Raw genomic sequence first — 141539 nt, forward strand, 5'->3', positions numbered from 1 at the left:
GATCAGAATGTCATCAAAGAACACAAGGACAAATTTTCTGATGTAAGGCTCAAAAACTGAGTTCATTAGTGCCTGAAAGGTGGCGGGTGCATTGGTGAGTCCAAATGGCATTACAAGGAACTCATATAGTCCAGAGTGAGTCCTGAAAGCAGTTTTGGGGATGTCATCAGAGTTCATTCTGATTTGGTGGTAGCCTGATCTAAGGTCAATTTTAGAAAAGACCCTGGCCCCATGTAACTCATCTAACAGGTCATCTATAATGGGAATTGGAAACTTATCTTTTATGGTAAGGTTGTTTAGCTGTCTATAATCAATACAGAGCCTCCAACTCCCATCTTTTTTTTTGACTAATAGAGCAGGAGATGCAAAAGGGCTGTGGCTGATTTGTATAAGGCCAGAAGCTAACATGTCTTTTACTTGCCTATCAATTTCATGTTTTTGAAAATGGGGGCACCTGTATGGAGGAATTTTGAAAGGTTTGGCATCTGATTTAAGGGGAATTTGGTGGTCATGGCATCTGTTAGGAGGGAGAGATTTAGGTTCTGCAAAGACATCATCATATTTAGCCAACAATTTAGTGAGAGAATCTGGCACAGACATTACCTGTGAATTGTGAATCTGCACCATGCAAGACTGCTGTAGAGCCTTCCTGATCTTATGCTTGACATACTTGTGAGCTGATAAGCCTTGCTGCATCCTAACGTTGGCAGTGTTGGAATCTCCCCTTAGCACCACCTGCTCCCCTTCCTTTTCAAAAGACAGGTGCAATTTCTTGAAGTCAAAAGTGATAGGACTGTAGGATTTCATCCAGTCCACCCCCAATATCAAATCATAAGGTTCCAGATCCAGGACAAACACATCGTGTGTAAATTTGTGGTCCTGCATGTCCCATTGCATCCTAGGAATCCAGTGGTCACATTGCAACTCCTTGCCATCAGCTATCTTGACCTTAAAAGGCCTATGCCCCTGCACCATTTCTGGGTACATCTGAGCCACAGATCTCTTGATAAAGCAGTTAGTACTTCCTCCATCTAGAAGGATTGTTAGATGATGGTCCTTATACCGCCCCTGCATTTTGATGATGCTAGATGATAATTCTCCTGACATTGCATGCAAGGTTAGCATCACATCATGCTCCTGTTGGTTTCCCACGTACTCAATAACTTCCTCTTCTTTTGTTGACTGATCTACTGTCTGATCTGTATCACATTTGTCCCCATCTTCTACTAACATCATGTGGATTCCCCTGCTTTTGCAATTATGCCCTGGACTGAATTTTTCTCCACACCTAAAACACAGATTATGGTCCTTCCTGTATTGAAACTCAGTAGGGGAGATCCTTTTAAAAACCTGCTGTGGATTGGATTTCCTGCTGTAATCTGGTGACCAAGTATCAGTCTGCCTTACTCCTGGATCCTGCACTCCTTTGGTAGAACCATAGGGAGTTGATTGTGGGCCACTTTTGAGTGAAGTTCTATTGGACTTGTGGAGGAGCTCTAAGTGGTGTTCCTGCCATCTGGCCATTTCAAATGCAGCTTGTAGACTAAGTGGCCTATGCATCTTCACAGCCGATTTGATTTCACCCTTCAATCCACTTAGAAAACTAGCTATGTAGTAAGATTCGGTCAATTCAGGCACCTGGAGCATTACAATAGACCTCAACTCTTCAAACTTTTCCTGGTAAGCCAGAACTGTGGAGGATTCACTAAGCTTGCTGAACTCCTCTACAACATCTGCTTCCCCTACATTGCTGAATCTTCTACACACCTCCAAACCAAAATCCTTCCATTGAACCACCCCTCTGTCTTTTTTGAAATTTTGATACCATAGATCTGCCTTGCCTTCTAGATGCAATTCCACCAAGTCCATCTGCTGTTCTTCAGGAGTGTGAAACAGTTGGAAGAACTTCTCACACTTCCGATCCACTCCTTGGGACTATGGCCTTCAAACCTGGAAAAATCTAGCCTGGGAACCCCCACAGGCCAATGCTGGCCATCTCCTCTGGTTGGATTGCCAAACTCACCTTGTCGAACACCTTGAGCTCCAGTACTGCGATGATTAGGAGTCCTCTCTGCCGAGCCCGTAGGATTTCCCAAAATGCCCCTGTCTCCTTGCAAACTCCTCAAAATGGAACTGATTTGAGTACTCAAGAAGCTTTTCAGCTCTGAGTTATTGGTTTCCATTAGAGCTCGCATCTCCCTTTGATTACCTTCCAACCGTTCGTCCATAGCTTACTTGTCCGCAGCCAAGGAATCAATGACTGCTTGGATCCTAGCCTCTTGTTTCCTGAGCTGCTCTTCAAAACTCTTCATTCTAGTTCCTTCCGCCATGATTTTCAGCGGTTTGAAGCTTACAATCCAAGGATCGCAAGCTCTGATACCACTGTAGTGGCAGATTTGAATTAGGGATAAGTGATAGAAGGAGAAAAAGAGAAGTGATCAGAAAGGGGGAAATGGGGGAAGAGAAGAAAGGGCAGAGAAAGAGAAAGATTGAGTTCGTATTGAGAGGGAAAATCTAGATTACAAATTTTATAACCTCCCTAGTAGACAGACGCATTATTTATACAGATTAGAGCCTTCAGCTCAAGAAAACAATCTGCAATTGACTAACTAACTTTCCCGCCAAATAACTAACTTTCTAATTCTGTTGTAATAATGCTCAGCCACGTGATCCTTCCCTTGTGCTCACATTTCCTCTGCTCATTCCTTTGCTGACTCATCTTGGTAGGATACGGGCCATAACAAACTGTTTCTTTGCAAATTCACAGTAACAAAGGGGGTGTTTTTGTGCAGAAGGTGACAATCAAAGAAATTCAAATAAAATCTAGGAAGCTACTAAAAATTAAATAACAAATTACTAAAATAAAATGAGTGATAATTAAGGATCTAGCCAAGAAATAACTTCAACAATGGTTCACCTAATTGATCATCGATGCAAAGCCAATTCCAATTATTTACTAACAAATAGGTTATAACTGTCAAACAAGCGACGACAGTCAACCCCTCCTTACTGTGTCGATGATTAAGGTACGCCCGTTAATCACTACCCTAATTGAGAGATAATCTTAGGTACGCCCGTAAGATTTAATTCCCCAATTGCCTTACGTATTAGAGGAGCCCTATTCTAACCAAATAACGCACTACCAGGGTTATTTTAGATTAACCCACGTATCCCCCTGACACGAATCTAATCGTGCTAGTTGTCACTATTTTGAGGTAATTAAATAATTACGAATTTAATACCTCAATTGACAATAGATTATTAAATTAACTAATTATCCAGATCCAAGACAATCAATTAATTAAATAATCATAAGCACTACAATGAAGGAATATGCGAATACCAATAAATAAAGAAAAAGATAAAATTAAATCGATCTCACAATTTTAGGTGACCCAAAGCATCCGTTGTTCATTGACTAGAGTGAAGAGATTAGTTCATGTTTTATGCGAGGAACCCACACAAAATTGAAGAGAGAGACGCAGCCATCAATTGAGAAAATGCCCAAGTTCAATTCGTTCGAAGGAGCAAAGAAAACGGAAATTGCAGCGGATGATTTAATGCGTTAACTTGTCTGCTCATACCAAGGAAGAAAAAGGAACTGCTACAAAAAACTAACCGGAAAAAGTCAAGTACTAAAGCTAAGCTCTCCTGCCATGCGTAAGAAAAGTAAAAAGCAATCCTCAAGGAAAAGTCAACAAGAATCCTCCAAAAACTCTCTGCCTTCTTTTCCTTTTTATTTCGGCGGCACTTCAGCAGAACCAAACCCTTCAGTCGTCCTTTGCTCGCGGAATTTACCAAAATGGGCGTAACATCTTCTTTTCCAAAAATACCCCTGGGACAAGCTCTATCATCTGGACTCTTTTTCTGTCAAATTGGCACCTGTTATCATATTTTCGTTTTACTCCCTGAAATAAGTGCAAATTACGAAAAGTGAGTAGAATCTACTAATTAATCCACATCAGGTCAGGTAATATGGTAAATTAATAATAAAATAAATAGTGAAATTACACCCTATCAATTCCCCCCACACCTAAACCATGCTTGCCCTCAAGCATAAGAAAAGTGGACAGACGCCAAAAGTTGACAGTGGTCATTACTCTTATCTACTACATTGCCAAAATACCAAGGAAAACCATATATCAAGTATTAGTGATCAAAATCCGAGAAACATCACTTCGGATAGCTTCTAAACCGCAAGCTCTTTCAATTCTAATTTAACTAGTTTAAGAAAAAGGAATGGCGCACAACGTTGATCAGCAAATGGTCCAAATATTAACCAAAGTCTCTATATTAAGTCCATAAACCGGCAACCTACCCAAAAATTGACAGTAACATAACCTGCACTTTTTCACGTTTTCTATTATTTATTCTCTCTTTTTTTTTCTCTTTGCTTTTTTTTTTATAATAATAATAACACAAAAAGACTTAGTCTTTAGCCATTGGAACTTTTTGACGCGAACTCCAACATTTTTAGATGAAGGAACCCGGTTACTCAGCTCCCACCGCTATACGACTACGTACTCATAGAAAGTACTACCTTTTGACGCGAGAATCGACACATTTAGGTGCAGATCCCCGGTTACTCAGTAGTAACTAATAGCGGAGTACAGTCAAACTTATTCACAGCCAAACAACGTAAAAAATGCAAAATAACAATACTAACAACCAAGCATAGGAGCAGCTCGCCTCATTATTGCCAAATATGGAAAACTGGGGTCAATATTGGACCAGTTCACATTAAAACGCCAACAATCATTCCCTATGCCTAGAAAAGTTAACAAAGGAATCAAAAGAGTCAAGCAGTCCGATATTCACCAAGGAGATATTTTGGACCCAACCACATTAACCCGATACATATATTATTATTATTATTTTTAAAAAAAAACTTGACAAAAGTAGAATTAGAGTCAATAAACCCACATCCCATTTTCGGCATTCACATGAGAGATAAGCACCAAGAAGAAAGAAAGAAAATGAGCAACTAGAAAAAAAAACTAAAAACTACGAAAAATTAAAAAGCACTAGCACCCCATTAGACCCCCCCATACCTATAGGACACATTGTCCTCAATGTGTCAAATAAACAGCAAAAGTGAGGGAGAAATCAACCAAACTTCCCTGAAACCGGGTCAAAGTGGAGGGTGAGGTGGTGCTGGGGGCGGGAAACCCGAGTGCTGCAGGCAGGCCGCCAGATTTTGTGCCATAGCCACCACATTGTTATCGATGTTAATAATCCGCGCGAGCTGTGGCCGGCGTGCGATCGAAATGGCAATGGGCAGCGAACAACGCGAGAGAGAGAGAGAAAGATGCGGCGGCGGGCGACGCAGAGGAAAGCAGAGGAGAAGAAAGGAAGAAAAGAGAAAGAAAGAAGAGAAAAGGAGAAAAGGGAAAAGAATTTTTTTTTTTTTTTAAGATAACTAAGCCACGGTGCAAAGGAAAGAAATTTTTTTTTTCTTTTGTAATTTTGAATCCCGTACCTTTCCCGCGAACGTGACGCGGGCACGTCATGAGGGCAGGAACCCCTTCTGATGATTCTGACCGTGAGTTCTCCATATGTCATGACGCGGGCGCGTCATGAGGATCGAAACCCTTTTTGATGATTCTGATCATAAGCTCTCTATTCGTCATGACGCGGGCGCGTCATGAGGATCGAAACCCTTTTTAATGATTCTGATTGTGAGCTCTCTATACGTCATGATGCGGGCGCGTCATGATAGAAGGACAACTACAAATCAGTAAAAACGAAAATTGAAACCCAAAATCAGTCAAATTCAAGAAAAACATATTTAAACTATCACACGAAATCAAACAAACAATTAAAAGAAATGATTGGGTTGCCTCCCAATGAGCGCCTTTCTTTAATGTCTTTGGCTAGACATTGAACACCACTCTTCAATCTGGGTGTAACTCAATTTTCCTGAAAATCGGTGGCCCTCCTCCAGGATCCAAATAGCCTTTGAGTGCAGCCTTCTTTCTTAATTTCCTACTCCTTTTCACCTCATATAGTGTTTTCATCCCTTTATACTTGTTCTCAATAAACTTGAATTTGTCCCTACAAGCAAACTCAGAAAATTCTTGCACAGAGGGATTAATAGCATAAATAGCAAACACAGGGTGAGAGTTAATAGAATGTTCCATTGTATCAAAAATATTAAAGTGGATTAGTTCTCCATCAAATTTCATGGACAATGTACCCTTATTAACGTTAATTTTTGTCTGTACTGTGCTCAAAAAGGGTCTACCTAGTAGCAAAGGTGAGGGGTCAGGGGAATGATCATCATCCATGTCAAGTACATAAAAGTCAGCCAGGAATATCAATTCATTAACTTTAACCAGCACATCCTCTATTAACCCATCAGGGTATGCATTTGTTCGGTCAGCTAATTGAATTATTATTTCGGTTTCTTTTAATGGACCGAGATTCAGAGAAGCATACATAGATTTAGACATTACGTTGATCGATGCTCCTAAATCCAGCAGGGTATTCCTAATCAGAGTATTACCTATCTTACATGGGACAGTAAACCTACCTGGATCCCCGCATTTTGGTGGAAGCTTCCTTTGGAGAACTGCTGACACATTCTCCCCAACAATGATCCTTTCGTCTCCCCTCAACCGCTTTCGGTTGACACATAGGTCCCACAAAAATTTTGCAAAACATAACCCTTCATTGATCCGAACTGCATGCCGATAATTGCACAACTTTGCCAGCTTCAAGCCCATTGTTGGGCACAATATCTTTCCGGTCTCCATTTATTACACACTAGGAGGTGATCACCGTGCAAATGCACGATGATAATGCCCAGGATTGTTTGTGCCCAAGATTATTTGGCAGCAATGTAAATTGTGCTTGAAAATAAATTGTACAATACTAAGTAAACTGTGATTGCATATCATCTATGTCAAGAACTTGGTTTTAGGTGGCAATAATAATTAATACAGCAGCTAAAATGGTCTTCCCAAATGTTTATTAAATACCATGAATTAGGAGACAAATTATAGAATATAAATTACATTTCAAGTACATAATCAAATTGGCTAAAAATATAAAAAGAATGAAAGAACTTAGTGTCAAGATTGGAACAAAATCAGCGTTCAAGGCTCCAATAACTACTCAAAGAAGAATAGGCTAAGCTGTATCGATATCTGCCAATCCTATTTGCAGCATTCTCTCAATCATTCTTGTGGCTGCTGCCATTTATTTCCTTGTTAAACGGTGGGAGAGGATTAACGAGGAATGATTTCAAGTGTCTGTAAAAGCTCTTTGGACGTCTCTATATTGATTGCATACCCTGCATTCTTTATTATTATCAGTTCTGAATATTGAGGCTGTTGCAGTTCGCATTGTCAATGTCAAAAATTTCAACCAAATATGAGAATTCATTATAGTGAAGGCAACTTCTTTAACTGCCCTAAACTTGGGGCAGGAAGGTTTGATGTAGCACATGAGCATTCTTCCATGCAAGTTAGACGCAACAAAGCTGGTCAAATTAAGTTTCTAGCAATAATTAAGATAAAGAACCATAATTTAAAATATATACAATAATTAGAAAAAAGGTAAGAAAAGGCCTATGAAAATAGATGAGATGTCAATATCTACATATGAACCTAGGTAAAAGGTGAACAATAGAGTGACAATATCTGCATAAAACTTCCCATGTGTATTGAAAATTATTACGGCGTTCACAGTTTGGACAGGCCAAATAAAAATCTCATCATCCTTAAAACTCATTTCAACACAAGCTGTGATCCATGCAATGCCTGTTTTCCATTAAATAGAAATAAGAGAGAAGCAAAATGAAAACAAATTCAGAGTATACATAGAGAGAGTAGCTTTAATGATGAAAGGATTAATGAGTCTTACAAACCGTGATGCAGTAGCTATATGTTAACAATCTGCATATCTTTAATGATGAAAGAATTAAAGAGCCTTACAATTAAAGTTACTTTTGTTGCATCATAGGTGAACACATGAAAGAATTTCGAACCACCCCAAGCAAGTGGACAACAACGCAGTGCACCACATGAATGGACACAGAATCACATAAGATTTCCACTAATACACAAGAAATCAGATGGGGAAAAATTACAAAGAATAAATTAGTATTTTTGTAAAGTTTTTGTACTCCCTATAGCAACATAACAAACTTTCCAAACAATTTGATATGATAATTACACATCATCCCTAACCAAGTAGCAGATATAGTAGAATCATTTGAAAAAAAAAAGCTTTTCTAAAAATGTGCACTAAGATAACATGAAGCAACCAATTCTTGTCTTTTTGAAGGATTGACTTACATCTGATAATACCAGAAGGTGCAAAATAATCAATTTTAAAATAGGTGAGCTAAACCAAAACAAAATAAAAATACTGAGAAAAGAGCCTCATTTCATTCTTTCCATTTGTCAAACTATCACAGTTTGCTTTCGCTGCATAAAAAGAGCATTATTTCTATAATTCTAAATGCTTTATTTCTATCACAGTTCACCACATATTCAACAAAAAAAAAAATTGCAGCAGAAGATAAAACAGATAAAAGAAAAAAAATTGACCTAAGAAACAGAGATTGTACAAAAAAAAAGATGAAAAGTGCTTTATTTCTATAATTCCAAAAAACCCAGAGAACCCAAAACAATGCCATTCATGAGCCACGATAGCAACAAACATCTATGCAAGAAAAAATAGCAAATAGTTAAAAAAAAAAAAAAAACAACCTGCCATCAGCTGCTATTCATTCTTCTTTCGCGTAGCTGCTTTTCTTGCCAATGTCAGCCCAAGCAAAAATCACCAAAAAATACTAGAAAAAAATGAAGACAAACCTGAAGCCAAGAGTGTCAATCAATGTGGTCAATAAAAAATACTCATCTTAAAAATTGGTCTTAATTTTGTTTCAGGGTTGCTCCTATTTAATATTCACAAAAATTGCATGAATTACTGAGTTTTTTGCTACTACTTGTTTAATCAAACTTTTGATATCTATTCTATTCACATTAAAAATATATTGATCCAAATCCAAGAAAAAAGGCCCCAAGATGGAATTTCACCCACATGGCCATAAGATGTTGTCCAAAAAAGTATAAAATAGTTGGCTGCAAAAAGACTAAAAATGACAAAATCATTACCAGCTAACTAAAACAATTTAAGAGAAACAGTCAATCCACACCCTTTTACTTTGAATTTTTGGACTGTAAAGAGTTGCTGGCCATATCAAAGGAACATGAAACTTTCTAAGAATATGAAAAAAAAAAGGTTAAACCATTTCACCTGAGGAAATAACCATAAGTTCCAATGCAAGGGTAAAGCATGGAAAAAAAAAGAAACTTTTGAGAGCTTAAAAAAAAGAGATTATCTGATGGACAATCGCTCATCTGAATGTGGAACGTGTGGCGTGACAGGTTGTCGATGCCTATACAATAATATAAAAATAAGCCTAGTTGCCAATTAAAGTAGTAAAAACCCAATTCTAAGTACTGGAGTAGGGACTCTAGGCGTGCAATGGGTTACTTGATTCACCCTGTTCTCGAAGAGTTTGCTTAATCTGATATATCAGAATGGGATCGCTTATTCACACGGAATTATTGACTTGTATAAACGGCAAATAAGGTCGTCTCCTCAGGGACTGGGGGTATCTGTCTCTCTTTAAATTCAAAGTAACAAAGGGGGTGTTTTTGTGTAGAAGATGACAATCGAAAAAGTTCAAATAAAATTCAAAAAGCTAACTAAAAATTAAATGACAATTTACTAAAATCAAATTAATGATAACTATGGATCCAGCCCAAAAATAATTTCAGCAATGGTTCACCTAATTGATCATTGATGCAAAGGCAATTCCAACTATTTATTAATAAATAGGTTATAACTGCCAAACAAGTGATGACAGTCAACCCTTCCTTACTGTGTCGGTGATTAAGGTACGCCCATTAATCACTGTTCTAATTGAGATATAATCTTAGGTACGCCCGTAATATTTAATTCCCCAATTACCTTACATATTAGAGGAGTCTTATTCTAACCAAATAACGCATTACTAGGGTTATTTTAGATTAGCCTGCATATTCCCCTGACACAAAACCAGTTATGCCAGTTATCACTCCTTTACGGTGGTTAAACAATTACGAATTTAATATTCTAATTGACAATAGGTTACTAAATTAATTCGCTATCCGGATCCACGATAATCAATTAATTAAATAACCATAAGCACTGCAATCAGAGAATATGCAAATACCAATAAACAAGATGAATAGATAAAATTAATTCAATCTCACAATTTTTAGACAAACCAAAACCTCCATTGTTCCTTGATTAGAAAAGAAATTTAGTTCATCCCTGATGAGGAAAACCCACGCGAGAATTCAGAAATAATATTCACGGACATTGTCTTTGATTGAGAAGATTCAATTTGTTGGAATAAGGAAGAAAAGCCAAGCTAGAGAATGATTCAGTCTTCCAATTGCTCCTGACAGGCGAGGGAAAAAGCTACTAAGAGACAAAAGGAAAAGTCAAAAAGCTAAAATTAAAGGTAGTCTCTCGTTGTCTGCTATCTTTTTTTTTTTTCCTATCTAATGTCTTCCTTTTCTCCTGCTATGCGGTGCCCCAGCGGAAAAGGAAGACTCCTCATCCCTCTCCAACTTCGCTCTCTTTGGCAATTACCAAAAAGAGTAAAAGTTTTAATGTTCCAAAAGTGCCCCTAGAGTCATGAAGCGGAGTTGAATTATTCTCCTCTTTTGACCGCTGCGAATACTCTTCCCTCATAACCGTCAAATTAGCACTTTTTTATGATATTTATGTTCCACTCCCTACAATAAATATAAATTTTTAAAAGTGAGTAGAATTTGACAATTAATCCACATCGGGTCAAGTAATAGGGAAAATTAATTATAAAATAAATAATAAAATTGCAACCTATCAGGCGAATTTTCCATGTTCCTCATGACCTGTTCAGAAAAACTAAGATATGTATCCAATATTAGATGGGCATCTGCAGTTTTTGGGTTTTCATAGAAGGACAAAGCTTTATGCACTAACAACTGCAATGCAGAAAGCATAATCCAGGCAGGAAACGAGAAAGGGCGAATGAAATGTTCCAAAGCATGGAGCAGAAACTAAATAACAAACGCCAATTACCAGCTATTTAAGTCCACTTTTGTACACAAGTAGCACGTGATGCTGTATCAAGGCCACCATTATAGTAACTTTTTACCGCATCAACATCTTTGAGTAACCTATTTAACCTTCTTTTTGAGCAGTAATCCGGAGTTTCCCTAGAGCCTGCTTGAGCATCTACCATGAAGTCCATGGCAGGAACACTCCCTATTTGATGCTTCTCTATTGGACTCTCCAGTTTTGATGATTCAGAATTTACATATTTGTTCGACATATAATTAAGTGACTGGCATCAGTTTGAAAAAGAATCTTTCAATTGAAATTCTGTGCTTCACTTTTACTCCAGAACTTAGGACTCAAGAATTCTACATCAGGCAGCATGCAGCATGTATTTCCTGTCGCATCAGTGTCTGCAATCTTTCTTATTGATATTGCCAGATCACTGCACATCACATAAAGAGCCTTCTCTAGACCATCTACGCGTCTCTCCAGAGAATTCATCCCATTTTGTGAATGGCCAATAAAACTCTGAAATCCACAACAACATAAAACTAATTTCAACTAATGTTTTGGTTTTGTGTTGAGGATTCACAGCTACATATGCCAGAAGTAGAAAGACGCAATCATATTTCACGACAGTGAAACAATGCATAAAGCTGGTTACAACACTAATTTTTCAGTTTCGTATTGAAGAATCATTGCTACATATGCTAGAAGCAGAAAGAGGCAATCCTATTTCATCGCTGTGAGACAATGCTTAAGCATCTTCCAGATGCACGGAAGAAAACCATAACAATCTTGTTGGGGAAATCGGGTATTTTCCCACCCAAAATTACAACTAGTGATTAAACCGATTCAGTAATTCCCAGGAAAGATCGTCAAAACAATCTCCTTAGACAGAATTACCATTCCAAGTAAATTCTCAGGAAAGGCTGGAGGGGTCACAAGCGGTCCCACTTAAAATCCAGTCTCCTAGACAGAACTTACGTGCACGGTGTATTATCATAACTATATCCGTGTATACATAAATAATACGTACACACGAATAAGAAAAATACACCCAAATGAATCGTATAAAACACTACAAATAAACCCGACAAATATAGACAAATATATTGAATACTATATTACTACAGTAAAAGAAACTACTAAATAAATGTGGAACAAATAAAAGAGATATGGAAAGAACGCACCCGAAAAATTGATAACGGAGTTCGACAAATTTTGCCTAATCTCCGAGCACCGTTCAAGCGACCTGCTTTTATAATTTAGGAGAGAAGAAAGAATACAAAGAATTACAAAATCCTTATGGGTAATTCTTTGTTGTTCTTGGTACTATTCAAATTGAAGGCTTGAGAGCTATTTATAGCTCTCAAGCAATCCTACAACTCCTAAAATAACCAATGTGGGATTAAGAATTAAACCACCAATTTCAACAATTGTTGGCTTGTAAAAGTAAACAATTGAGGCTTTGAATTCAAGGTTTTGAATTCAACAAATCTCCACCTTGGCATAATTTCTAATCCCACCCAAAAATAACAAACGGTCCTTGTGGTGCTTTCAAATTTGCGCCCTCAGGCGTCAACTCAAATGTGCAGGATATTGATCAAGTTTAAACAATGTTCAAACTTGGACCTTGTAACTACCTTGGTTAGCATATCTGCAGGATTCTCAGTAGTCCGAATCTTCTGGAGAAAAATCTCCTATTCTTCTAGAATTTCCCGCACAAAGTGATAGCGAACATCAATGTGCTTCGTTCTTGCGTGCAAGATCTGGTTCTTCGCTAAGTGAATAGCACTCTGACTGTCACAAAACACGTCAATGTGTTTTTGACCAACTCCCAAATCTTCAAGCAATCCTTGAAGCCAAATTGCCTCCTTCACAACTTTTGTAATCGCCATGTACTCTGCCTCGGTTGTTGACAAAGCCACTGTTGACTGCAAAGTAGACTTCCAACTAACTGGCGTTTTAGCAAACGTGAACAAGTAGCCAGTTGTAGAACGTCGCTTATCCAAATCACCTGCATAGTCAGAATCACAATATCCAACTACACATTGACCAAGTGTTTTATCCTGCTCAAATACTAATCCAACATCTACGGTATTTTGGATATACCGTAGAATCCATTTCACAGCTAGCCAATGACCCTTGTCCGGATCATGCATAAACCTGCTTACCACACTAACTGCCTGTGAAATGTCGGGTCTCGTACACACCATTGCATACATTAAACTACCAATTGCATTAGCATATGGGACTTTTGCCATGTATGCTCGCTCTTCATCCGTCTTTGGAGATAATAGGCTACTAAGTTTCAAATGAGGAGCAAGCGGAGTACTTACAGGTTTTGAATTTTCATTCATGCCAAAACGTTGTAGTACCTTTTTCAAATACTGCTTCTGTGTCAGACAAAACTTGCCTCTCGTTCTATCCCTGCTTATCTCCATGCCGAGAATCTTCTTGGCTTCTCCCAAATCCTTCATCTCAAACTCTTTACTCAACTGAGCCTTCAATTTATCAATTTCAACTTGACTCTTTGATGCTATCAGCATATCATCAACGTATAAGAGTAAGTAGATATAGAAATCATCTCGTAGCTTGCGCAAATACACACAGTGATCGTATTTGTTTCTTGTGTACTTCTGGCCCATCATGAACTGGTCAAATCGTTTGTACCATTGTCTCGGTGATTGTTTCAATCCGTACAACGATTTGCTCAGTTTACAAACCCAATTTTCTTTACCAGCAACTTTAAATCCATCTGGCTGAGACATATAGATTTCCTCCTTCAAGTCACCGTGAAGGAACGCGGTCTTCACATCAAGTTGAGCTAGCTCCAAATTCAACTGCGCTACCAAGGCCAACAAAATTCTAATAGAGGAATGTTTAACAACTGGAGAAAATACCTCATTATAATCAACTCCCTCCTTCTGAGCGTAGCCTTTAGCCACCAATCTTGCCTTGTAGCGAACATCAGTCTTGTCAGGAAATTCTTATTTCTTTTCAAATTTTCATTTGCATCCAATTGCCTTCTTGCCCTTTGGTAGTTGTGTCAACTTCCACGTCTTGTTCTTCTGAAAAGATTGCATCTCTTCTTCCATAGCATCTTTCCATCTATCATTTTCTGTATTTCGAACTGCTTCAGAAAATGTGGATGGAACATCATCAATAACTGGAAGTGCATAAGCCACCATGTCAACAAAACGAGCAGGTTTATGAATTTCTCGTCTTGCCCTATTGACGGCAATTGACTCTTGCTGCTGTTGAGGTTCTTGGGTTGAAATCTCTTCTTCATCTGACTCCTCTTCTGCCATGGGAGAGTCACTGATGGTGCTATTTACTGGACTCACCATTATTTGCTCAAACTCCACCTGTTTCGGCGTACACTCCACCTGTTGCGGAGTACCATTGGTTCCATCTTGTGTTACCTTATTCAACATGACAGATTCATCAAAGATAACATCCCTGCTGATAATGGTTTTCTTTGCTTCTAGACACCACAACTGGTATCCCTTAACTCCAGCACTAAAGCCCATAAAGAGAGTCTTCTTTGCACGTGGATCCAATTTTGATTCATTTACATGATAATATGCAGTAGAACCAAAAATACGCAAAGAATCATAATCTGTTGCAAGTTTTCCAAACCATACCTGTAATAGAGTTTTGTCACCGATTGTAGATGATGGCAAGCGATTGACGAGATGTTGAACGTATGTCACAGCCTCAGCCCAAAACTTTCTGCCTAACCCAGCATTAGACAGCATGCAACGTACTTTCTCCACTAGTGTCTTGTTCATACGCTCTGACACCCCATTCTGCTGTGGTGTTTTTCTAACTGTGAAGTGCCGAACTATGCCACATTTTTGGCATATCTTCTGGAAGGGATCACTCTTGTATTCTCCACCGTTGTCTGTTCGGAGAATCTTGATCTTTCTTCCCGTCTGGTTTTCAACCTGAGCTTTCCATTTAAGGAAAATCTCTAGCACCTCATCCTTGCTCTTCATAGTAAACACCCAAACTCTTCTGGAAAAATCATCAATAAAAGTGACAAAATAATACCTGCCACCAAGGGATGGAGTCTTGGCAGATACCCACACATCTGAGTGCACATAATCCAAAATACCCTTGGTATTATGGATACCAGTGCCAAATTTCACTTTTCTTTGTTTTCCCAGAACACAATGCTCACAAAATTTTAATTTGCAAACTTTCGTACCTTTCAATAATCCTTGTTTGGCAAGATTTTGCAAGAATTTTTCACCAGCATGTCCCACTCGCATGTGCCACAATTTTGTTGCCTCTGCATCTTTCTTGCTACTGGAAGATGTTGCTGCTGCTGCTGTCCCAACAACTGTACTACCTTGGTAGTAATACAGATTATTCTTCCTCACACCTTTCAACATCACAAGTGCTCCAGAAGTTAGTTTAAGAATTCCATCTCGCATCCTCACTTCCAGGCCTTTTGACTCCAAGAGTCCCAAGGAGATGGGATTTCTCTTCAAATTCGGCACGTACCGAACATCCTTCAGGATTCTGGTGGATCCATCATGATTACGCAGCTTGATTGATCCTATCCCAACTGTTTTACATGAATTGTCATTTCCCATGTACACAACTCCACCATCAAGTTCTTCAAATTCAAAGAACCACTCCCGTATGAGAGTCATATGGTAGGTACAAGCTGAATCCAAAATCCACTCATCTAGATGGGATGTTAAAGGTGATACAGCCAAAGAGAAATCTGATTCCGCATCACTTTTGCATTCTGCAACATTTACGTCTTGCGGAGCTTTCCCTTTCTTCTTTAACTTTGGACAGTCTTTCTTCCAGTGCCCTTTCTCACGACAGAAAGCACACTCATCTTTAGCAACTCCGCTTTTCGATTTGGACCTTTCTCTTCTCCCCTTTGATTGGCTTTGTTGACGACCTCTTGCCACTAACGCTTCATCTGCTGCAGCTACTTTCTTTTTCTTTTTATCCTGCTTTCTCAATTCACGACTATACAAAGCAGAACATACAGCATCTAAAGACACATTTTCCTTCCCATGAAGTAACGTAGTTTTCAAATGTTCAAATTCATCAGGAAGGGATGACAACAACATCAAAGCCAAATCTTCATCTGGTTGGTAATCGAATCGGAACAATCTTTTCTTCATTAGGAGTTTATTCTGACCACTTTTCTTCAGAAATTTCCCCTCCAATGCCTTCCACAATTTCCATGCAGAAGTCTCGCTCTTGAAAGCATATTTTTGCTCTTTGGATAAACACGACCGAATAGTTTCGCATGCCAACCAATTTATGGTACTCCACTCCTTCTCTTCTATGTCATCTGGTTTCTTTTCTTCAATGGCAATGTCAAGACCCTGTTGGAAAAGGGAGTCCATGACTTCGCCTTGCCACATGCCGAAATGGCCAGTACCGTCAAATGTATCCACCGCCACTTTCAAACTTGACATTGGAATCCTTGACCATGTGGACGAGGAAGCCGATGCCCCAGATATAATTCTTGACGTGGAATTATCAGATGCCATTACAGACTCAAATGATAGTATTCAATATAACAAACTACAAACAAGCCAAAGGACGAACCTTCGGCTCTGATACCACTTGTTGGAAAAATCGGGTATTTTTTCACTCAAAATTACAACTAGTTATTAAACCGATTCAGTAATTTCCAGGAAAGATCGTCAAAACAATCTCCTTAGACAGAATTACCATTTCAAGTAAATTCCCAGGAAAGGCTGGAGGGGTCACAAGCGGTCCCACTTAAAACCCAGTCTGCTAGACAGAACTTACGTGCACGGTGTATTATCACAACTATATCCGTGTATACATAAATAATACGTACACACGAATAAAAAAAATATACCCAAATGAATCGTATAAAACACTACAAATAAACCCGACAAATATAGACAAATATATTGAATACTATATTACTACAGTAAAAGAAACTACTAAATAAATGCGGAACAAATAAAAGAGATATGGAAAGAACGCACCCGAAAAATTGATAACGGAGTTCGACAAATTTTGCCTAATCTCCGAGCACCGTTCAAGCGACCTGCTTTTATAATTTAGGAGAGAAGAAAGAATACAAAGAATTACAAAATCCTTATGGGTAATTCTTTGTTGTTCTTGGTACTATTCAATTTGAAGGCTTGAGAGCTATAGCTCTCAAGCAATCCTACAACTCCTAAAATAACCAATGTGGGATTAAGAATTAAGCCACCAATTTCAACAATTGTTGGCTTGTAAAAGTAAACAATTGAGACTTTGAATTCAAGGTTTTGAATTCAACAAATCTTTCAATCTTTATCAACATGAAGCATGACAAAAACCTCTGAAACCAACAAATGAAAGAGCAATTTGGTTTCAACATACTTCTTCTTGGCAGAAATGCATCATGAATTTGAAAAATATTTAAATGTAGCAAACAGTTGGTCCAACAACAACATATCAAGAAATAAGTAAATGTAGCAAACAGTTGGTCTATCATTGTATTAATACAGGGGTTTAGAATCAAAAAGGGAAGAAAAGAAGCAATCTTGTATACGAAAGACACAAAAAGCTAAACATCCATAAAATGCTCAAATGACTGCAAATTCTAGTAACGTTATATCAACTTTCATGTTTCAAAGGTTTAACGAAACATGCCACAACCTAATCTTTTGATGGTAAACTAATCCATGATAACCACTATTGAACCTTACGCCTAATAGGTTATAATCATAAATAAATCAACAATTCAAGGGAAAATTAAAAAAATTATTACAAAAAAGGGCAAAATACCTATAATGTGATAAAATCGAGGATAACCTCTTCTGCAAGGGAAAAATGCAAGATGATGTTTAAAGTACAAATGGCAATGAAATAGATATTAATAGAAGGAGACACAGTCAAATATTCTCTTACTATTACATACAAAAAGGCTAGAATATAGTGCCTCACAAAAATTAAATCCCAAAGAATATAACCTAAAACCTCATCATAGAACCCTTAAAAATTAGCACAATTTTTTTGCTTCAGATAAAAAATAAAAAAAAGAGCACCAAAATTTAAGATTTAAAAATCGAACCACAAAAAGAATCAAAATATAACTAATAAAAAATTAAAGAAATTTCAAGAAAAGGAAAAATTATCAAAACAAATAAAATAAAAAAGAACCTTCAGAGAAGATATGATCACCAGGTCCAGTAGGCAGCGATGGAAAAACTGATTACCAATAGAGACCCATATATACAGAGAGAGAGAGAGAGAGAGAGAGGGGGGAAGAATCTGGGCGAGCACAAAAAATTGATAGATTTAGATTGAAACTCTGTATTTTTAGAGCCATCCTAGTATAAAATTTTCCCAAATTGTGGGGAAAAAAATTATCAGGCGTTTTAGGAATCCACATGCCTATCAAATTTTGGCCGCTACAAACCCTAGAATTTCAGACCTTCTTCAATCTCTCTTTTTCATCCTCGTCTTTGTCAACCATATCCCTGAGCCTATCAGTTTTCGAGAAATCGCTGCAAAACTCTCCTATTCTCAGGCTGTTGGGGTCTGATTTTCAAATGCCTAGAAATCACCAGCAAGCACAGCAAGCAAGTAGGAGCAAAAAGAAACCAGCATAAGATGAAATGATGAGAAACAAACCAAACGGAACCCAAAAGAAAAACTTCAACACAAAACCCTTATATTTCCTCTTTTTAGAGGCAGTTGAAGATTTTTTGAATTACCCCCAAAAAAATTACAGGAAAGTCATGGCAACAAAAAGGGAAGAAACTATGCATAAAAAAAAGGAAAATGAATGGGAGAAAATAAAACTTGTGAGTAGCCAAACAAAAAAAAGAGACCCATAAAGAGACTCGAGGGAGGGAGAAAGATGAAGAAAAACAAGAGAGAGAACCGGGAGTAGAAGGGGAAGAAGATTACCAACCATTTTGTGCCTCGAGCCCCGTTCATCAAATCCTAAGCACCCACTCCTCAGAAGAAAAAAAATTTTGGACTCTCCAATTGAGATTACAATCTCTCCCAAGAACAACCAAATGCCAGAAATTGAGGGGCGACCTCTAGGTCTCATGGAAAAAAATGGAGTTTTGTCTAGAGAACAAAATGGAGTTTTGTATAGGAACCGGTCTTCTAGAGCTCTTGACATTGATTGATGCTGCTACGTTTTGAAAGACAGAAAAAAGGAAAAAAGCAGAAAGAAGAGAGGACGTCATTTGGTTTAGCGGGGGAAGAAGAAAAGCCCACAAACAAATACAAGAGAGAGGACAACCTAGTGCCATATCACCACCAACCAATCTCCAGTTGCCACATGGTGGACGACCATGCTGAGGTGGCAAGGAGCCGTTCACGCTTATACTATATGGTTAATGAGACACTAGTTTTGCTCTGTATTTTGAAATTCGGACCGGACCGACAAGTTCAATCGATTGAATCAAAATTGAGTAGATATTCGGTCCGAATTACTTTAAAAACCGGGAAACAAAAACTTGGTCAAAATCCGGATTTGACAGTAAAACCGGAAGAACCGCTTCAACCGGAGTCTAAGGTCTAAGAAGAGTAAAGACGGATGGTACGGGGATTACTGGAAAACTAAAGCCATGGGGCATGTGGTGTACATAATTGCTGCCGATAATTAACATCTCTGTCTTGTGCGCCGTTTCTGACTATTGACCATTGTTGTATTCTGAGCTTTTTTAATTTTTTTTAATTTTTTCCTGTTTTACCCTTTTTGTTTTCCTTTTTTGATCCTTTCTTTTAATCACTCTCAAATCTCTTCACATGTCCTATCATAAATCTCTCTCAAACAACTCTAATGGAAGATCTAAGTTAAAAAAGGGATAAAACATTATAAAAAGAAAATAAAAAATTCACTTAGAAATATTTTATCAATTTTATGATTTGACCCTTAGAGTACTAGAAAACTATTATTACACCTAAAAACATTTTAGAACTTATAGCTATAGCCCTAAATTCTTGTATTACTTTTCAAATAAGCCCTCCAATTTGGTTCTAAACCTATTGAATATGCACTAAACTGTAAATTGCATAAATTGTTACTTAATTATACTACTTTATTTGTATTTTCTTGTAAAGTATCTTAGATATATCAAATATAAATTGAACATGCATTTCTTAGTATTAATATGTTTTTAGAAAATTTACATAATATATTAATTTTTAAAATTAAATATATTTATGATATCATCCGGGTCAAACCCATTGACCCCTAACGCCTGACCTCGACCGAGCCGATAGCAGGTCCGAGTTTCAAAACATAGATTCAAACACAGTAGAGTGTGTCATGCTCTGTAATAACGTCCTTCAGCTTCACAATCTAAGCTCTTCTGAACGATACTTCTTCTTGATCTTTTTAATTGCAAGCACCTCACCAGACCCAACTTTCTTCATTTTTTTCGTACTTTTCCATCTTTTGATTTCAAGATCGTGCAAAGATAAACCAAATCTTTGCTCATCTGAAACTTTGCAGAAGGGGGCGAACCCTGAATTTCAGTGATTGGAGATGAAAAAAAGAGAAGGATTTGGCTTCGGCGTTTTGTTACAGGATTTTAGGTTTTTGCCAAGCGATCAGGTTATAAATATGTTGTTCGACTGACCTTGTAATTTAACGTTAACATTGGACTGTTGCAATATAGAACTTGGAAAGTGCCGCTTTGCCCTGACGCAGCTCTAAAACGAGGGCCACAGTTGCCACGAAATGGGCTAAAAGGGTTACAGGATAATTTATAGGGGAAGTAAGTGATATTTTTAAAATTTTGGAAGTAAATTTCTAAGACTAATAAGCTATTTCCCTGCCCCCTAATTCCTTTGTAGTAGATAATTAAGAACTTTTATTTAAAAGAAATTATTAGTAAATAAAATTGTTCTCACTTATCCATTACTCCAAAAAAATCTGTTTTTCTTTGTTGTTGTATGTCAAAAAAATAAAATGAAGAAATTTTGAAATCAATTCAATTGCCAATTTCAAACATTCAAGAAGACAAAAATTCGTAAAAATTTGTTCTTAGAAATTTGTGACATTGAACTAATTATTTGTAAAAAAATTAAAAAATTTTTGGTAAACCGGCAATACAATTTTTTTAAAAAACTAAAACTACATTATTGGTAAACTGGCAAAATGAATTTTCTTTTTTTTTTAATGCCTTAAAGCTATCTTCTACAAGAATCCGACAACTTTTAGAAACTAGGAATTCCTATTCCTAAAACAATACTAGAGTTTCTAAAACCAGGCTCTTCCAATCCCAGAACAATTATAACAACTAACTAGGAGAATTAGTATACGTTGTTTTCCCAACATCAAAATTCAGAAGATTGCAACTCAAGTATCTACGTTGTTTCATCAATCTTGCTTAACCACGAACAGTGTTCTTCATTGATTGCTTAGGAAAACTTGCAACTGAAGAAAAAATTAGGCTAGATGAAGAAGAGAGAAAGAAAGTTCCTCTAGTGCCCGAGATGGATCATTGCCCAGACAACATTAAATATATATGTAAGCATAAGAGAACCCCCAGAGAAGTCTGTTGTGTCATAAGGAATATTCCAGAGGGGCGTTTTGTGGAATATCCCAAGGAGAAGTTGGATAATGGAACTGATTTTGATGATGCCCAGCCAGCCCATCGCGATGAGAATTGAAGGACAGAAAGATTATTGGGGAAACCCATGGTTTATGATGGTGAGGTGAAAGTTAATAAGCAAGTAGTGGAGAAAACCAGCGAGTATGAGGATTCTAGTAATGGGCTTTCGAAAGGAAAAAGATTCTTTGTTAAAACACTGGAATGTAAGGGTGAATAATCTGATGATGATGAATTTTACGAAGGCCAAAAAAGCATCAAGAAACGTAAGCGAGAAGGTTCTAATAATGGGATTTTGATAAGGGAAAGAAGCTTGAAGGAGGGTTTTAATGAGGGATTGAATAGCAGGAATAAGAAGATTGAGGAAGTTGTTTGTGACGAGACTGAGGTTTCAATAAGAGGAGGGTCCTGGAAGCAACCTGTTGAAAGCAGCGATGAAGAAGCTGATGATGATGAACTTTATCAAGGTGAAAAAAGCATCAAAATTTACGAGAAGAGGGAAGATGGTGATGGTTTTTTCACTGGAAAAATAAACAAGAAACAAGAGGAGAGATTGGATAAGAAGAGTGTTAAGAGCAGGAACCGTGTTTATGATGAGGGTCCATTTCCTGAACCAGGATTGCCAGAGGAAGTCAAGGAACAAATTTGCAAGTGATAGGGTGTAATTTCACTATTTATTTTATTATTAATTTACCCTATTACCTGACCTGATGTGAATTAATTAGTAGATTCTACTCACTTTTCGTAATTTGCACTTATTTCAGGGAATAAAACGAAAATATGATAACAGGTGCCAATTTGACAGAAAAAGAGTCCAGATGATAGAGCTTGTCTCAGGGGTATTTTTGGAAAAGAAGATGTTACGCCCATTTTGGTAAATTCAGCGAGCAAAGGACGGTTGAAGGGTTTGGTTCTGCTGAAGTGCCGCCGAAATAAAAAGGAAAAGAAGGAGGCAATAGAAGGCAGAGAGTTTTTGGAGGATTCTTGTTGACTTTTCCTTGAGGATTGCTTTTTACTTTTCTTACGCATGGCAGGAGAGCTTAGCTTTAGTACTTGACTTTTTCCTGTTAGTTTTTTGTAGTAGTTCCTTTTTCTTCCTTGGTATGAGCAGACAAGTTAACGCATTAAATCATCCGTTGCAATTTCCGTTTTCTTTGCTCCTTTGAATGAATTGAACTTGGGCATTTTCTCAATTGATGGCTGCGTCTCTCTCTTCAATTTTGTGTGGGTTCCTCGCATTAAACATGAACTAATCTCTTCACTCTAGTCAAGGAACAACGGATGCTTTGGGTCACCTAAAATTGTGAGATCGATTTAATTTTATCTTTTTCTTTATTTATTGGTATTCGCATATTCCTTCATTGTAGTGCTTATGATTATTTAATTAATTGATTGTCTTGGATCTGAATAATTAGTTAATTTAATAATCTATTGTCAATTGAGGTATTAAATTCGTAATTGTTTAATTACCTCAAAATAGTGACAACTAGCACAATTAGATTCGTGTCAGGGGGATACGTGGGTTAATCTAAAATAACCCTGGTAGTGCGTTATTTGGTTAGAATAGGGCTCCTCTAATATGTAAGGCAATTGGGGAATTAAATCTTACGGGCGTACCTAAGATTATCTCTCAATTAGGGCAGTGATTAACGGGCGTACCTTAATCATCGACACAGTAAGGAGGGGTTGACTGTCGTCGCTTGTTTGACAGTTGTAACCTATTTGTTAGTAAATAATTGGAATTGGCTTTGCATCGATGATCAATTAGGTGAACCATTGTTGAAGTTATTTCTTGGCTAGATCCTTAATTATCACTCATTTTATTTTAGTAATTTGTTATTTAATTTTTAGTAGCTTCCTAGATTTTATTTGAATTTCTTTGATTGTCACCTTCTGCACAAAAACACCCACTTTGTTACTGTGAATTTGCAAAGAAACAGTTACACCCAATCCCTGTGGATTCGACCCTACTTACCACTATCTACAGAAATTAACTTTAGTTGAGCAGGTTTTTATTATTGCACAGACCCGACACCTGTCAATTTTTGGCGCCGTTGCCGGGGACTGGCGTTACTATTTGTTTCTTTTTAAATTCATTTTTTCTTTTGCTCTGATCTTCTGGTATTTTTCTAGTGTATGCCTCGGTCTTCTCGTACAGGTGATTTGATTTTTGACCCTAAAGTAGAGAAGACTACGCGTAGGACAAGAAAAGAGACCAGACAGCTCAGAGCGGAGCACTCCAGTGCTACATCTCAGAGACCTGAGTTAGAAGTTGAACTAACAGATTCGTTTGGAGACACTTCGAGTGACTCTGACCAAGAGGAAGAAACCATGGCTAATGCAGGAACATTAAGGGAGTTGGCTGCTCCTGATTTAAATCAGCAGTCTTTATGCATTACCTTCCCCACCTTAAATGATAACACTCCATTTGAACTAAAATCTGGACTGATTCATCTTTTACTCTCTTTTCATGGTTTACCAGGTGAATAACCGTATAAGCATTTGCAAGAATTTGATATCGTGTGCAATAGTATGAAGCCCCCTGGATTCACAGAAGAGCAAATAAAAATGAGGGGATTTCCTTTTTCCTTAAAGGATTCTGCAAAGAACTGGCTGTACTACCTGCCACCAGGTAGCATCACCATGTGCGACCAATTGAAGAAAAAATTTTTAGATAAATATTTTCCTGCGTCCAAGGCTGCAAGTCTAAGGAAAGAAATTTGCGGGATCAAGCAGCACCCAGGGGAGTCACTCTACGAGTATTGGGAGCGGTTCAAGAAGTTGTGCAGCAAGTGCCCCAGCATCAAATAAGTGAGCAGTTGCTCATACATTATTTTTATGAGGGGCTCCTTTTCAGAGACAGGAGCATAATTGATGCTGCAAGTGGAGGGGCACTGGTGAACAAAATCCCTCGGGAAGCACGGGAGTTAATAGAGGGGATGACAGAGAATTCACAATAATTCGGTACGAGGGAGGATGTCCCAATACGCAAGACGAATGAGGTAGAGACATCCTCTATTCAGCAGCAGCTAACTGAGTTGACCTCGTTTGTTAGGCAACTGGCTGTAGAAAATGCATCTCAGGCCAAGGTGTGCGGGATTTGCACTAGTATGGGTCATTTTACAGACATGCGCCCAATGATTCAAGAAAAAAGTGCAGAGCAAGTGAACATGACTGGTCACGCGCCTGCGCCAAGAAAGCCCTATGACCCTTATTCAAGTACCTACAACCCTGGTTGGAGGGACCCCCAACCTCAGCTATGGAGGGAACAGGCAGTCTAATTTCGTGCCAAATAAGCAACCAGGGTACCAGCAGCAGTACCAACCCCGACCACCTCCGCCCCCAAGCTCTGGTCCATCTTTGGAGGAGATGATGAAATAACTGATGGCAACTATTACGCAAAATCAGCAAAGGACGGACTCCGAAATGCAGGATATAAGAAATCAGATGAGTCAAATGGCCACAAAAATCAACCGTTTGGAGTCCCAAGTAAATGGAAGATTGCGATCCCAACCTGAACTGAACCTGAAGAACGTAAGTGCAATGACTTTAAGGAGCGGGAAGGAAATTCAAGGGTCCAAATTCGTGACTCCAAAGGATAAGGACAAAGAGAATATTGAGAAAGAACTTCAGGCAGAGAATACAAGTACCAAAAATCCAGTGATACTCCTTGACCCGATCATAGACGTTAAAACTGATCCTCCTCCATTTCCTTGCAGGTTGGAGAAACCGAAGAAGCAGGACAAAGAGAAAGAGATTCTAGAGGTGTTCCGCAAGGTAGATATCAATATCCCCTTATTAGATGCTATCAAACAAGTGCCGAAGTATGCAAAATTTTTGAGGGACCTATGTGTCAACCGAAAGCGGTTGAGGGGAGACGAAAGGATCATTGTTGGGGAGAATGTGTCAGCAGTTCTCCAAAGGAAGCTTCCACCAAAATGCGGGGATCCAGGTAGGTTTACTGTCCCATGTAAGATAGGTAATACTCTGATTAGGAATACCCTGCTGGATTTAGGAGCATCGATCAACGTAATGTCTAAATCTATGTATGCTTCTCTGAACCTCGGTCCATTAAAAGAAACCGAAATAATAATTCAATTTGCTGACCGAACAAATGCATACCCTGATGGGTTGATAGAGGATGTGCTGGTTAAAGTTAATGAATTGATATTCCTGGCTGACTTTTATGTACTTGACATGGATGATGATCATTCCCCTGACCCCTCACCTTTGCTACTAGGTAGACCCTTTTTGAGCACAGTACAGACAAAAATTAACGTTAATAAGGGTACATTGTCCATGAAATTTGATGGAGAACTAATCCACTTTAATATTTTTGATACAATGGAACATCCTATTAACTCTCACCTTGTGTTTGCTATTTATGCTATTAATCCCTCTGTGCAAGAATTTTCTGAGTTTGCTTGTAGGGACAAATTCAAGTTTATTGAGAACAAGTATAAAGGGATGAAAACACTATATGAGGTGAAAAGGAGTAGGAAATTAAGAAAGAAGGCTGCACTCAAAGGCTATTTGGATCCTGGAGGAGGGCCACCGATTTTCAGGAAAATTGAGTTACACCCAGATTGAAGAGTGGTGTTCAATGTCTAGCCAAAGACATTAAAGAAAAGCGCTCATTGGGAGGCAACCCAATCATTTCTTTTAATTGTTTGTTTGATTTCGTGTGATAGTTTAAATATGTTTTTCTTGAATTTGACTGATTTTGGGTTTCAATTTTCGTTTTTACTGATTTGTAGGTGTCCTTCTATCATGACGCGCCCGCATCATGACGTATAGAGAGCTCACAATCAGAACCATTAAAAAAGGTTTCGATCCTCATGACGCGCCCGCGTCATGACGAATAGAGAGCTTACGATCAGAATCATCAAAAAGGGTTTCGATCCTCATGACGCGCCCGCGTCATGACATATGGAGAACTCACGGTCAGAATCGTCAGAAGGGGTTCCTGCCCTCATGACGTGCCCGTGTCACGTTCGCGGGAAAGGTACGGGATTCAAAATTACAAAAAAAAAAAAAAAAATTTTCTTTCCTTTGCACCGTGGCTTAGTTATCTTCAAAAAAAAAAAAAATTTATTTTCCCTTTTCTCCTTTTCTCTTCTTTCTTTCTCTTTTCTTCCTTTCTTCTCCTCTGCTTTCCTCTGCGTCGCCCGCCGCCGCATCTTTCTCTCTCTCTCTCGCATTGTTCGCTGCCCATTGCCATTTCGATCGCACGCCGGCCACAGCTCGCGCGGATTATTAACATCGATAACAATGTGGTGGCTATGGCACAAAATCTGCCGGCCTGCCTGCAGCACTCGGGTTTCCCGCCCCCAGCACCACCTCACCCTCCACTTTGACCCGGTTTCAGGGAAGTTTGGTTGATTTCTCTCTCACTTTTGCTGTTTATTTGACACATTGAGGACAATGTGTCCTATAGGTATGGGGGGGTCTAATGGGGTGCTAGTGCTTTTTAATTTTTCGTAGTTTTTAGTTTTTTTTTCTAGTTGCTCATTTTCTTTCTTTCTTCTTGGTGCTTATCTCTCATGTGAATGCCGAAAATGGGATGTGGGTTTATTGACTCTAATTCTACTTTTGTCAAGTTTTTTTTTAAAAAATAATAATAATAATATATGTATCGGGTTAATGTGGTTGGGTCCAAAATATCTCCTTGGTGAATATCGGACTGCTTGACTCTTTTGATTCCTTTGTTAACTTTTCTAAGCATAGGGAATGATTGTTGGCGTTTTAATGTGAACTGGTCCAATATTGACTCCAGTTCTCCATGTTTGGCAATAATGAGGCGAGCTGCTCCTATGCTTGGTTGTTAGTATTGTTATTTTGCATTTTTTACGTTGTTTGGCTGTGAATAAGTTTGACTGTACTCCGCTATTAGTTACTACTGAGTAATCGGGGATCTGCACCTAAATGTGTCGATTCTCGCGTCAAAAGGTAGTACTTTCTATGAGTACGTAGTCGTATAGCGGTGGGAGCTGAGTAACCGGGTTCTTTCATCTAAAAATGTTGGAGTTCGCGTCAAAAAGTTCCAATGGCTAAAGACTAAATCTTTTTGTGTTATTATTATTATAAAAAAAAATAAGCAAAGAGAAAAAAAAAGAGAGAATAAATAATAGAAAACGTGAAAAAGTGCAGGTTATGTTACTGTCAATTTTTGGGTAGCTTGCCGGTTTATGGACTTAATATAGAGACTTTGGTTAATATTTGGACCATTTGCTGATCAACGTTGTGCGCCATTCCTTTTTCTTAAACTAGTTAACTTAGAATTGAAAGAGCTTGCGGTTTAGAAGCTATCCGGGGTGATGTTTCTCGGATTTTGATCACTAATACTTGATATATGGTTTTCCTTGGTATTTTGGCAATGTAGTAGATAAGAGTAATGACCACTGTCAACTTTTGGCGTCTGTCCACTTTTCTTATGCTTGAGGGCAAGCATGGTTTAGATGTGGAGGGAATTGATAGGGTGTAATTTCATTATTTATTTTATTATTAATTTACCATATTACCTGACCTGATGTGGATTAATTAGTAGATTCTACTCACTTTTCGTAATTTGCACTTATTTCAGGGAGTAAAACGAAAATATGATAACAGGTGCCAATTTGACAGAAAAAGAGTCCAGATGATAGAGCTTGTCCCAGGGGTATTTTTGGAAAAGAAGATGTTACGCCCATTTTGGTAAATTCCGCGAGCAAAGGACGACTGAAGGGTTTGGTTCTGCTGAAGTGCCGCCGAAATAAAAAGGAAAAGAATGAGGCAATAGAAGGCAGAGAGTTTTTGGAGGATTCTTGTTGACTTTTCCTTGAGGATTGCTTTTTACTTTTCTTACGCATGGCAGGAGAGCTTAGCTTTAGTACTTGACTTTTTCCTGTTAGTTTTTTGTAGCAGTTCCTTTTTCTTCCTTGGTATGAGCAGACAAGTTAACGCATTAAATCATCCGCTGCAATTTCCGTTTTCTTTGCTCCTTCGAACGAATTGAACTTGGGCATTTTCTCAATTGATGGCTGCGTCTCTCTCTTCAATTTTGTGTGGGTTCCGCGCATTAAACATGAACTAATCTCTTCACTCTAGTCAATGAACAACGGATGCTTTGGATCACCTAAAATTGTGAGATCGATTTAATTTTATCTTTTTCTTTATTTATTGGTATTCACATATTCCTTCATTGTAGTGCTTATGATTATTTAATTAATTGATTGTCTTGGATCTGGATAATTAGTTAATTTAATAATCTATTGTCAATTGAGGTATTAAATCCGTAATTGTTTAATTACCTCAAAATAGTGACAACTAGCACGATTAGATTCGTGTCAGGGGAATACGTGGGTTAATCTAAAATAACCCTGGTAGTGCGTTATTTGGTTAGAATAGGGCTCCTCTAATACGTAAGGCAATTGGGGAATTAAATCTTACGGGCGTACCTAAGATTATCTCTCAATTAGGGCAGTGATTAACGGGCGTACCTTAATCATCGACACAGTAAGGAGGGGTTGACTGTCGTCGCTTGTTTGACAGTTATAACCTATTTGTTAGTAAATAATTGGAATTGGCTTTGCATCGATGATCAATTAGGTGAACCATTGTTGAAGTTATTTCTTGGCTAGATCCTTAATTATCACTCATTTTATTTTAGTAATTTGTTATTTAATTTTTAGTAGCTTCCTAGATTTTATTTGAATTTCTTTGATTGTCACCTTCTGCACAAAAACACCCCCTTTGTTACTGTGAATTTGCAAAGAAACAGTTACACCCAATCCCTGTGGATTCGACCCTACTTACCACTATCTACAGAAATTAACTTTAGTTGAGCAGGTTTTTATTATTGCACAGGCCCGACACCTGTCAGCAAGAGAGCCAGAGAAAAAGGTGGAGTATTTGATGAAAAAGACAAGGCGATTTTGGTGATACAAAAGGCTCTCACAGCAAGTGATATTAACAACCAACAAAATCGATTCTCCATTCCTGAAAAGAAGATGAATAAAAGCTTTCTCAGTGCTGATGAAGAAGCGTTCCTTGATTCTAAATTAGATGGGAAACATTACTACAATCGTATCATGGTAGATATAATTGAGCCGTCGGGTATAGTGAAAGTTGTGACTTTTTCAAGGTGGAAGATGCCGAAGCCAGGAGGCAAAACTAGTGTCTCATATGTAATAAATGGAGACTGGAAAGATATTGTGCCCAACAATGGGCTTGAAGCTAGCAAAGTTGTGCAATTGTGGGCAGTTCGGATCAATGAAGGGCTATGTTTTGCTTTTGTTATACTTGATTGGGGAATACACAAAAATTTTATCACCCTTAGGATGAAGAAATTCACTAATCTTTAATCATCTTCTGCGTTACTGCTACTTTTATGATTTATATAATTCTTCATTTTTTTTTCCAAAATTGATTGTTATATAGACTGTAAAACTCATGATGCATTGGGTTAACCTTGCTTTTGATATCCATAAACAAGACTAGCTATTGGGCTGATTGTTCCAGTTGAAGAAATAAAGTAGCTAGATTTTTTTTTTTTTGGTTGAGACACAGCCGTATCATATATCCTGTACTTGCATTGTATCGTTAAAAAAAAAAAAAAAAACTCAAGCTATTAAATATGTTTACCTTAACAAGAAAACTTAAGGCTCTAATTTTGGGCTAATTATTCTATCACATAAGACCATCAATATTGAATATATATCCTATTGCAGGATTCCCAAGTTAGTATTCCTCTTTAACAAACAGTCACTAAAAAGTTTTTTAACGTAATGTTACAACGTCGCATCGTTTGATTGTGACAATGGAAATTTTCTATTCTCATAAAGGTAATTAGAGGGATGCCCAGCTGAGAAAATAGGAGCATAGTTGAGGTCAATTGCTAATTTTTTGTAAAAGGGAAAATAACTAGTTTCGTCCCTCATATTCCACAAAAATATTCTTTCCATCTCTCATTTTTAAAACTAAGCAAATTCATCCTTAACATTTAAAAATCGAAACTATTAGATCCCTAAAATCAACTTTCAATCTAAATTCAACCACCCAACAATCCGATTACAAATTTCGGGAGTATAATTCATAGATCACCAGGTTAACTTAACTTGATATTCATGTGAAATTTAATGAACTCAAAAAGGAAAAATAAAAAATTATTGCATAAAAAAAAGGATTACACTTTCCTACATCATCATTGTGTACGTACACTAACGAGTCTAGATATCTACCATATCATTTTAATTTAAATTCAAACACTAAATTTTGTATATATGATATGCATATAGACTCGCAAGTGTATATACTAATGGTGCATAAAAAGATTTATTAGAAAAAGAAACCCTACAATTCCAACACAAAGAACGATCTTTTATTTTATAATTTTTTTCACTTTTGGCCTAATGAATGTCATGTGAATATGATGGATTTGATCGGATGATCTATCAATTCTATGTTTGAAATTTATTACTGCACGGTTTGATTCAAATTGAAATTTGGGTTCAAAGATGTAATAGTTTCAATTTTTAAATGTCAGGGATGAATTTGATTCGTTTTAAAAGTGAGGTATGAAGAGAATATTTTTGCAAAATGTGAGAGATGAAACATACCATTTTTCAGTAAAAAAACAACAAAATTGTTAGCTCAGTTGCTAAGTTTAGCCTGACAAAAATTCCTAAACCAACGTGTTCTGCTATTACTTGTACTCATTTTTTAATCATATGCCGAAAATAACTCTAACTAAGAATTCAAAAACTTCCAAAAAGTCCACAAATTGATCCCACTCCTATTTGTACAATACTTAAAGTTTCTAAAACCAGTCTTCTAGTCCCATAAGAATTGTATAACCTATACAAGTACATGTCAAGTAGTCTCCAAATATTTCAATCGAATTGTATAATCTATATAAGTACATGTCAATTAGTCTCCAAATATTTCAATCCGTCGCAAGATTACCTCTCAATATTGTTCATCAGTCTTGATCAGCCACGAAATATGCTTTTGGTAATACAAAAAGCTCTCACAGCGAGTGATGTTCATAACCAACAAAGTCGATTCTCAATTCCAGCAAACAGGATGGCTAACAAGTTTCTCAGTGCTGATGAAGAAGCTTTCCTTGATCGTAAACCAGATGATGAGAGACATTACAATCGTATGATTGTAGATATAACCGAGCCGTCGGTGAAGTGAAACATGTAAAATTATCAAAGTGGAGGGTGCGCAAGGAAACAGGCAAACTCAGTCTGTTTTACGTTCTGACTGGAGGTTGGAGTTCCATTGGGGCCAACAATCAGCTTGAAGCAGGCAGAGTTGTGCAATTGTGGGCAGATCGGATCAGCGAAAAGCTACGTTTTGACTTTGTTATTCTTAATTAATTGATTAAGGAATTCGGGTGGTGTAATCATCTTGAGGTCATTGAACAATTATTGTCTTGATTTGAGGTTTAAATTGCTTGATCAACTACTGCTACTTTTATGGATAAAATTAATGCTACTTTAATTATATTATCTTCATTGAGGTTTAAATTGCTCGATGGATACAATTAATGCTACTTTCTATTTCCTACCAAAGTAATTTTAAGTAGAGCAATTTTAGGTAGAGTTTGTATCTGGAATTCAGTTATTGGCTTCATTTTATTTTCTGCTATTCATGGACATGGATAATTCTTGGATGTGATTGCTACTTTCTAGAGTTTCCGTAGAAAAATATTCTATAACACGATTGGATTTAATTTGATGTATGTAAGATAAAAAGATGGTTGGAAAATGTGATCACAAAAAAACATAAAAATTTTTCTTTGAAAAAATTCAACCCAAGCAAGGAAAGATGCTTTCTCGTACAGAGGTCAAGAAAAGAAGCTGAGAAGGAATACCAATTGGAGCCATAGAATGACTGCCATATTTCGGCTGTAACTATACAAACATGTGTGACTTAACAGTGGAACACACTTCAACCCCTGCGTTCATAGGGAAAATGCACTTTTCATCCCCATTGATTAGAAATTGGACCAATTTGGTCCCTATTTTTTGAGAGAAAACACATTTCAAAAGTTTTTTTTTACTAGTTTAGCATAATTGACATTTAATCACCCAATTTGGGATGAATTTGACATTTAGTCACTCAATTAAAACACACAAGAGGCATGCATTGTTAGTAAAGGAATTAGGGGAGATAAAATTAATTTATCAATTGTCCATGCCATAATGTTTACCATCCATGCCATAATCTTAACCATACCATAATCTTGTGGGTAATATATATACATACATACATATATATATATATATATATATATATATTATACTTCTATGGCAAGGGACTGTGGAATTTCCTATCAGCCAAGGGCATGACATGGGTCTCTCACTGTTGAAGTTTCTTTCCCATCCTGCGTTGACCATCTTTACCATACCCTTGACTTTCTTTCTACAGTTACAGTTCCTTGCTAGAATCTATAATCTTTACCATACCATAATCTTTACCATCCATGCAAGTCTTAATGTCTTCCAAATAATTTCCTTAATCATTCAATGGCTCCCAAACATAATTTTATTTCAGTTACAAATTCTTCAAATTTTTTACTTTTTCTCTCTACTAATTAGCATTTATTTTAGATTAACTTTTAGAATAATAATTGTAAACTTATCCATTTATTGTTCATGCTAATTTATCACTTCTCTAATTGCTTCTAATTTAATAATTTCATTTCTTTGAAATAAGTTTAACTGATCATATTCTTTAAAGTTTCTAATGATTCATTGCTTTAACGAAATAGATCATCATAATTTGCAATAAACAAATCTTCTTCCCAAATAAAATTAATCCCTGAAACATGGTAAATTTCAAACTAATTTGTCTAAATTTTCAAATGAAAAATTGCAAGGTGTCACATTAAGGCCCTGTTTGATAATTCAGTTCTGCACTTAAATTTAATGGATTTAGATCTTAATACATTCAGCATTTGATAACCAAAAATTAAACATCTGAATTAATTAAGTGGCACTGAAATTCCTTGGGAAAACTTACTTCGAAAATTAAGTGATAAGTTATTATCTTATCATTGAATGTAATATGCACTCAAATGTATTAAAATACTTAACAATTTAATAACTTAATAGATTCATATTTCAGATTTCAGACTTCAGTTTTCACATTTCAGTTTTATCAAATGCACCCTAACTCCTAGGGACATAAGGAATTCCCGTGCCACCCACAATTACCATTGCTCTCTTAAGAAACAGTCTATTTGTTTTTCTCCTGACACTGGTTAAATGTAACCAAAACATAGAATGAAATGGGCCTGCACAATGGAGTACAATATTGTTTTGTGCCAAATCATCCTTTTGGCTTTAGATTTTCTAATCACCAAATGGGAAAAAAATGCCTTCATTTGATGGTTAATTCTAATTAATAAAAAAATATTTTATCTAACAAATGTCTCAAAAGTACTAGTTAAGAAGGGTGTCAAGTGTTAATTTAATTTTTGGAAAAATGAAATTAAATTCTACATCTTCAAAGAGTGACAATAAATAGGAATGGCGGGTGTCCTTTAGAGGAAAATAAAAAACTTTAAAAATAGTTGTTTCCACGGTAGCAGATGGAAAATGAGTACTGCAATAAGGAGGATATTTAGTTTGCTTTTTTGAATTGACAGCTAGAATATTCGATTGCCATAGAAGTAATAATTACTAAATTTTATTACTACCATAAAAGCCAATAGAAGTAATAATTACTAAATTTTATTACTACCATAGAAGCCAATAGAAGTAATAATTACTAAATTTTATTACTACCATAAAAAGCACATAACATTTACTTCCAAAATCTTTCACTTAATTCCACTATAAAAAAGGGAGACCCTCTAGACATCTCTAGCTCATAAATCAGTTGAAATTACTTTTCTTCCAGACGATAAGGTATATATATCAATTGAGTTTGATGATGGCAAAGTCATTGATATTTTTCATGCTTATGGTTAGCTTCGTTTACTTTGCCCCAGGTTTGGTAAAGATTATATAGATTTTAGCAAAGATGTCAGTGTCATCTTTATCGATATCCCATATTGTTTGGATTTGGCCGGAAAAAACAGAAGAACCGGTTTAGTCAAAGCCTTTTTTTTTTTTTTTTAAAGATCAAATACTTTTAATATTATATTTTGACCCCTAATTTATTAAAAATTATTAATATACCTCAAATATTTCATACTTTATAAATGTTATCCTAAAATTTGATGTTATTTTTAATCAAGTCCATAATTTTAATTCTAAACTTGTTAATGTTCATTAAATAATATAAATCGCTATTTGATCGTTCTAATTTCTTTGTATTTTCTTATTAAATATATTTAAAACATCAAATATATATATGAATATACCTTTCTTAATATTAACGTGCTTTTAGGTATTTTACATAAAATATTTTAATTTTAAATAATTTTTAGTTATGACGTCATCCGGTTCAACTCCGATCGAACCTGATTGAATGCACTGACCCCTGACCCCTGAACTCGATCGAGTCGATACCTGATTAGAGTCTGAAAACATAGGTAAAAACTGGTCAAAATGTAAAAGGGGTACTTTAGTCATTATGAGGGGATTTGCTCTGGCAAGAAAATTTCTGCTCTGACAATGTCATCCGCCCTCTCTAAAACTCATTTTCTTGTCCTTCTTTCTTAAAATTCCTTCCATCAAGATCTCCTCCAACTCTTTCATGGGAAAGAGACTAGACAAATCTGGCCTTTTCCCAAAGAGGCCCTTTCTCTAGTTTTTTTTTTTTTTTTTTTTGTAGCTTAAATAAATTTTCTTCTTGGATTTTTTTAATGAGAGATTTTTCTTTTCTAATATCTCTTAATGAAAGTTTCATCTATCCTAAACTATTTTGATAAGAGTTTATTCTTTTATAGGTTTTCCTTGTGAGAATTTCTTTAATTTTTTGTCATCTTTCTGTGAAATCTAAGACTCTGATTTTGTAGACCTGATTTTTCAAATATATAATTTCTTCATTTATCATTATCACATCTATATTTTTTTGGACTTGAATTAAGTTTTAATCAGATCTGCATGCATGTTAGAAAACATGTGCAGATTTACTGGAATGTAATAATTCATCGATATTTTTAATGCTTAAGATTTGCTTTGTTTGCTTTGCTCGAGATATGTTAAAGGTTACGGATTGTCTTCGAACAATTTATAAGCAGTGGCACTTTCAAGGGGTCAATGTCCTAATATACAATCTCAATGTCCTCTTGTTGTTGGTGTTGTCTACATCCATGTCAAGAGTCTTTTGATCATATTTTTTGTACCGGAGAGGCGGCAAAGAGGATTTGGGGCTATTTCGAAGGCGTGATTGAAGGTCTTTGGGAGTCATTTTCGGTGCACCACAAGCTGGTTAGCTGGTGATTGAAGCCTACTCGGAACCCGTACTTCCAGTACCTTTTCCGTTTATTGCCGTCTTTGATCTGTTGGAATTTATGGAAGATGCGAAACTTGTTTGTCTTTGATGGCCATCTGCGGCCCGTAGCTCATGTGTGTGCGGCAATTTTTGGCGATCTCAGGGACATTTTCCTCCTTAAATTTAAAGGCCTCACTATCTCTGCTCAGGATTTGCCAGGTTTTTACGGTATGGTGGCTGGCCTGCACAGGGTTTCTAGGACCTTGGTGGTTCAGTGGAGTTGGCCAACTCAAAATGTGGTCAAACTGAACTCGGATGGCTGCTCTTGGGGAAACCCGGGGGTGAGTGGAGGTGGGGGGGGTGCTTCGGTGCTCTGAAGGAAGGTTTATTTTGGGGTACTCGTACTTCTTTGAGGAGATGACGAGTTTCCAGGTTGAATTGAAGGCGTTGATTTTTAGTGTTGAGCTGGCTGTTGCTCGTGGATATTTTGATTTACATTTAGACGCTGACTCTTTAGTTCTGGTTTAGATCAGTCAAGGGAAGACTCGGTGTCCGTGGCAGTTGCGAGGGGACTTACAGTACCTGTTAAAAGCTTCATTAGAGAGGTATCACATTGCTTTTGGGAAGCGGCTGACCGCCTTGCAAACATAGGTGCGGACTCAAGAAATTCTCTAACGTATAGCTAGGGATGGCAACGGGGCGGGGTTGGGGCGGGGGATCCCTCCCCCGTCCCCCGCCCCGTCCCCCGCCTCCTGCTCCCCCCGCCCCGCCCCGCCTTCCCCCCCGCGGGGTTAATAAAATTTTATTATATAATTTTATTATAATTAAATTTTAATAAATAATCAAGTACTAAAATATCAACACATCACCAAATTATTATTCATTGTAATTTTACAATTGAAACTCATAAAAACAATCAAACAGAAGTTATTTGAATACAATCCAATATGATGAAATAAATATAACTAAAATAGTCAAATTTTCACTTTTAGTACAAATGCAATCACTAATTCATCATTGTGTTTGTGCTTTTTTTTGAGAAAAAAGTGTTATTCTATTAAGTGTAATTAGAAATTTAGTATAAATGTATTAGTAAATTTAGTATAACTAATTAATAAATTCTATTAGTAGACATATATAATTATTCATATAATTGATAATATCAATTATATTACATAAACTAATATACATTATATAATACATCTAACTAATAATATCATTATCATAAGTTTATAACTAATTAACTTACATATAATATATAGTCATTTATATATATTTATATATATACATTTTTTTTTTGTTTTGCGGGTGGCGGGGCGGGGGGATGGGGCGGGGGTATACTCCCCCGCCCCCCGCCCCGTTTCTAAGCGGGGGGAAAAAATTCCCCCCCGCCCCCGCCCCCGCCCCCGCCCCACCCCCCGCCCCAACCCCCGCCTCGTGAGCCCCCCGCAGGGGCACCCGCCCCCATTGCCATCCCTACGTATAGCTCATTGTGTGATTTGCCTCGTTTGGTGAGAAGTGACTTCACTCTTGATCAGATGGGTGTTCCAAGTTTGCGTAGAGTTAGAGTGTAGGGTACGCTAGCGCTTGTGATTTTCTGTTTTTGCTTTCCATGTCTGCCCTCCTTTTTATGAAATAAAGTAACCCGGTTTCCAAAAAAAAAAGGGGTCAATGTCATCTTTATTTGAGACGAGCTCTTTATTTGCGAACCGTTATTGATATCGAATATATTATTTATTTTTTTAAATCAGAGTCCATATAAGGTAAAGGGAAATATCAATCCAAACTTTTTTTCCTTTTCTTTTCTCTCGTCATTATCTTTTACATGTGGATGGAAGATATCAATTGGAGTATCAATGTTATATTTATTTTTATTAAATTTTCAAATTTGTTATATTTATTGATTTCTAGATTTATACACATCTTATATGCATTTATTAGTGTAGGTTTATTAGATAAAATTATTCTTTTGCATAATGAAAAAAGTTTGGACAAATTGTTTATTTCTAAAAGATATTGGGCAAACCCATGGCTCAAGATTCATCTGAGAACGAGTGCATAAATAGGACCCTGCCATCTAGGCATCTTCTTTTTTTTTTTTTTTTTTTGTTGAAAATCAAAAACATTTCCATCGTTCACAATACTTCGTTACCAATATCCCAAAAAAAGGGAAAATAAAATTGGATTAAGGAAAATGTTAATACACGTATAGAGCCAGATGCTCTTCACTGATAATAATAGGATATCAAAATAATAGCAATAACAATAAAATTAAGGAAATACATGTTAAACAAGAATTTAACTTCAAAAAACCACTAAAAAAATAGAAAATCCAAATTTCATCTTCAATTATTGTTAGACAGATTGTGATTCATTTCGTTCATCCGAAATCTGAAATCTAGCCAAAATCTTAGAAGGGAGGCAACTAGATGTTAGTTAGGACTTGTTCTCAGTTGATTACTAATAATTGATTACAAATTCTAATTTTGAATAATTAAGTTTTGTGATATTTGGCTTATGTATTCTGATTGTAGATTTTTTAATCACTAAAAAAAAATAAAATCTATAATTACTCAAAGAATAACTTTTGTTGATTCTGATTATTCTCTATCATCAAATTTTATAATCAAATTTTGTAAAGTTTAAAGCAACCGAGAACAAGGCCTTAATCAATTGGGATTCAATTGGACTCTCCATGAACGTGAGGTAAGATTAGGTCGTGCCCATTGGATCCAATTATAAGAATTTGGGCATGTTGAGGTTAAAGGAAAGTTATTAAAGGTTTTATAGGGCTAGGACTACCATGAATTTGAAGCAAACAAATTTGTGAATCCATAAAGGGCCCGAACATGGGTTCCCACCCTTTGTATTTCCTAACCAAGGAAGCATGGTAGTGTATTTGGGGTAGCAAAACTATTCATGACAAATATTTTTCTTTAATTATGCTTTTATGTTTTCAACTCCTTTTTTATTTTACAAATCATATTACAAAAAAGTGTTAGAATTTTTAAGAAATCAAACAATTCATAATTACTCAAAAACAAAAATTTCATATCACATTGATTTTTTATTAAATTGAAAATAGATTTGTCTAACAATGTTAAAAGGGGCTTATAGTTTAATCTTTTCAAAAATGAAGTCAAATGTGTTAAGTTACGATGAGGCCAGTAATTATGATTATCTGCACCCTTTTTTTTTCGGCAGAGACCCTTGGATGTCTTGGCTAAGAGTATCCGAAGGATAGTAAAAAACAGCTAATCCAAGCATGCACATTCAATCCCATCTTTGCAAGAAAATCTGCACAGAAATACCATCGAGTTCCATTCTACAGCCTTTAGAGAAATACCAGATTAAGTGTAAATTCAATGTACAAAGTGATAAGCAACTCAACCAATTGCCATAATAGTAATGCAAAATGAATACTTTGATTGACAAAGGGGGAGACGAACTTTGATTTCCATAGTGAGTTGATGCCAAATTATTATAACCACCATAAACAGAAGATAAAGATTAGCTTTCAAAATCTTGCACTTATGAAGAGTTTCACTATTAAAAGGCATACCATCAAAGTCACTTACAGGTTGTAAAACAGCTGAAATCATTCTTCTTCCACCAATAGTTTGCATATAATTTGAGTTTGAAGATGGCAAAGTCATTGATATTTTTTATGCTCTTGGTCAGCTTTGTTTGCTATGCTCCAGGTACAGTTGTGGCTATAGCTTATCTTTTACATCATTCCACCTCCTCACTTGAGTGAAATATGAAAATTCTAACCAATCATAAGCAGAAGCAAAACGAGCTATTGCTCTTTCCATTCTATGAAATGTTATCGTTTTGACAAAAAAAATAAATAAATAAATAAGAAGAAGCAAAACAATATAATTGCTATAGTAAGAAGTTCATAAACGAGATTTTGTTTGTGAACCATTATTTGATATCAAATTTGATTTTTCCCCCAGACTTTCTTTTCTTCTTCTTCTTCTTTTTAGTTTATTTTTTAACATGTATGGGTTTTAATTCCACCTTCCATATTTTTTTAAACCTTCCTTTTTCTCTACTAGAGACTCGAACTGAAAACAAGTAGTACCTAATATCTTGACTTTGTGGTATATATGATGATTTCTTTTTTCTCTACTTCTTTAAAAACGAGATAACAACCATTTTTTTTCTCCTAAGATTTTGTTTTATGATGAATATTGCAGTTGAGCGATTCATTCCCCTTGTCCATGCTGACAAAATTTGCCGGACTGCATTTCCCGGAGACTGCTCAACTACGACTCCGACAAGCTGCTTCAATCCTTGTTTATCTAAAGTCCCACAAGGCAGTCTCCAAAAATTTCAATGTATCAACAAGGAAAGGAAGCAGGAGTACTTGTGTTTGCTTTTACCACTGTTAGTAAAAGTTCTTGATGCATTCTGATGACTGATCATGAAGACGGAAGTCATTTCTCTTGATGTTCAGTTTTGCGACCAGTAATAAAATTGAAATAGCATTTTTAAATTGTTAGAGTCATAATTACCAAAATTTGCAATTATTCCATTATGCAAATAAATTTCACAAGCCAAGTTATATTCGTTGACTGAATCGAATGAATTAGAACCCTAAACAAAATATTTTGCCTTGAACAAATTTAATTCAAGGAATTTGTTTGAAGGCATTAAAAAAAAAAAGGTTCCTCCAGAGCTAGCTGCTCTTTCGCATATGCTCTCTCTGTTTGTCTTGTGGCTTTATGCAATTATCGATGTGCAATTCATAAATACGATACCTAACAAGGGTTTAGAAATATTGTTCATAAAGGCCAACATGATTCAATTTACTAACTTTATTTTGTGAAAGGAAACAATATTGTGTAATGCAATTCAGCCACAACACTCAATACGGATTGTACCGGGCAGAAGGAAAACAAAGAGAAAAAGATGGTGACAAAATATTATCCAATCAAATTATCTGATAAGAAATTCTTCGAGTACAAAACGAGAGAAGTTTCTAAATTTGTTTAGAATTACATTCTTTTTAATCCTTTTGGAAAGCATAATTTTGCTTTTTTGCATGCATATTTTTTACTGAATTATGGTAACTAGACAAAAAATCAATCAATAACAAAATTGTGCCAAATCCCAACCTTGTTATAGATTTAACAACATACATTCTTTGTCCTTTCTATGTGAAATAATGTCTGGTATGAATTTATAATAAAAGAAGAGGGTATGGCACATCAAATTTAACATATAGAGTTGAGATTAAGACCCAAATGGTGCATGATTGAACTAAACAGAGATCCTTTTTGGCACAGTGGTAAAGGTGACATTTTTTAAGAAAACTGGCATTAATTAAATATTATATCTGAATTAAGAAATTATGCCTATTTAGCTAAACTAGCATCTAAGATTCATGTGGGAAAAGAAGAGTGTGAGAGTGCATGCATTTGCTATCTACCACTATTGAACACTATCTTTATTTACTTCACTTCCATTTTGCAAAAATTAGATTATTTGAGACAATTTTGCGAAAACATATAATAGCACTTTTTTGATGTGATATATGTGAAATAAAAAGGTGATTGAAAAATATGTTGAAAATGCAAGCAAATTAGTGTGTGTAAATAATGTGTAATCCAAACAATCGGATTCAATTTCAACTAATATTTGTATTTGTTGCATGTTTTGATCTATTTGCTATGATTATTGCAACTTTGTTCCAATGAAATTGTCTCGTGGATTATAAATTAATTAATTAATAAATAAAAGGGCTATAACCTGTTGCTATCATATACAAAACAGGAGAGAGTAATCTACCTCGACCCTAAATTGAGGTTTGGTCTTATACTATTGAGCGATAAAAGATGCACATAATTATGTGTCTTAAGAAAAAATTATACGAAACTTATATTGATCTGTACAAGTATACAAGCCACCTCAACTTGATATGCAGGATCCACATGAAAATTGTTTCAAAGATACAAAAATTTTGAAGAAGACCAACTTCAATCGGCCAAACAGCTTGGATGTACAACTAGGTATGGGGCCAATATTATGAACTCTGACTTACATGGCTTCAATTGTTTGCCTTTTATTTAAAAATCTTAGGATCCGTTTGTTTCCATGTAAACTATTTTCCGGAAAGTCTTTTCCGAATTTTCCAGTGTTTGGATGCAATTAGACCACTGAAAACCTTTTCTTTAGGAAAATGATTTACATCTTTTTGTATTGGTTCAAATTTAGCCGTTTTAACCGTTAATTTTCAAGTTAGTATATATATACAGGCATATTCAAAAATCTTTCATCATCATTCTTTTTCATTCTTTCCTTTCATTCTGCCTCTGCCTCTGCCTCAAAACTCAAGATGAATAAGCAGCAAATACTGCATTCCTCTCTTTATTGAATTTCTTTGTTGAATTTTTTTTCCAACTCACTTCTTGAACACTTCTTGAATTGAACAATCATGGCTGAATTTGCTCATCCTATGGAGGATCAGGATAACGTGACAGCTGCTTGGAGATCCTTACTTCTTGAAACAGGGTTGGGTGGATATAATTCTAGTAGGGAGTTTGTTGGTAACCATGAGAATCTTGTAGCCGAAATTCTGTGTAGAGCCGATATCAAGGACATAGGGAGGTGCTGTACAGTCTCAAAGTATTGGAACATAATCATTTCTTCAACATGGTTCCATCACATGCGAATGAGAATGTCTCAGAAAAAATTGATGTTATGTTATGATTCCTATGAACAGGGAAAAAGGCTCAAGATAATGAGCGAGATTCAAGTTTCTGGGGACACCAGGAGGGAGGAACGACAGGATGTAACAATTAGCGGAGTACCTACTCAAGACCCAAAGATAATTGGCAGCTCCATCTTGGGCATAATATGCCTGGTCCTGACACAACGACGGAATTTTCTTGGTGATATAATCCTCGTCAATCCTACCTTGAATAAGTGCCAAAATTTGCCTGCGATGCCCAATTTTGAAAGGGGGAGATTGACGGGAAAGAGGAGCAATGTTTCATATGCATTTTGGGGGTCAACACGAAATGGTGTAAATGATTTCAGAGTGGCAGTTCTCTCTATGGGATCATATCTCTGCATTTTTACTACAAGAACTTGGGAGTGGCTAAATCTTGATTACTCACCTCTATTAGGTGAAGGAAGTCCTGTGGATTCTGGAGCCTTCTCCAATGGCTTTCTCTACTGGTTTATGCAGTTTGATGATGGGACTAAGCCTAGAATACTCAAGATAAACCCTGAAAATCTTGTAGATAATGACAGATTGGAGCTTCCAGTGGATAATGTATCTGTGGCAAGGTTGGATTCCTTGAATGATGATCTTTCTCTGATTTGCTTTAAATTAGATAGGATATCGTTCTGGGTGCGAGAAAAAGATCAGGTTTGGAGGCATGTAATCAATGTGAGACCTGGCCTTGACACAGATGACATTTCATTTTGGGTGCCAAAAGAAGAAGACCAGTTTTGGATGAATGCAATCAATCCTAGACCTGCCATCCCACGATATTTCCCTAGCTATTGCAGATTCATCCATATGGAGAATGGTCATCTGCTGCTGAAAGTTGGAATACGAATATGGAAGAAAAAAAATTCTGATGGGTTGTGGGTAAAGATCCCAGGTGTTCCATTCGTTAAGGATGGAATTGTCTACACCCCATCAGTCATTCCTCCTCCTTGTCATCCGATCCTCAACTAGCTAAGCATCTTTTTTGATAAGGGAGGAGGGGGGTCAAGAAGATCATGCAGGCACTGGACAGCAATGCATATGCTTGGTTTTACGCTTAGATTCTTTTTGTTTAGCTGTTTGTGCATAGTTAATTTGGGACAAGGATTTTGTCAGAACTTAGTAAAACAATTTCTTACATTTCAGTTCTTCAAATTTTTCTTGATATTCATCCACAGTTCCCAGCTGTTGTAACTTGTTGAAATCTTCCACCACATCATGAGTTCTTTTGTCTGCAAATCTCTCACATAATAGGTCAGAAAATTGCTGCCATGATAATATTGGATGCTTCATTTTGATGCCTTGCTATCAAGAAATATTTCGATCACTTCCAGTTGCTGCTCTGTTGGAACTTGACAGGTGACAAAATACTTCTGACATTTGCGAAGCCATTTTGTTGCTGCTTTGGTGTAGGTAACAACTCGTGCTAAACATGATTTATCTGCTGATTTCCATGTCCAAGGGCCCTCTTGAACATCTGTTGTTCCCTGCAATTCTGCAAGATCTCTCATGAATTGCGACTTGGGAGCAAACAGAAGCATGTTGAGATCATTAGGTGGTATTGCATATGCCTGATCCAAAAGGATGCCTTCCTCTAGGTTCTCTGGCATGTCTTTTTGTTCATTGCTTGATTGCAGCATTTCAATCAGCTCTTCAAAGTTACTGTTACTGGTTGGCTAAGCCAAGTTTTCTTCATTATCAGAAATGGTAGTTGAGAGCTCAGATGAATCCTCAGTCCCTGATGCATCTTCATTTTTGTTGAAAAGCTTCTCTAAGCGACCAGCAATAACCTTCACTAGATGTTTCCCTTCTAAAATCTTCTTTGTTGGAGGAGTACAGCTAAAAATATCTTGAGATGAAACACATTTATCTCCATACTCATTGGTGTTTTCAGCTCTGCAACTTGGATGTACATACAAGAGATGGTCACTGCATACTTGCTCACCTCTCCCTTGCAGTGACAGTGTCAGAAGAACTTTACCTGCATTCATTCATAAGGTAAAGTCAAATACAACTGCATAGTTGGTTTATAAACTAAGTTATTAGGTTCAATGGGAGAGCCAATTAAATCCTCTTAATCTCCTTTTCACTGCCATATAAGAATTGTAAAGCAAGACACTGCCAAATAATACCATGAAAAAATTACTTCCCCTTTTTTACCTTAGCTGTTTAGAAGCATTGAATCTTTTAAAATCATATAAACAGATATACTAGGAGACACTACTAGAACTGTAATGAAGTTGCTATTGCATGACTTTATCTGTAACATTAAGAAACAAATACATTTAATGGAAACATTTCAAATAAACAGACTGCATATTAAGCAGAACGCAGAAACGGCTAAAAAGTAGAAAAGCAAGCAAAAGGAACACATCCATTTTAAATGGTTTTGCACAATGTCTACAAGACCATGATATTCAGCTATTCTAAGGATTATAAACCCCTCTTTTTTTATCATCACATGGTCCGTCCACTTCAACATGATCAAAAAAGATCATTAGCTCCAGCTCCAGGCAGAGAAAGTACATTGACGAGGAGTTGAACCTGGAACAAGGCCTGTAGTGTTCAACAGTTTCCATATACTCGTATTTACGACAACTGCTTTTGGGATTTTGCTACTCAAACTACTCACATTTGGTGAATTGCTGAAACATTTCCCCAATATGAAAGGCTAAGACAGTCAACAGTCATCAACATCAGTTCTGTTTATAAAGATGATTACTATCCAATCTAATAGAGCTTGGTAAGAGTTGGTTCAGGGCTTGAATAATGCTACTTCCGCTAAATGGACTTTGCACATGGTCTAGTACAGCAACAAGCTGGATGAAGGCAGAGAGCCAGGTCAATCCCTGCTGCAGCCTGCTTATATGAGGAAGCCTCAATGAAATGTACCAGCTCATAAGATGGCAATACTTAACTTCAAGAAACGGACTGGATGGGACAGGAGTACAGAACAACTTGGAAGAGGATGCAGTGTTAAGCACAAAGAAGGGAACTTTGCACCATCGTATTCTCCTAAGAGACAAAATACTACAGCTTGAAAGCATATAACATTTGGACCTCTCTCTTAAACATTTCTGAAAATTGGTGGACCTAGAAAACATAAGTCAACCTGCTATAATTATTTGCACAGAATGGTAATATTGACCAACAATGTTTTCTCAGCAGCCTGCACTGAGCCTTCTTGACAACTAATCAACCTTTAGCATCACAAGGGCAATTTTAATTCTAAACTCTGCAACCTAACCTTTCCTAAACTCTGAACTAGTTGCCCTTTCAGACTTATTTATCCATGAAATTCAGCTTTGTGCTTAATAACTTTAGAACTCGTTTGTTTCTTCATACACATCAAGAAAAAGAGAACTACTTCAAGAAACATGCAACCTTTATTCTCTTTTATAATATAACTCAACATGTTACTAGTCAATAAGGAAACCCACGAAAAGGACGACCTGCCTAACTATTGCAGAAAATCTCGCTTTAATTTTTAAGATACCCAATCAATCTGTGATAAGCTATTCTGACTCATAAAATTCTTCACAAATAAACTTGAATACCCTATTACTGTATTTCATATATCTGAGCATAACCGGAAAAAAAAAATGCAGAATTGAGGACAAGGCCATTTCACTGATTTCAACTTTTCTAATCGATAATCTGATTAACCAATTCGTCAAAATCAAATTGACACCTTAAATAGGGATAATGTGTGCGCAAATGCTACCCAAGGCCTTCTAATTCTTGTAAATATAGAACCACGCATGGAAGTGGGCTCCTATAACTGGTCCTAACATTCCTAAGGCTACTTTTAAGTTTCAGTTCTGCAAACTGACCAAAAAAATTAACAGCGGGGAGCACCAAAATTCTTCTATAGGAAAGAAATGCCACTTAGAAATCATGTCATTGTTTCAATCATTGATTTATCATCATGCAATTAACTGTACCAATTAAATAAAATTTCAAAATTCTTGGTGCTTGAAGTCCAGTTCAAGAAGCCAAAACCATTAAAAGACTCAGAGATTAGCAGTAGGCACATGATTTAAACATAAACAAGTACATAAAAACAACAATAACAAAAGCATTAGCACAGATTATCAAATAAGTCTAACAAAACATACAAAGCTATACCATAATCTTTGTTAGTGGTTGATTTCAAACTCTTGCGCTTTTGAAGAGAGAACCAAGTGGGAGGCAAGTAGTGGTTTTTCTCAGCAACAATAGACCAAACTGGAATCTTAACCCTGCCGACCAAATCTCCAGCCACATTAAAGAATCCAGAGTCTTCATTAAACTGATACACAGACAAAACAAGTTCATCCTCCAAGTCATGCACTCTGAACACAAACTCTTCATTCCAAACAGGATTTCTTGTGTTCTTCAACACCCTTGTCTTAGACTTAGACTTACCAACTTTCAATTTCACATATGAATCCTTCACTGCCAACTCCCTCCCCTCCAACAAATACACAAAAAGCACTAACAAATAAATCTTGCAAGCAAAATTAAAGGGTTGGTGGCTAATGGCTGAATGCATTTGTCTAAATTACAATATATATATATATATATAGTGAGCAAAGGAAAATAAGGAAATGTCAAAGGAAGATTATGGTAATGAAATGTCAAAGGAAAATAAGGGGAAAAAAAAAAGAGATAATAATAAGCTTCATATTCTCTGGGTCAAAATGCAGTACTTAGAAACATATGGGGACTTAAAAATAAAAAATGTAAAATATGCAACCCGAAAAGCAAATACCAGACTTTATTTTGATAACTTGAAATAAAATTCGTCTCATTCACAAAAACGGGTCGAACTTTGACCTGAATTGATGGCTAAAACCGGGCAGAGAAGAGAGAAGAGGAGAACGGCCGACGACTCAGTGAGTGAGCGAGCGAGCATGTTGCAATTTCCGGCATTCATGACTCGGTACCCATGGTCGACTCGGATGATTCCGACGTCGTATCTGCTTCCAGCTCAGTGGCCTCAGCCCCAAAGCGACGAGCTCCTCCTCTCCATGGAAGAGGCCGACTTCGAATAAAAGGTCCGAAAATTTCTAACTTCCTTTTTTCAATAGTTAATTACAATTTCAGATTGCAGTTGATCTCCAGGTTTTTTTCAATAAATTTTTGGAGTAAAGCTGAGTTATTTAATTTTCGGAAATTGGTTTTAAAGTTGCTTGTATGCTTAATGTTTTCTAAGGCTTTAATGTAGTATAGTGTTTGTAATTGTTTATTTGGTATGCTGATGTAAAGACATATTTGATTTTCCAAGCATTTTGAAGAATTAAATTAGGTCAAGATCCAAAAAAAAAAAATGCTTGAATGAGCGAACCTTGAAGTTCACGACTAGATGGAAGTTTTAGGGAATGCTTGGCAACTTTGTAAGGACTTGTTTATTTAGTAGGACTTGAAGATTCGGGAAAATGAAATCTTGGATTTAAATTTTCATTGTTCTTTGTTAGATGAGATTATGTATGCAATTTTCAGAAAAGAAAAGGTAATGAAAGTAAAACTCAATAGATAATGGCAGGATTTTGAAATAATGCCACCTTTAGGTGGAATTTTATCTGACAAATGGAGTGAATTTGATATTCTTAGAGTTTTGAAATCCCAGTAATTTGACATAAAAGAAGGCCGAAGAATTAGGAATTCCATGTCAAGAGATTCCAGCAAAAAGAACATGGATTTCGGTTTAGAAAGAAGAGGAAGGACTAGTAATGATGGTACAGTTTTTTTATTACCAATTTGTCAAAGTTTACATTGTAAGATTCTTACTGTTTGTTTTTCTTTTTAATTCCCGTCTGAAACAGTTCTTAGTTATTTGTTTCGTTGAAAAAGGTGTTGTTTATTAAAACTGTTCTGCAAAAGAATGGCCCCTTGAATATTTCCTTCTGTTGCTAATTGATATGCTTGCTGTAAGCCTGAAACTTAGTTTTGCATTAATATGTTTCTAAAATTTGACATTAATCATGCTAATGGCAACAATGTGGTGGGATCTGCATGTGTAGCTGTCAAAGTTCACCAACTTACTTCCTCCATGTGTTATCAATTTTCAGTGATGTCCTGCGAAGTTGGCATTTTACAGCTCTAATTTGTGATCTATTGTACACTTGGAGCTGGGCTGAGTTGTTCTTCTCTGTTGGTATTTGATCAATAAATTTATGCACTTTGATTTGTGAAATTTAACAGTTGGACATTGTGAGAGTGGTTAATTTGAATTGTATGTTGAAGATGCAACATGCTTGTTTCGGATGTATTTATTTGGTAATTGCAGAATCTTGCAGTTATTAGCTAATCTCAATCAGTGACATACCTTTCTAATATTGGTTACTCGTTTGCACAGTCAATCTAGGCTGTCAGGAAGTACATTTGATCAGTCTTGAGCTTAATGAAGAGAGCAAACTCAATAAGTAACAAATGCTTGATCACATTCATAATTTGGGCTACTTAGCCATGTGGAAAGGAACGGTTTTGAATGGTAAGGTTAGTTGATGGTTAAAACAGCTGGAGATATAATCAAATGCACATCTACCCTCTTTTGTTGTGTGTTAATATGGAATGATTTTATGTGATTGAACAGGCAAACATAATTTTATTTTCTTAGGAAATGTCTTCAACTTGCACTTTTTCAGATACATATTGGTTTTTCTTACGAAAATTCTTTGTCAAGGAATGAGGTTTATTTAACCAAAGTTATTGAAGATAAGAATTTATTATCTGATGCAGTATGGGTATGGCAGTAAGTACAGAATAGTGTAAAAAGCTAACCCACTGGAAGAAGCACTGAGAACTGAACATGGCCTGCAGTGGAAATTTGTGTGACTATCCATGTCCAGTATGACTTTTGATATTAGAATACATGCACCTTATGGCTTATTGAGCAAACTAAAGCACTTCCAATTTGGTATAAGAGCCATGGCAGGTTAAAATCTTGAAACAATTAGCGCTAAAGAAGATATGCAGGTTTTGGAATTTATTTTATATCTACTTATGTATCTTGCATGTATCCATTGTTATATGACATCATGGGTGCTCTGTATCCTGGAATCTACTATAGCTCTACATGATTTGGTTTAGAGTTTTTACCTGTTTAGAGTGAAAAATAATTGTGGTACTTGATACACAACCATGTTATTTTATAAATAATTTTGATAGTATAAGCAGATTGTTTCTCAGCCTATATTGTGGATGCTATATCTTGTTTTTCCTTCAATTATTTACTTTAGCAACATATCTGAGTTGGTATTGATGGTTCCTTTATTAACCTGAGACAATTTGTTTTGCTTTTCTGAATTATCGTACTTTTGCACACTTCCATTTGTTGCTGGATTCTTTCTAATAGCCCTTTCTCTTGGTTTTGAATGCCAGCTTAAAGTCTGATGAAGCTGATCCTTGTCTATATAATTTGTCTTGGCCTGTAGTCTAGATTTTGAATCTTGGTTGTTTCCTTTAAGCATTTGCTTTTTTCGTTAGCAATATTTTGCAGTTGGCATTGATGGTTCCTCTTCTAACATGACACAATTTCTATTGCTTTATGATTTGTCATACTTTTGTACATATCCAGTTGCTTGATTATTCCAATTAGCCCTTTCTCTTGGTTTTGAATACCAACTTGAATTTTGAGAAGCTAATCGTAGGTCTATGTAATTCAAAAGTCATGAATAAGCTGTCTTTTTATGAATTTTGTTGGGCCCGCTGACTTAGAAGGACCTCAATTTCATTTAATTGTGGAATTGGCATCTTCATGAAATAGTGAGGAGCTTCAGTCTCGAATATGTCTATTCAATCATTTTGGTTTTAGCTCGCATGTCTTATAATCTTCTTCGAATTTGGTAAATGTCGTGTAATGAAATCTTCTCAGGGCAATGAAATCCGAAAAATGAATAGCAATCTTCTTGTGATTGGGAAGGCAACTATAGAGAATGATAAAGAGGACTTCGACAATGATGCAGATGATGATGATGCTGACAATGTAGAAGAGTCTGAAGGAGATGACTTTGAGCAGGAGACTGGTTGATTTCTTTAGCTTCAGTGCTGCCTCGTATGAAATCCTTATGTCAATTGACTGAAGTTGTAAGCTGTTTAGTAGGGAATGCGTGACCTTCAATCGGCAATTTTTTGCTTTAAGATCAATACAACCCCCGTCTATTCAAGGCCCGCCCATATTATCTCTATTTTTTGGTTGAATATATATACTTGCATCTTTTGTACTCGTTGCTTCAAATGGTGCATTCTTAATTTAGTTTTGATGATCCTGGCAAGTCTCTTTAATGTAGATCACTGATTTTGTGTAATCACACTTCATGACCGAGCATCTTTTAATAGTTAGGATGAAGAGCTAAAAATTGATGTATCCAGATCATTATCTCCTACTTGCGAACCATTCTTCGATATCTTTTTGTGACGAGACCAAATTTTGAGAATGTGTCTCAACACGACGTTAATCTTTTGGGTCTTATGTGTCTACTTCGGTCTGATAGCTAATGTCTCCAGAATGCCACATGCCCATTAATAAGTTAATTTTTGGCATGTGCAATTGTAAACTTCAGTAAAAGTGATGTTATGTGGATATTGTGTCGTTATCTGATGATCGTGTTCTAGTTTAAATTCAAATTATTTCTTAATTTAAGAGTGTTGACGGGCCAAAAAAATGGGAGATGTTTCAAATTTTGGTTGTTTGGATATCAAAATTTTCTAAATAGTATTTCACTTGCATCATAAACATATTTTCTAATCAACTTTTTATATTTTCAATCAATTTTTTTATCTCGTATACATCATGTTACAAAAAGTGCTGCAGTAATATTTCAAATAATACTCTATCCAAACAAATAAGACCTTTCTGCATCTCATGATTACTCATACTGAATTATTGCTTGACAACCCAAATTTGGAGAATCCTTGGAGACTGTCATGTAACACATTAGATTAGTTCCAAAAGTCCTAACACTGCATTTTGAATCCTGAATTATAAAATAAGCACACCAGTAAGGACAATTAAAAAAAAAAAAAAGAGTAAAATATGCATTAGATGCGGTTAAGGATCTCCAGGACTTAAACACTCTTCATCATAACATAGATTTAAACTCTTAATAATAACTAAGGTTTTAACAACTGAATAGAATACCTACCAACATGCAAACCAATATCATCAGCCATGTCAGAATTCAAAAAAAAAAAAAAAAAAAGGGCCAAGGGACAGTATAACATCAGCCATGTCAGAATGCTAGTTTTAGTATTTTGAATTAGGAGTTTAACGTTGTTACATTTTCTTTGCTTCATTATTTTGTATTACAATCTACTCGATTGTTTTCCTCCTCTAAGCCAAAGAAAAAAAAAAAGTTGGCTCTGTCTATGCTGCTAGACCATATATCGTCTAGTTAGCTCTCCGTATGGCCGCCTTAACAATCCTGTGTTGATGAAATGCAAGTATGATTATCATGGCAAAAGAGAATTGAAAAAAAAAAAAAAAAAAAAAAAAGGCTTTCTCTGGTTGGATAGCCTTCTTTCTATATAAGAAAATTCTGGTTAAATTTCTATTTTCTGATTTCCCATCATATTCACGAATATTACATCATTTGGTGAGCGTTATTATTTGCTTCCATGTGGCAATACCTATCAATTTTCAGAATTTTTTTAAGATTTTTTTTTTCTAATGAGCGTTAGAACATTCGTTGAAATACTTAAATTACACTTAATTTACTATTTCAAATGCATAAATTCATAATTAATTGCCCTTTGTATTTAAATACTTCTCAAAATTAGTTTCACTCTTGTCAAAAAACTTAACGAGTGATCTCGGGCACTCGTCAGCCAAATCATTATTTTAATTCTCAAGGTTGCGGTTAGATAATAATGGACATACTTGAATTTGACTACCGACATCAAGGCAACGGCAATATATGACACATATATATATAGTAAGAGGAAACAGACAAATATGACACTTTAAGCGCAAATCTTGGCCATATGTTGGAGGCTTGGGCTTATCATCGGACAGACACACATTCAAATAGAATTAAGGAAAGAACAAAGGCTTGAAATTAAAATCACTGTAATACATTTTGTTCGTCACAGCAAGTTATAATTAAGTGTAGTTGAAAATTCGTCTTATATTTTTCCCCCCTTTTCACTAGTAATTTTTAGGAAAATTTGCCAAATTGGTTCCTAACATTTTCCAAAAATTTTTTTTTAATCCCTAACATTTAAAATTAGCAAGAATTATTCCTAACATTTAAATTATGATTCATTTTGGTCTTAATGGTCATATTTGCTCATTTCTCTGATTGAAAATAGCATGCCTCTCTCACGTGAACATATTTTCAAGGATAAAATCGGGAAACACACTTCATTTTGAAACTTTGATAGTTTTGGCCCTCGAAACTAAAAAGAAAAGAAATAACTATAAAGATTCAAACTTTACGTGTTCGTACTCTTCTCCTTGGTCTGCATCTCCCGAATTCTCAAAACCCGCCTAGGAAAATCGATTTTCAGAGGGTAAATTTTCATAAAAGGAAACATTTTTAGCCCTTCATGTGCCATAAGTTAAAAAAGAACTGCAGAAAATGCAGAATCAAACCTGAATGGAAGGCCCCAAAAATTCTCCCGCCTAAACTCCTTAGTAACAATAGCAGAAAACTGGAGAAGTCTAATAAAATTCGACTCTGGCACAAGTTTCAAAAAAATCCCAATTGAAGGAATTCAGAAGAAGAAGAAGAAGAAAACTGGAAAAGAGGAAGAGACAAACAAAAAATACCCAAAACTCACAAAAACCCTTTAAATTATTCCTCCATTACACTCACTTTCTGTTGTACCACTAATAGTACTAGCTATTGTTGCTACAAATATATGAAGTTGGAAAAGAGAGAGAAAAAGAAAGAAAGAAAGACAGAGAGAAAGAGTGAAGTGAATTGAAGAGGAAATACCATAATGGAACTCAAGGCTAAAAAGGCAGGGTGGGGGTAGTAGAGAGTAATGGAGTCCCTTGTACTTTTGCTTTCAACAAGAAATGAAGTGTATTTTTCGGTTTTGCTCTTGAAAGTATGCCAATGTGAGAGATGCATGCTATTTTCAGTAAGCAAAATGAGCAAATACGAGCATTAAAACCAAAATGAATCATAATTTAAATGTTAGGAACAATTCTGGCTGATTTTAAATGTTAGAGACTAAAAAAGTTTTTTTTGGAAAATGTTAGGGACCAATTTGACAAATTTCCCTAATTTTTATCATATTGTTTGGACTGCCAGTTTTTACGTTTTAAGGATGATTAACTAACCTTGGCTCTTATTATATTATGCTAATCTTGATAACATCAAGGCCAAATTCTTGTGCTCAAAATTATGGCTTCAAGCTGCAAGAAAATTCTCTTTATTAGTCTAAATACCTGTGCTACGTATGGTTAATTTATTATTAAAAAATAAAAGTGGTTAAGACGAGAAAGTTCCCAACTAGCAATTCTGTGGCACCTTAACATGCTAAGTAGCATAGTTAGCAAAATATGGGATAGGTATAATACTAGATATTATACATATTATACAGATTTTTTTCCAATAGTATGATTAAAAATTTGGTGCAAAAAATGTGTTTGGCAAGATTATGCATATAAATTCGTATGTGAATAGCGTATATATATATATATATATATATATATATATATATATATATATGAAAGTCATAGAACTAAAAATATGGTCAAAATTACCATATTTCTTTAAAGAATTATGCTACATTTGTACTAATTTAAAATCGTATCCTTGTGTCTAACACACTAAATTTATTAAAAATTTTATCACCTTATTAGTTTTGTACGTATAAATCTACATAATTATGTTTTATGTTGTTGTTGTTTATTTATATATAACTAGAAAGATAAGTTACTGTCCTTAAATTTTAAATTTTTTGAGTGGTTAAATTTTAAACTTTTTGAGTGGTTAATATTAAACATGGATCCTCCTAACATATCCAGTTCATATCCTTTTGAATTGCGTAGAGATTTGAGACGTACCCCTTGATCTTCCAGTTATAGAAGTGCATCCAGATGTTCAAACTTGAGTTTTATGAAGAATTATCACTCAAGAAAGGGTTGGAGAACGCTATAATTAATTAAGCACAGAGAAAAACAAAGATAATATATGTCAGCATACAAACATAAACAAGTAGCTTTAAGGTGATCTCCGTAAATTAAGCACAGAGTACGTTTATTTTATGTTCTAAGGTGATCTCCGTAAAGATCAACGCATAAGTAGTGATATTTAGCAAGACTTTTAAGGATGTCCTCAATAAGGACGTTGACCAATATAGTTGCCATGAGGATCATAGCTCCAAATCACGAACCACCAAGGCCTATTAGTGCATCGAACCCTAGCGCAGCCCGTGCGGGTCGAGTTGCGCCAAACCACCTGAGTGTAGTGCCTGCACTCCTTCCTTTGAGTACATGAATTGGAGCTGTAATTGTAGTATTGCCTCTCATTCACCCACAGATTGACGGCAGCCAGGGCCGTGAAGTTTCCAGGGCCTGCGGCTAGGTTCTCACCGTAAGGGCCACCAGAGCGCGCGAGTTGACAGTTATTCATCGCAACCTGGCGTCCCAAGCTATCGGGCTAACATTGACTTGTGCACGAGCTGCATTATGAACATCGAGATGGCCAGAACATTGCTAAGAGAATGAAGCAAAATATTGCTGAGGAGATCTTAAATGATCCCATTTCTTACTCTTTTTTTTTCCCCTCCTAAAAATATATTTAGAGTAGCCAAGTTTTTGCATGTCCGGTGCAGCCCATGCATGAGTTTATATAGGGACGAATATTGGAAAATTTAGCATGTTTAGCATTTGAACTTTCAAAGTAGCTAATTTTCGTGTGACATAACGTTGTATTCAGGAAACCCAAAAAAGCCGCCAGTACTGTGCTACAATATAGACGTCAAGATTATTTCTGCTGTGGATTGTGGGTAACGTTGAAAAGGGTTAATCAGACAATCCTTTGATTTGCGTACAAAATAATTCATGGCACAAAAGTTTTCATTTAGAAATTGCAAGATTGAGCTTTAATTTCTCCAATACATATTCAACATCAGAGACGGTAATTTATATGTTTAATAATGTAAATGTTTTCGGTCTTTGTACCTGCTATGATACCAAACCTCTTGTGTCAGATGCGTGAACCGTTGAAATATTAAGGATTTAGTAACATCACAAACGTTGTAACTTTAAAGGTTACAAGCATATATAAAATTTTCTCAAGGTTATTTGTATCATTTGAGTTTCATATAAATGCAAAAATGTCTATAAATTAGTCAGGGCTAAAAATGGCAAGTGATGTTGCTAAAGATAAGAGAGTAGTAAAAAATTTAATTAGAGAGATAACAAGAGGAGTAATTAATGCATAATGGATTTAGGAAAATTAAAAAGTATATATGTAGTTGACTGTTTGAGGTTGTTCTTGACATTTGAATAAAATTTATTTCGATAGGAAGATTATTACTCGGACAATATCATCAATCCATAGAAAGACCAAAAATATAAATATAAGTAGATACGAGAATGATAGACTTGGAAAAATTTAAGTGGCTAATTAAGGATGGTTTGTAACTTTTAAAATCAATGCATATGTAATACTAACTATGACAACAAGCGTTGAATTTGTGCAATAATAAATTTCTACTCACAAAAATATATAAAAGAGTATAATGGTAAGTAGGATAGTCTCTGCAGGGATTATGGGTAATTTGTTTCTTCCCAAGCAATAATTAAATGGGGGTTTTGGAAAATTAAATAAAAAATCAATTTAAGTAAAAGCAATCAAACGAAAGATAATTTAAATTAATTCAATAATAAGCAAGCTCTAACCAAGGAGAAAACTCCGGAAGTGGTTCATACAACTACTCATTGATACAATAATTATTTCATCTATTCGTTAACAATAGGTTATAATTGCCAAACAACCGATAACAATCAACCTTTTCTTAGTGTGTCACTAGTTAAAGTACGTCCCTTAACTACTTCTCTAACCAAGAAAGAACCTTAGGTACGTTCGTAAAATTTAATTTTTTGATTGCATTACAAACTAAAAAAGTCATGTTCTAATCAATAAACATATTACCAGAATTTATTTAAATTAGATCATATATTTCCCTAACATGAAACTAATCATACTAGGTACCATTAATTTAAGACAATTAAACAATTACGGATTTTATTATCTTAACTAGCAATAGATTATTAGATTGAATATCAACTCTTTGATATTCAAACAACAAAACAACTATTAGAAATTAAATGAAAAAACATATGAATATCATTGAATAAAAGAAACAAATAAAAATAACTAGATCTCACAGTTATAGTTGAACTAATTCCTTTGTTACCGTTTGACTAGAAAGAGAAAATTAGTTGCTCTCCGTTGGGAATACTCCGCACAATTTCATTGAGGGAAATCGCATTAGCGTTCGACTATGAGAATAACCAAAGAAAAGAAAATCGTTCTTTCTTTTGCCGAAGGAAAGATAGATAGTCTCCCTAAAACAAATACGTCACTATTAAAGTTAAGGAAACAACACCCTTTTTCTTACGGTTCTGTCTCTTTCCAAACTATAATTACTTTCCTAATTTCCCTAATAAAAGGATATTCCTTAAATTGACCAAAGATAGACTAAGGATGCGTTTGATAAAACTGAAATCTAAAATTTGAAATCTAAATTCATTAAATTATTGAATTATTAAGTATTAAATCTAATACATTTGATAGCTTATCACATTCAGTGATAAATGGATAGCTTATCATTTAATTTTAGGAGTAAGTTTTGCTACTTAATTAATTCAGATGTTCAATTTTTAGTTATCAAACGATTTGAATATGTTAATATCTGAATCCATTAAATTTAAGTACTGAATTGAATTATCAAACAGGTTCTAAATCATTTCCCAATATAAATTGGAAAGATGAAAGACCAATCATCTCGCCTTCAACTCGGAAAACTGAAACACGTGCGAATATCAATCTTTCCGGACTTGAGGGCTAGACTTAGGCGTAGCCACGTGAAACAGGTTAAGAATCTTCATTAAATCACTTTTTACTCTTTTTCTTGCCTTATTCCTACAATCAATATCAATTGCCAATTATGAGTAGAATCAATTCAATAATACAATATTCGGCCAAAAATCAAGGGAGAATATTCATAAATTTAATAGCAATTACGCACCCTATCATATGAGCACTTAGCAACAATTTCTATTTGACTTGGCACATGCACTAATAGGATTTTGCAACTATACGAGAAATTGTGTGAAAAAAAAGGAAGAGTTAATGTTCGACTGGATTTGCATGGGAGATTGCTCCGGACAACCAAGGGCAAATTATTTATAATTAAGGACACTTTACCTATCCTTTTGCCGGACAAAGTTATGGTTGCATTCCTCACATTCCTGCACCCGGTTATTTTAAGGTATATCTCTTGGTAGAGGAATAAATTGGATGGTTTGAAAAAAGATAGTGTAAATAAGAGGTTTCAAATTTGAAACTTCCCATTTATACTATAAAAAAATTTTAAAAAAAGGATTTATCTCGGATTTGGGGGAGCGATGGATTGGATAGTTTGAAAGGAAGGAATGTAAGTAAAATGTCTGAGATCAGTTTAGAAAAAACAAAGAAATGATTTGAAAAAAAAAAGGAGTGTAAGTTAGATACCTTGAATTAGTTTAGAAAAAAAACAAAGAGAATAAAGACAAGAAATGGGGCTATGGAAGTCCAAGAAGTCTTCCACTAGTGTTTCAAATCCTCGGTTAAGTGGAAGACTTAAAAGAAGTCTCCTACTCCTACTATATTTAAGTTATCCATGGACAAAGACTCGATCTGGGTTTTTTGTGGGTCTCTCTTAGATCACCTTTAATTGGGTCATTTATTCGTTAACTCCTGAATGTTTCTAATATAATTAATTGTCTATCTTGGAAAAAAAAAAAACAAAGACTCGATATGTTTGCATTTTGTGCGGTCTAATTCAATTGTTGCGCATGTTTAAATTTTTTGTATACAAATATATTACAATATTATATTGAATATATGTTCAATTCATGTACATTACCTTATTTCGTGTACAATAATGTAATATAATTATGATAAATTTTTTTTATACACTGCCAGTGTATAATTTTTTTATACTAGTAAATTTAGATCATACCACATAATATTAATTGAAATTTGAAATTCAAAGCATGCACGCATTTATTCAAAATTGTTAGTATAAAAAAATCAGTACACTATCAGTGTATAAAAAATTAATCTATATAATTAAATATCAAATAATGTAAAAAGTATAATAATCAAACCCAATCGCACGAAATTCCAACCGCACTAACTCCTTCCCATTATGCACGTATGACGTTACGTTTTCTCAAATTAAACTGTATGCAGCTCACAAGAAGTAATTATCATGGACCACGAGCCTTGTTTGGCAGCCAAGTTTTTTGCCAATTTTGTCTGCTAGAAGTTTTTTAAAAACTTTAGATATAGTAATCTCAAAAAAATTTTCAAAAATTTTAAACTATACACTTCAAAAATTTTTTAAAAAATTTCTACAGTAAGTTACAGTAAAGTTTTACACAAACATCCAAAAAATCCACTTGTCAAACGAGAATGTAAATGAACATTATTGTCCACAGCTAAGCTAGCAAATTCTAGCTCTTTCCCTCCCTCAACCATTTTACAAGTTAATTTGTGCCGGACTCCCAAGAATTGGCAAGTGAAATTAGGAATTGTAAAATAGCAGGGTCGTCTCCGGCGTATATAAAAGCAGCCGATGACAAACTCATAGGCAACCTCGACGTCATAAAGGTTCTTTATAGACTCCCTAGTTAATGTAAGAAAAGCTTCAATTTGAATTGCCAACCCATGCTAACTATGATGACAAGGGTTTTGTTGTTTTTCACGCCCTTAATTTGATTATAAGATTTGTTGGGAACCATGATTCTATGAACAATTCCATGCACTTTGATTGTTCCAAATGGGCTAGTAGGGTAAAAAACGGTAGTGATACTAACGACTGTTAGATTTGCTCAAAAAAGAAAAGGCAAAAATCATAGTGAGCATTTTATAATGATGGATTTGTACGTTGCAAATTAAACTGACCATTACTTTTGGCATGCAGTTCCAGTCTTCGACCCTTCTATTTTCCATTTCCAAATCACTAAAATATGACGAGAAATAAAAGTATGAACACGATATATAGATAAAAACACTAAAAAGTTTGTAGTTCGGTGAGCTTTAGTACTGTATAATCAGGATACAAGTTTTAATGAATAATTGCAACTTGCAAATTCTTGTTGCGTTTTGTAAGTCAGTTGCATGGTACATCAACTACAGACTAGAGTTGAAATCTGAGTATTATTCCCGGGTTAGAATCCTCTTCATTGAATTTCTCTCTATTGATTTCTCCATTTGTTCATACCTATAATTTTATAAGTCTATAAAATCATCAAATTGTGTCATTATTTTTCTTTTAATTTCTAGATCAACATACTAAAAAATGATATTTTTTGGAAAATACTTTGACATTCAATTTACACGAAACGTTTAAACGGTGAAAAATGAGTCAAAATTGTAGTAAATTTTGTAATGATTAATTTGAGGGTAAATTTTAGTCAATTTTATACAAAATTTTGTGCATAGCTAACACAACTGATGAAAAATATTATGAATAGTGTTAATTTTATTGAATGTAATGGAGAGAAATTCTCTTCCATAAGTTAAGTTCTGTCCAATTCAAGCTCATTATTGCAATTCTTATTATATTTCATATAAACTAGTATAGTTTTAGTGTAATCACCAATTTAATTGTCTGAATTGACATATTCAAGTTTACACTTCAGTTATATGAATTTATACCAAAATCCTTTTTGTAAGAATATTACTGTAACACTTTTTAAATTTTACTTACAAACATTGATATATTTATCATAAATTAAATGTTTGAAAGTAAAATATCCATAACGAGCCAGTACTTTAAATGGGTAATGCCTATTTGCCCATAAACTACACCCTTTAAAGTTTATTAATTGTTAATTGATTTGTATCACTTTGTCATTCATTGGACATGTAGCACAAAGTGCAAATCTAGTACAAAATTCTAATTTCACTCCCTAAAATAATATTTTAATCGTTTGGATTGAATTTGCAAAGGATTAGTAAGTTCAGGAGAGGTCGGTGCAATTTTTCAAACCACAGGGGAGGTTAGAGCAAGTGTTAGAAACCTCAGGGGAGGTTTCCGCAATTACCCCTTTTATGAATTATGTTGCTCTTACTTTTTTTGTCAAACGGAAGAAACCGACTATTGACTTTACAAACCTAAGTCCACAGTACACCTCAAAAGCCGACTTATGTTGCTCTTACTTGCAACTTAAATAGTTGGCTGCATTGTAGAATTTAAGGGTGAGGTTTGGTGTGATCATCAGCCATACAAGAATGATGGAAGGATCAGAGAGCCATACAAGAATAATGATATGGGGAAGGATCAGAGAGAAAAATTTCCGGAAAAATAAGAGAAAACAGGGCTGATGAACCAGCCCTGTTCAAGCCCGAATATCTCTTTCATGATTTATCATTTTAGGGAGATTCTTTTTGCTACACTTTCCTGAGTCAACAGAGAGTAACTTTTCTGTTGGAGGTTTCTGAGGAAAACCACTCTAAAGCTGCGAAAATTCTTGTTCAAATCACCCGTTTCTCAGCTCTTGGAATCCGAAGTTCTTCACCCCAACAGAGAGGAGTTCCACGAATCTTGAATTTGGCAATCCATCGCTATCTAGCCCGACTTAAAACCCTCAAAGGAGTCGTTGATAACCTTACTTGATCAACTCTTTTCATTTTATATCATACTTGACTAATTTCTTAGAATTTCTCCCATTCTTGGTAGACGATAGTGATTTTTTTTTTTGGAATGTTTTGGCCTAAAATTTTAAATGAGTCTTGCCATTTTAGACCTGTAAAGATGTAGGACATGAGTTTTCTGCAATTTTTTCGTTGAGTTATGTGAAGTAGTAGGAGGTTGAAGTATGGGTTGTTCTCGAACTATTTCTTGTTTTGTGCAAGATATGATGATTCTGGGTTACTTTTGATGTTATAAGCATGTTAGGAATGATGAGATGATTTGATCTATGTAAAGAGTTGGGCTGTGAGGCCACAGGAAAAAACAGGGATGATGAATCAGCCCTGTTCGAATCCATTTTTCTAACTCTTTTGAACGCTGTTTAAGGTGATTTTTTTTTCTGTGCATTCTATAGTCGCAGCAGAGAAACTCCTCTGTTGAAAGTTTTTAGAGAAAGCCACTCCAAGGTCATGAAATTCGAGCTTGAATTCGTCACGATCTCAACCCTTATCATAGGTGACCGAAGAAGCAAGCAACCTGGTGCTGGAATTTTCGCCCCTTTTTTTTTTCATTTTCATTCAACATGGAGTCTTGGATATCTTTTGCACTTATTCATGATAATTGCTTGCTGCCCAAAAAAAATATTTGCTATTTGGCCCCCTAATTTTTGCATAATCATGTTAAGGCGCCAAAATTTGTGAAAACTGACAAAATTTTCCTTTTGAATTCTTGGCCTTCTTTTATGATGTTTATGCATGCTTTGATGAATGAATTTAAGTTTTTGAAGTTAATTAAATTTTAAGTGAATTCATTAACTTTAGAATTCTAATTTTACAACTTTAGGAACTAATGTAAATAGTTTTTAGTTTGATGACTTGAAAATCACTTTGGTGTTCAAATTAGTCTAGATTTTGAGTAGATTATGAATAAAAGGGTGGTAAAAACTGATTTTGCAAAATTTACATTTTGACTTCTCGATTTTAAAATTTTTATATTTTGGCCACAAAAATTTTTTGTTTTTCTCATTTTCATTGAGATTGTCCTGGACTCTTTAATCCTTCATTCATTTTTTCCATTTTAGTCCCTAAGTTTTTTTATCTTTATCTTTAATTGTTACTTCTTTCAAAAGAGAGGTACCCCTATTATCCTTTGAACTCCGATCATGTGAACTTATGTGCCCCTATGTGTTTATATATTTTTATGGAAATTCTTTTATTTATTCATTTAAAGTTCATATTTATTTTATGTCTATTTAATTTATGTTTTGTAATTATTAGGGGGTACTTAAATACCTCAAGATGTAATAGATAGATAATATTTTTTTTTGCTTTTTCTTTCCTTTTCACAAAAATTGTAATTAGGACTGAAAGGTTTGTTTTGTGACTAGGACTGAAATTCTGGTTTGCTAATCATGGTCACATGTGTCATACACAACCTATGGTGCCATTGTATGAAAAAGCTCTTGGATCAAGTGAAAAAGCTCAAAATGTGAGTGTTCTCATCTATTATCTGCTAGACTATGAAATATACCCGGAAACCTTTCTAAAGGTGTCCATTGTGTTGAAAATACAGAACTTGATAAGATTGAGGCCTTGCATGAGGTACCTCCTGTTGCTTCTTTTTCTAGGTGAAGAATTTGTTTGCATTGGCTTAATGCTTCTGCCTTCTAAAGAAGTTGCGCTCTCTAGTTTAAGTGCCATTCAACTTGAGGACACATTATTCTGGATGACTGGTTGACATGAATCTCATGATTTTTCTTCACAGTTGTATTATGGTGTTTCAGATATTGTTGCTGGAAATTTTCAATTCTAATGCAGACTGTGGTCCCTCTCTGTTAAGTCCTATATTTATTTTCTTAATTGACAGTTGAATAAATTTCTCACCATTGCTTTTCTATGACTATGTTTTTTGTTGGTCAAGTCTCTTATTTTGACGGTAGTTTGGGCTCCTAATTCTTATTGATTCAAGTCAGCAATGATTTATTATGTCCACTTAGTCTTGGTAAATAGTTCTTGCATGTTTAGCAGAACTATATGAAAATGTGCCAAATTATGGGTCGTCTGTTGAGAGTTAAAACTGAACAATGGCTATTGTCTAATTTGTCACTAGGTGACAAGAATATGATTGTATTGACAATATTCAATTTTTTGAATAGAAAATGATGGTCAGGTATCTCTCTTTTATGCGCTTTATCTTAAGCTTACTCTTTCTCAATATGGTATTTTTCCAGATTCTTGGCCCTATGCTTGTTTTCTTTACTTGCATCAAACATGGGCGACTCTGATTCTTGGACACATGACTTGTGCATGATGCAGAAGTTATGTTTTCAATTATTTTGTTTTAGTGGTCTTTATGAAATGCCTTTCTCATAGTTCATTTTATTGCATCAATACACATGGCTCGCAAACGAGTTGAGTCGAGTTTTGGCCTAATCGAACCGAGTCTCAACTTAATTTTACCAAGCTCGAGCTCGAGTTCGATCTCAAATTCAAGTCGAGTTGAACTCGAGCTTGAGCTTAAAAAAAATAGAAAATAATTATTTTATTTTTAAAAATGAATAAAATAATAATTTTTTGAACAAATAATACAATATTAGGAATATATAAAATCGAGTCGGCTCGCAAACTAACGAGCTTAGGATCTTTGAGAGCTCAACCTCGATGTTGACCAAACTCGAGTCGAGCTTTCACTCCAGTTGCTGAACAAACAGTGCAAATTTCTGGAATTATGTAGGGATATAAGCCAATAAATCAATTTTCCTTTCGACATTATGTGGTTTTGTCAGCGCTATTATTAGTCTGATTCCACCAAAATTTTAATAGCCTGGTTCATGTGTATTTTTTATTCTATTTTTAAGGAAGAAATGAGAGGGAGAAGAGCCAATGAAAATGGTTCGATTCAAATTTTGCCCCTTTTTTACTGGCTTTCATGTGTTTAGGTAGGAATACTTGAGTTGATTGAATTATTTCCCATTTGATATCTTGGTCTTGGCTGAACTACTTTAATCATTTAGATGCTCAGAAAATACTGCCAGTATATTCTCTTTCTTTCACACAAGAAACACCAACGAAGTTTTCGACGAGCCATTCAACAACTCCATTGTCAATTGATATTTGCTCCCAAAAGCACAAGCAATGCCACCATTGAATTGGAGCAGCATTCTTCGGCAAAGAATAAATTGACAGAATTATTAGGTCTTTGGAACTTCATACTGCGGCAGTATGCTCTTGGGCTTTCACCCCAAGAGGCTGTCTTCCTATTTCAACACCTCCAGGGCCACTGTCAAGTTGAGTACTTCTTTGACAGCTTCACCTATTCTTTCCTCATCAAAGCCTCTGCAAATCTGATCCAAAGTGGCTTAGGTAAACAACTTCACTGTTTAACTTACAAAGCTGGCTTTCAGGAACATATCTATGTACAAACTGCTCTGATTGACATGTATATGAAGTGTGGGTGTTTAGTGGAAGCGGGGAAGGTGTTTGATGAAATGCCTCAGAAGAATTTGGTAACTTGGAATGCTTTGCTTACGGGTTTTATAAGGTGGGGCGATCTTGGATCTGCTCAATCTGTTTTCAATAGGATGCCTCAAAAGAATGTTGTTTCTTGGACTGGCATGATTGACGGTTATACAAGGATGAGGCAATTTGTCAAAGCTCTCTCATTATTTCAGAGAATGGTTATCTATCAGGGCATCAAGCCCACTGAAGTGACTCTTTTAGCAATTTTTCCAGCTATATGGAATCTCAGGCATATTGAGTTTTGCCAACTGGTTCATGCTTATGGAGAGAAAAGCGGATATAATGCTTCTGATATGCGAGTTATGAATTGTCTAATTGATGCATATGCAAAGTGTGGGAGTATAGAATATGCACTAAGAGTTTTTCGGGACATATTAGATGAAAGGAAGAATATAGTTACATGGACATCTATTATATCCAGTTTTGCTATGCATGGGATGGCGGAAGAAGCTTCAAAAAGCTTTAGCGGGATGCTGTGTACAGGTCTGAAACCAAATCCAGTAACATTTTTGAGTGTTCTCAATGCTTGCAGTCATGGTGGATTGGTTGATGAAGGCCTTGAGTTCTTCAGAAGGATGGTTAATGAGTATGACATTGTTCCAGACATAAAACATTACGGGAGTGTGATAGACATGTTGGGGAGGGCGGGGAGGCTAGAAGAAGCAGAGAAGATAGCTATGGAAATTCCTATGGATATTGGCAATGTAGTAGTTTGGAGGACACTTTTAGGTGCTTGTAGTTTTCATGGAAATGTTGAGATGGGTGAGAAAGTTACAAGGATCATTATGGAGATGGAGAGACAATACGGTGGTGATTATGTCCTTTTATCCAATATCTTTGCTGGTGTTGGTAGGTATATTGATTCTGAGAGAGTGAGAAGCCACATGGATAAGAAAAACGCAGCAAAAGTTACTGGCCTTAGCTTTGTCTGATGGGGAACTGCAGAACCTGTCTGCTACGTTGGTCATACTGTGTTAAGAAGTTGAGCCAACCAGCAAAACTCTTATTCTCATCTAGCATGTCTTGACCTGGGGAACAATACTTGGAGTTGTGTGAAATGTTTTGTCTTCCTTCCAGTGCCAGGGAGTGGTTAACGGATTCTTAGTTTCTAAGTTGTTTAAATGAAAGTCAGATTTTGAGTATTATTCACTGCTGTTCTTCAGTTGGTATGATGATGTTTCAAAGTTCTTATAGTAGGTCAGTTCCATGAGAATATACCTTTTTCAATGTCCGACGGAACTGGAAATAAGTTACCTACTAAATTCCAAGTTTTTGCTTGGTTTGGTGTTAAACTAGAAAAGCCTTCAGTTGGAAGTTGTCTCAAGAAAGGTATCTTTTTATCTGCTTGATGATGTTTCAAATTTGAATTACCCACTTATTATTTATGGTAGAAAACTATTCTTCCAATTGTTTTCTGTTGGGTGGAGTCAGGTGACCTTTTTTTAATTATAGTGATGTTTCTTCTCATGTGTTGTGTCAAAAGCCTCCAATTGATGGCATTAATTCAGACTAGAAAAGACAAGTACAAATGCTACTTCTCACAAGTTCATACTTCTACAATATCAGGAATGGGATATTTAGTTAGTAAACCTTTTAGCTTTTATTCCAGTTGCACTGGAAACATTGCCCATTGGTGGAAAACTTTTTTTCTTGGTATTTCACAAAGTGAATAAACTGAAAGTTCAAAAAGTTCTCATGGCTGAGGGTCATTCTCAAGCCCACTTATAGAAAAAAATTGATGTAGGGTGATGCTAAATCCCATGACTGAATGTGATGTGTTGGCTTATCCTCAAAGTTTGTAAAACGGCTGTAAAACTTTGATTTAATTTGCAAAGAATTTTGTTTGTTGACAGTACTTCAGCTTCATCATCCAAAATAACATGTCGTTTTCTATCTTCCTTATATTGATTTACAGATTCTGTTTCCACACTTCCCTTCCCCCTCCTGTCTTGTTGGCTTTGTAATTAATGGAGCGAATTTCTTGATTTCTGAAAAGACGAAGAGGGGTTGCATGGTAGTTATGTCTGTTCACTTTGTTCCTTTCATTGAAATTTATGTTATTGGTTGATTGTTTCCTGTCATTTTATTCTCTCAAGCTTTGTCTGGTACTGATTGGAATCGTTTTAGTTTCCTTTTGTCCAGGTATTCCACAGTTTATCATCTATCAAAAGATAGTTGGCAACTACATGTATAAAGGAATCTTGCCATTTAGACAGTCAGTCTGAGAATAGGTGTTCCATGGAGGACCAGGGAGGAAGAACTTAATATGGCAGCTTGCACTTTCCATATTCAACTACAAATAAATTGGAAAAAGAAATGCTATGCTACGCCGTAAGTATAAAGATGGTGTTTGAGAATGAACCCTTTTATATACGTGAATGATTGCAAGATTTGGGAGACAATTCCCGATGTCATTCATCAATCACCCCACTCATCGGTGTACACTGTGAGTGTAAGATTTTTTGAGTGTCAGCATTGTTGTTTTTTGGCTCTTGTTCTGGTCATAGTATTTCTATTATTTTCATTGACTTGCAACTTTAATGAGATTCCTTTTAGTTGTGTTTCTCCTATATACAACACTGGTTATTTTGACAAGTTGTTACATTAATTTCTGATCAGCCTTTGAAAGAAGTTATAAATTAGTTGATAATTACGTTTAAATTGTAATGATACAATATGTTTCTCCTTCCTGTTATGAATCCCTAAAAGTTTAAAAAATAGAAGTAGGCCATGCAACCCTGCATGCATAACCAATTAGTATAGCATTAAGCGGTGCTGGAATTGAAACTCTGTAATAGCAAATGTAATGATAAAAAGTGGTGAAAAGTTATGGTCCCTCAGGCATACATTGGATGCTACACTTCAGAATTTACAAAGAATGACCTATCTGTGGTATCATGGTGTCATCCCAAAAATTTCAAGTTTCAATGTTTACAAACATCAAGTTGAATAATTTGCAATAGTTCTGTCTCCAGCTTCTTTCAGTTGAGATAGTCGGGAGAAAAATCTTCAAGATGAAGGGAACTCTGTCACCCGGATAGTATTTGCTCTGGACAGATACAGTATTAGTTGGCTCTTGAAATGAGCAACACAAGGAGGATGATCATGAGAAAGATGAGGAGAGATGAGCGCAAAGAATGGGAGGATACATAACAAAAGGCACCTTGTAGAAGTTGACACTTTAACAGCCTATCTGGCTGTCTTAGAAAGCTGTCTTAGCTTTCTCGCATCTCGCATCAGCACCTTTGCCATGGAAATAGGGTGGAGTACAAAGACAAATCTGGAAGAAAGGATGGTTGCCTTTGAGGCGGTAGGCCTTTTACCTGGATCCCATGAGCAAAGTGATGCGATTAGATTGATTGCGTCCTTAATAGCAGAAGGTATCAAGGTGGAAAAAGAGATACCAGCAACCTGTGGAAACTGGTATTTAAACATCACTGGCAAGTTTAAGACCTTCAGACCAGTTATTCTCTGTTGGGCTACCTAAAACACTGCATATTGTATTGATGCCGTCTGCCTCACTGGAACCTGGTATTGGCGTTCTTGTCTGCTGCATCAGTTGGTTTAGAGTACATTCCAGGTATTCAAACACACAGTAGAGTGTGTCATGCTCTGTAATAACGCCCTTCAGCTTCACAATATTCGGATGGTCCATTTTTCTTAGTTGATTTCTCTCAGATTAAGCTCTTCTGAACGATACTTCTTGATCTTTTTAATTGCAAGCACCTCACCAGTGTGCTTATCAGACGCTTTCCAAGCACCTCACCAGACCCAACTTTCTTGATTTTTTCATACTTTTCCACCTTTTGATTTCAAGATCATGCAAAGATAAACCAAATCTTTGCTCATCTGAAACTTTGCAGAAGGGGGGCGAACCTTGAATTTCAGTGATTGGAAATGAAAAAAAGGGAAGCAAGTAATGGGCCGTAGTTGCCACGTAATGGGCTGAAAGGTTTACAGGATAATTTATAGGGTAAGTAAGTGATATTTTTAAATTTTGGACATAAATTTCTAAGACTAATAAGCGATTTCCCTGCCCTCTAATTCCTTTGTAGCAGATAATTAAGAACTTTTTTTTTTTAACAGAAAGTTTCAGTAAATAAAATTGTTCTCGCTTATCCATTACTCCAAAAAAAAATTTTTCTTTGTTGTTGTATGTCAAAAAAAATAAAATGAAGAAATTTTGAAATCAATTCAATTGCCAATTTCAAACATTTAAGAAGACAAAAATTCGTAAAAACTTCTTGTTAGAAATTTCTGACATTCAACTAATTATTTGTAAAAAAATTAAAAATTTTGGTAAACCGGCAATACAATTTTTTAAAAAAGAAAAGCTAATATTATTGGTAAACTGGCAAAACGAATTTTCTTTTTTTTTTTTTAAATGCCTTAAAGCTATCTTTTATGAGAATCCGACAATTTTTAGACGCTAGGAATTCCTATCCTATAACAATACTAAAGTTTCTAAAACCAGTGTCTTCCAATCCCAGTACAATTATAACAACGTATAACAACTGACTAGGAGAATTAGTATGCGTTGTTTTTCCAACATCAAAATTCAGAAGATTATACTCAAGTTTCTACATTCTTTGATCAATCTTGATCAACCACGAACAATGTTGTTGATTGACTGCTTAGCAAAACTTGCAACAGAAGAAAAAATCAAACTAGATGAAGAAGAGAGAAAGAAAGCAGCCGCTGATAAGCTTCATCAAGATTCTCTAGTGCCCGAGATGAAGCGGCGCCCAGACTACATCAGATATATATGCAAGCGTAAGAGAACCCCCAGAGAAGTCTGCTGTGTCATAAGGAATACGCCAGAGGGGCGTTTTGAGGAATATCCCAAGGAGAAGTTGAACAATGGTACTGATTTTGATGATGGCCAGCCGCCCCATCGTGATGAGAATTGGAGGAGAGAGAGATTGTTGAAGAAACCAGTGGTTTATGATGGTGAGGTGAAAGTCAATAAGAAAGTAGTGGAGAAAACCATCGAGTATGAGCGTACTAGTAATGGGGTTTCAAAAAGAAAAAGATTCGTGGTGAAAACCCTGGAGAATGGGGATGAAGAATCCGATGATGATGAATTTTTCGAAGGCCAAAAAAGCATCAAGAAACGTAAGGAGGAGGGTTCTAGTAATGGGATTTTGATAAGGGAAAGAAGCTTGAAGGAGGGTTTTAATGAGGGATTGAATAACAGGAATGAGAAGATCGAGGAAGTTGTTTGTAACGAGAGTGAGGTTTCAATAAGAGCAGGTTCCTGGAAGCTACCTTATGGTGATGAACTTTATCAAGGTGAAAAAGGCATCAAAATTCAAGCGAAGAGGGAGGATGGTGATGGTTTTTTCACTGGAAAAATAAACGAGAAACAAAAGGAGCGTTTTGATAAGAAGAGTGTTAAGAGCAGGAGCCCTGTTTATGATGAGCGTCCATTTCCTGAACCAGGATTGCCAGAGGAAGTCAGGGAACAAATTTGCGAGAGAGCCAGAGAAAAAGGTGGAGTATTTGATGAAAAAGACAAGGCGATTTTGGTGATACAAAAGGCTCTCACAGCAAGTGATGTTAGCAAACAACAAAATCGATTCTCCATTCCTGAAAAGAAGATGAATAAAAGCTTTCTCAGTGCTGAGCAAGAAGCGTTCCTTGATTCTAAACAAGATGGGAAACGTTACTACAATCGTATCATGGTAGATATAATCGAGCCGTCGGGTACAGTGAAAGAAGTGGCTTTTTCAAGGTGGAAGATGCCGAAGCAAAGAGGCAAAACTAGCGTCTCATATGTCATAAAAGGAGCCTGGAAAGATATGGTGCCCAACAATAGGCTTGAAGCCGGCAAAGTTGTGCAACTGTGGGCAGTTCGGATCAATGAAGGGCTATGTTTTGCTTTTGTTATACTTGATTGAGGGAATACACAAAAATTTTTCACCTTAGGATGAAGAAATTCCCCAATCTTTAATCACCTTCTGTATTACTGCTACTTTTATGATTTATCAGCCTACTTTTCGATTGTTATATAGACTGTAAAACTCATGATGCATTGGGTTAACCTTGCTTTTGATTTCCATAAACAAGACTAGCTATCAGGCTGATGCTTCCAGTTTGGCTTGTAAACTTAATAAATATTGCTTTCAAAGATAGAGTTGATGAAATAAAGTAACTAGATTTTTATTTATTTATTTATTTTTGGTTGAGACACAACCGTACCATAATATACTGTACTTGCATTGTATCTTAAAAAAAAACTCAAATATTAAACAGGAAAACTTAAGGCTCCAATTTTGGGCTAATTATTGTATCACATAAGACCATCAATATTGAATATATATCCTATTGCAGGATTCCCAAGTTAGTACTCCTCTTTAACAAACAGTCACTGAAAAGCTGTTTAACGTAATTTTACAACGTAGCATCATTCGATTGTGACGATGGAAATTTCCTATTCTTATAAAGGTAATTAGAGGGATGCACAGCTGAGAAAATAGTTGAGGTCAATTGCTAGTTTTTTATAGAAGGGAAAAAACAACAAAATTGTTAGCTCAGTTGCTACGTTTAACCTGACAAAAATTCCTAAACCAACATGAAAAACAATTTTTTAGAAGTTTCCGATATTACTTGTACTCATTTTTTAATCATATGCCGAAAGTAACTCTGACTAAGAATTCAAAAACTTCCAAAAAGTCAACAAATTTATCCCACTCCTATTTGTACAATACTTAAAGTTTCTAAAACCAGTCTTCCAGTCCCATAAGAATTGTATAATCTATACAAGTACATGTGCAATTAGTCTCCAAATATTTCAATCGAATTGTATCATCTATAGAAGTACATGTCAATTAGTCTCTAAATATTTCAATCCATCACAAGATTACCTCTCAATATTGTTCATCAGTCTTGATCAGCGACGAACAAGACGCTCTCACAACGAGTGATGTTCATAACCAGCAAAGTCGATTCTCAATTCCAGCAAACAGGATGGCGAACAAGTTTCTCAGTGCTGATGAAGAAGCTTTCCTTGATCGCAAACCAGATGATGAGAGACATTACAATCATATGCTTGTAGACTAGGGGGAAAAGCCCGCGCGATGCACGGGAGTTTGGTGCCTGTAATTAAAGATGGTTAATAATTATTATTTGGTCTTTTGTAATGTAAAAATTGACGTACGACAAATTTATTATGTGATATTAAACATAAAAATCATAAGTTACATATTGAGTCAAAAAAATATAACATGCAATGAAACATAAGTATAAGATACGATCAACCACTTTGCATCTGACGTAGTAAAATAAAAGACCTATTTATATCTGTTCATGCACTTTAGGGATATTAAAATCTGCAGTTTAGTTTGAATTTGATCTTGATATGAAGACAATCCATCACATTATCTTGTCATATAAGTGAGGTTTGAACAATTAGCATACTTAAAGAAATCATTGCTAGTGGAATTTCGGTTCTTGCAAGTCAAATTCTTGAATTTATATTGATTCCAAGGACATCATTACGAGGCCTCCACCTTGACCAATCAATCAATTATGATTTATTGTATGATTTAGAATACATAGCAAAGCATCTCCTTTTTGATAGGAGTCACAATCACGAAACATCAGTTTTTGAGTTAGTTGCAAAGATATACAACAATTAACACGCTAATTTAGAGGAATAATTACCTCAAAAAAGTATTAAAGCATCTTAATCCACTCAATTCAAGAAAACAATTAAAAGTAATGAAGTACATACTTTAGATTTGCAGCCAAATAGTTTTAAGCAAATAGTTAAACATATTGGAAAATCAAATGAAGTGAAAAAATTGACTAAATGGAATTGTTTGAAAATTTCCATAACTAATGGTTTGAGGTTGGGCCAATTTGGTCCCTATTGTTTGAGAGAAAACACATTTCGAAAGTTTTAATTTTTTAACCAGTTTAGCACAATTGACCCCAATTTGGGATGAATTTGACATTTAGCCACTCAATTAAAACACACAAGAGGCATGCATTGTAAGTAAAGGAGTTAGGGGAGGTAAAATTCACTTATCAATTGTCCAATTGGATTTTGTGTGAAGTTTGAGTGATCATGTTGTTACTTTTTAGTTTTTTTCCATCTTTTTTTACATTTTTTTTTACAGAAGATAGTTAATTTTAACCTTTTCGTATAATATCATTGTGAATATGCTAAACTACAATCTAGGTTTTTCACTTTGTTTGATATTGTTTGTGTTTGTCTATATAGATTTTTTTATATTGTCATTGCGAAATTTAACTTTTGCACTGCATACTGTGATGGAATTGGATAAATTTTTTGAAAACCTCTTATCGTCAGCAATATTGTACTTTTACTTTTGGTGAAAGAGGAAAGTGTGTTAGCTATTATTTTTGTGCTATGGTTATGCATAAACTGGCCTTTGCAAAATAAAATTGATTCTTTTTATGAGTATCATGAATCTCTACACCATATTTGCTGAGGTTGAATTATGAAGTTATAACCAGTGGAGCACAAGTTGAGTAATTGATTGCAATCCCACACTTGATGTAAATTTTTTTTTTTTATTTACATGTGCTAACTTTGCTTAGTTTTAATTTAATTGTTACATTGATAAACTCATTAATTTTAATAGATTGTAACAAATTATTCACGAAATAAATGTATCGCTATATTTTTTCTTGAAGGGGAAAAAGTCATATTTTCAGGGTGCAAAGAGAAGACATGTAATAAAATCAATTCTTCTAATCAGATAAAAGATATAGAATTTTCGGCATCAATATGAAGAGACAAATAATCATGGATATGCATGCAAAAAACTTGGAATTATTTGGGCCAAATTACTATTTTTGTATTGTGTCCATGCAAAAACATGACAATTTTCAACTCAATCATACGGTTCATTTTTCTCAAATTGATCTCGCTTGTCAATCGCTCAGCATTGACAGTAGCTTAAACTAGTCTGGTTGAATCAAGTGTTTCGATCCATTTATCAAAACAAACTTAGACGAAAATTTATCAGGCTGCATTCAGATTGAGATCAACTAATATATATATATATAGACAAACACACACTTACACATTTTGAATATATTTTTAATCGACTTAACTTCGAATCATGCTCCTAATTTCAACGAACATAATGTCAGTATTCGATAGAGGTGTCAAAATGGGTGACTTGGACGGGTTTGGGTTGGGTAAAATGGGTAATGGGTATAAGTGAGTCAACTCATTTATACCCATTTAATTAGATGGGTATAAATGGGTAAGTCAAAAAATGAATTGGGTAATCCAATTACCCATTTGTAATCCATTTATTTTAACTTTTTGTAAACTCATTTAAATTCATTTTTGCAAACTAAGTTATCAATTTATACCACTCTTTGTACCCATCATTAGTTTTAAATATTTATTTATAATGTTCAATAAACTTAATTACCAATTTTTTTTCATTTATACTCTATGTCACAAAATTATCTATTATTTAATAATTGAATAATAAGAATATAAAAATTTGAACTAAGTACTATAAAAATTAATATAAAGACTTAATCCAAAAATTTTGAACTCCTAACATTTTTTTCATATATAAATTTAAATTTTCATTTTAGAAAGATAAGAAAATAGGCTAAAATTTATCATAAATTAGTAATGCTGAAAAATGAGCAAGTTAACAAACTAAGAGAAAATAAAATAATAAGATAAAACTAACAAATAATAATAATAATAATAATAATGAAATAAAAGTAGTTAACATCATGACAAAATGAAAAATTTGAAAAAAAAAAGGGTGGGGGAAAAGAAGAGACTTGGGGGGAAGAGAATTTTAAATGAGTTAATTGGGTTTGATGGGTTACCCAATAAAACCCATTTAATTTATACCCATATACAAAAATTTAAGATACCCATACCCATCTATTCATGGACGGATATGGGTAAATTTAATTAAGTGGGTTGATTTGCCACCTCTAGTATTCGAGGACTAATATGTAAATTATGTAAATTGGAGTAGCTTTATGAGTTAGTTAAAGGTTGTTAGAAATGATGAGGTAGCAAGTCAGTGTGTTACAGAACAATTAAGAAGTGATTGAATACTTCATTTCTATATAGGGAAGAATTGTAAAGGAAAAGGCAGTTAAGGAAATTGTAACTGAATTGATTCTTCTTCTATCTCTACTCTCTCTCGTCTTTCTCTCCTGCTAGCTAGTTCATCTTTACGTTCTTCTTCTTCTTGGAAACATGGCTCCTTAATAGAGCTTCTATCAGGAAATCTCACTCGAACTCCTGAAAATTGGTATCAGTCTGGACGAACCTTGGATTGTACAAATAGTTTGAACAGAATTTGAAAGATCAAATGAAGAAATAGGAAGTTCGTCTGCAGAAGGCACTAAATTCCATGAAGAATACCCACGGGTCTTCATCAGTGATCATAACATGTCAATTATGCCTAAAAAGGCACTTCACAATGTACACTTCTTCCCTTTTTTTCATTTTTTTCTCTTCTTTTTCCCAAAAACAACCATAAACATCCTCAAAGTAAACTTCAATTGCCAACACTTGCTAGATCAAATTCATTGTTTTGCATCAACACATCAAATCCCTGCACAATGAAGTTAAGATAAATTTTCAATGCAAGATTTAACAAAAAAGTCTAAACAAGAGGTTTCGAGTAACAATTATGGTTATTAAACAAACAAAAAGGGTTAAAGGCTCAAACATGGTTCACTAATGGTCAATAAAATAAAGACAAGTCTTTTAAGAAAGTCAAAAACTATTAAACCTAGGCACTCTTGTCATTTTTATGTATCAAATTCAACAAAAATGTGCTCTCAACATGTACAACAAAACATGTTCTAGAATGATAAAATCATATGCGATAACCACTCAACAAAAGAAAATTGAGTAAAATATAGATGCAATGCCCATTAATTGGCTCAAAACCTCACAAATGGTTAAAATTTGTCAAATTCAGCATATTCATCATTCAAATCTATTGTCAAGAAAAATAAGATACTTAACTAGTATAAATTTGTTGTTCATACTTGCATCTTGATTGTATACATCCATCATAGCCAACAAAATTAGCAACAAAGAAAATATGAGCAATACAAAGCATACCTACCTAACATAACCCCTTTCCCACACTAAATCTTACATTGTCCCCAATGTAAGAAATAAAGAACAAAAGAAAAGTAAAAGCAGACAACAAAACTTCCCAGAATACAGATGAGGGTATCTCACTGCTAAGGATATGGAACAAAAGGTGGGATGAAACCAATAAAATGAAAGTAACCACCAAATTCTTCAATCATTTTAGACACGGGCATGACTAAAACATAAGGAGTCTTTTGGTCAAAAATTTTCAACTCACCAATTTCGGTGTGCTCTAGAGGGGCGAGCACGCCTTGTCGATTACTAATCTTCTGAAATTTCTGAGCATGCCATGAGAACTTATGAGTTAATTAGGCACAGGCACACCATGTTTGGTAGTAGTTTTCGGTCCACTAAAACAACAAAATAAATATCAAACACATAAAACACAAGAAATCTAAAAGAAAAGTAATAAAAATGAACTACAAATGAATTAGATTGCATCCCAATAAGTCATTAGGATGTTTCATTTTATAAAAAATATTAACATAGATAATTTCTCCATCAAACTCTATCATAAGAGTAATCTTGCTAATATCAATCTTAGTTTAGATAGTACTACTCGGAAAGGGTCTTCCTTCTAATATAATAGGTGATGAATTTGGAGAATTTTTATCATCCATATAAAGCACATAAAAATCAGTAAGAAAAACTAATTCATCTACTTGAACTGAAATATCCTCAATTACTCCATCTGGATAAGCATATGTATGATCATTTAATTGAATTATTATCCCTATTTCTTTTAAAGGGTTTAAATTTAGAGAATCATAAATGGTTTTACGTATCACATTAATAGATGCTTGGTAAGAGTATATTTTACGTGTTTTTTAGTGCATTTTATTAGTTATTTTTGGTGTTTTTTAACTACCTTTATAGCTAATTAACTAGGATTCTAGTGAAAATACGTATTTTGTGGTTCAAAGTGTGAAAATTGCATTTCTATGGATTTTATTGGTGAAAACTTCATGTTTTTGTAGGTTTAATGATTCAATCATCAAAGGAAGTGAATTGAGAAGAGAATTGGATGATTATTGATGATTTAAAGAAGTTTAAAGAAGACATGAAGTGCAAGAGAAGAAATGCAATCAAGAACAAAAGAAGAAAAGTTTCACAACTTTGACACCTTGTGGTATTTTGGCAATATCTTGAACTACAAGCATCAAATTGAGGTGATTATTATACATTTTGAACCTAAGAGATATATCTACATTTGGTGTGAAGATATTGAAGTCCAGTTCAGCCGTTTTCCTTGTCAAAAAGTCCAAATACAGAAGTGCAACTATGTTGTCAAAAGCTGAAACAAAGCTCTGACCAATTGAGGGTATTTTGGTCATTTCTTGGTCCACATAGCACCAAGTGGGATGATTCTTGAGGCATTGGAAATCTAACACAAAGGGCTACAACTTTTGTAATTTGAACAAGAGTTAGTTCGGTCTCCATCATCAAGAAAATAGCAGTTGAAGTGGTACCAAATGCACAGAAGTGAAAATGCGACTTCATGAATATGTGATTTGAAGTCACGTATTCTCTTATATATTCTGCAACTTGCTCATTAACTTACCCTGCTTTTACACAACATTTTCAGCTTAATTTCATCTATCAATTCCGGCTGTGTCTGATCAAGAAAAGGTTAGAAAGTTGGAAAGACAACTCATGAGAGTTTCAAGAGTCAAAAATGACAACTAGAAACAACTCATTTGGCTCTTGAATCCTCTATAAATAGAGACCTTTGGAGAACATTTAAAAACATTGGAAGGTTAGAGAAACTTACCAAAAATGTAGTTTTCACTAGAGTTTCCTTAGTTCATTAGTTAGGGTAGTATAGAGTAGCTAGTGTAGGTTATCTTTCTTGTATTTGTAGTTAGATTTGGATGAAGATTAAGGAGCAAAGATGTAGAGTTTGAAGCTCATGTAACAAGGGTGACATCTCTTCTATCACTTTCTCTTTTGTATTTAAGTTTATATTTAACTACAATACAAGTTTGGATCCTATTTTTCATGTTTAGTTAAAGTTTATGCCTAGAATTATGGATGAACTTTCTATATTTTGTTAGTGATATTTACTTGGTTATATGGTTATATTAACTTGAGCAAATTATTTATTGTTTTTTCTTTTCTAATCATGATTAACCAGTCATTAATTATAATTATCTAAAGGTGTTAAGTTTGTAATAAGAATTGAAATTTAACACTAGTTCAAAGAAGTGATAAACCTAGGGAGTTCACTCACGAGAGTAGAGGAACACCTTTGTGGCTTTAGTGACTTGTTCAATGTAATTTTATAGAAGAAATGAGCTTGTAGTTAATTTCATAGCCATGAGAATAGTTATGGTTTAGTTACAAGTATAGTTGATTCACTACGAAAGTATGTTTTACATATATTAGGAAATTATGGCCAAAATAATAGCATTCACTTAACCGATAATCTCATTTGCAAGAGTAGTAAATAATTCCATATCTCTAGAAGTTTTGTAGTGTTATTTTCATTACTTTTATGTTTATGGTAGTCTAGATAATAAAGGAGTTCAAAAAACACCAGTAATTGAAAATTTTTCCTGTGGGTTCGACCCTTACTACCCTATACTCACTTTCAACTCGTATACTTGCAAAAAATTGTGTGTGAGGTATTTAGGATATTATAAATATAAAACTTGATTGTGGACGAACTAATTGTATATATAGACCCCGCGCACGTCAATGCTCCTAAATCTAACATTGCATTTATCTTACAGGGGATAGTAAACAGATCTGAATCCCTGCATTTGGGTGAATTTTTCTTTTGTAATACCGTTGATATATCCTCTCAATTTTTTCTTGTTGATGCACAAGTTCTTCAAAAATTTAGCATATTTTGGCACCTGCTTGATCACATCCAATAGAGCAATATTGATTTTCACCTTCCAAAACACTTCCAAAATCTCTCTTTCTTTGTTCTACTTTTTCAATTTCTCTAACTTGTTAGGAAAAAGAGGCGGATTAGATTTAACTTGAATTGCATGATTAGAAATTACCTTAGGACTTATACAATTTTATCCTTCTTTTTCAATCTCTTTTTCAATATGATCTTCACTTTTTTCCTTTGGACTGATCAACTTGGGTTCCTCTATCTCTTTGCCACTCCTGAGGGTCATAGTGCTCACATTCTTAGGGTTCACCTTAGGTTGTCATAGCAATCTTCCTTTCACTCTGGCTTCTAGGTGATTTATCACAGTCGCCAATTGACTGACTTGATTTTTCAAATTGTATATACTCGCCTTCGTTTTCTACTGAAATTGTAAAGTGTTAGAGGCTAAAGTTTTAACAATGCCTTCTAAAGAGTTACATGAATTAAAAGATGAAAGTTGAGCTTTTGGCAAGAATTGAGGTTGGAACCCTTACAGTTTATTTTGAAAAAATTCGATTGCTTGTTCTCTCCATACTTAAGGTTCGGATGATCCCTCGAACGTATAGGAGTATGGATCATATTGCTTACGTGACACGGGCACGTTACGAGTCATATTCATTTGTTCAGCACCTTCCTCTTGAAACATTGGATGCATATCCATGGAGTGACCTATATTCGTGCAAATTCCATATGTCTTGACTTGTTGCGAATTTCCCATAGCCAATTGTCATACAAAAGAGATAAGTTCAAATAATTGCTGTTGAATAGATGAAGCATTTACCTCATTCACTCTACGAATAGGAGTATTATTGTGAAACATTTATCTTATTCACTCTACAAAGAGGTGAGTAACACATTTACAAATTACACACAATTATCAATAGGAAAGATTTTACCAAACTTGGTCAGTCTAGCCGACTCACACAAAAATTCATACAACTCCACAGATTGCGCTCACAACTTAACACTTCCACAATACACCAAATTTTGCCTACACAACAGCCGGCAACAAAATGAGATACCCAAAATATCCCCAGAAAATTCAGTCATACTACACAAGATCAAACCTCTTGATTTTTTTAGATGGAGATGATGTCCACTTACAACTTATCGTTAGCCTGATGCTTTTTTGACTTCCCTGAAAATTTATTTTTGGGTTCACAAGATAGAATAGGGCACATATTATATGAGAAACTTTCAGATTCACAAATGGGGTTTATTAATCTCTCTACAAATACAAAATTTCATATTTTCATAAATCTGCAAAAATTCAAACTAAAACTATTTGCACGATATTCCATGAATTATGTATCATTCACAGTGAAAAATTTACAAAATCTATATCATATGTGACAAGATTTGAAATTTTACCAAACACACGTTTCTAGTTTTTAAACATGATTTAGCAAATATAGTAACAAAATTCATTCGCAAAGCATATGAACTCCAAATAAGTTTTCAAAAGGAGTACTCACCTTCAAATTTCAAACTTTATTCTCTAACGGAACCAGTTGAGTATTCACTTTCATTTTTCTTTACTAAGCTAGAAGCGAAGCTTGCACTAAGCGCGAGAGTTTTAACCTATGTGATAAAATATTTATTCAAATAAATTTATAAAAAGATAGTAAAATTAGAACTACATGGTAATTGGTTTAATTGAATCAGTTGAAGTGCATGAAATTATAAGTAAATTGGCCAAATCAACAAACTTATAAACGAAAACAATTTTATAAGTAAAAGAAATAGAATTATAGTAGATAATCACACCATACCACAATAACAATAACAAAAACATCATTATCTTTGTTACTATACCATTATCACACAATCATAGCCATATCCAATCAACTATAATGTCAGATTTAAATCTTACCTTGGTCATGATATTGGAGTCAATAAATAATCTTTAGTCGTAGTTTAACCACCTGCAACCATGAATATCAGATTTTGAAAATATAGTTAGAAAATGTAAGAAGGTTCCTATGGATATTCATATGTATGTATCATCTATTCCATAATGAAATTTCCATATTCATACAATAGCTATTGAGAAAATATTGCAGGAGAAAACTCATAATTTTTATTGTATCAGTTAAACATCCAAAACCAATCGTGTTTATTATTAAGTACTTCTTGAACCAATCATCTTTAACATTAAAATGCTCTGTTATTGTAGCTATAAAAGCTACCCATCAATTATAAAAGAAGACAAAGAGCATTGCAATTACATTTGTAAGTGGTTTAAAAGCCATTTAAAAGCTTGATAATCACGTGAAATATAAACCAATTGCAAATGGGAGGACATAATAGTCAAATCCAACTCAAATATACATTATAATGTTGCACATTTGGTTTAATCACTTGCATTTGATTTTTTTCCCTACCAAAATTATCCCTAAAGATGGCAGATTAAAAATTTTCTAATAGTAACCTACAAACTCCTTTATATATATATATATATAGGACTCTCACACTTTTCAATTTTCCTAGGATTTTTTCCTATTTTATTGTAGCTTCTACTTCCTCCATCATGAATTAGAATTATTGAAAAGTTTTTGTAACCTCCCTTTATTAACTCCCCAAACAATTACCATATTAGTCATAAAAGAAGCCTTAATGTCTTCCAAATAATTTCCTTAATCATTCAAAGGCTCTCAAACATAATTTTAATTCAATTACAAATTCTTCAATTTTTTTACTTTTTCTCTCTACTAATTAGCATTTATTTTAGATTAACTTTTAGAATAATAATTGTTAACTTATCCATTTATTGTTCATGCTAATTTATCACTTCTCTAATTATTTCTAACTTTAATTCTTGTAAGTTACATAAAAATATTCTGATATAAGTTTTATTGTTCATGCTAATTTATCACTTCTCTAATTGCTTCTAATTTAATAATTTCATTTCTTTTTTTTGTAATAAGTTTACCTGATCATATTCTTTAAAGTTTCTAACGATTCACTGCTTTAAAGAAATAGATCATAAATTTGCAATAAACAAATCTTCTTCCCAAATAAAATTAATCCCTGAAACATGGTAAATTTCAAACTAATATGTCTAAATTTTCAAACAAAAAATTGTAGGGTGTCACATTAAGGCCCTTTTTGATAACTTAGTTTAGCACTTAAATTTAATGAATTCAGATCTTATTATATTCAGACCATTTGATAACCAAAAATTAAACTTCTGAATTAATTAAGTGACACTGAATTTTCTAGACAAACCTTACTCCAAAAATTAGGTGATAAGCTATTCACTTATTATTGAATGTGAAATGTACTCAAATGTATTAGATTTAATATTTAACAATTTAATAATTTAATAAATTCAGATTTTAGATTTTAGATTTCAAATTTCAGTTTTATGAAATGCACCCCAACTCCTAGGGACATAAGGAATTCCCATGCCACAATTACCATTGCTCTCTTAAGAAACAATCTTTTCATTTTTCTCGTGACACTGGTTAAATAAAACCAAAGCATAGAATGAAATGGGCCTGCACAATGGAGTACAAGATTGTTCTGTGCCAAATCATCCGTTGGGCTTTAGATTTTCTAATCACGAGATGGGACAAAAAAGCCTTCATTTGATGGTTAATTATAATTAATTAAAAAATACTTTATCTAACAAATGTCTCAAAGCAATAGTTAAGAGGGTGTCAAGTGTTAATTTAATTTTTGGAAAAATGAAATTAAATTCTACATCTTCAAAGAGTGGCAATAAATAGGAATGGCGGGTGTCCTTTAGAGGAAAATTTAAAAAAAAAAAAAACTTTAAAAAAAGTTGTTTAGAGTAACATCTCGAGCATGCTGTTATTGAGTTTCCACGGTAGCAGATGGAAAATGAGTACTGTAACAAGGAGGATATTTACTTTACACTTTTGATTTGACAGCCAGAATATTCGATTGCCATAGAAGTAATAATTACTAAATTTATTACTACCATAAAAAGCACATAACATTTACTTCCAAAATCTTTCACTTGGTTTCATTATAAAAAAAGGGAGACCCCCTAGACATCTCTAGGTCATAAATCAGTTGAAACTACTTTTCTTGCAGACGATAAGGTATATATATCAATTGAGTTTGACGATGGCAAAGTCATTGATATTTTTCATGCTTATGGTTAGCTTTGTTTGCTTTGCTCCAGGTATGGTAAAGATTATAGATTCTAGCAAGATGTCAGTGTCATCTTTATTGATATCCCATATTGTGTTTTTTTTTTCTTTTTTTGTTTCTGAATCAGAGTTAGTATAAGTATAGGGAAATATAATCCAAAATTTCTTTTCATTTTTCATTATTTTCAACACCTGCAGCTTTTATATATGGATTCAATATATATAAACCTCTCTTTTCCTCATCTAGAGCCACCCCCAAAAGGGTCCAACTAGGCATGTCAATGAATCAGGTCTTACCCAGATCCAACCTAGACCCACTATATTTGGGTAGGATTTGGATTTAATTTCTCAAATCTAAACTCTATCCAGATCTAGACCTTGTGAGAGAGTCATGGGTCTAGGTAGGGTCTGATTTTCTAGAATTATATCCAAATTCAAACCCATACCAGACCTTATCCAGATCCATATATATTTAATTAAATAATAAATATATATATTAGTAAATTTATAAAATAAACTAATATTTTATGGCTATTGGATCGAATATAATAAGATTGTATGGCATCAGAATCTGCAATCAGTGTTGTTGGTTGGGTGATTATGAGACGCGTGCCAAATTGCTTCTAGATATGGTTGAAACATTAGTGACTACTGATGATTGGATTGAATCAAAGAAAAAATGAATACGTGCTTGTAAATCTTCTTATTCTATTATTTATTTGTCATCGATCCTTAGTCAAATGACTTTTATCTTATTCATTATTTTAGTGCTGGATTGCGAGACATCTATCAATATTGAGGTTTAAATAAGAAAAATAGGTACAAAATTATATTTTTTTAAATAAGATTAAATATTTATATATGTTATGGTTATTTTCATTTTTAAAAACTAAATCTAGTTGTCATTGTAATTGGTACAAACTTTTCAAGAAAAGGAGAAAAGGTAAAGGCAAACAAATGAAATATTGGATATGAATGTAATTGAATCTTTGAAAATATATGGAAGTAGTCAATAATAATTCTTGCTTTGAATTCTTAATATTGCATTCAACTTGTCGAATGTAACTTTTATTATTTGAAAACAAAAATTGGATGGTATTTATATTATTTATGAACTCTATATATTTTATATACATTTTTACTTTAGTATGTTCATAAAATACCCATGGATGCCCATTGGATACCCAGATCCATAAGGGTCTAGATATGGACTTACTTTTTCAAATCCAAAAAGGTTTAGATTTGGATCTGCATCTAACTAAATTAAATGGATCTGGATCCAAAACAGACCCTACCCATTGATATGCCTAGTTCCAATGGTGCTAAACTCCACATTAATTACGACTTAGTGCAAAACACACACACACAGACACAGATATATAATATGTACCTTTCTTTATTTTTTTAGGTGTGTTAATAATTGTTTTAGGCGTGTTAATGAATGTCGTTAGAAAAACCGATAAAATATGTTCCCTTTGTTTCTTTTCTCGACTAGAAACTCTTGTTAAAAAACAAGTAGTACCTACTATCCGATCGAATATGTTAATTAAAATTTGTGACATGACAAATTTTCCATACTTTTTGGAAGAGGTTATGGATACTTTTGCAACTAATTAGATTGGTTTTACGGTGAATGCAGTCGAGAAACTCATCCCTCTCGTCCATGCTGACAAAATTTGCGAGACTGATATCCGTGGAAATTGCACGGTTAGAAGGACTCAAGTCTGCTTAGTTCTATGCTTCAACAAATTCAAAGGTCGTCTGCGGAGATATGAGTGTCGAGAACAAGGAAGGGAAAATGTTTGTGTTTGCTATTATAATTGTTAGTTTAAAGGGTTTCTTGATGTACTCTGCTGACTTATCTATCATCAAGCCAAACTCCACATTTTCTCTTGATTTTCAGTTTTGCTGAATATTCCATCCATAGTTCAATCAAAGCAATTAAATCAAAATACCATTTTTCAGATTTTTGGGCCATTATTACAACATCGATCTGTATTTATTCAAATCTGCAAATAAACTAACAAGCCAAGTCAAGTTATATCCATGTGAGTGATTCAACGACGACGATAATTATGTAGAAGAAAGATCTATTTCATCTTTTTAAAGACCTAATTATTACTAGGGCATATAAATTGACAACGGAAAGCAGTAAAATTGCAAATATTACCTAAATCAAATTGCAAGTATAATTATGTTGCCTGTTTCTCCTTCTCTACTCTCTGACGGCTCTTGCTCTAGGGAGGCAGATGAAAGAAGGGTAAGGATGGTGTTATTTTTCTTTCTAGGGTTTCAATAAAATCTTAAACCTAGCACTACCCACTAGTAGGTGGTTTGGATAAGAGTTTTAGTTTATTAGGAACCTTTATCCCATCCTACAGTTATTCTATTTTTATTTTTTTCTTTTACCTAGTAATTTTATCTTTTTAATTAATTGGAAAAATAAAATAATAAAACCGGTGCCAAAAATCGTGGGTTTTACATTCTACCCCCCTTACAAAAAGTTCCGTCCTCGAAACTTACGTACTTTGATAAAAAAGATATGGGTATCTATTCCGCATATCCTTCTCTAACTCCCACGTTGCCTCTCGTGGTGTATGGTTCGTCCATTGCACCTTCACGTAGGATATGATCCTTCTCTTTAAATCCGTCCAACTCTTGTTTTGGTCTTGAACTACTTTTAGTCTTTCTCGAATAACTTAATTCTCTCCAAGGTTCTTTCCACCAAATCCGAGCCAGTGATCAGTTTCTTATCTACTTCATCCCAATATAAGAGAGATCCATACTTTCGCCCATACAACGCTTCAAACAGTGCCATATCTATTCCGTTAGGATGGCTGTTATGATCCGTGTTGTATATAACGTTAAAATAAGTGCTCCAGTATTTGGATTTTGGAATAATTTGTGTCCAAACTCCCCGTGAGAAAATTGAGCTTTTCCTCCCACTCAGAGTCTTAGACAGTTAGACCTGAACTGGCACTTCCTACTGTGGGGGCCCACTATCACTACCGCCTGGTTTGGACACAAAAGAAGGTTAACGATTCCATTCACGAGTTGACACGTGTGCAGTTAACATATCCCGCAATCTCAATTTTGATAACGTTATCTTCCACTGATTGGTCAACGAGTACACGTGGCCGCCAATGGCTAAGATTCTTAAGGACTTAATTAAGCTGCCAATGCTAATCTATATGCAGGAATTCCCATTGGGCGGGAGAATGCACCCTCTATCTCCTGTATGTAACATGTTGGACTTGGCAAGATTCTCTCTCACTCTTTTTTTTTTTTTTTTTTTGATCTCTTGATAAAGGGCAGAAATATTTTAAAATAAAAGGTCAAACTATAAGTCAGAAGAAAAATTCGCAGAAGTGAAAAAAAAAATTATTGCAGAACTAAGAACAAAGTGAGCTATCTTTTCATTAATTTGGCAATCTCAAACGAACGAACATTTTAAAATCAAAATAAAATGGGTGTGACAAAATATATATTACTGTTAGCCAAATGTTAAATTGGAATTAGTTTCCAACAGGAAATGATGCATCTGAAAATTTGTAACCTTTTCTTTTCTTTAGTTTTGTACTAAGATAGTTTGTATCTGCAATCATAATTTTTTTTTCCATTTCTGTTATGTCCCATTATTCCCACATATATTAAAATATTTGCGCCTAGTAGGTGGTTTGGATAAGAGTTTTAGTTTATTAGGAACATTTATCCCATCCTATAGTTATTCTATTTTTATTTTTTTCTTTTACCTAGTAATTTTATCTTTTTAATTAATTGGAAAAATAAAATAATAAAACCGGTGCCAAAAATCGTGGGTTTTACAAAAAGTAACAATTGCTTTATAAAATGGGAAATTTTATAGAAATGCATAGCAACTGTTTTGGCATTTTTCCCAATTTCTAATGCTAACAATAGTCTAAGGTATAACAAAAATTTGAGGATACGATTATATAAACAATAACAATACTTGAAAAATAAATATAAAATAAAAATCATGTGTTTGTTAGAACAATGTATTCAGCACAAAATATCTTGGACAGTGAGAATATCCTTAACCTTGGAGGGAAGTGGGGGTGATGGAGCTGGTGTTATTACAAGACATACAGACAGTAAACCTTATAGATTAGGGCAGTATCCCTCTCCTGTGTAAAAAGATTTCTCACCAAAAAAAAAAAGAAAAGATATGCTTCATCCCTTACATTTTAGGAAACAAAACTTTTTTTCTTTATTTTTAAAATAAAATAAATTAGCCCCTCACATTTTAAAAATGAAGCAAATTAATCCCAGAATGATATCCTGATATAGATTTCAAGGGTAAAATTGAAACATCAATTTAACTTTAATCAAATCTAACTATATATGATATGTATACGATATCAAGTCAATAGAAAAAGGAAAAAGATTAAAATTACAACATAAAAAAACCTTCTCTCTTAAAAAATAAATTTTTTTTTCAAAAAGTGATTTTAAATTAACATCAAAAGAAAAAATTAAAATTACAACATCAAAAACAAACCATTCTCTCTAAAAAAGAAGAAAAATTTAAAAGTTATAACATCAAAGACAAACCCTTCACTCAAAAAGTTTAAACAATTTTTGAATTATAAAATTTTGTAACTCAGGGGTTTTTTTCCTTTTTATGTTGACCAATGTGATTGTCTCAAAAATTTTTAACTTTTTCTAGGTAGTATGTTATAATTTTTAATTTTTTTCCTCTTTACATTGACTTAATGTCTTTTTATAGTGACCTTCCAATTTTATATCTAAAATCTATATTAAATTGTCAATCTAGGATTAATTTGCTTCGTTTTTAAAATGTGAGTAACTAGTTTGCCGCATTTTAAAAGTTAGAGATAAAAAAATATTTGTTGCCAAAAGGTAAGGGATTTATTATCAGTGCTAATATATAGTTAATTGTGTATGTTAAGGTGTCGTGGTTACGTGGCATATTTTATGCCAATGTACTGCAAAGGGATTTTGTTTGTGAGATATTACATTATTGTCACTACAGACACTACAAGCCATATATTTCGCCAATATTAGTGTCAGTTTTCCACTCTGCTCCAAAAAGAGAAAGCAGAGGTAAATGACGGAAAATTGACTTGGTCAGAGAGGTACTATTTTGTTCTTTTTCCTGGTCATGGCCTACCAAGACTTTACTATAGTATGCAAAACCGCGGACCTGTAAAAGTGTCTTGGTCATGACTTCAGTGTGTAGTTAATTTATTAATGAACACTTGCATAATAAGGAAGAGAAGTTAATGTATTTAGTCGCAGAGTAGTCTGTAGTTAAAGTCAAATCCGCGTATCAAAACAATTCCGCCTTCCATTCCACCATGTGAATCGAACTGCTTTGTTTTTGACTGAAATAATTGCTCTTGCACAAGTCAATGAAGAATTAAGGATAAAACTGGAAGAGAAAATGAACCACGAGAATCCAACCTCTCTTCTGAGATCAGTTAAAACAACAGCTTGTTGGAAGTAAAGCTCGCTTCCGGCTTAACCAAGATGGCTGACCCTGTTATCTCTTTTGTAATTGAGAGAACTGGCGATCTTCTGATTCAAAAAATTGTTTTCCTGAAAGATGTTCGACAACAAGTTGAAAGACTCCAAAATGATCTGGTCCGGATGCGGTGTTTCCTGAAAGATGCTGATCAGAGGCAAGATGAAGATGAGAGGATCCGCAACTGGGTTTCTGAAATCAGAGCTGCGGCCTACGATGCGGAGGATGTCATTGAGATCTTCGCCAGCAAAGTTGAGTTCTTCACAAAGGACCAGGGACTCATCACCAAATTGACGTATTATCCCTTGAAAATTGTGAGCCTCTACGAGATAGGCAAAGAGATCGAATCCTTACGGATGAGGCTCAAGGAGATTGCTGATAGCCGCGTAGAGTACGGTATCAAAAATCTTGGAGAGGGGATGACTACACATGGAGAAGAGCTTCAACGGCTCCGACGATCCTCTCCAATTAGTGAGGACAAGGATATTGTGGGCTTCGAGAAGATGGCAAAATCCCTGGTGGCAGAACTCTTGAAAGAGGACAAAAGCCGCCGTGTGGTTTCAATCGTCGGCATGGGAGGTGCTGGTAAGACAACTCTAGCCAAAAAGGTTTATAACTATGCTGATATCAGGGCAAGATTCAATTGCCGTGCTTGGGTCTGCGTCTCTTCAAGCTACGACCACAAAGAGATGCTGAGAACAATCATAAAGCAACTGAATCCGATAACTAAAGAGCTGCTTGAATTGTTGGAAAAGATGCAGGAGCAGGACTTGGAAGAAAGGCTGTATAAAGATCTACAAGACAAATGTTATCTTGTGGTGCTTGATGATGTATGGGAGGTAGCAGCGTGGGATTGTCTTGCCAGGAGGGCCTTTCCTGATGTTGGCACATCAAGTAGAGTGCTACTTACAAGTCGCAAACGGGATGTCGCCCAACACGCTGATGCTTATAGACACCCGTATGAGTTGAAAACTTTGGGGCAGGAAGACAGCTGGCAGTTGTTCCTCAGAAAGGCATTAGGCCATGGAGCTAATGCTGGGTGTCCTCCGGATTTGGAAGAAGTAGGCAGAGAGATTGCAAGGAGATGTGGCGGTCTACCACTGGCCATAACGGTTATAGGTGGCCTGCTACTAGGCAAGAATAAGTCGAATACTGAATGGGAGAACGTTCTCAACAACTTTGGCGCATACCTATCAAGGAGCCAGAGTGAAGCAGGGAAAATTAGTGAAGCAGGGGCAATTCTGGAATTAAGTTATGCAGACCTCCCTGCCAATCTGAAATTTTGCTTTTTGTATTTGGGTTTGTTTCCGGAAGACTCCGTGATTTCTGTGCACAAGTTGATCCATATGTGGGTTGCTGAGGGAATAATGCAGAAAAGAGATGCAAAAAATTTGGAGGAAACTGCAGCATATGAAGATGTGGAGCGACTTTGTAGCAGAAATATGGTCCAGGTGGCGGAAATGACGGTTGATAAGAGGATTAAAAGCTGCAGAGTCCATGATTTACTGCGAGAGCTTGCAATCAGAAAGGCAGAGGATGAAAATTTTTTTCAAATCCATGGCACCAGAGATGATAAAATATCAGCCAAATCCAGGTACCTTGCTGTTCATAGTCTCCCTCTGGATGAAAATTATTTTGGATCTTCGACCCCTCCTCTCCGGTCTCTGCTTTTTTTCAATGTCCGCTATCACAGGAAAAACATTAGTCTTATCTTCAAAAGTTTCAGAAAGCTCAGGATACTAGACCTCGACGATGCTTGGATGTACTCTAATTTGCCAAAAGAAATTGGTGAGGTCAGGCTTCTAAGGTACCTCAATTTAAGAGGCACATACATTACAAGGCTCCCTCGTTCCGTCGGTTGCTTGCGATACCTACAAACTCTTGACATACGGGCAACGAAATACACCAGTTGCAGAGTGAAAGTTTCAAATTTCATTTGGAAGCTTGAAAGTTTACGGCATCTATATGCGGATGAGATGGAATGTGATGTGCCTCTTAAGATTGAAGGATTGAGGAATCTCCAGACTCTGTCAGGCATACGCTTTGAGGACGTTATGCACAATGACATGATAACTCTGACAAGTCTTCAGAAACTGGGGATTGTAGTGAATGACAGGTCAGAAATATACAAACTCTGCATGCATTTATCTGAGGTTGGAAGCCTAAAGACGTTACGTCTTTGTCGGTATTCGGGAACGCCAGAATCTCAAGGTGGACTTTCTAAGCTCCGTCATGTAACAGAGCTTAAGCTATCCAATTGGACAATGCTGCCTCCTGATTTCCCTCCAAATCTCTCTCGCTTGTCTTTGAAAAACATATTTCTCGAGGATGACCCAATGCCAGTACTGGAGAAGTTGGGACAGCTATCGTTCCTCAAAATCAAAGTTGCATTTGTGGGACCACAGCATATGGTCATTTCTAGGCATGGGTTTCACCAATTGAAATTCCTTGAGCTCAACCACCTAGTTGTTTTGTATGAAATAAAGGTGGAGGAAGGTGCACTGCCACAGCTCCAGTGCCTGAGAATCAGGGATTGCGACAGATTATGGGAGTTGCCGGAAGAGCTGAAGCACATATCTACTCTTGATACGCTTGAGCTTGTGGACATGCCAGAAGATTTCATCAGTGGGCTTGATGCGGACCTGGTATCCAGTGTCCCTAACCTCAGAATATTTGACTCGCCGAAGGAAAGAATGTAATAATTATTTCAATTTTCAAGTTTTTGTATTTCGCGCATAGAATGGAAGGTATGTCGTGTAGTGATTAATGAAATTATTTCAAGTTTTTATCAAAATACATAAATAAAAAGAATGTTTCCGTATTTGTTTTCCCCAATTCACAAGCTTTTTAAGTCCTTTGTTTTTTTTTTTTTAATTATTTGAAATCTCACACTACATCTTATAGGATTTGTCTTTCTATAAATTTACATATTAATACAAGTAGTAATTAAAAAAAAAGAAAAGAAAATCCTGATAGTAAACTCTTGGGACTTGTAAATGTCGAAATCAATAAAAATATGTAGAGTTGTTTGGTTGATTCTAATTTTTCCAATGCTGTCCAAACCGAAAAAGAGAATAAGGAAATAAAAGGCCCTATTCGTGCACTGGAAGAGAAAAAAGAATGAAGTTGGCAAACAAATCGCATATAAAGTGTTGGTCCGTCTGAAAGTGAGGATTGATCGCTTCCTAAATACTACTCGCTGTACAAATAAGATATTAAAAATAAAAAAAAAACCAAATTGGTCAATTTTGAGTTTGTAAATGGATACCTTACTAAACTTGGTCTTGAACCATGATTTGACCAAAAAAAAAAAAATTATTTACTCGCATCACAAATGGATACCTTGAGATTTTTGGATGTTCAAGTTACAAGACATGATTTTTACCATAGAATAATTTTTTAAATCTTTAGGATAAAATAAAGTGGCATATTAATATTTTTTCTGTCCAACATCTTGACCTCGTGGCATATACAATAATTTCTTTTTCCTCTACTTCTTTAAAAACGAGATAACAACCATTTTTTTTTTTATCCTAAGATTTTGTTTTATGATGAATATTGCAGTTGAGAGATTCATTCCCCTCGTCCATGCTGACAAAATTTGCCGGACTGCATTTGTTCGAATGAAATTGTCTCGTAGAAATAAATAAATAAAAGGGCTATAACCTGTTGCTATCATATACAAAACAGGAGAGAGTAATCTACCTCGACCCTACATTGAGGTTTGGTCTTATACTATTGAGTGATAAAAGACGCACATAATTATGTGTCTTAAGAAAATAGGGAATTTCGCCATTTTCGTCCCTAAACTTTTACATTAAAACCAATTTCGTCCTTTATGATTTTTTTTAGCCAATTTAGTCCTTCGACTATTTTGAATTCTCTAATGTAGGACTTTTGCAGCGGCGACACCATATTTTACATAGTCCGTACAACTGGTGATGGGTATATCTGTCATTTTAAATTAGATTCTTCAATTTAGACGGACCGTTGACCATAGTTCTTCTTCTCCGATAGAAATCTTATCCCATTCACCAAAAATTCGCACAAACTGTGGAAATCTCATCCCAATACTACTAACCGTCGTGGCAATTCTTCAATCAATAGTAGTGTAACAATCTGTAATCAGCATTGCATAACCACAGCAAATAAGGCACTGTCACCATCTTGAAGGAGGGACAACCCAAGGACGGAGGGACCCCAAACCATATGCGGTCGTTAGATTTGATGCGTCGCTGTTTTCATCGGACGAGGAAAGGCCCGGCAAGAATTTCTGGGTCCAATCGTCTATAGTCCCAGCGTTTAGCGGTTCGAAATGTTCCTGAGACAAGACCAAAAAAATCCGGTGTCCAAATTCTCAATTAGTCCTAGTAGCTATAGGCAGGAGGGGGCGCGGCGCCGGTTGTTTCTGGAACTGGAAATTTGGGTTAGATGCAATACAACAAACATATCCATTCCGACAAAATATTCCTAACTCAATCGGGTGGGTCTTGCAAAACTGAAGCCTAGAAAGTTGCCAAAGCCTTGCGGAGTCATCAGATCACCATTGAAACCCCCCCCCCCAACTCTCTCTCTTCTAACAGGTTAGAGAGAAGGAAGTTAACTTGCACCCACTCCCACATCATTTGTAGTTTACAGTTTGCACTTTGCAGCTGAAGTTGGATGCAGCAGCTGAAGTTGGATGCAGGATAAGATGTCGGGTAGCTGGTAGCCTGGCACCCCAACAAAAAAAATGTATCTAATGTTCAATGAAATTCATCGGAGAAAAAGAACTATGGTCAACGGTCCGTCTAAATTGAAGAATCTAATTTAAAATGACAGATATACCCATCACCAGTTGTACGGACTATGTAAAATATGGTGTCGCCGCCACAAAAGTCCTACATTAGAGAATTCAAAATAGTCGAAGGACTAAATTGGCTAAAAAAAATCATAAAGGACGAAATTGGTTTTAGTGTAAAAGTTTAGGGACGAAAATGGCGAAATTCCCTAAGAAAATATTATACGAAATCTATATTTATCTGTACAAGTATATATGGGGCCATTGTTATGAACTCTGACTTATAATTATATGGCTTCATTTGTTTGCCTTTTATTTCAAAATCTTAGTGTCAAAGCCGAAGTCAAACAGCTATCAAGTGAACTCAAATATACATTTGTGGCACACATGTTTAAAATTTGAATTAGACTCTAAATTTTGCACATATGATATACATCTAAACCTAATGATTCATACATATATACAAAAATACACACACATATATATTGACTATGTATTTATAGGTAAGTATATATGGGTGTTTATATACATGCATATATACATAAAATTTTTCATGTTTCTTAGAGAAATACACGCAATGAATTAAACATTTTGCAACTTTTCCTGTACAGATGTGTGTGTGTGTGTATATATATATATATATATATATTTGTAGAGACTGTATATATTTTTTATTTTGATAAATAAAGATGCAAAATTTTATTAATGCAAAAGGAAATCTGCATTAATAACGGAAATTACAATGATGGAGGATCATATAACCGTAGAGATGATCCAGAAACATTTCTAGCATTACGATATAAATACAAGCAGGAGAATTAAAACGTGTAGGAACTCAATATTTTTCCAATACAGGTACATCATCAAATTGAAGAAACTATATAAGGTACCTAGGTAAGAAAAACTAATAACAATTATTAAGATCAAACTTCAAACATGTATTAATGGTTGTTTCATTAAACTTCCTAGACATATAAAAAAATTATTTTAACACTCCAGCATATTGACTGAAGTCACTAATATCCTTTTATGCCTTTCTAGAAAAAATCATTCTCTATTCATTCTTTCTTAGACAAAACTTCCTCCAACTCTTTCATGGGAGAGAGATTAGATTTTCCTGATCTTTTTCTATGGGAGGAGCCCTCTCTCTAATTTTTTTTTTTTTTCATTTGTATGAATAAAGTTTCTTTTAAGGTTTTCTATAGTAAGAATTTCTTCTTTTCTAGGGTTGTCTAGCGAGAATTTTCTCCTCTCCTTGGGAAGTTCTAGTGAGAGTTTTCGATAGTTTTCTCATTTTCCTTTTATTAGATCCAAGTTTTTTAGGTTTTGATTATCATATCTAGAATTTTTTGGGTTTATTTAGCAAATTTCACTGTAATATCTAAATTTAAAATAGTTAATCAACAGATCTAATGATTGAAAGCATGCACAAATATTCGTAGGGCTGCAATCATCTTATCTAATTTTTAAAAATATTTTTTGGAGATTTCCATTACAACTTTTATTTGTTCTTTAGATCTATAATATTCATTTTTCAAATCTATTCTTTGATATCTCTATATGTTTGATGATATAATTTCTGCCACTAATCCAAATTTTAATGAAATTACAATGTTTATAGTACAATTAACACAAGAATAGATATTGATTTCTAAAATCTTTGTTCTCTATAAGAGCTTCAAAATTTCGACTTTAGTCACCTTGAGAATTTTTATATACACGTACTTAAATTGCATACATTAAGCAGCTTTTAAAGGCTGTGGAGTGTGTCTCCGGATGCAGGGAGAAATAAGAGTTGTATCTGAATCTAAAAGGCAGAAAACAATTATATGCGGTGAGCGTGGATCGAACACGCGACCTTCAGATCTTCAGTCTGACGCTCTCCCAACTGAGCTATCCCCGCTTGCCGTTTCAAGCTTAAATTGCCTATATTAAGCTGCTTTTAAAGGCTGTGGAGTGAGTCTCCGCATGCCGGGAGAAAATAAGAGTTGTACATGAATCTAAAAGGCAGAAAACAATTATGTGCGGTGAGTGTGGATCGAACACGCGACCTTCAGATCTTCAGTCTGACGCTCTCCCAACTGAGCTATCCCCGCTTGCCGTTTGATGCTTATCCTGTTTCGTCCCTTGTTACAATTAGACAGTTGCACGAATGCCAGTTCTTCAGCTTCAGGAACCTGGATTAACGCCTAGTTTGAATCTCCAATTTGCCAAGAAAGTCGATGTTCAACCTGAATATATCATCTCATCAACTATTTTGAATCAAGCAAAACAAGAAATACATTCTTCAAAAAAGTTGACAAACCACATATCTAAGCTAACAAGTCCATGACAACAGGATACGTACACCAGCAACCAGATATGACATTTTTGCAGAATAAAATGTCGAATTCAGTTTAGTCAGCGAGTTAACTGTAATTTGCAGCAGAATAAATCCATACCTGTAGTGCATTTTCTATCAACCGAAAGTGCTTTTTCCAGCATCCACGAATTAGCATATCCAAAACTTTTCTGGATTTAGAACATCCGAGTAATGCTCTGGCCATTCCCTCTTCTTATGTAGTTGCTAGTAGAATCTCCCTCTCGACCAACTGTAGTACTTCCTTCGACCACCGACTAAACTTTCGCACGACATTTCTAGTTATTCTCTCCTCAAACTTGGTGCTCCTCAGCCATGCCACACCAACGTAGGCATCACACTTGCAAGTCCCTTGAGCAAGAGCAGGATTCTCGAGCTCATATTTTAGTTGCACCTGTTTCATGGAAGAGGGCGGCAGACGAAAACTCAATTCTGTTCTACGTGCTTATCCATTAACAAGAAACATGAAGAAAATAAAAATCCCACTTCTTTTACCTTCGTCCCTGATAACTGGGGAAGGGAGGGTAAAGCAATTTCAATGTACTCACACGGAAGTATTCACCGGATGGAACATCATGAAGGGTCATAATCTCATTAACAATCCAACCGCTATCACTGGAAAACGGCATCTTTTGCTGTGTGCAAGTTACCTCCCCTCCAAAAACTGAGATGCTACGATCAAATTTGTAAGATGTACGTCTTTCGTGTACATCAGGTGTTACTGGTTCCCATGGAGTTGTGGTGTAATTCAGGCATCCGGACTTTGCCATCACTCTATACTCGAAGTCTCCACCATCAAACATCTGCAACACCAATCTTATCTGTTGCATTGGCCGTGAAAGTTTCAATCACTACTTTTATCTTTTCAGAGGAGCAACTATTAATTTGATTGACAGATTAAGAACAGAAACATTTCAATGAAGGAATAGAGCTGAAATAAGGAAAACTAGTGCTGCAAGCAGGTGAAGATACAGACAAGGAAACGCATAGAAAACCTGTCTCCAAAGCAGAAATAAACATCTACTGGGCTAAAACAGAAACATGAGGATGATTCCTGCCATTTGTCACCATACTAGATAGATGCCAAGAGAAAGGTTGCAAAACAATAGCGTAAATTAGGCACTTCCAAGGACCAGTTATGGCATTGGGGGAAGCATTTTGTTGCTATGTATTGGGGAACCTGTTTCTTGTTGCATATCTTTTTTTCTACTTTCCAGCTTCAAGTACTGCTGAAACAACTTACTAAGTTTAATAATGGTTGAACATATCTATTCTTGCTAGAGGGCTGACATATACACCGTAATGCTGTCATACTCTGCATCAATTTTTGTCTAGCAAATCTTATTGAGTGGATAGAATAAAATTTTAATATAAGCACCTGTGACAGATGAAAATTGTATCATTTTAAGCACAAAGAATGAGGTACATACATTTACAGGAAGTTCCACACTTAAAACCTTGGCCAATTTAGCATCTTGGATAATCAAATAGGAACCGGGGTCTTCAAACAAGCTGGGCTTCTCATCTCTGTCCTGTTGTTCCTCTGCAATCTGTGCTCTCTCATCAGGACCCAATGTTCTCGTTCCCCACAAAGCCATTACTGTCCTGAGAAATTTCTAAAATTATGATGATTTTTAAAAAAATTCTACAAAGGGAGCCTTTTTTGTATGGAGTTCCGTCAAGGGGGTCTTCGCATTCAGCAAATGCGAGCTCAAGGGAGCTCGCATTTGCTGAATGCGAGGTCTCCCTGAATTTTCCTACCATCCAAATCAAAAAAAAAAAAAAGAAAAAGAAAAACAGACATAGAGGTGTTTTTTTTGAAATTTTGTGAACAAAAGATCTTCCCCTTCAAGTGCAGATGATGCAGAAATGAAGAAGTTACTTATACAACCCAAATTCAGATCGGATTTCGCTCATGAAAGCCAGATATCCAACCCTGGCTCGAAATGTTCACCCACATTTTCTGCACATTTTCTCTTTTTTTTTTCTACTGATTTTCTCTCCCTTTTTGGCTCCCCACAGTCTCTCTTCCTCCCTTACTCTCTCTCTGCTTTTCCTTTCTGCTTCAACCGTCACTTCTCCTTCAATCTCCCCTTTCTTTCTCGGTACTTTTTCTTTCTCCTTTGCCCGCTGCTACCCGAAGCTCTTTCTTTGCTTTTTCCTCACTCAGTCCAACCCTGCCATTGTTGTCGAAGAATGAACAGTTGCTTTGCAATTCAATACTACTGCTGCTTGCATTTACTGTCCTGTTAGCATGCAGCCAATTTTTACCACCAGATCTGGTTCGTCACAAAGAAAGATCAAAGCAATCCACTATGAAAATTCACAAGAGAATCCTGCACCACCCATACCTGCTAGCAACGTTGAAGGAGATGAATGAATGAAAATAGAAATGCAGCCTGCCTTCCTCATCTTGATACTTTGCACCATGTCTAGCATCATTACCATGACCCTTAGACAAAATTATGGCAAGTGAAGGACTTCTTACTGTTCCTAGGGTCGGAGGAAGCTCGTGAATATGTTCAATGTCCTCCCATAGAAAGAAAAACTTGGTCTTATGTCCAAACAAGTTGGCATAGAATCCAACAATTCTTGCTGATAGAAAGAGCCGTCCCTGGAGCAAGTGAATAATATGTTAGACTAGACTTGTTCGGTCTTGCTTAGAATAGAGGTAGATGCTGTCACAGACTCAGAGAATGTAGAGCGACATGGCCTGCTGCGAAAAAAAATAGGAGAAGAAAAAATACAGCAGATTTAACATTTAGGACTCCATGAGGAATTTTGGCCATCATTTCCTCAATAGTGGAACATTAGGACCTTTTAGTTTGGTAACATATTTTCTGTTCAATCCAGATTTCTTCATAATTATATACTAATAAGTATGCAGTCCAATAATTTCTTCAATATTAAGTTTGTTAGTTCATTAGACTTATCGATCACAGGTGATCATCACATTGACTCCAATAAGGAATAATTAGCAAAAAGCTCAGGCAAATATTACCAACATGGATCAGAAACCATAGAACCATCAAAGCCAAAACTTCTACAGTTTTTTTGAGGCAGTCCAATAAAGTAAAAAAGAAAAGCTAATTCTAAAACTACAAGACATCATTGTAGACATCACTTTTATCAAATAGAAAATTTACACCCAGTAATCTATAAAAGCTAATTCTAAAACTGCAAGGCATCGTTATAGACATCACTTTTATCAAATAGAAAATTTATATCCAGTAATCTATAAAGTGTAATGTTAGATGCATTTGCATTTCCTCATGTATCTTGTCAAATAATAATGACGAGGAGATCAAGCTAAACATTTTATAAATCAACCACATGTCCACCAAGAAAACTTTATCTCTGGTATAAATATTTATTAGTTCTCCTTCCTACCAATGGTATTGAAAAAAGAAAATTGATGAAAGCAATACAAGCAATATCCTAGTAACCTTACCTGCAGTGGCATCTTTCTCTTAAGGGAGCATGAGAAATCACTAATGAGAAACTCTTCAGGTGGCAATCCAAAAATCTTTTGGAATGCTGAATTTCTGTGCAGTGATCGGAGGTTTAACTGCCACAGACAAATCATGTAGATAACACATAATTTCAAAAGCTCTAGAAGATGAAATATGTGATGGTATGAAACTTTTATACCTTCTTTCCTACTTCCTTTTCCATCTTTTTTAAATAATCTCTAATTGTTTCAGCTCCATTAGTATTGTTCAAAAAGATTCTCAGATGCAACTTTGACTGAGAAGATTGAGCAAGTTTTCCATCTAGGGGAACCCATATATCTGCCAATTCTGTTGACGTATGCTTCAAAAAATTAATTTCAGCATGGCCAAGAGAGCAAGCTTGATCAAATGGGCCGTCAAAATCAAGAACTTCCACATCCAACACTGAAGGTGGTTCTTCTGAAGCATCAAATTCAAGTATTTCTGCACATTGTATCGAATGCAAGTTGTCACAGTGTGGTATTTTGATTACTAGTTAGAGTACGCAATAACCAGATTTAGTAAAGTATCAAACCATTCCAATGGGGATCGAGAGTTTGCAGCTTCACAGAGCTTGTCCTCGATTTGCCATTACAGGTGAATACCACATAAGGATCTGGTAATTCAGTTGAATCTAAAGAAGCTAATTTGGCACCCTCAATCAAAGCTATTGTAAGTACCCAACCATCTCCTTGCGCTTTGACTCCATGATCACTTCCTGGTAAACATTTTATTTTCAGTTAAACTACTAAACATGATATATATTAGATATAAATGATATGCTTTATGAACTGTTACCTCTTTTTAGCCTTGCTTGCACAAAATGTGATACCATATCATAAACTTTCTCGAGTTGGATGACTAAAATTGCAGAGGTAATAATTTCCCCCACACTATCAGGTAAATCAAGGCCATCAAATTCTAAACCTTGAAGCTTGAACTCTCCACAAAGCCAGATGTGAAAACTGATATATAGAACCATGAATAAGGCTGCAACCACTGTAAAATTCCAAAAATATTCAGTTGCTAGTTCCCAATCTGACTGGCGCTCCTCCTGCAAAGTTGCTACCGTATGCCCCTTATCTGACATATTTACAAGATTTATCACTTTGAGATTTTTAGCTAGTAAGTCGGAGAACTGTTCAAAACTCCCCTTCAATCCTTGCCTGGCTCCTCTTTCAATCAGGCCTTTCATCATAGTGCTTTGATGGAAGTTTAAGGCCCAGGATATGACAAGATGAGCAGATTTTTCTATAGAAAATAGCTCCGGCCCTGGAGTTATCTTGTAAAGTAGATCAACCTTAAATGTGTTTCCATATGGAACTTCAGGCATATTAACATCTACAAAGACAATGAATTCTTTCCCATTGGCCTTTATATAAGTTTGCTCTTCAGTAGCTTTAACAGTCTTTACTAATTTTGTTGCTGCTTTGGGGTAGGTAACAACTCGTGCTAAACATGATTTATCTGCGGATTTCCATGTCCAAGGGCCCTCTTGAACATCCGTTGTTCCCTGCAATTCTGCAAGATCTCTCATGAATTGCGACTTGGGAGCAAACAGAAGCATGTTGAGATCTTTAGGTGGTATTGCATATGCCTGATCCAAAAGGATGCCTCCCTCTAGGTTCTCTGGCATGTCTTTTTGTTCATTACTTGATTGCAGCATTTCAATCAGCTCTTCAAAGTTACTGTTACTGGTTGGCTCAGCCAAGTTTTCTTCATTATCAGAAATGGTAGTTGAGAGCTCAGATGAATCCTCAGTCCCTGATGCATCTTCATTTTTGTGGAAAAGCTTCTCTAAGCGACCAGCGATAACCTTCACTAGATGTTTCCCTTCTAAAATCTTCTTTGTTGGAGGAGTACAGCTAAAAATATCTTGAGATGAAACACATTTATCTCCATACTCATCGGTGTTTTCAGCTCTGCAACTTGGATGTACATACAAGAGACGGTCACTGCATACTTGCTCACCTCTCCCTTGCAGTGACAGTGTCAGAAGAACTTTACCTGCATTCATTCATAAGGTAAAGTCAAATACAACTGCATAGTTGGTTTATAAACTAAAAGTCAAATACAACTGCATAGTTGGTTTATAAACTAAGTTATTAGGTTCAATGGGAGAGGCAATTAAATCCTCTTAATCTCCTTTTCACTGCCATATAAGAATTGTAAAGCAAGACACTGCCAAATAATTCCATGAAAAAATTACTTCCCCTTTTTCACCTTAACTGTTTAGAAGCATCGAATCTTTTAAAATCATTTAAACAGATATACTAGGAGACACTACTAGAACTGTAATGAAGTTGCTATTGCATGACTTTATCTGTAACATTAAGAAACAAATAACATTAAGAAACAAATACATTTAATGGAATCATTTCAAATAAACAGACTGCATATTAAGCAGAACGCAGAAACGGCTAAAAAGTAGAAAAGCAAGCAAAAGGAACACATCCATTTTAAATCGTTTTGCACAATGTCTACAAGACCATGATACTCAGCTATTCTAAGGATTATGAGCCCCTCTTATTTGATCATCACACGGTCCGTCCACTTCAAAATGATCAAAAAAGGTCATTACCTCCAGCTCCAGGCAGACAAAGCGCATGTACGAGGAGTTGAACCTGCAACAAGGCCTGTAGTGTTCAACAGTATTAATATACTCATATTTACGACAACTGCTTTTGGGATTTTGCTACTCAACTACTCACATTTGCTGAATTGCTGAAAAATTTCCCCAATGTGAAAGGCTAAGAAAGCCAACAGTCATGAAAATCAGTTCTGTTTATAAAGATGATTACTATCCAATCTAATAGGGCTTGGTGAGAGTTGGTTCAGGGCTTGAATAATGCTACTTCTGCTAAATGGACTTTGCACATGGTCCAGTACAGCTACAAGCTGGATGAAGGCAGAGAGCCAGTTCAATGCCTGCTGCAGCCTGCTTATATGAGGAAGCCTCAATGAAATGTACCAGCTCATAAGATGGCAATACTTAACTTCAAGAAACGTACTGGATGGGACAGGAGTACAGAACAACTTGGAAGAGGATGCAGTGTTAAGCACAAAGAAGGGAACTTTGCACCATCCTATTCTCCTAAGAGACAAAAAACTACAGCTTGAAAGCATATAACATTTGGACCTCTTTCTTAAACATTTCTGAAAATTGGTGGACCTAGAAAACATAAGTCAACCTGCTATAATTATTTGCACAGAATGGTAATATTGACCAACAATGTTTTCTCAGCAGCCTGCACTGAGCCTTCTTGACAACTAATCAACCTTTAGCATCACAAGGGCAATTTTAATTCTAAACTCTGCAACCTAACCTTTCCTAAACTCTGAACTAGTTGCCCTTTCAGACTTATTTATCCATGAAATTCAGCTTTGTGCTTAATAACTTTAGAACTCGTTTGTTTCTTCATACACATCAAGAAAAAGAGAACTACTTCAAGAAACATGCAACCTTTATTCTCTTTTATAATATAACTCAACATGTTACTAGTCAATAAGGAAACCCACGAAAAGGACGACCTGCCTAACTATTGCAGAAAATCTCGCTTTAATTTTTAAGATACCCAATCAATCTGTGATAAGCTATTCTGACTCATAAAATTCTTCACAAATAAACTTGAATACCCTATTACTGAATTTCATATATCTGAGCATAACCGGAAAAAAAAATGCAGAATTGAGGACAAGGCCATTTCACTGATTTCAACTTTTCTAATCGATAATCTGATTAACCAATTCGTCAAAATCAAATTGACACCTTAAATAGGGATAATGTGTGCGCAAATGCTACCCAAGGCCTTCTAATTCTTGTAAATATAGAACCACGCATGGAAGTGGGCTCCTATAACTGGTCCTAACATTCCTAAGGCTACTTTTAAGTTTCAGTTCTGCAAACTGACCAAAAAAATTAACAGCGGGGAGCACCAAAATTCTTCTATAGGAAAGAAATGCCACTTAGAAATCATGTCATTGTTTCAATCATTGATTTATCATCATGCAATTAACTGTACCAATTAAATAAAATTTCAAAATTCTTGGTGCTTGAAGTCCAGTTCAAGAAGCCAAAACCATTAAAAGACTCAGAGATTAGCAGTAGGCACATGATTTAAACATAAACAAGTACATAAAAACAACAATAACAAAAGCATTAGCACAGATTATCAAATAAGACTAACAAAACATACAAAGCTATACCATAATCTTTGTTAGTGGTTGATTTCAAACTCTTGCGCTTTTGAAGAGAGAACCAAGTGGGAGGCAAGTAGTGGTTTTTCTCAGCAACAATAGACCAAACTGGAATCTTAACCCTGCCCACCAAATCTCCAGCCACATTAAAGAATCCAGAGTCTTCATTAAACTGATACACAGACAAAACAAGTTCATCCTCCAAGTCATGCACTCTGAACACAAACTCTTCATTCCAAACAGGATTTCTTGTGTTCTTCAACACCCTTGTCTTAGACTTAGACTTACCAACTTTCAATTTCACATATGAATCCTTCACTGCCAAGTCCCTCCCCTCCAACAAATACACAAACAGCCTCATCATTTACTTCTTGTTATTTAATTTGAATGTACTAACAAATAAATTTGGCTAGCAGAATAAAAGGGCTGGTGGCTAATAGCTGAATGGTTATTGGAATTGATGAAAAACAGGAAAAAAAAATGTCAGGACAGGTTGCTGGTCTTGTTCTTGAAGATGTTGGTAGTTTGTACTTTGTACGGGGAAGTGAAAGGGGATTATAAGTTGAAGCCCTGAAGAAACGTGGACAGCAGTAGAAAGTGACACGAGGGGAGTTTGGATCATTGTTGTGACAAATGAGTAATGTGCAATTTTCTTTATTGAGGGGCGAAATGTGGAGGGCGGTTTAGACTTCTGAGTTAAGGCAACTAAAAAGGTCCACTAAAGGGTGCACTATTTTATTCTGTCATGAATTATACTAGATTTGGATATGGGACTTGGACTTGAGGTTGCAGCACATATCAGAAAAGTTGGAGTTTGTTGGTACGGGGAAACATGTTGGTTCGAAACTTCGGTAGGTGGAATAGCTATGATGAATCCCCTTCTGCTGATGCTTGCCAAGTTTGTTCGGTGGCTTGACTTAATTAAGACGAGTGATCGATGCACACTCAATATGCGTGTTAGTGATAAAAAAAAAAAAAAATCTTCAGTCAGACTAATGCATGTAGATTCATTATTTGACAACAAAATCTAGGAATAGCAAATTAAAAAGGTTATAACAAAAAAAAAATTATAAAAATCAAACAAAAAAAGTTAATTCAAGCAAGTGTCGGTAGGCGGGTTATGTTTAAATGACAAGCATTTTTTTTTTTGGCCGCAACGATAGCAAGCACATACTTTTATTGATTGTGTGAAATTAGTGGTTGAGTTGAAATGGATTAGTGACGAGAAATTATTTGAAGAATAAAAAAGAAATTCTAAAAAGTGACAATAAATTGTTTACACCAAATCACATGCTCTCGCTTTATTATCATAGAGATAACCAGAAAGAAAATTAAATAAAAATAATAAGTTCCTTCATGACTAAATTAATCTATATACTTTAGTGGACTTTTTTAAGATGCTTCTTTGTGGGAGGAGCAAGATAACTATTACATCTAAACGTGTTCGTGTAAAGAGTTTTTACACTTTTAATGTGAAAAATAATAATGCCCTGTTGATTAGGCGTAGGTTAAATATTATTACCAACATAATTATAAGCTAGAAACTATATTTTTTTTTTACCTAAAACGCCTCTGCCCATATAATTTATAGGCTTATGAACATTCCTTTCCGCCAACCTCTCCAAGAAAAAGAAAAAAAAAAAAAAGGAAAAGGCAAAGAGAATAAATTCGATTTCCTTAATAGGGTCACTGTGAATTTTGAAGAGTTGCACTGAATGGAACATCATGAAGGGCCATAACCTCATTAACAATCCAACCACCATCACCAGAAAATGGAATCTTTTGCTGTGTTCCAAAAACTGAGATACCACGAACACATTTGTAAGATATACGTCTTTCAAGTACATGATGTGTTACAGGTTCCCATGGAGTTGTGGTGTAATTTGCTGTAGCCGGAATTTGCCATCACTTTATACTAGAAGTCTCCACCGTCAAACATCTGCAACAGCGATCTTATCTGCTGTATTGGCCGTGAAAATTTCAAGAATTACTTTATCTTTCCAGAGGAGCAACTATCAGTTTGATTGACAGATAGAGGACAGAAACATTTCAATGAAGAAATAAAGCCCAAATAAGAAAAACTACTGCTGCAAGCAGGTGAAGATACAGGAGAGAAAACGCATAGAAATCCTGTCTCCTAAGCAGAAACAAACACATGCAGGGCTAAAACAGATACATGAGAATGATTCCTGACATTAGTCACTATACTAGAGAGATGCAAAGAGAAAGGCTGCAAAATAATAGCGTAAATTAGACACTTTCAAGGACCAGTTATGGCATTGGGGGAGCAACCATGTTGTCACATATTGAGGAGCTTGTTTCTTGTTGCATATCTTTTTAACTAAGTTTAACAATGGCTTAACACAAATATTCTTGCTACAGGGCTGACATATACAGAAATGCAACAGAATCTCATGACACTCTACAAAGCTATTGTTCCTGGTTGGCTCAGCCAAGTTATCTTCATTATCAGAAATGGTAGTTGACAGCTCAGAAGAATCCTCAGTCCCTGATGCTTCTTCGTTTTTATTGAAAAGCCTCTCAAAGCGACCCGCAATTACCTTCATTAGCTGTTTCCCTTCTAATATCTTCCTTGTTGGAGGAGTACAGGTAAAAATATCTTGAGAAAAAACAGATTTATTTCCATACTTGTCTGTGTTTTCAGCTCTGCAACTTGGATGTACATGCAAGAGATGGCCACTGCATACTTGCTTACCTCTCCCATGCAGCGACAGTGTCAGAAGAATTTTACCTGCATTCATAAGGTAAAGTTAAACACAGCTGTATAATTGGTGTATAAAAATAATTTATTATATGCTCAATGGGAAAGGCAATTAAATCCACTCAATCTCCTTTTTAGTATCCAATCTAATAGAGCAAAACTGAGGACAAGGCCATTTTACCTGGTTTAATTTTTCTAATCGATATTCTAATTAACCAATTCTTCAGAACCCAATTGGCACCTCAAAAAGTGTAACAATGTGCGCAAATGCCATCTAAGGACTTCTAATTCTTGTAAATATAGAACCAAGCATGGAATTGAACTCCTCTCACTGGTCCTAACATTCCTAAGGGCCATTTTCAAGCTTCATTTCTGCAAACTGACTTAAAATATTTAACACCAGGAAGCACCAAAATTCTTCTATAGGCACTAAGAAATCCTCTCATTATTTCAATCACTGATTTGACATCATGCAATTAACTGCACTTATTAACCAAAAAATTCAAAATTCTTGGTTCTTGAAGAAGTCCAGTTCAAGAAGCCATAACCATTAAATGACTCAGAGATTAGGCAGTTTGTGTCTAGTTCACATGATTTAAACATAAATAAGTACATAAAACAACAACGAAAGCATTAGTACCAATCATCAAATAACACTAACAAAACATACAAAGCCATACCATAATCTTTCTTAGTCGTTGATTTCAAGCTCTTGCGCTTTTGAGGAGAGAACCAAGTGGGAGGCAAGTTGTGGTTTTCCTCAGCAACAATAGACCGAACTTAAATCTTAACATTGCCCGCCAAATCTCCAGCCACATTAAAGAATTTAGAGTCTTCAGTAAACTGATACACAGACAAAACAAGTTCATCCTCCACGTCATGCACTCTGAACACAAACTCTTCATTCCAAAACAGGATTTCTTGTGTTCTTCTACACCCTTGTCTTAGACTTAGACTTACCAACTTTCAATTTCACATGTGAATCCTTCACTACCAAGTCCCTTCCCTCCAACAAGCACACAAAAAGCCGCATCCTTTGCTTCTTGTATTTCTATGCAAATGTACCAACAAATAAATGTTGCTAGCAAAATTAAAGGGTTGGTGGCTAATGGCTGAAAGATTATTGGGGTTGATGAAAAACAGGAAAAAAGTTTCAGGACAAGTTACAAATGGCCTTATTGGGCTTGCTGGTCTTCTTCTTGAAGTGGTACTTTAAAGGGGGGAAGAGGGAGAGGATTATAGTTGAAGCCATGAAGAAACGTGGGGCTCAGTAGAAAGTGACACGAGGGAGATGGGATCATTAGTGTGACGACTGAGTAATATGTGCACTTCTCTTTTTTTCAGAGGGGGGGGGGGGAGGGTGGGGGGGAAGAAAGTGGAGGGCTGTTTAGATTTCTGAGTTAAGGCAAATAAAATCGTTCACAAGGGGTGTACTGTTTTAGTGCATGTCATGGATTACTAGATTTGGCTCTGCACTTGACGAGGGGTGTTGCAGAATATATCAGCAAAGTTGGAGTTCGTTGGTATGGGGAAACAATTTCGCTCCCAGGTTTTGCAGGTGGAATAGCATCATTCATACTATGTTGAGTCCATAAGGGGTGTACTATTTTATTGCATGTCATGGATTACTATATTTGGATTTGCACTTGACATAACAAGGCAAAAAAAAAAAAAAAAAAACCCGCATGAAAATATGAAGTTCCCACCAAAATAATCTGTATACTTTGATAGGTAATTTTTAAGATGCATTTTTGTTGGACTCAATATTTCATTAGCGAAACCATTACGTCTTAATCGACTCACGTAAAAAAGTGTTTACACTTGTAATGTCAAGAACAATAATATCATATTAGACAGGCGTAAATCAGATCACTAAATAATTATGAGCTAGAAACTATTTTTTCCTAAAACAATTCAGACCCATATAATCTATAGGGTTATGAACCTTCCCCTCCCCCAACCCCTCCAAAAATCAGGAGGAAAAAAAGGCTAATGGAATTAGTCCAATTTCTTTAATAGGATTACTGTGAATTTTGATGAGTTGCACCTGAAATCGTTGCCAATTCTAGAAATGCATCATGGTCAATGTGGTTCACTATGGTACGTGGAATTAAAAATATATATATATATATATTGTCTAAATTACATATATATATATATATATATATATATATATAGTGAACAAAGGAAAATAAGGGAAAATAAAAAAGAGATAATAATAAGCTTCATATTCTCTGGGTCCAAATGCAGTACTTAGAAAAATATGGGGAATTAAAAGTAAAGAATGTAAAATATGCAACCCGAAAAGCAAATACCAGACTTTATTTTGGTAACTTGAAATAAAATTCGTCTCAATCACAAAAACGGGTCGACCTTTGAACTGAATTGATAGCTAAAACCGGGTGGAGAAGAGAGAAGAGGAGAACGGTCGACGACTCAGTGAGTGAGCGAGCATGTTGCAATTTCCGGCATTCATGACTCAGTACCCATGGTCGACTCGGATGATTCCGACGTCGTATCTGCTTCCAGCTCAGTGGCCTCAGCCCCAAAGCGACGAGCTCCTTCTCTCCATGGAAGAGGCCGAATTCGAAGAAAAGGTCAAAAAATTTCCAACTTCCTTTTTTCAATAGTTAATTACAATCTCCTATTGTAATTGATCTCCAATTCTGTTTCAATAAATTTTTGGAGTTAAGCTGAGTTATTTAATTTTCCAAAATTAGTTTTAAAGTTGCTTGTGTGCTTAATGTTTTCTAGGGCTTTAATGTAGTATAGTGTTTGTAATTGATTCTTGATTAAATTTATGGGGTTTATTTGGTATGCGGATGTAATTTTTAATTTGGGAACAAAGACATTTGATTTTCCGAGCATTTTGAAGAATTAAATTAGGTAAAGATCCAAAAAAAAAAAGACTTGAATGAGCGAACATTGAAGTTCATGGACTAGATAGAAGTTTTAGGGAATGCTTGGCAACTTTGTAAGGGTTTGCTTAAAGATTCCGGAAAATGAAATCTTGGATTTAAATTTTCCTTTTTCTTTGTTAAGATGAGATTATGTATGTAATTTTCAGAAAAGAAAAGGTAATGAAGGTAAAACTCAAGAGATAATGGCAGGATTTTGAAGCAATGCCATTTTTAGATGGAATTTTATGCAACAAATTGAGTAAGTTTGATATTCTGAGAGTTTTGAAATCCCAGTAATTTGATATAAAAGAAGGCCTAAGTATCAGGAATTCCTTGTTAAGAGATTCCAGCAAAAAGAACATAGATTTAGGTTTAGAAAGAAGAAGAAGGACTAGTAATGATGGTACAGGTTTTTATTACCAATTTGTCAAAGTTTACATTGTAAGATTCTTACTGTTTGTTTTTCTTTTTAATTCCCGTCTAAAATAGTTCTTAGTTATTTGTTTCGTTGAAAAAGGTGTTGCTTATTAAAACTGTTCTGCAAAAGAATGACCCCTTGAATATTTGCTTCTGTTGCTAATTGATATGCTTGCTGTAAGCCTGAAACTTAGTGTTGCATTAACATGTTTCTAAAATTTGACATTAATCATGCTGATGGCGACAATTTGGTGGGATCTGCATGTGTAGCTGTCAAAGTTCACCAACTTACTTCCTCCATGTGTTATCAATTTTCAGTGCTGGCCTGCCAAGTTGGCATTTTACAGCTCTAATTTGTGAGCTATTATACACTTGGAGCTGGGGCTGAGTTGTTCTTCTCGTTGGTATTTGATTAATAAATTTATGCACTTTGATTTGTGAAATTTAACAGTTGGACATTGTGGGAGTGGCTAATTTGAATTGTGTGTTGAAGATGCAACATGCTTGTTTAGGATGCGTTTATTAGGTCATTGCAGAATCTCGCAGTTATTAGCTAATCTTAATCATTGACATACCTTTTTAATATTGGTTACTTGTTTGCACAGTCAATCTAGGCAGTCTGGAAGTTCATTTGATCAGTCTATTGACCTTCTAATGAAGAGAGCAAACTGAATAAGTAACAAATGCTTGATCACATTCATAATTTGGGCTAGTTATCCATGTGGAAAGGAACAGTTTTGAATGGTAAGGCTAGTTGATGGTTAAAACAGCTGGAGATTTAATCAAATGCACATCTGCCCTCTTTTGTTGCGTGTTAATATTGAATGATTATATGTCATTAAACAGGCATACATAATTCCATTTTCTCAGGAAATGTCTTCAACTTGCACTTTTCAGATACATACTGGTTTTTCTTACTGAAAATTCTTTGTCAAGGAATGAGGTTTATTTAACCAAAGTTATTGAACATAAGAATTTATTATCTGATGCAGTATAGGTATGGCAGTAAGTACAGAGTAGTGTAAAAAGCTAACCCACTGGAAGAAGTTCTGAGAACTGAACATGGCTTGCACTGGAAATTTGTGTGACTATCCATGTACAATATGACTTTTGATATTAGAATACGTGCACCTCATGGCTTATTGAGCAAACTAAAGCACTTCCAATTTGGTATAAGAGCCATGGCAGGCTAAAATCTTGAAACAATTAGCACTAAAGAAGATATGCTGGTTTTGGAATTTATTTTATATCTACTTATGTATCTTGCATGTATCCATTGTTATATGACATCATGGGTGCTCTGTATCCTGGAATCTACTATAGCTCTACATGATTTGGTTTAGAGTTTTTACCTGTTTAGAGTGAAAAATAATTGTGGTACTTGATACACAACCATGTTATTTTATAAATAATTTTGATAGTATAAGCAGATTGTTTCTCAGCCTATATTGTGGATGCTATATCTTGTTTTTCCTTCAATTATTTACTTTAGCAACATATCTGAGTTGGTATTGATGGTTCCTTTATTAACCTGAGACAATTTGTTTTGCTTTTCTGAATTATCGTACTTTTGCACACTTCCATTTGTTGCTGGATTCTTTCTAATAGCCCTTTCTCTTGGTTTTGAATGCCAGCTTAAAGTCTGATGAAGCTGATCCTTGTCTATATAATTTGTCTTGGCCTGTAGTCTAGATTTTGAATCTTGGTTGTTTCCTTTAAGCGTTTGCTTTTTTCGTTAGCAATATTTTGCAGTTGGCATTTATGGTTCCTCTTCTAACATGACACAATTTCTATTGCTTTATGATTTGTCATACTTTTGTACATATCCAGTTGCTTGATTATTCCAATTAGCCCTTTCTCTTGGTTTTGAATACCAACTTGAATTTTGAGAAGCTAATCCTAAGTCTATGTAATTCAAAAGTCATGAATAAGCTGTCTTTTTTTGAATTTTGTTGGGCCCGCTGACTTAGAACGACTTCATTTTCATTTTATTGTGGAATTGGCATCTTATCTTCATGAAATAGTGAGGAGCTTCAGCCTCGAATATGTCTATTCAATCATTTTGATTTTAGCTCGCATGTCTTTTAATCTTCTTCGAATTTGGTAAATTTTGTATATTTCAACTGATTGATTCATCATTATTACGTTCTCAGTGCAATGAAATCCGAAAAACAAATAGCAATCTTCTTGTGATTGGGAAGGCAACTACAGACAATGATAAAGAAGACTTCGACAATGATGCAGATGATGATGATGCTGACAATGTAGAAGAGTCTGAAGGAGATGACTTTGAGCAGGAGACTGGTTGATTTCTTTAGCTTCACTGCTGCCTCATATGAAATCTTTGTTTCAATTGACTGAAGTTGTAAGCTGTTTAGTAGGGAATGCGTGACCTTCAAACGACAATTTTTTGCTTTAAGATCAATACAACCCCTGTCTATTCAAGGCCCGCCCATATTATCTCTATTTTTTGCTTGAATGTATATACTTGCATCTTTTGTACTCGTTACTTCAAATGGTGCATTCTTAATTTAGTTTTGATGATCCTGGCAAGTCTCTTTAATGTAGATCACTGATTTTGTGTAATCACACTTCATGACTGAGCATCTTTTAATAGTTAGGATGAAGAGGTAAAAGTGGATGTATCCAGATCATTATCTCCTAATCAAGATATTCTTCGATATCTTTTTGTGACGAGACCAAATTTTGAGAATGTGTCTCGACACGTTGTTAATCTTTTGGGTCTTATGCGTCTACTTCGGCCTAATAGCTAATGTTTCCAGAATGCCACATGCCCATTAATCAGTTACATTTTCTTTGCTTCATTATTTTGTATTACAATCTACTCGATTGTTTTCCTCCTCTAAGCCAAAGAAAAAAAAAGTTGGCTCTGTCTATGCTGCTAGACCATATATCGTCAAGTTAGCTCTCCTTTTGGCCGCCTCAACAATCCTGTGTTGATGAAATGCAAGTATGATTATCATGGCAAAAGAGAATTGAAAAAAAAAAAAAAGAAGGCTTTTGCATTCAGCAATTTTAAGAGACCATTATCCTCGACTCTGGTTGGATAGCCTTCTTTCTATATAAGAAAATTCTGGTTAGATTTCTATTTTCTGATTACCCATCATATTCACGAATATTACATCATTTGGTGAACGTTATTATTTGCTTCCATGTGGCAATATCTATCAATTTTCAGAATTTTTTTAAGGATTTTTTTTCTAATGAGCATCAGAACATTCGTTAAAATACTTAAATTACACTTAATTTACTATCTAAATGCATAAATTCACAATTAATTTCCCTTTGTATTTAAATACTTTTCAAAATTAGTTTCACTCTTGTCAAAAAAGTTAACGAGTGATTTGGGGCACTCGTCAGCCAAATCATTAATTTGATTCTCAAGGTTGCTATTAGATAATAATGGACATACTTGAATTTGAATACCCACATAAAGGTAATGGCAATGGGAGTTTTGAGTCTCACCATGCAAGTTAAGGTTCCTAGAATAAAGTCAACCAGGCTGTTCATCAATGGAGAATTGGATGATTCTCTGTTTTAGGTTCCTAATTTATTATTCTCTCCCTTCTTTGTTTATGTTCTCCAATATTCTTGGATTCAACTCCATTAATGGAACTATAAAGCGTAAAAAAGTACTCTACTACACAATCAAAAAGGGTAATTACTTAGTTAAACTTGACCTTAACAGTTATAATCCAAAAGGGAAATTACTCACTTAAACTTGACCTTAAACATTATGAAGATACTCATACTTTGAAGTAGTACTGAACTTTTTTAAGGGTACGAGATATCTATCATGGATTCATTCGTTGATTCAGGTAGCTATGTGCCAAATATAACCAGAAAAAGGGTAAGGAAAGAAGGTCACGTCTCACGTGAGATCAAATTGATTCGAATTCTACCAAGTGATATAAACTAGTCGTAGTAAGCGATCGAAAGATTTTTTATTCGACTTTCAAATACTCCCCCTTTCCCCTTCCCCTTGTAAGTGTTAAATCTCCTATTTGATGATAAAAATATATATAGACACGCACATAGATAAATAAATAATATATATATATATATATATATATAGTAAGAGAAAACAGACAAATATGACACTTATAAGCACAAATCTTTTGCCATATGTTGGAGGCTTGGGTTTATCATCGGATAGACTGAGAGTACAAACGAGTCGAGTCGAGTTAGGCTTATTTATGCTAGCTCGAGTTCGAGCTCGAGCTCGTTGAGCTCGTGAAATGAAGCTCGAGCTCGGCTCAATTTAGGAAAAGACAAGTTCGAGATCGACTCTCTTATGGCTCGCGAGCCATTATCGAGTCGAGTTAGGCTTATTTATGCCAGCTTGAGTTCAAGTTCGAACTCGTCGAGCTTGTAAAATGAAGCTCGAGCTCGGCTCGATTTAGGAAAAGACAAATTCGAGATCGACTCGCTTATGGCTCGCGAGCCTAGCTCAAATTCTGGCTAGCGAGCAACTCGAGTTTCGCTCGATTTTCTGGCTCGCATTTCACTCGAATTTAGTTCAATTTCTAGGTTCGAGCTCCAAATCAGCTTGAGTTTGTCTGCAAAAGAAACAAAAGATAGCCCAGCAAAAGAAACCAGCAAAAAAATAGTCCACTACTTGGTTTGTCTGCCACTACTTCAAATGTTTGTCTGCCATTACTTGGTTGAGAAAATTCTTAAATTGTGGGAAAAAAAAAGTTATTCTACAAGGGTGCAATTTTTTAAGCTAGTTCTAGCATTATGATCTTTGCATTTGTGAGATGCAAGGCCTCGCATATAGAAATGCGAGGTCTATATTTAAGGAAAAAAGAGAAATGTTTTGGGAAAAAGTAAAAAAGACAAAGCGAAGCTCGCATTCAAATCTGAAGCTCCTAATTACGGAATTCAAATCTGTCTCCTAACCGGCGGAAATTGGAGTTCACTCTCTTCTCTTTTGCTGAGGTAGAAACCAGTCCAAGTATCTCTGCTCTCGGCCATTGTAGACGAAATCAGTCACATCTCGGCAGACGAAATCCCTCACATCTTTCTTGTCGGAAGCTCTCCGCCATTGTAGAGCTTGGACCCCTGCTAGGAACCCATTTCTGCCAAGCTGAAACCAAGCCGCGCCTCCCACCACCCCCCCCCCCCCCCCCGCTCCCAATTTGCCACTTTTACTACCTCAACAGGACTCCCCAACCAATTTTGTGTCCCATTTGCTGCACATTTTCTTTACACTTGGCAAATGGCTTTCAAAAAGTTGGTGGCTATGCTCTGTTGCTCAGAAACAGCATAAGAGGTATGAATGTCTCTTTTTCTTTTGTGAGTTTCTTTGTTGTTTTCTGGGATTTTTTGTTTTCTGAATTGAGCTGGCTTTTCTGCTTTGGCAATTTATTGAACGTTATTGTTGTTTCGGTTTGTGTCTTATTAGCTTGCCATGCTTAGTCTGACAAGTCCTTAATGCCTAAGGTTTTCGCCAGTCACATTTACTGGTACACCTCCATGATTGATTCCATTGGAGATGTTGGGCGATCATGGTTTTGTACCAAAAATTGTCTACACATATGATGCTGCATTCCACGGTTTTCAGTGCCTTGATGTCTAAAAACCATTGCATTTGGTCTCGTGTTTGAGTTGTAAATTGGTGTGATTAGATAGAATTTTTTTTTGGAGCGATATTTAAGCAAGAAAGTGTATTTTATGGATGTACACAAGGCGTTTGTGAAAATTCCTGAACAGAAGTTGTTAACTTCTGCAATGTATGAGGCGTCCTCCTGCCTCAAAGATGATGAATTAAGTGAAGTTGTGGATATAATATGAAATGCACCGTTGCAATTAGTATGCGCGAAGAAACGAGGGGGAAAGGAAATTCGTTGTAACCATTTGTCCATGCCAAAAGTGAAAAGGAAAAAATGAAAATTTAATGCAAACCTGTTTGGAATGCATTTTTTGAAAAGTTCTTTTTTAATTATTAATTTTTTATAGTTATATATATGAGTGAAAAAGTTGATTAATAATTATATAAAAAAATTTTAAAAAGTCAAAAAAAATATATTTTTTTGGTAACAAAAAGTGCTATCCAAACATGGCCGCCAAACTGTCCGGGCGAGTGGATTCTTAGTTAAGATCTAGCTGCAGCTCGTCTGCTTAGGTTTGTCCCACATCGAGTGTTGGGGGGGGGGGGGTTTGGGGTTAGTATTTAAGTCTCCTCGGGAACCTCAAGAGTTGCCGGCTTTTGTGGTTTCCTGTGGATTAAGAGTTGAGTTCTAACTTACAAAAGTCTTTGGACTTGGTAAAAAAAAAAACATGGCCGCCAAAATTTCTACATATAAGTGGTTGAATGAAAATCAATTCACACGTATTTGGTTGGGTTTGGGCAAAAAGTGTATTTCAAATTTAGCTCTACCCTACAAGAGGCTCCACCTAGTTGGCTCAAGATTTGTTCTGAAGATGTAAACCCAAAATCTAATAGCTTTTAACTTTTTTCTATCATTTCATTTTTTCCATATATCCATTCCGTTATGTATTGTGTGCTTACATGATTTCTCTTCAATAGTTAGAGAAGTGTGTTATGGATTTGTTATAGTTATTTCTTTGAAAATGTACAAAGTGTCCGTTTTGGGGTAGTTTTTGGCACAATGAACTTAGAATCCATGGACCCTATATATGCTAATTATTTCTATTTGCATTGATTTGTGAAAGACAAGATTTTGTTCTTAAAGCTAATCAATGAGTTGTTCTAGTCTTTTGGGGCAAAACAACATATCGGTTTTGCTGAGATTACACTTGTTATAGATAATAAGAGTCCAAAAATTCGAATATGTTCCAATTAAATTTAAAAAAAGAAATAGAATTGTGCATTGACAGCCTAAAAATTCTACTCCTACAATTTTATAACAAAATGTTGAGGAGGAAATTAAGACTGCGGAATTTATAAAGGGACTATGCTGCAATTTCCTCTAATGTGGATATGCTTTGATGTTCCTCCTTTTCCTTTTGACTGAACTTCTAAAATTATGTCTTGATTTTCAAACAAGAGGAGTTGTCTATGTAAAGGGTTCTAATTTCTAATCTGAAAAGTAAAACATTTCCTAGAACTGAATATTAAATGTTGACTCCTAATTCAAGTTATAGATTTGGCTTTAATAATGAAAGCAGCTACAATCCATAAACAGCCAAGGGTATATTCTGCTAATTCTAATTTTTCTCTATAATCACTTTCATAATTAGATTTTACTAAATGTGGAGCAACAAAGAATTAATGTAGCCGTACATCTCAAACATTAGTTGCAAATACAAAACAGAAAATAAGCTTGTGCGATTTAGATTAGGCCACCTTAGTTGCAGTTGCACACCGGATCTAAGCTGCTAACAATTAATTAAAGTAGTTTTCAAAGTCCATACATGTTTGGATTTTGAATGGTAGGGAGTTTTTGACTAGTTATAGGGGAGACTCTGTCGAAATTTTTTCACAAATTCTACTAATGAGTTTAATTGGTTTTGAGAAATTCATGCAACGAATAAATTTTTTTAAATTATCTTGGTTTTCTGTGCTCTCCATCGTATTCATATAGGTTTGTACAAAGTTTATTACACAAACGAGGGGACTTGAAGAGGCTTGGATTGGTACCACTAGGATCAAATCTGCAGAAGTGCATCTTCAGAATCTGAGGCAAGTCATTGGGTAAGTCATGCTGGAGCTACTAGACATAATTGTAGTCGTATTAATGTTCTAGTTTTTTTAACTTTTCTTGGATTCGTTTTATGGTGAATTCATGAATTTAAAGTGATGCCCTTTATTGTAGTATATTTTTTAATTGCTCGGTTCACGGAGGACAGGGGAGTATAAGAAATTATTGTAGTTTCACACTCTACTATATACATGATATTATTATTGTTGGTTTGTCAAAATATCACAGTTGCCTATCTTGTGTAGCCCAAAATATGTATGCCTATGACTGAATATTAACAAAGTTCACTATAATTATGTCTAACTTCTCAACTATTACAACAAAGTAGGAGAAGCTGCAGTTGTAGTGTTCTAAATTATCTCATAATTCTCAATTGTTTGAAAATCGATGTGGCTATGTTGGTTGGCAGGGAGTTTTAGCCCAGTTACAGGGGAGACTCTGTCAAAATTTTTTTAAAAGTATTTTGGGTCTTTTTGGTTGGCACTTTATTACTTTATTAAGGTTGTTAGATACTGTATTATGTGGTAAATTTGGATGCATTATTATGTGTTTGGCAATTCAGTGGTAAATTTGGATGCATTATTGGTTGTTTGGCAATTCAGTGTTACGCGACCACTCAATACCCGACCTCATGGTCGCGTATTGTTGTCGTGTTTTGTGCACTGTGGTTGCAGAGTGTAATACGCGACATCGAAATACGTGACGTAGTGGTCGCGTATTGTGATCGCGCTTTCTTCTTTGCAGGCGCGGATTGTAATACGTGGCCACCAATACGCGACCTTGTGGTCGCGTCTGCAGTTTCTACAAAAATTCATGCACAACCAATTTTATAGCCAAAAACTCACAATGCATTTTAAATCATTTGTTTACTAATTTGTACCTTACACGCACATGCAAAATGATAAATACATGCATTCTACCCTTTTTTAATGCCTAAAAAAGTAGTTCTAGGCATTTGTTACATAGTCTTGTACTACTAATTCTAATTTATTTTTTCCAAAATAGGGATTCTTTTCGCACACATGTCTATAGAAAGACCTCTGCGAGTGTCTCTTTATTGGGGAGGTAAAATACATTATGAGGATGAGTCAATTTATTATTTACCTCGTACCTCCAACCGTACATTCTCATTACGGCATAGAATTGGGTATGAAGAGCTGGTGGATAGAATTTATCAATATATGGGGGTTGATAGGGGGATGTTCAAGTTGAATTTATTTCTCCGCCAACCTTGTGGCCGTACCTCTTATAATCTCTCCCAAGTGTTGGATGATGAAACTCTGGAGATAATGTATGATGTATGGAACGAAATTGTCCCATACATCGCCGAACTTTATATCGAGAAGGAGGAAATTGTCCAAAATCCTCAAGTCAGTAGCATCTTCATTCCACCAACTACCAATGTTGGTCCGATGATGTCGCTTATCCATGCATGCAACATGGCAAGTACTATGGGAAGAAAAAGGCAAGTAGTTTATTCTTCCTCTAGCAGTGAGGAGGCTGAAGAAAACTTGGACATTAGTGAGGAAGTTGAAGAAACTGAAGAGGTAGCACGATCTCTTTCGCCTGCACCTGATTCTAGACGTCTACGGGGGAGAACTGCACTACAGCCCCAGATATTTGATAGCGCTAGATTTTCCACTCTGCAACACCAGAAGTGGTATGAAGCACATGCCAACTTGGAGTTCTTGTTCGAAAAACATGTGAGCACCGAAGTTGAGAATGCCTTTCAGATTTCGGAAGCGTTTGACCAACTTGGTTGGGCGCCAATTCTTCGACTACCCGTTTACTACTATCCGGAGCTTGTGCGTGAGTTTTATGCTAATATCATTAACAAGGCGAAGCATAGTGGTGAAAAGGTGGAGTCCTTTGTTCGGGGAACACGCATCGTCTTGTCAAGGCAGCGTTTAGCGGCAATTTTGGGTTGTCGTGACGAAGGTCCTGCAGTGGATTTGAAAAAAGGCTTCGTCGCTCCAAACAAAAGATGGGATCCGACACATGCTATGGCAAGGTTCGGTCTTCAGTACCAACCTTTCCGTTCATCGAGGAAGGAGACAATTGTTGCTACAGTTTTTGATGTTCGCCATCGCCTCATTATCTATATGATAGCGCACAATGTGATTCCCAAGAAGACGGGTCATAGCGAGGTCAGGAAGAGTGATATCTACATCTTGGACTACATGTTCCATAACCGGGAGACCTCTTACGCTCAAATTTCGTTGCCAAATATCATCATCAGCTATATACGGTCAACGGTGAGACGTCGGACTACTTCTTTCAAGCTGGCATTCCCTCGACTATTCACATTGGTGTTTGAACGGATGGGGGTTAATCTAGCTGGAGCTGATCGACAAGTTGTCCGCCCCAGTACCAAGTTATCTTTTACCTTGCTACGCAACATGGGCATCGACTTGGCTGCTTTCATTCCTCCACTTATGGAGCGGCGTTCTAAAGCAAGGCATGGTGGAGATGATGTTGGTCCATCCACCTCTACACCTCCACCACCTCCCCCCGTGCATCATCCTCAACCCAATTGGCGACGGCTTTTCACTACCTTGGATGATATTCAGTTCCAGTTGGGGAGGATAGACGCTCGCTTGGCACGTATAGAGGCTCATTTAGGCATTCCTCCGCCTCAGAGTGGTGCTGCAGATGAAAATGATAATTGAAGCTACACCATTAGGATGACTATCTTGCACAGTTTTGGATTTGCTTGCATTTTGTTTTAATCTGTGGAATGTTAGATGTTTAACATGATTTTACTTTTTCTGTTTTCAATTTAGTAGATACTTGTGCTTTGGTAGTGATTCGTGATTATTGGGTAATCTGGATCTCAACCATTGCACTGGGAAGTACTTCCTTCTTTCTTTTGTTTCTTTTCTTTCCCTACACATTGAGGATAATGTGTATTCTAAGTGTGGGGGAGGAAATGTGTAGTATTTTTAGTAGTTTTATGTTTAATATTTGGACAAGTTGTTGGAAATACTGCTTAGATTAAATGTTGTCTATTTTGGGTTTGCTGGCAGGGAGTTTAGTCCACTTTTAAGGGGAGATTTTGTCAAAATTTTTTTCAAAAAAAAATTAATAAATAAATATATATATATTAATCATAATAAATTACAATAAACAAATACAATTTTTGTCAAATATCCTGCTGAAATAAATATATGTGGTTTGAAAACTTCTTTTCTCATTTAATTTGGAAATGATTATTATGTGATTATAATTTTTGCATTTATAGGAAAGTATGTCTTGTAAAGTGGAGAAAATTATGCCTATATTTCGCATATTTGATAAAATTTCTTCTTTTTATTTGATTTTATAAGTTAAATGATTAATATGATCAATAAGTGTCACACTCCTCTCATGATTATTCTTTAGAGAGAATTTTATTATTTCTTCATTTTAAAAAATAATAAGGATTTTTCTCCAGGTATTTAGACTAAGGTATTTAGTGATTTTTCTCCACTTGTTATATTACAAATATTTAGATTGTAGATAGCAATATTTCTGATTTTTCTGCTCAAATTCATTGTAAGTCTAAACAATACAGTAAATAAGGAACTAATACTTGTTTAAATTGTTCCTCATGAGATTGATCCGATACATATCCAAATCTACTAATTCGGCCTGTATACTTGTAGTAAAACGGGTATAAATCAGATTTAACTTGCATTTATATCAAAATCCCGTCAGTGGACGTTCTCTAAAGGTACTAATAATGCAAGCAATTTTGAAACAAACTAAGCTATTGCAAATCTCGTTTGAATCGTTCTTCCAGAGACTGAAATATGAGCATTTGTTAAGTGTCAAAATATCAATGACCTCGCATTACCTGACCTCGCATTTTGTTAAGTGTCAAAATATCAATGACCTCGCATTACCTGATATCAATGACCTCGCATTACCTGACCTCGCATTTTGTTAAGTGTCAAAATATCAATGACCTCGCATTACCTGACCTCGCATTTCATAAATGCGAGGTAACTAGACCTCGCATTTATGGACCTCATATTCGATAAATGCGAGGTCTAGATTTTTTTTTTTTTTTTTTTTTGTTTTTGCATTTCGTTGGTTGCAAATTTTCAAGAGACTTCGCATTCAGCAAATGCAAGCTCAGTAAGCTCGCATTTACTGAATGCGAAGACCCGTTGGACGGAATCTCACGCTCAAAATGCTCCCTTTGTAGAATTTTTTTAAAATTCATCATAAAATTAGAAATTTCTCCTACTTGGTTTGCCTAACTTCTTTGAAGATGATTCTAAATTCCTTCCACTCATATTCACGAGAGCCATCAGCCCGCCCCGGACCTAGAACTTTTCCTAGCACATCAAATCCTTTCAGGTCTACAGAAAGCAGATAAGCATCCTTCACGCAGAAGCAGATATTAGCAGTTGAAACCCATTGGTAAAAACATAAAGATTCTCCTTCAGAACAAATTCAACCAAAACTTATTAATGATATCTGGTAATAATGTTGCTTTCTTACATTATATTTTTAACAACACATATAGGAATAGTAAGAACATCTGCCATTCTTAGAGGAAACCAGCAAACATCTTAAAGGCAGTCATATTTATAAGTCACTGTACTCCAGGCATCATAACTTTTTATTCACTAGGAAATAACAAGCTCAAAAATAGGCAAATTGGACATTGCAACTTCGTTGTTAAAGAGAAGGAAAATAAGAAAAGCAAGACAGAGTGAGAAAACATCGACTAGATATCTAAGACCGGGTGAAGAAGCCTCTCCAGGTGGTGAGACAAAGGAGAGCTTGGCCCTGTTCTCCGTTATTGAAAGAAGAAGCCCTCTGCAGGTCTGCTACTTTGACTTTTTCATTTTTCGTGACGAAAGAAAGTAAAGAAACTCAGTTTCTTGCGTGGCTTGGAGGTTGCTGAAGTGGAGCTGGCGGAAGTGGTAGAGATGAAACTAGCAGAGATGGCAGTGGCGGAAGTGGGAATTGGGAGTTGGGACTTAGGACAGTCGACAGAGAAAGCTTGGAGGTTGCTGAGGAGCTGGCGGAAGTGGTGGAGGTGGAGCTAGCAGAGATGGCTGTGGCGGAAGTACGAATTAGGAGTTTGGCAGCTAGGACAGTCGGTGGAGGAAAAAGTTCGATTAGAGAAAGTGAGAAAGGAAAAGTAGGTAACCTAATAAAGGAAGTGAGAAATAGAATAAGTTGTAAATTTTAATTGATTCAGGGATATTTTTATAATTTCGCATTTACTTGAGCCTAACGAGCGGCTCGTCGGACTATCAAGCCTAAGAAACGAAGACTCGAACTCGCCTCGTTTGTATTAACGAACGGTTCGAGTTCTTGTTGACCGAGCTCGAGCTCGCCTCGTTTGTATTAACGAACAGCTCGAGTTCGTGTTGCTTTGACTCGAGCTGCTCGCGAACTACAGCTCGAGTCGTGAGCAAGCCTAGGACAGACACACATTCAAATTGAATTAAGAAAAGAACAAAGGCGTGAAATTAAAATCACTGTAATACATTTTTTTCGTTACCATAAGTTATAATTAAGTGTAGTTGAAAATTCAAAATTCGTCTTATCTTTTCCCCTCTTTTCACTAGTAATTTTTATCATATTGTTTGGATTCCCATTTTTGGCCAAAGAGTTTTTACGTTTTAAGGATGATTAACTAACCTTGGCTCTTATTATATTATGCTAATCTTGATAACGTCAAGGCCAAATTCTTGTGCTCATTATGGTTTCAAGCTGCAAGAAAATTCTCTTTATTGGTCTAAATACCTGTGCTACATATGGTTAATTTATTATTAACAAATAAAAGTGGTTAAGATGAGAAAGTTCCCAACTAGCAATTCTGTGGCACCTTAACATGTTAAGTAGCATAGTTAGCAGAATATGGGATAGGTATAATACTAGATATTATAGATACGCATGTTATACAGATATTTTTTCCAATAGTATGATTTAAAATTTGGTGCAAAAAATGTTTTTGGCAAGATTATGTATATAAATTTGTACGTGAATAGTATAAATATATTTGAAAGTTATAGAACTAAAAATACGGTCAAATTTTCTATATTTCTTTAAAGAATTATGCTACATTTGTACTAATTTAAACTCGTATCCTTGTGTATAACATGCTAAATTTATTGGAAGTTTTATCACCTTATTAGTTTCATACTTATAAATCTACATAACTATGTTATATGTTGTTGTTGTTGTTATTTTATTTACAACTAGAAAGATAAGTTACCGGTCCTTAAATTTTAAATTTTTTTTTTAAAAAAATTAAAGTATAATTCGTGAAGTATTATACATCAAAAGTTTATTACAAAATTTGAAAGTTTTTTTTTTTTAAATCATACGAACGAACATGGATTATACGAATATTTACTAACCAGGCTAAATAGCATACAATTTTTAGCAATAACCAAAATAAGGACTAAAAATCCTGATATTTTCTGATTTAGGAATAATCCATATATTGTGCCCCCTCCATGCCCCCATCATTGTTAATCCAGCATTGCATGATTAACCGGCCTAAATATGCTTCAAAAAGTCTCGAATTTCATCCTAAGATACATTCACTGAAGCCCTTTTTTTGGTTTATGGTTGTTTCTTCCTTTCTTTCTTTTTCTCTTTCCCCCTAACATATCCAGTTCACATACTTTTGAATTGCGTAGAGATTTGAGACGTACCACCCCTTGATCTTTCTTACTCCACCGGCATCCGTGTTATGGAAGTGCATCCAGATGTTCAAATTCGAGTTATGTGAAGAATTATCACTCAAGAAAGGGTTGGAGAAGGCTATAATTAAGCACAGAGAAAAACAAAGATAATACATATCACCATACAAACATAAACAAGTAGCTTTAACACAATGGTAACCTTATTTCGTCCTCTTTCCAAAGCTAAAGCTTGGAAAAGTACGTTTATTTTATGATCTAAGGTGATCTCCGTAAAGATCAACACATACTTAGTGATATTTAGCAAGACTTTTAAGGATGTCCTCAATAAGGACGTTGACCAATATAGTTGCCAGGAGGATCATAACTGCAAATCACGAACCATGAAGGGCTATTCGTGCATTGAACCCTAGCGCAGCCCGTGCGGGCCGAGTTGCGCCAAACCACCTGAGTGTAGTGCCTGCACTCCTTCCCTTGAGTACATGAATTGGACCCGTAATCGTAGTATTGCCTCTCATTCACCCACAGATTGACGGCAGCCCGGGCCGTGAAGTCTCCAGAGCCTGCGGCTAGGTTCTCACCGTAAGGGCCACCAGAGTGCATGAGTTGGCAGTCATTCATCCTCTGCGTCGCGTAGTTCTTTGCATAGGCGGCCAACCTGTCGTCCCAAGCTATCCGGCTAACATTGACTTGTGCACGAGCTGCATTATGAACATCTAGATAATCTTGTTGTGAATTTTGAGCTCGAGATGGCCAGAACATTGCCAGGAGAACGAAGCAAAATATTGCTGAGGAGATCTTAAATGATCCCATTTCTTACTTTTTTTTTCCCCCTCCTAAAAATATACGTAGAGTAACTAAGTTTTTGCATGTCCGGTGCAGCCTATGCCCGAGTTTATATAGGGACAATATTGGAAAATTTAGCATGTTTAGTTTAGCATTTGAACCTTCAAAGCAGCTATTTTTCGTGAGACATAACGTAGTATACGGGAAACCCAAAAAAGCCGCCGGTACTGCGCTAAAATATAGACGTCAAGATTATTTCTGCCATGGATTGTGGGTAATATTGAAAAGGATTAATCAGACAATCCTTAGTGTGATTGAAAAGGATTGTCTGATTAATCCTTTTCAATCAAACAGACAAAGGATTGTGAATTCCTCACAAATGTATCGTTGCTGATAAAAAAAAAAAAAAAATACACTTTACCTTTCCTTTGGCCGCACAGAGTTATGGTTGCATTCCTCACACTACTGCACGCGGTTATTTTAAGGTTTTCTCTTGGGAGAGGAATAAATTGAATGATTTAAAAGAAGGAAGTTTAAGTAAGAGTTTCAAATTTGAAACTTCCTATTTATACTATAAAAAAATTAAAAAAATATATATCTCGGATTTAGGGGAGGAATGGATTGGATGGTTTAAAAAAGAAGGAGTGTAAGTGGGATATCTCAAATTAATTTAGAAAAAAACAAAAAAATAATTTGAAAAAAAAAAGTAGAAGTGAGATGTTGCGAATTAGTTTAGAAAAAACAAAGAGAATAAAGACAGGAAATGGGGTTATGGTGGTCCAAGATGTCTTCCACTAGTGGGTTGAATCCTCGGTTTAAGTGGAAGACTAAGAAGTCTCCTACTCGTACGATATTTAAGTTATCCATGGACAAAGACTCGATACGATTGCGTTTTCTGCGGTTTAATTCGATTGTTGTATATGTTTAAATTTTTTGTATACAAATATATTACAATATTATACTGAGTATATGTTAAATTAATGTACATTACTTTTATTTTGAGTACAATAACGTAATATAATTATGATAATTTTTTTTTATATACTATCAGTGTATAATTTTTTTTTTTTACACTAGTATATTTAGATCATACTATATAACATGAATCCAGATTTGAAATTTAAATTATGCATATGTGATATTCATTTAAAACTGTTAATGTAAAAAAATTAATTCATATAATTATATATCAAATGATGAAAAAGTATAATAATGAAACCCAATCGCACGAAATTCCAACCGCACTAACTCCTTCCCATTATGCACGTATGACGTTACGTTTTCTCAAATTAAACTGTGTGTATGCAGCTCACAAGAAGTAATTATCATGGACCACGAGCCACAATGTGAATGAACATTATTGTCCACAGCTAAGCTAGCAAATTCTAGCTCTTTCCCTCCCTCAACCATTTTACAAGTTAATTTGTGCCGGACCCCCAAGAAGTGGCAAGTGAAATTAGGAATTGTAAAATAGCAGGGTCGTCTCTGGCGTATATAAAAGCAGCCGATGACAAACTCATAGGCAACCTCGACGTCATAAAGGTTCTTTGCAGACTCCCTGGTTAATGTAAGAAAAGCTTCAATTTGAATTGCCAACTTTAAATCCCTTCCTAACTACGATGACAAGGGTTTTGGTGTTTTTCACACCCTTAATTTGATTATAAGATTTGTTGGGGACTATGAACAATTCCATCAGTGACGGAGCCAGGATTTTTTTTTTTTTTTACCAAAATTTTTTCCTAATAAAATTATCTTAAAATATTATGTTCAAAATAATTTTCTTCTATTTAAATATATGACATCTAAAAATATCAAATATTAAATTTAATTATAAAGGTATGTCTATTCATAAATATGCGGTATAGTCATAACAAAAATTAACAAAAAAGATAACTTTTGATTAAATATCTTATAACATCACAAACCATCCAATTTGCACATTATGAGAAGATGCTCTCCAATATGTCACCTATGCAATATATATATATATATATATATATATATATATATATATATATATATATATATATATAACCATGTAATATAAATGTAACTATTTTCAATTGAAAAAAGATAAAAGTTATGTTAACATAATTTGAAATTTCAATATCTTTTCTTAGAAGTAAATTGAGCTCTACGCTCTTTCATAGAACTAAATTTATTTATGATTGAATCATTGCTAAATTTTTCAGCAACTTCTTTTTCTATATACACAGTTAGACAATCATTCAAGAAATTATCTTGCATCTTGTTTCGGAGCTTTGTCTTGATTATTTTCAAAATTGAAAATGCCCGCTCTGTAGTTGCAGTTGATATAGGAAGAGTAATAACAAGTCTAATAAATCTGTCAATAAGAGGATATATCACTGATTTTCTTGTCTTCACCAAGTCTTGACATAACTCTTGAATACCAGACAATTCTTGCAATTCTTGCAATTCTTGCAATAAGAGGTTTTTGGTATTTTTCACACCCTTAATTTGATTATAAGATTTGTTGGGGACTATGAACAATTCCATGCACTTTGATTGTTCCAAGTAGGGTAACAAACGGTAGTGATACTAACGACCGTCGGATTTGCTCATGAAAGAAAAGGCGAAAATCCTAGTGACCATTTTATAATGATGGATTTGTATGTTACAAATTAAACTGACCATTACTTTTGGGCTGCAGTTCCAGCCTTCGACCCTTCTATTTTCCTTTTCCAAATCACTAAAATATGACGAGAAATAAAAGTATGAACACGATATATAGATGAAAAAACATTAAAAGGTCTGGATACAAGTTTTAATGAGTAGTTGCAGCTTGCGAATTCTTGCAAGTCAGTTGCATTGTACTGTGTCGTGCATGGTACGTCAACTGCAGACTATAGCTGAAATCTGAGTATTATTCCTCCCAGGTTAGGATCCTCTTCATTGAATTTCTCTCTATTGATTTCTCCATTTGTTCATACCTATAATTTCATAAGTCTATAAAATCATCCAATTGTGTCATTATTTATTTCTGGATCAACATACTGAGAAAATGATATGATTCTTTTAAAAATACTTTGACATTCAATTTACACGAAACATTTAAACAGTGAAAAATGAGTCAAAATTTGCGGTAAATTTTTTAATGATTAATAGGGGTGGCAATTCGGGTCCAAATCAGGCAGACACGACCCGTCAGAAAATCTATTGACCCGAATCCGACCCGCCAACCCTTGACGGTGTCGCGCCCCATTTTTCGCGATGGAAAAGAAAAATAAAGTGTGAGGTTTATAAAAGATATGATTTTATTTTTAAACAAGTTAAAAGGGACCTAGAATGGGACTTAAAAAGAATGCGACAATTTGGGTCCAAAATTTAGTCTAAAAGGGTTTTTAAGAAAAAACAGGAGTCGCCACTTGGTATGGAGTTTTGGTGTACCAAGTCACCCAAAAAATAAAGTAAAACAAAATAAAACCCTTTTTGACAACTCCAGGTCTTTGAAAACAAGAGAAAATGGATTCGGGAGTCACGGTTGAAGAAAGGGAAGGCAAAGATTCGATTAACTCAAATCTAAGGCACCCTTTCAACCTAGTCTAAGCTAGTTGCGAGGTTTAGTCAAAATTTTCCTAATCTAACCCTTAATTTATCACATTTGGATGTTTTCTATATGAATGCAAATTTAAAAAATATCGCAAGGGACAACATGTTCATTCAAGGGTTTAATTGAACCAATCGCATTAATTGCGAAGGTCAAAATAAATCCTCGAAGGTGTCACAAGGATGCAAATGATGAAAAAGAAAAGAAAATAAATTATATACATATATATAAGTGATCAAAGAAAAAGGGAATGCAACATGAAGGGTACGGGAGGCAAAAAAATTCGTGACATAATTTTCTTATACATGGATTAATAGGGTATTTAAACTAGAAAGTTATAATCACCCATTTCCCATGTTTGAAAAATAATTATCCTAACATGAACAAGCAAATGAACTAGCTTAAATGGGATGCAATTCTAAATGACATGATTAGCACCTATAGCGGGTAGGGGATAATAAAATAGGGAATATCATGCAAATGAGAAAAGATCCTAAAAATGAAAATATGCATGAAAATGTGGTGAATAGCATACAATGATGAATCTAGCGCAAGATGACCTAAAGGGTCTAGCGTTGGACTAGCCCATTTCTAAAAATCCTTGCTAGCGTTGGACTAGCAAGTAAGCGGAGGGAGAAACCACAACTAGCGTTGGACTAGTGTGGTGACGTCATGCATTAACAATTCATAGTGAAACAAATAAAACATAAATTAAAACAAATAAACACATAAAAGCACGTAGCACATAACACGTAAACATAATATCTAGATGCGAAAATCCTAAGGAAAGCGGATAAAACACATAACACATAAGCCACATAACACGCAACCTATCTATTACATCGGGGAGTGCCTAACTACAAACTAGAAGGGAAAAATATAATAAAACAAATCTAATTATCCTATCTATTACATTTTTGAGGTATTTAAATACCTCTTGAATCATTATAAAAATAAACTAAACAAATATAATATAAGAAAATTTAAATGAACATTTAAATGCAATAAATAAAACATATAAAAATATATAAACACATAGGAACACATAGGAGCACATAAGAGCACATAATTGACATTGAAATAATAAAAATAGGGGTACCTCCCGTTTGAAGTGGTGACTAAATGGAGTCAAATTGTCCTATTTATACTCACAATGAACAAAAGAATCATGGCACCACTTTAATTGAAAATAATAATAATAATGTTAAAACACTAAATTCACGTTAACATGTCAAATGCAAAGAAATTTAAGAACATCTAAAAATTGCAAGTTAAATATATTCAAAAGCGACATAATTAGCTATTAAATAAAAGAAACAATCACAATAAAAAGAGTCAAAATTCATTAGGGACTGAATTGCAAAAATTGAAAAACTTTTGGGGACAAAAATTATATTTTTTCAAAGTTCAGGGGTCAAAATTAAATGAAAGATAAATTTTAGGGACCAAAGTGAAATTACTATAAGGACCTATATGAAATAAAATTAAAATATTCTGGGCCACAATGAAACTACTCCAAAAAATAGGGGCTAAAGTGCAAATACGTTTTCTTATTTGGGAGAAGAAAGGCCATCGGGCCGTTATTTTTATTTATTTGGGCTGGATACTACCTAAGCCCAACCGAAAGTCCAAGCCAAAACACAAGGCCAACCCGTCTTCTATCACTCAAACCCAACCAAAATAAAGGCATGGGCTCTGACCTTCTAGCCCAACCGAAACCCAAAAGAAAAATAAACCAAAGCCCATTTTCAAAACCCAACCAAAACTAACTCTTGGCCCATCAGAAAAATAAACATCAGCCCAAATCCTTTTTTTTTTCTTTCTTTCTTTTCTTTCTTTTCTTTTCTTTCTTCTCTTCTTCCTCTTTTCTTTCTTCTTCTTCCACCGAGAAGCTGAAGCTTCTCCCTGCTGGCGGCCATGGTTGCCTCCGGCGGCGCCACCACCGGACCGCCGCCGGCGATCTCTCCGGTCACCAAATTTTCTCAAAATACACCCCCTCACTCGATTTTTCGCGTAAATTCCATTTCCGGAGTTAGTTTTTACAAAAAATGAGTCGAAAGTGGTCAAAATGCCAAGAAATCAGTTCAGTTTTTTATTTTTTAAAACCTTCACATCTTCACCAAAAATCATAAAAATTATGCCAAAACCCTCCTGATAACTTCTACATTACAACTATAATCTTAGTTTGACAAATAAACAACAACAAAATAAAGCATTAAGTCAAAGCAGCCCCAAAAATGAAGAAAATTATTCTAATGCTTTGAAGGCTCAAAAACTCCCAAAATTTTGGATAACCAAGCATTTTCAGATCTTTGCTAGCTAATGGTCATCCATTTAAGCAAAACATACACACCAAATTCACTCCTTTGATTCATTTTTTCATTCAAACCTTTTTTCAAACATTTGGCATGCATTCACAGCACCGTTTCTTTTTTTCCTAATTTTGTTCATGACCCATCCCAAAATTTCATCCATACAACACCAACAAAAACCAGCAAAAATAAGCAATAAAAAAAGTAACCACACATACATTCAATCTAGTTAATTAAAAAAAGAAAAACTGGAAAAAAGGGAGATAAATACCTCAATGAAGAGTTTGGTCCCTTTGCCAAGATTTTTGATGAAATTGCCAAGCTCCAATCCAACCGATTGCTGCCTTGTTGTGTACAAATGTGTTTGGATTTTGTGGAAGAAAATGTGTAGAGGGAGCCCCCTTTTTTTTTTGTTCCTCTTGTCTGATGAGGGAGAGAGCCGAGAGAGCAAATTGAGCCAAAAGGGTGGAGTCTCTCTTTTTTTTTCTTGTCCTCTGTCCGTGAGAGCCGAGAGAGGAGATTGAGGAAGTAGTTTTTTTTTTTTTGTTTGGTTTTTGTTCTCGTCTGTTAAGAGCTAGCCGAGAGAGGGAGGGAAAATTTTTTCCTTTCTTCCTTCTTCCCTCCTGGAGAGAGCCGAGAGATGTCTTGTAGCCAAAATGGAGCTTGTGTGCTGAATCTTCCAAAATGATGATTTCTCAATTAATGAAAAGACAAGTCCATGGCCATTGAGTGTGAAATGGGTTAATAGTTAATTTGGTGAAACAAAATGATCAAAATGATTTTTTGATTTTTTTTTTTTTTGATTTTTTTTATTTTGTTGTTTTGTTGTTTTTTTTTTTTTTCTCTTTTCGTAAAGCAAACCTGCAAAAATGAGAAAATGCACATTAAAATACAAGAAAATAAATAACTTATTAAATAGAAAAATCCTGAGAAAATATTAAAAATTGACAAAAATTTGGTGTCTACAGCTTGCCCCTCTTTGTCTAGAGTTTCAAAGAAACTCAAGACAAAGACGTAGACACCAAATTGCTTACCTGTCTCTTGTAGCTGCACCTGAACTAAAATAAACAAACCAACACTTGGCTGAAATTATTGGACAAAATGATGCAATAACATTGCAGAAAATGTGACCGGACCCATGTAGAGTTGCCTACGTATCCCACCATGGGAATCAGGTCAAACGTAGTTCGAATGCAAGTGAACCACAATGAAACAAGTGCATTGACCAACTGTGGTCTTTGCAAAGTCGAAAAATTCTGAGCTCTCAGAACTTCTAAACATGAAACACCAAATGAATGAGAAAGCACAACAATTATTGGTCAAAACAGTCAAGAAAAGTAACTTGTCATAATTAGAAAAAGATGCGCGGAGGGACGCGATTACGCTCCAAGAAGGGGGATAGAAGGGTGCGCGGCGGACGCTGAGACTCACAAACAGAAAATTAAATTGATCTTTTTAGAAAAAGATGCGCGGAGGGACGCGATTACGCTCCAACAGGAAATTAAATTGTCAAGAAAGGGGATAGAAGGATGCGCGGTGGACGCTGAGACTCACCAACAGAAATTTAAATTGTCAAGAAGGGGAAGTAGAAGGGTGCGCGGTGGACGCTGAGACTCACCAACAGGAAATTAAATTGATGCGCGGAGGGACGCGATTACGCTCCAACAGAAAATTAAATTGTCAAGAAGGGGGATAGAAGGGTGCGCGGTGGACGCTGAGACTCACCAACATGAATTTAAATTGATGCGCGGAGGGACGCGATTACGCTCCAATAGACAATTAAATTGATGCGCGGAGGGACGCGATTACGCTCCAACAGAAAATTAAATTTGTCAAGAAAGGGGATAGAAGGGTGCGCGGTGGACGCTGAGACTCACCAACAGAAATTTAAATTGTCAAGAAGGGGAGGTAGAAAGGTGCGCGGTGGACGCTGAAACTCACCAACAGGAAATTAAATTGATGCGCGGAGGGACGCGATTACGCTCCAACAGAAAATTAAATTTGTCAAGAAGGGGGATAGAAGGGTGCGCGGTGGACGCTGAGACTCACCAACATGAATTTAAATTGATGCGCGGAGGGACGCGATTACGCTCCAATAGACAATTAAATTGATGCGCGGAGGGACGCGATTACGCTCCAACAGAAAATTAAATTTGTCAAGAAGGGGAGGTAGAAAGGTGCGCGGTGGACGCTGAGACTCACCAACAGGAAATTAAATTGATGCGCGGAGGGACGCGATTACGCTCCAACAGAAAATTAAATTGTCAAGAAGGGGGATAGAAGGGTGCGCGGTGGACGCTGAGACTCACCAACAGAAATTTAAATTGTCAAGAAGGGGAGGTAGAAGGGTGCGCGGTGGACGCTGAGACTCACCAACAGGAAATTAAATTGGATCTTCTTGATTGATGATTTTTTTTTTTTTTAAAAAAAAAAAAAACAGATTGGTGGGATTGACCCGAGCCCAATTAAACACTGAAAGAAATGAAAATGCAAGTTCAATATTATCAAACTGAATGATTAAAATGCACGTTGCTCAAGTTGGTGGATTTGCAATCTCTCTTTTTTTTTCCAAATTTTAGAAGAAATGAAAGAAACACACCTTTTTTTTTTTTTTTTTTTTTGAAAAAAATCAAAGGTGACGAATTCTAAAACTTGAAAAATACCAATGACAACTCTCCTTTCAAGAGATTTGAGAGGTACATACATATGTCACTGTCCTCTCGATTTTAAAAGACTCTTTTTTTTTTCACAAAGCCGATTTAAAATGCATTACCAAAATTGGAGCTCACTCCTTTTGCTATTTGCTCCAACGTAAATCATGTTTAACAAAAATCACATTTTTCATGCTTTCGAAAAGACAAAAAAAAAAGTGATCACATAATGCCACTACCCATGTGATCCCTTGTGATTCCTTTGGCCTTGAGAACCATGTAAGCATAATCTTTTGATGTCAAAACTGCTCCCCAAGAGTTGTGCTGCAACTTGTGTTGAATCTTCTCAGTTTTTTAGCATCAGTCAGTCATACTTCCCTTTGTATCACAAATCAACTCTTTCTAATGACCAGATTTGAAGGAATGTCCGTTTCAAGTTTCAACACTCTGCTCTTCGTTCATGATTCTCTTGTGCTCCAAAACCTTACATTGATGACCTTAGCATTTCGGATTTTTCCTAAGGTCACCCCCATTTTCTTTTCCTTTTTCTATTTATTCTTCTTTCTTTTTTTTTCATTTTTTTTCATTTTTTCATTTTTTTTTCTTTTTGAAAAGACACCCATTCGGGTTTTCACTCAATGAACAAATTTTGTCAACAACCTTTATCAACTCAAGAATATGTTTTAAGAAATAATGGCATCAGTGCGACAATCCTTCCCATGCAAAATTGGTGAAGGTGTATTGACATCATTTGCCATTTGATTAAGTGATTTTTGTTAGAGATACTACTAAGGCGGAGGTCGGGACTTCATGATTTTTTATGATGGGGTCAGGTGGGGTGTGGAAGAAATGTGAAGGCTTGAGAGCAAAATCCTCAAAGAGGTTTCAAAAACCCTAAGATCATGTTCTATCAATATTTGCCCCAGTATGAGGATATTAAAACTGAAAAAATTGCCCCAGTTTGGCTTTTGAATCTTTTTTTTTCTTTTTTCTTCTCTTTTTTTTATGACAAATAGGAGATAAAATTTGCCCTGGTGTGGGATTTGCAATCTTTAGGGGGCTATCAAAAAGAATTATTAAGTTATTTTGAAGGTTCAAAGGGAAAAATCAAGGGTAAGATATTCAAAGAGAAAAGAAGAAGGTTCGCCTTTAATCCACCCTAGATGGTATCTCAAAAAGAAAAATCCCCTAATCAGATTAAAGAATTTCTTACACATGTCTGAATTGATTGGCAGAGGAAAAACCTGTCCATCCAGTTCTGTGAGAAATGGGTGTTCCTCCGGATAGCACTCTTTGAACAATAAATGGCCCTTGCCAAGTTGGAGCAAACTTTTCTTTAACCTCCTCTTGAATCGAAAGAATTTACTTCAAAACCTTATCCCTCACTTCAAATAAGCGAGATTTGTCTTTCTTGTCATAACTAACGAACCATCCTTTGATGATAGCATTGTCCATGACAAACATTCAACTTCTTTTTCATCAATTAGAGACAACAACTCATTGTGCTCCTTAATCCATTCGATTTCTTCTGCCTGAGCCTTTGTCAAAATGTGCAAGGACGGAATCTCGGTTTTGGCATGTATTACCACTTCCATTACAGCATAAGAGGGCAAGGTGTTACCCCAACTTAGAAATGTAATCTCCAATGAAATGCTCCCAGAGTTCAATTGCAAAATTTGCAAAATCGAAGGGAAAACTCTCTTTTTCTTTTTCTTCTTTTTTTTTCAATCCCTTTTTTTTCTTTTTCTCTCTTTTTTCATTTTTTCCCTTTTTTTTCATTTTTTTCCTCCTTTTTTTTACTATTCTCTTTTTTTTTTCTCATTCCCCCTTTCTTTTATTTTCTCTTTTCTTTTTCTTTTTTTTCAAGTTGGCTGCTGAAGTATGTACTCCTTTTGAGCAAATGGCCGATCCTCCACTTTACAATGTAGCATCATTGCTCCATTTTTATTCGTGATTAATCTCCAAATTTGCAAGTTTTGAATTGCACTTTTTCCTCGATCTCAACCATAAACACCTGCATAAGGGGAATTTTTCAAAGCACTTGAATTTTTCAATTTTTTACTTTTTTGTTTATTTATTTTTTTGAGCAATGAAGTAACAATTAAGATTCATGCAAAGTATTGACTTATCAAGATTTTAAAAAATATATACTTGATCTTGGACATACCCTACAAATGTATTATAAAACTTTTGCCTCAATTTGAACCTATTTGACAAAATCTCACAGATATATTACAAAAAATGTTGCCCCAATTTGGGCCTATTATAGAATTTTATTCGAATGGTTCTCAATTTAACCAGACAAAACCAGAAAACTGATTTTTTTCTTTCAAAATTTAGAAAACTAACATGCAATGTGAATAGAAACTACATTTTTCAAATGAAGAATTTAAATATCATATCCAAACTCATGTAGAAGATTCCATGATAAATCCCTCAAAAATAAGACCAAATTGAAAAAGATCTCTTCCTTATTTTGGGATTGGTGTTGAGGGAAAAGGACCACTTTTCTTATGAGCTCATCTTTTAGAACCAATCAAATGGATATTATTCAGGATTTTGAGATGGCTCAGGGTAATGGTATATCAGAATCTGTTTTTTTTTTTTTTTTTTGTCGCCCAAATTGTACCCAACACATTCAATATCACATCTTAGTGAAAGCAAATAGCTTATCACTCTTATTTTTTTGAGAAAACTCAGTCAACATATAATCTCTATGGGCTTATAATGTATGGGTAGAAACGATAGCCAAACATATGGAAACAAGTTATGACCTTATGATCACGAGTGAATGGTAGGTTCCTTAGAGGCAAGATTTTCACTTCAAATTGTCATGAAAGATAAGTCAGCAATGGACTTTATGAGCTTGTAATGTGGCTTGACAACGATAGCTAAAAGAAATAAAATTTTCAAGAACAACGCACTTAAGATCGCATTTCTTCCCAAAAATTGCCACAGTTTTAGACTTAAAATCCGGAATCCCATTTTGACTCCCTTTTTCTTATCAATCCTCTTTCTTCTTCAACAATCACTAAGGGGAATGCAGCATTGGATGTCTTCGCATTTTTCTTTTTCTTTTTTCTATTTCTTCTTTTTTTTTCATTTTTTTCACATTTTTCTTCTCTCTTTTCCTTTTTTTTTTTTTTTTTACCAATACTGATATCCTAATGTCAATGATAAAATTGAAAACTCCCTAATTTGGAGTGTAGATGGCCCCTGTTTCTTTTGATATTGAAGACCAAATATCAATGGTAGAGTCAAATTCCCCAACTTGTAGCATTTTCTCCTTTTTTTCTTCTTTTTTTTTCTTTTTTTGAAATCTCCTTCCCCAGTGTGGGGGTGCAATCATAAGTGCTTTTGAAACGAACCACCAATTTAGGCTCAAATGAGGATGCAAAGGATAAAAGTGTTTAGATGGTAGAAACGATGGCCAAAGCATCATTCTTATTTCTCATGACAACCAAAGTAAAGAATAACCCGTTGGAAAAATCCATTTCCATTTGACATTCGAAAAATTTTCCATGGAGGGTCATGATCATTTAGGATTTTATTTGAAACGAAATTCTATTTTTAAAGGCTCAAATGGGAAAACAAATGATAGCATCTGTATAGATAGAGAAACGAAAGCCTAAAGTATCATTCCAAATTTTCAAAACAAAATAAGCAGTAATGTACATTTTTGCTTTCACTCAGATGTGGATTGAATCTGATTAGACACACCAGACATTTTCATGAAAAAAATTATCTCACTTTGAAGCTAGTCAACCAATGCGACTGATCTTGGAGGTTCAATAGAAGTGGACAAAAAATGAAAATGAAAAGTGTTAGGGTTGATCTTTTATGACAAGCTATCAAATTTGAATGACCCTTTTATTTCCGACTATCCCCATTGAATAGTTTAGACCACAAATCTAGTGTATGCAAAGAATTTTGGGGATTGGACATACACTCATGAGTTTTAGAACAAGAGGTCGAAAAATCTCAATTTAATCTTATTTCTTAGGATTCATCATGAAATCTCCCAATAAGCAAATAAAGAATGAATATATATACAAAATAATAATTGTCTAAATAAAAACTTTATTGTTCAAAAATTCTTTTTTTTTTTGCTCAAATATAATATATATGAGAAAGTAAAAATCTCCAAAGAATATATTTTCAAATATATACACACTTTCTCTTTCTATCTTTTGAGACAAAATGTATTAGAAACAATGAATCAAGAGATTTTTGAGATACTTTAGATTGGCATTTACAGATGAAATTTTTCATTCATCATTTTTTTTTCATTGTAGGATCTGTCCAAAATCAAGTAACACTTGTAATTTTCAAAATTTATCAGATCAAAAAATATTATCAGATATAGGAAAAATATTTTTACCTTATTAAAACAACTTTTATAAATGCAGGGGAGGGGGAAAAATTAAAAGAAAAATACCCAGAGTTAGTAATCAAAACTGTAAAATTGGTATGCATGTCCTATGGGAGAGCCCTTTTATGCCAAGGGTTGGCCTAACATGAAAAATGCAATCCTCTGGGGTAGGCACCATACAATACCTGATGGATCCGATCGACTTATTGAGATTCAATTGAAGAGCATTTGAAAAAAAAATTGGACTAAATGGATCTTTTTTTTTTCGAAAATAATAGATAACTAACAAAATGAGGACAAAATTCGAATGGATTGATTATTTTGATTGACATATAAAGTGATATTAAAAATCAATTTAGTGTGAAAAACTTATTTTTTGAAAGGATTGAAATGTCTTGACTAGTTTCTTCGGTGAACCATAGATCGAAACTTTAAAAGAGAATAAATGGGTTAAATGAATCGAATGAAATTGATGGTTAGTTCAAAAATTGATTGGATTATCCTAAAAGTGGATAAAACTGGTCAAATGGATCGAATGAAATTGATGATTTATTAAAAAATTGATTGAATTGTCCTAAAAAGGATAACGAATTGGGTGGAATTGATGATTTATTCAAAATTGGCTGAATTATCCTAAAAGTAAATGAACGGATCAAATGGATTGAATGAAATTGAGGATTTATTCAAAAATTGGCTGGACCACCCTAAAAAGGGGTAAATTGGTCAAATGAATTGAATGAAATTAATGATTTATTTCAAGATTGACTAGATCACCTTAAAAATAGGCAAACTGATCAAATGAATTAAATAAAATTTGATTTATTCAAAATTGGTTGGATCACCTTAAAAAGGGGTAAATTGATCAAATAAATGAAAATGACGATTTATTCAAAATTGACCGAATTGTCCTAAAAATGAATGAATTGACCAAATAGATTGGATGAATTTGATGGATAATTTGATTAAATGAATTGAATGGAAATGAGAGTTTATTGAATTGGCTACCTGTTGATAGTTTCCAAAAAATTCATTGCGATGCATCAGTCTATGAGCCTTCTAAAATCAAGATTTGGCCTCGATTATATTTATCGTCTCAACAATGTGAAATTATTTGTGAACTTTTCCAAATTAATATCTTTTGTGCAAGGGGATTTTACCAAATATGTTAAAATGGCCAAAGGATGATTGTTAGGTGCTCACATTCCAAAGATCGTGTTATGAAAAACGATCGGATTCTACCTTACCTTGTGCACTACCCCTTTGGATGGTACAAAAATATAAACGTGCAAGTCTCATTGAATTATATATTCGAGACAAAAGGTGACTTATTCTTAACGTGGGATCCCCTATGCGGCATTCCCTCTAAAGTTGATATATGATGCCAGTTTATTAAAGCGATTAAATATACAATGAAATAATTGAAATGTGACCTAAAAGTGCCCCATTTAAATGCCGGGGTAAGCCTAAAATGATGTGCAATACATATGCATATGCAATTGACTAAAATTTAAACATGCTTGATATAAGAGGCGGTCTTATCTTAAACGAGTACCATGTTAGGACTCTTATTTCTAAAATTTGTGTATGCAGAAAAAGGAAAAACAAGGAGAGGTTAGTTCAACAAGTAACATATAACACGTTGTGACAATAAATGATACAAGAATGAAAAGTAAATAAAGCAAAGAAAGAGGGGTGAAACCCCTCCCCTCGTGCTTAGTGCTCCTAATTAGGTAGGTTGACTCTATCCTAGGTAATTTCTAATATGGATGCATGAGGTTTGGCTTACTAATGCATCTAGACTCGATAAGATTTCAGGCTCCCAAGCCTTCAGACCAAAAAGTTAAGGGTCATCAATCCCAAAACCTTCGGTCGGTGGCTTGAGTGATCCCTTAGGCATCGCTATGGGCGCAGAGCACACCATCCGCCTACCTAAGGAAATCGATCCTAATCCTACAAGGAGATGTGGGATGGCGCCCACGAGAAAAATAAAAATAGGGTAAAAATAATGCATGCACGTATGAAGTGCTTCCTTTTGAGGGGAGAGATTATAATTAAAACACGTGTGGAGGCTCTACGGTGATATTTTCCCCCACCCAAATGCAAAGCGCGATACGAGAAAAAATAAATAAATGAATAAATAAGCCATTCATCACATACACGTAAGACGAGGAACGATTACGAGTGTGAAATGCAAAACATCCTAAAAAAGAAACATGCAACCTAAAACATCCAAATATGATAAATATAAGGATTAAAAAGAGAAAAGACGACTAAGCCAAGTGCTTGGACTCTCTAACGTCCCCAGTGGAGTCGCCAAGTTGTCGCGCCCCATTTTTCGCAATGGAAAAGAAAAATAAAGTGTGAGGTTTATAAAAGATATGATTTTATTTTTAAACAAGTTAAAAGGGACCTAGAATGGGACTTAAAAAGAATGCGACAATTTGGGTCCAAAATTTAGTCTAAAAGGATTTTTAAGAAAAAACAGGAGTCGCCACTTGGTATGGAGTTTTGGTGTACCAAGTCACCCAAAAAATAAAGTAAAACAAAATAAAACCCTTTTTGACAACTCCAGGTCTTTGAAAACAAGAGAAAATGGATTCGGGAGTCACGGTTGAAGAAAGGGAAGGCAAAGATTCGATTAACTCAAATCTAAGGCACCCTTTCAACCTAGTCTAAGCTAGTTGCGAGGTTTAGTCAAAATTTTCCTAATCTAACCCTTAATTTATCACATTTGGATGTTTTCTATATGAATGCAAATTTAAAAAATATCGCAAGGGACAACATGTTCATTCAAGGGTTTAATTGAACCAATCGCATTAATTGCGAAGGTCAAAATAAATCCTCGAAGGTGTCACAAGGATGCAAATGATGAAAAAGAAAAGAAAATAAATTATATACATATATATAAGTGATCAAAGAAAAAGGGAATGCAACATGAAGGGTACGGGAGGCAAAAAAATTCGTGACATAATTTTCTTATACATGGATTAATAGGGTATTTAAACTAGAAAGTTATAATCACCCATTTCCCATGTTTGAAAAATAATTATCCTAACATGAACAAGCAAATGAACTAGCTTAAATGGGATGCAATTCTAAATGACATGATTAGCACCTATAGCGGGTAGGGGATAATAAAATAGGGAATATCATGCAAATGAGAAAAGATCCTAAAAATGAAAATATGCATGAAAATGTGGTGAATAGCATACAATGATGAATCTAGCGCAAGATGACCTAAAGGGTCTAGCGTTGGACTAGCCCATTTCTAAAAATCCTTGCTAGCGTTGGACTAGCAAGTAAGCGGAGGGAGAAACCACAACTAGCGTTGGACTAGTGTGGTGACGTCATGCATTAACAATTCATAGTGAAACAAATAAAACATAAATTAAAACAAATAAACACATAAAAGCACGTAGCACATAACACGTAAACATAATATCTAGATGCGAAAATCCTAAGGAAAGCGGATAAAACACATAACACATAAGCCACATAACACGCAACCTATCTATTACATCGGGGAGTGCCTAACTACAAACTAGAAGGGAAAAATATAATAAAACAAATCTAATTATCCTATCTATTACATTTTTGAGGTATTTAAATACCTCTTGAATCATTATAAAAATAAACTAAACAAATATAATATAAGAAAATTTAAATGAACATTTAAATGCAATAAATAAAACATATAAAAATATATAAACACATAGGAACACATAGGAGCACATAAGAGCACATAATTGACATTGAAATAATAAAAATAGGGGTACCTCCCGTTTGAAGTGGTGACTAAATGGAGTCAAATTGTCCTATTTATACTCACAATGAACAAAAGA

The 141539-nt window shown here is 35.2% G+C and overlaps 7 protein-coding genes, 2 non-coding genes and 1 pseudogene across 14 annotated transcripts; 5 read left to right on the forward strand and 5 right to left on the reverse strand.

The window, feature by feature from the left end:
- Positions 1-43834: 43834 nt before the first annotated feature.
- On the reverse strand, positions 43835-47354 carry LOC113738952 (C2 and GRAM domain-containing protein At5g50170-like). Its single transcript, XM_027266213.2, has 2 exons — positions 46921-47354; positions 43835-44773 (listed from the first exon to the last, which is right to left on the reverse strand). The coding sequence occupies exons 1-2, from the start codon at positions 47324-47326 to the stop codon at positions 44469-44471; spliced, it is 711 nt and encodes a 236-aa protein (XP_027122014.1). The 5' UTR covers positions 47327-47354; the 3' UTR covers positions 43835-44468.
- Positions 47355-47569: 215 nt separating this feature from the next.
- Positions 47570-51083, forward strand: LOC113738635 (uncharacterized; annotated as a pseudogene).
- A 13228-nt stretch (positions 51084-64311) lies between these two features.
- Positions 64312-68919, forward strand: LOC113738762 (pentatricopeptide repeat-containing protein At1g09220, mitochondrial). Of its 3 annotated transcripts, none has more exons than XM_027266027.2 (3): positions 64312-66488; positions 67287-67605; positions 68135-68919. In XM_027266027.2, exon 1 carries the CDS (start codon positions 64655-64657, stop codon positions 66089-66091), a length of 1437 nt encoding a protein of 478 aa, XP_027121828.1. In that variant the 5' UTR covers positions 64312-64654; the 3' UTR covers positions 66092-66488; positions 67287-67605; positions 68135-68919. The 3 variants fall into 3 exon arrangements, with proteins under 3 accessions (XP_027121828.1, XP_027121834.1, XP_027121833.1); XM_027266033.2 differs by having other exon boundaries at positions 67287-67490; XM_027266032.2 differs by having other exon boundaries at positions 67302-67605.
- Positions 68920-88548: 19629 nt separating this feature from the next.
- On the forward strand, positions 88549-91622 carry LOC113739870 (putative disease resistance RPP13-like protein 3). Its single transcript, XM_072046003.1, has one exon. It carries the CDS (start codon positions 88807-88809, stop codon positions 91498-91500), a length of 2694 nt encoding a protein of 897 aa, XP_071902104.1. The 5' UTR covers positions 88549-88806; the 3' UTR covers positions 91501-91622.
- Positions 91623-95265: 3643 nt separating this feature from the next.
- LOC113739470 (C2 and GRAM domain-containing protein At5g50170-like) lies at positions 95266-104442 on the reverse strand. Of its 4 annotated transcripts, XM_072046006.1 has the most exons (11): positions 103638-103775; positions 102013-102067; positions 100230-101438; positions 99967-100149; positions 99592-99875; positions 99392-99508; positions 98292-98554; positions 97371-97545; positions 96489-96761; positions 96023-96334; positions 95266-95812 (listed from the first exon to the last, which is right to left on the reverse strand). In XM_072046006.1, the coding sequence occupies exons 1-10, from the start codon at positions 103638-103640 to the stop codon at positions 96137-96139; spliced, it is 2760 nt and encodes a 919-aa protein (XP_071902107.1). In that variant the 5' UTR covers positions 103641-103775; the 3' UTR covers positions 95266-95812; positions 96023-96136. The 4 variants fall into 4 exon arrangements, with proteins under 4 accessions (XP_071902107.1, XP_071902105.1, XP_027122490.1 ...); XM_072046004.1 differs by lacking the exon at positions 102013-102067 and having other exon boundaries at positions 96489-96743; positions 103638-104439; XM_027266689.2 differs by lacking the exon at positions 102013-102067 and having other exon boundaries at positions 103638-104434.
- On the reverse strand, positions 95412-95484 carry TRNAF-GAA (transfer RNA phenylalanine (anticodon GAA)). Its single transcript has one exon. It is a non-coding gene; the product is annotated as a tRNA-Phe (tRNA).
- On the reverse strand, positions 95605-95677 carry TRNAF-GAA (transfer RNA phenylalanine (anticodon GAA)). The gene has a single exon. It is a non-coding gene; the product is annotated as a tRNA-Phe (tRNA).
- Positions 104443-108704: 4262 nt separating the features above from the next.
- Positions 108705-112116, forward strand: LOC113738495 (uncharacterized). The gene is made up of 2 exons (XM_027265732.2): positions 108705-108947; positions 111821-112116. Exons 1-2 carry the CDS (start codon positions 108804-108806, stop codon positions 111974-111976), a joined length of 300 nt encoding a protein of 99 aa, XP_027121533.1. The 5' UTR covers positions 108705-108803; the 3' UTR covers positions 111977-112116.
- A 1938-nt stretch (positions 112117-114054) lies between these two features.
- Positions 114055-120380, forward strand: LOC113741640 (uncharacterized). The gene is made up of 3 exons (XM_027269223.2): positions 114055-114963; positions 117239-117348; positions 118361-120380. The coding sequence occupies exon 3, from the start codon at positions 118378-118380 to the stop codon at positions 120022-120024; it is 1647 nt and encodes a 548-aa protein (XP_027125024.1). The 5' UTR covers positions 114055-114963; positions 117239-117348; positions 118361-118377; the 3' UTR covers positions 120025-120380.
- A 3755-nt stretch (positions 120381-124135) lies between these two features.
- Positions 124136-124856, reverse strand: LOC113742080 (pathogenesis-related leaf protein 6-like). The gene has a single exon (XM_027269784.2). The coding sequence runs from the start codon at positions 124819-124821 to the stop codon at positions 124333-124335; it is 489 nt and encodes a 162-aa protein (XP_027125585.1). The 5' UTR covers positions 124822-124856; the 3' UTR covers positions 124136-124332.
- Positions 124857-141539: the final 16683 nt, after the last annotated feature.

This window comes from Coffea arabica, chromosome 4c (assembly GCF_036785885.1).
Source record: "Coffea arabica cultivar ET-39 chromosome 4c, Coffea Arabica ET-39 HiFi, whole genome shotgun sequence".
In the NCBI taxonomy this organism is placed as follows: Eukaryota; Viridiplantae; Streptophyta; class Magnoliopsida; order Gentianales; family Rubiaceae; genus Coffea; species Coffea arabica.

Coding starts and splice junctions, on each gene's coding strand:
- LOC113738495 (XM_027265732.2), top strand. CDS start 108,804: ATGTTGCAATTTCCGGCATTCATGACTCAGTACCCATGGTCGACTCGG. Junction 108,948..111,820: donor AGGCCGAATTCGAAGAAAAG/GTCAAAAAATTT, acceptor TTACGTTCTCAG/TGCAATGAAATCCGAAAAAC.
- LOC113742080 (XM_027269784.2), bottom strand. CDS start 124,821: ATGGGATCATTTAAGATCTCCTCAGCAATATTTTGCTTCGTTCTCCTG.
- LOC113738762 (XM_027266027.2), top strand. CDS start 64,655: ATGCTCAGAAAATACTGCCAGTATATTCTCTTTCTTTCACACAAGAAA.
- LOC113738952 (XM_027266213.2), bottom strand. CDS start 47,326: ATGCATTCAGCCATTAGCCACCAACCCTTTAATTTTGCTTGCAAGATT. Junction 44,774..46,920: donor AACCACTAACAAAGATTATG/GTATAGCTTTGT, acceptor GAATGAATGCAG/GTAAAGTTCTTCTGACACTG.
- LOC113739470 (XM_027266689.2), bottom strand. CDS start 103,992: ATGATGAGGCTGTTTGTGTATTTGTTGGAGGGGAGGGACTTGGCAGTG. Junction 96,762..97,370: donor GTGTGGAACTTCCTGTAAAT/GTATGTACCTCA, acceptor CCAATGCAACAG/ATAAGATTGGTGTTGCAGAT. Junction 96,335..96,488: donor CATCCGGTGAATACTTCCGT/GTGAGTACATTG, acceptor TCCATGAAACAG/GTGCAACTAAAATATGAGCT.
- LOC113741640 (XM_027269223.2), top strand. CDS start 118,378: ATGTCTATAGAAAGACCTCTGCGAGTGTCTCTTTATTGGGGAGGTAAA.
- LOC113739870 (XM_072046003.1), top strand. CDS start 88,807: ATGGCTGACCCTGTTATCTCTTTTGTAATTGAGAGAACTGGCGATCTT.